Source organism: Cyanistes caeruleus, chromosome 4 (genome assembly GCF_971803275.1).
Source record: "Cyanistes caeruleus chromosome 4, bCyaCae1.hap1.1, whole genome shotgun sequence".
Classification (NCBI taxonomy): Eukaryota; Metazoa; Chordata; class Aves; order Passeriformes; family Paridae; genus Cyanistes; species Cyanistes caeruleus.
The window spans coordinates 45088921-45233099 of record NC_141704.1 but is presented as its reverse complement, the minus strand read 5'-3'; the positions used below and the strand labels follow the sequence as shown (position 1 = coordinate 45233099).

The 144179-nt window shown below is 42.8% G+C and overlaps 2 protein-coding genes and 1 long non-coding RNA gene across 17 annotated transcripts; 1 reads left to right on the top strand and 2 right to left on the bottom strand.

The window, feature by feature from the left end:
* Window positions 1-67948: 67948 nt before the first annotated feature.
* On the bottom strand, window positions 67949-72454 carry PHLDA1 (pleckstrin homology like domain family A member 1). Its single transcript, XM_086884286.1, has 2 exons — window positions 71787-72454; window positions 67949-71673 (listed from the first exon to the last, which is right to left on the bottom strand). The coding sequence occupies exon 1, from the start codon at window positions 72257-72259 to the stop codon at window positions 71792-71794; it is 468 nt and encodes a 155-aa protein (XP_086740412.1). The 5' UTR covers window positions 72260-72454; the 3' UTR covers window positions 67949-71673; window positions 71787-71791.
* Window positions 72455-77182: 4728 nt separating this feature from the next.
* Window positions 77183-105185, bottom strand: NAP1L1 (nucleosome assembly protein 1 like 1). 14 transcript variants are annotated; one of them, XM_086884274.1, is made up of 15 exons: window positions 105016-105185; window positions 91085-91119; window positions 90318-90406; window positions 89123-89225; window positions 87952-88093; window positions 87415-87495; window positions 87056-87184; window positions 86487-86558; window positions 85722-85861; window positions 84651-84796; window positions 84546-84565; window positions 83487-83609; window positions 82246-82278; window positions 81784-81834; window positions 77183-80018 (listed from the first exon to the last, which is right to left on the bottom strand). In XM_086884274.1, the coding sequence occupies exons 2-15, from the start codon at window positions 91099-91101 to the stop codon at window positions 79983-79985; spliced, it is 1182 nt and encodes a 393-aa protein (XP_086740400.1). In that variant the 5' UTR covers window positions 91102-91119; window positions 105016-105185; the 3' UTR covers window positions 77183-79982. The 14 variants fall into 14 exon arrangements, with proteins under 14 accessions (XP_086740400.1, XP_086740403.1, XP_086740398.1 ...); XM_086884277.1 differs by having other exon boundaries at window positions 87056-87181; window positions 105016-105098; XM_086884272.1 differs by lacking the exon at window positions 105016-105185 and adding an exon at window positions 104765-104910.
* On the top strand, window positions 104630-124813 carry LOC147653610 (uncharacterized). 2 transcript variants are annotated; one of them, XR_015285504.1, is made up of 5 exons: window positions 104630-109110; window positions 111114-111276; window positions 111752-111841; window positions 122478-122661; window positions 124539-124813. It is a non-coding gene; the product is annotated as an uncharacterized LOC147653610 (long non-coding RNA). The 2 variants fall into 2 exon arrangements; XR_015285503.1 differs by lacking the exon at window positions 124539-124813 and having other exon boundaries at window positions 104805-109110; window positions 122478-124178.
* Window positions 124814-144179: the final 19366 nt, after the last annotated feature.

The window sequence follows — 144179 nt, the reverse complement described above, 5'->3', positions numbered from 1 at the left end:
ACATCCCAGTTTGCCATGGAAATCAGTAGAACAGGGAGGGCAGGATCTGCACCAGGCTTCTCTTTACACATATAACTACTGCAGGCAAAAGTATAACCTGCTCTAAATTGATGTCCAGCAACATTGTCTTGAGCAATGTCCTCTGTGCTGGAGGAGGAGACAGGCACACGTGTCACGAATATGTCAGAATAAACCTGTCAACAGAATGATAAAACAAGGGTCAACAGGATGATAAAACTTCTCATCAAGAGAGAAGATGCTAGCTGGTATAATTATATTATTAATACTATAATATACTATTTGCCACATGGCTTACATTAACATGCATTCAAGAACAGCTTCATGTATCTACTTTACCATCATGAGGTCTTAAAGAGAAGACTCCTGATTCCCCAGTGTGCCTGTGCAATGAACAAGCATACTGGATCTTGAGGCCACCTGCATATTTAACTGAAGGTGGTCTGACAGAGGGGGAGAGGGGACAGGGAGGGACAGCCAGCCAAGGACCAGCACCCAGCCCTCTATCCAGACGTTCTGAGGGGTCCTCAGGGGATCTTCCCACAGATTTCTGTCCTTCTAATGGCATGAGAAGAGCTTGGATGTGAGGTTTCAGCTGAACAATTGGAAGTCCAGTTAGGCCAAACACAAAACACCTGCAGTTCTCAGAAAGCATCTATGGTCCAAAGCTTTGTACACGGCAACTTCAACCCCTTTAGGGAAGAAAAGCTTTCGGTAGAGGTACACACTCTTACTGGTGTTAAGCTTCCAAAAGTTAGACTCACAATTCTTACAGTCACAGATGTGACTCACAAACAATTCTCATTTTCTGTTTTTCATTCAGACTGAGCCTATGAACTCCAGCACATGATTTCGAGGAAGGAGAGTTGTGCACTGCTCAATCACGACCTGCCCCAGCCATGGTGCCCATAATGTCACAGTACTGCACATATCCAGCAGGGCCACTCTTGCCATATGAGACATTAAACCATGTGTTTAACATTTCTAAGTCACTTTGTCCTCATCTGCACTATAATTTGGTTGTACATCATAAATGTGAAATGAGTTTCATTTCTTGTCCCTACACCTTTGGTTTATTGCATTTACATAAATCTGTCAAACATTTATGAGGATTTTTACACCTTTATGAAATTAATTTCTTCAACCACCAAGGAGATGACATTTCTGAGGTAATACTGCTATTTCCCAAAACCTATTTTCTGGTGTCTTTGGCCTCACTGAAGTGGCACATTTTTCATTAAACTTAGCAGTACATGAAGTCGTTAAGGTGACAGTAGTTTGCCGTTATAGCTGTTGTAGCAGTGCTAGTAGTGACTTCACCCTTGGGTCATCTGAGGCAATTATTAAGTAAAGTGTCAAGAGATACTGAATGACTTAGAAAACTTAGAATTGCCTTGCTGTAAGTACCTCTTCTACTCAGAGAGCACAGAAAGCTGACCTTCATAGCTCAATTCACCTGGAAAAAGAGAGAGCTACAGAACACAACAGCCATCACAGCCAAAGATACTAAAGCATCCTGTCTTTCCCCTCCAGTATTCACCGTGAACTGAATCTTTTTTTACACCCAACAACACGTTTTCATTCTGATTTTCATCTATCCTAGTGATTAAAGTTGCCTGCTAACCCTGAGGACTCTGCTGATCTCCCTGAGTGTCACAACCTGTCATCAAAGTCACAGTTGCTCTCGTGCAGCAGAGGAAGACTGGATGCAGAAACAACAAATAACCTAGGGGAGCATGGAGCAGCCTGCTAACAATATAAAGTCTGTCTGTTTCCTTCCCTGTACAGCATTTAAAATTATTGGATGAATGAAAACTTTTTTAAGAGATATGAGTCTTATCTTTGAACCAGTGAGCTGTGGATCTGGGCATTTTTCAGACAGAAGTCCAAAATCACTTTGCAAGTGAGAGAAGAAAAATTTTAAATTCACTGCACAAAGTCTCTGAAGAAGCCTGGAGCAAAACAGCTTTTCATACTGTCTGAACTGGTCACATAAATTACAGACTAAGCTGTCTAGCAATGTGCCTCAAGGTGATCATTTCACCTTGGCTTAAAAGGATACTATTTTTTATCATATTGGAAAAAAATAACATTTTGCAAGCACTTTATACAAGTTGGACAAGTACAACAAACACAGAGCAACCCAACATAAACAACGCTGTAAAATTTATGTATCATAAGCCAGTAGTTTTGGTTATAATGAACTTTTTTAAATGATTGCAGTCAATATAACCTAAGATTGTCAAAGTCCAATCTTAAAACTTACAGGGGTTCATTGCAGAGTGTTTTTATACCAGCATTCCTGACTCATTTACTATTTATTATATTTTGAGACTGTTTAGGAACTCCATTTTTGAATATCACTTAGAAGCTAAGAAGTCCCATGCACTTCACTGTGACAAGCACAAAAGACAGCTGAGACTGTAAACTCTGGCGAGCAGGAATTGTGCATGCTGTACAATAAGTAAATGACTTTAGGGAAGATCTTGTAATTCATCAGTTTAGTCAGGGCTGATGGCAGGCTTCTGTATTCTTTCACACATGAAAAAAAAACCCAAAACAAATTCTTATCAGTCTGTAACAGTAATTGTGGAAATCTTTTATTCTGGAAGACAAGGGAGTGGTACTACTTCCAACAGAAATTCAGTGGAAAATTGCAGCCAAATGGTTCGGCCATTTCCAAATCCTGCTCTCCTCTTGCCTGCTTGTGTTAGCACTTCCAGAAATGGTTTGTTTGAACAGCTGCAGTGTCTCCATGCTGTGCTGCAGGGACTTGAAATGTGACTGGTGATAGAGGGGGAGGTGATACCCTTAGTTTTCTAGGGCTATTGCTGTGAAAACACATTCAGGTTTGGCCACATTATGAATCCTGCAGGTGATTTAAGTGTGTGTGAGGGGAAGAATAGGGGAAATGTGCCACAGTGCTGCTCAGTATTATTACACCTGTGCCAGCTCAATCAACCAGTTCCTGTCCACTCTGACCTGAACGGGGCAATTGCTGGCACTGCAGCCACTGCTGTCCCTGCTGTGGCTGGGCTGTGGGAGCTGCACATAGGCAGGGAACTGGATCTGGGAGAAGAGGGGCTGCTGAGGGAAACAGCTGTCTGAGTAAAAAAAAAATCTGGAGGGAAAAGGAAAAGGAGAAAAGGAGAAAAGGGGAAAAGGGGAAAAGGAGAAAAGGGGAAAAGGGGAAAAGGGGAAAAGGAGAAAAGGAGAAAAGGAGAAAAGGAGAAAAGGAGAAAAGGAGAAAAGGAGAAAAGGAGATGGAGAGGGAGAGGGAGAGGGAGAGGGAGAAGGAGAAGGAGATGGAGAAGGAGAAGGAGAAGGAGAAGGAGAAGGAGAAGGAGAAGGAGAAGGAGAAGGAGAAGGAGAAGGAGAAGGAGAAGGAGAAGGAGAAGGAAAAGGAAAAGGAAAAGGAAAAGGAAAAGGAAAAGGAAAAGGAAAAGGAAAAGGAAAAGGAAAAGGAAAAGGAAAAGGAAAAGGAAAAGGAAAAGGAAAAGGAAAAGGAAAAGGAAAAGGAAAAGGAAAAGGAAAAGGAATCATATCTCCCCTATTGGCTGGCATCTACATGGCCAGAGAGAAGAAAGGCAAGGGAAAGAGACATCTTGCCAGATGACCCATGTTAGTAAAAATAAACATCTGTGGTTACCTGCCATGACTGGCAGTGCAGTGAAAGAGTGTCCTGAGAAGATGTGCACCCAGCCAAAGATGTGCATCCAGCCATGGCAACTTGCTCCAGAGCTCACACAAAAGTGGGCACAGTGAGTCCTGCGGGGAGAGTCAAATACAACCTTCCTCATGTCCATTCCCTGGGGAAAATGCAGGGAGTCCTAAGGACAGCTGGTGTACATCCTGCACCATGCAGGTGTCACTTCATGTGCAAGTCAACAGCACTGACTGCACCTTTGCTCCTCTCCACCCCCTCTTGGTGCTCCTTTGGGGCTCAGGAGGCCACGTGCTGCTGCCACAGGGAGCTGCAATGCCACAAAGCTTTGTGGCCATGGTGAGTCACGCATCTGCATTTCGCTCTGCACAGTCAGAGACTTGAGTTTCATGTTTATATCTTTGACCAGAAACCAGACACAGCAGTCACAGCTCAGGAATGGCTGTCCTCCAAGGGTCTGGTGACATACCTGCTGTGACTAATGTAGGAGCATGCTCTTCCTGGAAAAAAAAAGAAGAGACTGGAAGGGGCTGTGTGTCCCACAGGGCAAAGCAGATTTTCCCCAGTCTCTTCTGCTCTCCTCAAGTGCCAAAGTGCTGGAGGTCACTCCAGATGGCTCCAGGAGTAGGTCACAGAAGTGTAGATGTCTAGGGCTGCTCCAGGGTGCTGCCAGGTGATGGAGCCAAACGTGGTACCTGAGAGTGACACAGGTACTGTGGGGAAGACCTGGGCTCTTCCAGAGGGCAGCCAAAGAAGCAGACACACAAATGTGCTTAGCATACAAGTGAGCCGGTGGATTTCACTTAAACTGGTTTTTGTTTTAGCCATAATTTTACAGCCAGCAAAAGTTTGTTTTAAAACATTAGAGAATATTCAAAACTTGTGAAGATGAGGGTTATTACCACAGTTGTCACTGCACATGTAAAATAGATCTTTCATCTCCTCACTTTATAAAAATATTGGTTGTTTTTTTTTCTCCTGTACGTTTTCTCAGTTGCTTCTTCCCCTAAAGCTCTTGCCCTCACTGCCTCACAGTTTGTCTGTGCTGTGCTTCAGGCTATTTGATCCCATGCATGCACAGCTCTATGTGTACACATCTATATATGCTATTTATACATCTATATATAGCACACAGCTATATGCATACATATCTATAGATAGAGGAGTCAAGGACACAAATTTTTGCCTCTAACAGAGCTGAAAATGTTCATGATGATCCCTGTGCTGCCTGATCCGTGTTTGGACATCTTATATGTCCTTTGCATAATCTGGGTTGACATCATGACTATTCCCTTCAGCTGGATCAAGCACCAGACACAGTGCTACAGGTTGTACTCTTTAATCAGAAGAATCAGATTTTTGTATGACTTCCTTTCCCTTTCCCTTTCCCTTTCCCTTTCCCTTTCCCTTTCCCTTTCCCTTTCCCTTTCCCTTTCCCTTTCCCTTTCCCTTTCCCTTTCCCTTTCCCTTCCCCTTCCCCTTCCCCTTCCCCTTCCCCTTCCCCTTCCCCTTCCCCTTCCCCCTACAAAAACATGGACTATACAAAAGACCTCAGACATCAGAAAGCAGTTGCAGTTATTATTTTTATAAGATCTCATGGATTTGAGAACACCTAATTCATCATATTTCAATGTTTTCCGATGAACAAATCTAAGAAGTGTGTTTTTTTTATTGGCAATCCTCGGTTTAAAGAACCTCATTTACTATCTACCAATTGCCTAGTAATTTCTTCTGCATTCCTCATTAGTGACAATAAATGCCCATTATGCTGCCTCTTTGGGTAGACTGGTTTAACTCATTTCTTGGGACCATTACTTACTGGTAACCACTTGTCCAGCTTTGTATATTTTTTAATTCAAGCTTCATTATTGGTATGGTCAGAAATGAGTAATTTTTAAATGTGTTAATTAATTTAAGATACCCTTTGCCATCATTTACTTCACACAGATCTTCTGCATGTTTCCTGCCTTTACAAATTTTCTGTGCATATTTTAAATGGAGCTAGATAGTCTCTTCTGTGGGCATCATGTCTTTTAAAATGTGCCCATTGTTTCAAAGAGCAGTCACATATAAGATCAAGACTTATTCTGGTGGATAGATCGTAGTCCATCTCCTACTTTTGAGATTAATCCAGCTAATTTATTGCTTCTTGTTTACAGTCCAAAAGAGAAAAAGATCTTTTCCCATCAATCTTCTTGGCAGTCTCTGAAATGCACTACTTATTGCTCTCAAATGTCTGGTTAAATAATATTCAGTCACCTCTGCAGCAATTTCAAATGGAGAATGTCTCTGAGGACATTTAGTAGTTGGCAATGCCTTTTCATTGTATGGGATGCCATAAATGACAAATGACAAGTGAAGACACCATTAAGCTTCATAATTTCTTTAGATGAGTTTGCCTGACACCTGTTTAAATTGAACACCCGCAGTTGCAGAGTGAATACCAATTCTTTGCTGCAAGCCTTCACATGGATTTTACAGGGAGATTGTTTTGATTGCACAATTAAAAAATTCCAGAATAAAAAGCAAATTAATGTTGTGCATAAACTGTGAACAATCATCGCATGAAACCAGCCTTAAATGCTCTGCAAATATGCAACCAGAGTGAAGGAGGCACAGTAAAAGCAGCCTTGGGGGATTTCAGTGTACCCAGGGACAGCAGGTCTTGCTGCACCACACCGATGACCGGTGAGGGATTTCAGGTCAGAGCCACTCTGACCTCATCTGCTCACAAACAAGCTGGTTCCCCTCTCAGATTAAGAGGTCTCTAATGACAGCACCCTAATTAACTCTAGTTCATTAGTGTGCAGCAGAAGCCATGGTTTGGTTACTGGGCAGATATTCATTCCCAAGCCCAGCTGTGCTTTTCCCAACCTGGCCCATATGGTCACTTCTGACCTCTGGCTCAAGGTCACCATTAATTTGGTACTGCCAGTGCAAGGGCTTCTAACCCAATTCAATCAAAACAAGACAGGGATCAACAACCTAAACTGTGTACTTGAAGAATTTTTGAAATTAGCAAGGTAATTAGAATTCAAAATATACTTTACAGCCATAAACCTGACCGATTTTTTTGGGACTCCAAACTCCATACAAGGCCACAAAGAACCACACTCTTAAAACAAAAACCTTGAGCAAAAGTCAAGGTCATCTGACAAATTGCTATCATGATTGAATTGGGTCTGATATCTCAAATATTTATTCTAATTTTAGACACCACTCACATTGCTCAGATGGACACATTCTTTTAGAGAATTCCGTTATTCAACAGCCCATCTCATGTTCAGTGTCCTCAATAGCAACACTGCCTGAGGGTTGTACATGTGAGCATAATTTGGCCTCCAAAACCCTCATTGGTAAGAACGAGTATGAAAAGGAGAAAAAAAGCAGAAGCAGAGGATGGATTTTCAGAGTGGACTTAAAAAAACCCTTGCTTCTTCAACTGTCATGAGTTAGCAGAACATTATAAATAACCAAATCCATCCACATTGCCCCCATTCTGTCCCTTGTGATCAGCACAATTAATTAAAACATTTTATAAAGCTGTGCAGCTGAGTGAGTGTTTACTGATTGACTGTGCAGAGTGTACAACAGGACAGAGCAAAATCTTTCTGCCAGATATAGATCTCCTGCCTGAGGTAGAAGGTCCCTTCCTGAAGAATAATGGGCTTAAAGGTGTGAAATAAAGCCCTCAGGTCTAGTGGTATCTGTCACATCTGTGGTCAGTGCCATCCTTCAGAGCTCTACTGGTTCCCAGTCTTCAGGTTTACTTGTGTTGCTTTTGTAACCAAAACAGATTAAAGAGGTGGTCTGTCTGTTTCAAATATTTTCTCTTTTCAAATTCCTGGAAGGTAAAATATGTGTCCCTGCTAAGATAACCTTTTCTCCACTCATTTACCCTTACGTGGCCTTGTTCAAACTGCATTCACGTGCTAAGAGGTTTCCTTCAAGAAGCTTCTGATCTCTGTAGTTCCAGTGAGAGCAGAAAATCTCTCCCTGCAAATACGTTCCAGAGCTGTCTCTCAGGAGCCAAGATCCAACAAAAATGAGCTGCCAGCTGCATGAAAGTTTTACATGTGTAGCAAGAAGAGTAATGGAATGAGAGCAACAGTTTATTTGTAGAAGCAAGCAGTCTAAATAAATGAAGCAACTGATAATTGTTTAGATACTCAGAGGTTTTGTAAACGTTTCATTAAATTGATGGGATCAAATGCAAATTTTTGTAACACAGAAATTGATGTGGCTAGGCCCTTTAGCATATCTCTCTTCAGCATTTTTTTCCAAGCTAGTAAAGGCACTGAAACTTCTGAGTCTGAATTACAGGTCTATGACCTTTGTGAACTTCAGTTTTGAAATTCAGAGAGCACAGACAATCTCACAGCTATGCCTAGACATTGTATGGGTTTGTAAAACTTCTGCCATGCACAACTGCAATCATTTATTGTCCTTCCGTGCTCTTCAGGAGAGCCTAACCTAAAGGAAACATGTTAAGTGCCTGCTCAGAAGTAGGAATGTCTAGATCCAAAGAGAACCAAAGCTAAGGGCTGGAGTCTCACTGCCTTTGACTCATCCTACATTAAATTGTCTGGTGACCCCAAATGCAACACCTGCCACCATCATTCAGGGGAAGGTCAGATACAATGAAGTAACACCTTCTACAGCAATTCAAAGCCCATGTAAAGTCAGACAGTACCTTTCCATCTCCACTTTTCTCAGATGAAATCTTTTGAGGTGATTTTCTTAAGTCCTCTACCCAATGCACAATGTTGGCAAAAGTTGGACTATATTGCTGGCACTGAGCAGCCAACAGAAAACTGTGAATAATTCTCTTTAGGAAAGCAAACTGACCCTGAGTAGAGCTGTTTGGTTTATCCAGCATGGTTGGGGAAAAAAAGAGAAAAATCCATCCTCTAATCATCTGTCTGGAGTTGCTAGCACAAGCTCAGCTGGTTCAGGGCAGTAATGTGAGTTTCTGGGAAAATAAAGCCAATCCTCAGGAAAGGGTCTCTGTGCTCTTCTGCCTCTGCCTTGGTTAGATTCACATCTTGTGCCCTTGCTACTGGTGCACAGGTCAGAAGTGGAGCAAGTGTCGGCTGGGTATGTCCCAATATGTGTATAGCCTTTGTTTCCTTTTTGTTTGGCTTTCAGCTGGGAACTAAACAGTCCCCAGAGCTAATGGGGTACAAATTCCTCTGCTCTAAATCCAGAAAAAGGAGCTAGGTAATCAAGACCTCACTATCATCTTCATATTCAACCTGCAGTTCCAGCTTTGTGCTCTTAGGATCACCTGGGGTCTGAATTCTGTTTATTAGAAAGCCATGGACAGCATGAAGACTCTCTTATGGAGACCGAACTTTTGGATGAAGTGTGGAATCACAGGAGTATAAAAAGATGATTTATTTTAAGATACTGCAAACAGTAAGCTAGATTACAGGGGAAAAAAATCATGAAACAAATCTGAAAGTACACCTTTCCCCTAATCTGTTCAATTTAATTGCCTTGTTTTTAAGTCAGTGAGCTCAGAGCAACATTTTTCCAGAAAGACCAGTCTGCCAATACTGATCAGCTAACACCCCAGAAGGTTCCTCTTTTGGTCAGATGACAAAACAAATGCCATCATTACAATAAAGCTTCCCTGTAAGTCAGGGATGTGTAGAAGTGCACTGACTGCACATTGCAATAGAATGTAACAAAAGCAGGTGTAGAGGTGACACGTGTGTCACTGCCAAATGCTGAAGACAAGGCGGAAAGGGTGGCAGGGTGTGTTTGTTGTTCTTCTCTGGAGGGATAAAATGAAGATGATAAAGGTCAAAAGAGGATTCTGAGACTGTAAGAGTCATGCCTCTGTTAAGCAATGCTACCCAATGTCTAGTTACTGAAATATGAGAAGAACAAAGCACAATATCAAAATGCCCAGCCTCCTGTATCAACCTCGTTAATCTAAAACCAAGCAAAGAAAACTGTTGTGAGAAACAACTGAGGTAATATGAGAGGCTCATCATTTGTATAAAGATGCACCTACAAAATGGAATGAGGAAATTACTAACATTTGCTTGATCTGTTCACTACTAAGAGACACCCGTAGTGAAAATCAACGAGGACTGCACAGGGGATAGAGGAGTTCTATCATTACCCAGTATGGGGTAATTAATCTTTAATGCCAAATAAAGTGGTGAGGGGAGCTCAAGAGTCCACCTTTGCACCTGGTAAAGGCTGTACCAGCCTCTCTACCAACCACACAGAAAAACGTATTCTAAACGCATGTTAAAATAACCATTTTCATCCTCTTTATGGACAGGGCCAACAAATTCCTAGAAGCTCTACAATAAATGTGATGCCTTCAAAGCAATACTTCTGTAGCTCTGTTAGCTCTGTAGTACACACAACACAAAACATAGGAGATTAGACTTTTAACACAATTTCTATTAGCTGACAAATAAGAATCTTTGGCTTTCAAAGCTTTGGCAGGGAGCCATTTAAGAATTATAGGCTGAGCTTTAAAAGAAAATCTGTTTTGAAATCCCATCTTTATTAGCTGAGTAAGCATTATTACTATTCAATTATAGTTCAAATGTGCAGCTTTCATAATGCAAAATGCCACTTCAAACTCTTTTGACAGGATTAGATGCAGTGTCACTTTCTCTATTCAGGTCAGTTCTTCAAGATCCCACCATGCCCCAAATCCCCCTGTAACCTACTGACAATGCAAACTGGAGGGGATGAGACCTCTAAGAACAGCACAAATCATCAGAGAAGCCTTCCTTCCAATTAACAGTGGCAATCATTAACAACAGTCAAAAATTCCATTTCTGCTGGGTTGTTGCTTGGAGAAAGACAGGGCAACAGGACAGACTCACCCTTTTACAAGAATAAAAAAGAATAACAGTTAGGAAAGAGTAATCTCTGATAAAAAATGCTGAGGAGGAGAAGAGGTGGGAAGAGAATTGAGAAGGAATCCTCTGTTTCAGTAATACTGCCTTGTTGATCTTCCCTCCCTCCACCATGTGGTTTCTATTTTCTTGTATTAATCCCTGCTTCCCCTCCCTACATTTTTTTATGTGGTTGCCAGTTTGAGGTCAACGAGTACTAAGAATGGACCGAAAAGAATTTCCAGGATGTTTTTTAAGACTATTAATAACTGCAGCAGCAATTCAAGCAAAGAGCACTTCGTGTTCATTGTACTCCAGGGCACAAAACCATCACTTGAGGAGGCTGATTCAGAGCTTCCTCACATTACAAGTTGTACAGAGAGTCAGGTACAGTGTAGGGTGTTGGAGGCAAGATGTCACTTCCAGTGGGACACTGAAAAATAAGGAGCCAATACTGCACATATCAATGGGGACACTTTCCAAAGATGGCAAAACTCCAGAGACAGGTGTCATGGGGGATTTTAAGTGCTGCCACTTACAGTACTGCACTTCCTAATTTCCCACCTCCCCAGACATCCTCAAAGCCCTATGATATGAGGTATTTTCAACAACTTGCAGCAGGACTGAAGACAAGTGAGATCTGCAGATGAGAGCCAAGCCAGCAGACTGCCAGTCAGCAGGGAGAGGAGACACATCTGGAAACCTGTGATTAAGTTTCATCAGTACTGAGTCAAGAAAGCCTGAGCAGCATCCCTCACCACAGTAATCCAGGGGCACTCATCTGGACCTTGAAGGAGAAAGGCTCTGTGAAACCCACAAGGCAGTGAGTAAAGAAAAAAAGATCAGACCTGCCATGTTCAGGACAACACACCTTGAAATTACACCAAAGCCTTCCACAGGAGAGATTGCCAACCAGATGATGGTCAAGCAGGGCAGAATTCTGTGGATTCTCGTGCCCCATTACACTGCTTTAACAGAAATAATGGGAAATTTGCAAAGACACAGACAGTCTCACTCCTAGCTATTTTCTGTGTGAGGCTTAATACGGCAGACATGATATGAGAAGGCCTCAAATTAGAAAAAAATTAGAAAAAATATAAGGCCTGGAACATGAGAGAGGCCATGGAGGAGATGATCTGAGAAGCCCTTAGAGGCCCAGGCATGAGGCAGCCTGAAGACACCAGGTGTGGCTGCTCACACACAAACAGATGTCTCCATTTATGTGTAATCCCCTCCTCTTCCAAGGGATTTAAACATCTGACCTTGAAATACTTAAAACAGGGCCCAGAGCCTATTTTAAAGCTGACTTTTATAAATTGGAATATTATGTTTATTAAAAAAGGAGAGACTAAAACTTGCACAAGAGGAAAAGAAGCACTATGTGAAATTTCAGAGTGATGTACGAGGGCATAAATCACATGTCTGAACGGGAATATCAGGGAATTAAGTGATGAGTTCAAACCAAGAGGAATGTGTGCTATATTCTAGCCCTCCTACACACAGCAGCTTTTGGGCACACAGGGCTTTCCACCATCCTAAGAAATTACGCAAATTATTTATTTTTTTTCCCCAATGCTTTGCCTTGTGTTTTCCTTATTGATTTTGTATTTCAGAGGATAAATGAAAAAAAAAGCAAAGGGATATTAATTTTCTTTCTTGCCTTCCCTGAAAATGACACAGTCAAGCAGGAGACATTACAGACATTTATGGATTTTTTGTTTGAGATGCAGTGTTAGGTCTGATATTTGTATTAGCAGTAATACACCTGATCTGAGTCTCAGAGGTTTCCAATACTCATTCACAAAGGTAACCAGAGACAAGGAGTGACCCAAACCTGCAGCTGACATAGCTAGACCTGAAGGGCCATGAACTGGGGCTCCCCACAGAAAGAAGACCAAAATTCCAAGAAATAATGTGTCTGAAGATACAGTTGAATTGTTCCTTCACTGAAGCACCTGCAGCCTTTTCTTTTTTTCCACTTTTTCTGCCACCTATGGCTCTGAAGAAGGCTTGTATACATGACACTAACTCATCCCAGCTAAGAGCCTGATCCAAGCAAAGAGAAACAATGGAGAAATTTGTCTGGTTGATTGCTGTAGAAATAGAAATGGAATCATAGAATTATTTAGGTTGGAAGAGACATCTAAGGTCATCAAGTCTGACTGTTAACTCAGCACAGCCAAGGACATCCCTAAAGCTCTAAAGTTCCCAAGAGCCACATCTACATGTCTTTTAAATATCTCCAGGCAAGGGGACTCCACCACTTCCCTGGGCACTTGACAGCCATTTGGTGAAGAAAATTTTCTCAATATCCAGTCTAAACCTCCCCTGGTACAACATGAGGCCACTTCCTCCTCACATCCCTGGTTACCTTGGAGAACAGACTGATCCCCACCTGGCTATAACCCCTTTCAGCTAGTTGAGAGCATGATAAAGTCTCCCCCTGAGCCTCCTTTTGTCCCTCAGCTGCTCCTCATAGGAGCTGGAGCTGTCTCTATCCATACCACACCATAGGCAATGCCTTGGGGAGGTACTTATGCTTTTTATGTTGAACATTGCAGTTACATTTCCTGCCCATTACCTCAATGACTCACATTTACGAGACTCTGCCAATCTTAAGAGTAACTTCTATGTTGAGTGCTAAATACATACAATCAGCAAACCTGGTTTACTCCTTTACCCACTCTCTCCTGCACCAGGATGCCTGGGGCAGAGCACAGGGAGCAGCTGAGCTGAGGCACAGAGCTCACACATCCCAGCAGAACAGGGGTAGATGCTGTGCTGTGCTGGGATGCGGATTTCAGTTGCCAGGTTTTCCTCCAGGCTTATTTATTACCTTGGGCAAGTTATTTAACCAGTGTCCTGAGGGCCCAAATTAAAAGCAAAGCAGTGGTAATCCTTTTCAGCAGCTGTGCTTCTTGGGCTTTTCTAAACATCCCTGAGGCCAGGGACTTTTTCTCACTAGAGCTTGTTCCAGCCATGATCTAAATGTGGAGCTGAATGCCTGTGTGGTTCTTCTCTAATGTGCTGGGCAACACACTCCCACGCAGAGGAGTGTCCATTCGCCTCTCCTGGTTAACTCTCCTTTATTTCCTTCTGTATCTATGCAATGATTACTCCAAAGTATTTGCATTTCAGCTAGTCCAACATTCCCGACATTATTTACTCATGTCATTGGAAATCTAATGGCATTTTTTTTCTAGTGCACAGACATGTTTTCATTAACTGTGGTTAAATTCCAGCTAATGCCATTACATGATCCCTACCTTAACTAGCAATTGCAGAGGAGTTAATACTGCATTTTCACTTTCTGCCTTTAAAAATGTGACAACTGTATTGTTTCAAATTGCTCTGTGTATAGCACATTCCCTTCATATTTTCAGAAAATCTGGGAAAGCTTGTGAGATATGATAAAGGTCAACAGAAATCTATTCTCCACTGGATATCCCTAGAACAGTGTCTGCATTGAAATCTTTGTGGTGAAGCTTTGGTCACTGGTGTGTACATGAGTGTGACTGTTCAGAGGAAGGGTGGCAAGAGTCATCATGTTTCGGGAGGAGGAAAGGGACAAAGGGGCACTGGTATTGTTGAAAGTGAGTTTGAAATAGATCTTATATCCTCTGAGCTAAACCAGTAAGAGGAGTCTTGGGGGACACAGCAAACATGTGTAGAGGTTTTTTCTCACCTCTAAAAAGCCAAATATTTTTGCAGAGCTGGTTGTAACCCTATGTCTGAACACAGCCTGGAATTCTCAGAGCTGTAGAGAGACAGCCCCACTCCACCTCCCCCTTAGCACAACGGGGCAACATCACACTCTCCTTGGAGGAAACCCCTGCCCAGTGCCCCCCTCAGGATGGATCTCTGCGAAAGCTCAGTCCCCAGATCCACTTCCAGGAGGAGGAGTACAATGAAGGTCTTTCTTTGGCAGTCTTGGGGAGCAGAAAGGACCACGTGCATAGTTCTCCTCGAGCAGCCCTTTACACAGCCCTCCTGTCCCCACATGAGCCCAGATTAGACACAGTGTGCAGGGAGTATGGGCTGCAGCCCTCCGTCCTGCCTCCAGTAAATCCTGGTGGTCACAAATAACTTTCTGTGGGAATTCACAAGAAGTAGAACAAGTTTTGGCCAAGGGCACCACATTTTCAGATCAAAAGCATGCATTTACATCCTGAGCAGATTAGATTAGGATTTGAGTGGATGTGGATCTGCAGTCAGGATGACATTTCCTGTTGATTTTTTCCAACACTTTTCAGGGCAGAAGTTGGATACATGTCGTAGATGGGTTTCCTGAAGGCATGATATCATCTTTGCCATATAGATGATGAAGTTGAGATGCCTAACACCAGAGCCAGAATGATGCTTCATTTCTGTCATCCTTGATGGCTAATCACATCTGAGGCTTGTGGACTCTGATCAGTCAATGAGCTGGCCAGATTTACAGCTGCAATTAATTTTGGTTTAGGCAGGTGATGGCTCCTTCTGTTTCACTGACTTTTCATTCTCAGATTTTGGAAGACTACAATGGCTTTTTATGTTAATTGGACTCTGCTTCCTCAGGGCCTCACACAAACATTTACCACAAAGCACAGACTGCTCTTTCCTCAGCCATCTGGCAAACTGAAATCAACAATTTTCTAAAAGTCAGACCTCTGAAAATAATGTTAATGTGTTATAACCCCCTTATATATACACTGAACAATTCAACAGGCAAGTTGGACTTTGGAGAATGTGATGTAGGTAGGGCACACCGTTCATCTTGCCCTTCAGCATCCCTAAACTATCAGACTACGGCTGCAAGATTATGAACATAAATCCACCCTCTCCTAAAAAGCCAATACCTCCTGCAGCCCAGCATCTGCTACACAAAAGATCAGGCATGGAAACAGTTTTTTTTAATGGATCTATGCTGCCAAACAGAAAAAAAAATATTAAAAAAATAATATTTACTTAATAAATAAGTAAATATACTCATGCATGCACACACCTATGCCTGGGATGTGGATCATTTTTTGCTGTCATGTTACATCCTACTTTCCTTGGCAATAAAGCCTTTCTAGCTAAAATAATTTTTAAGGTCCATGGTCAACACCTTTATCAGATAGGGCAAGAGAGCCTGTCTTGGTGATATAACAGACTGCAGTTTGCTGGAAGACAGACTTGTGAGATGGTTTCTTCTTCTGTGTGACACAGCTACCTGAGGAAAAAGAGAACATCAGTCCTCCCCATCATGTCGATGCACAGTGACAGAGGAGCAGGAAGCCACCGCTGTGTTTAATGCCAATGTCAGTCCAAGAGGTGAACAAAACCACTCTGCATTCAAGGCACCCACTCAAAAGGACGGATAGGGTATGCACAAAATAAACCTGCACTCCATCCGTGTTTGTGCTTGTCATATTTACCTGCATAGCACAACCTAGTCCCTCGTAGTTCACCAATGTCAGCTGTGAGTCTATCAGGAATTCAGCTTTTGCAGGACTTTTCCAAAGGGGAATACCCATATAAAACATTCAATGGGACAGTCACAGTAGTACTGAATGATGAGGGCTAAGAAACTGCAACAGCAAGCGAATTGACATTTGGTAGAATTTCTGTCATCCTAGTCCAGTTTCTAAATGAAAGACCATATTCACATAGAGGATTGTTGCATTGAAAATACATGAAAATTCTATTTGATCCTCTTCCCAGTGAAGAAATTATTTTTTGATTCGTTAAATAAAAAAAAAAAACATTTTTCAAAAAATTTTCCGAGCAAAACCTATCGCAAAACCAGTGTTTGATACTGTTACTCACAATATGTGGCACTTTTTCCCTTCCATTAATTCTGCCAGCAAAACCCCTAAACAGCTATATGCAGAGCAGCAAGTACCTCACTTTTACCCAGTCTGTGACACAATATCTTCATTTTTATCCCACAGTTTGTGTGTGGTCATCCTAAAGGCTCATGAGCAAACAACTAGAGACAGCAGTTTCTTCATTTCCAACTTCCATTCCCCGCTATCTGAATGTGTCAAACTACCATGACATGCTGGCTGGAATACACACTCTCCAAAGTAAATCTGGAGGGTTAAATTCCCACTGAAGATGGAGAGCGTTTCAGTGTGCTGGGGACATACTGGTACCTCTCCATTATCACTGAACCCCTTATTTGGTAACAATAACACTGCTATTGAAAGGAAACAACACCCTCTTTGTCAACATGACTTTGCTTTTAGAATGGTTTTCATAGCTTAAAAAATGCTGGGCAAAATTGATCTCAGAGGAGGATGTCATCACTGTCCAGCCAGCAAGGATAAATTATCATCAGCTTTCAAAAGCAGCAGTCTATCTTTCCAGTGCTGGGAGCCAAGCAGATGGATGCCTGGATGGACGGTGTGGGGGTAGCCATAGTAACCATCATCCTGTGAAGCTCCTGCTCACAATCTCTATCTATCACTGCTGGGGAATAAAGCCAAGGCTCACCGCCGGGGTGCCGATATCCGCTCAGACCTTCGCCTCCCAGCTCCAGCTGGGTTCTCCATTTCTCTGCAGCAATTTTCTAACCTCGCCTCGTGTGTCTTCACTTTATGGATGGTGAGTAAAATTCAGTCCCAGGGGAAGATGCCTCAAGCAAGCGGCTTCCCAGCTGCTGCAGCCCAAGCCATGGGTGGATGCTTAAAAAGGTGCCTTTTACCCTCTGCTGGGTGAAAGCAGGACACCCCTCAGCCTCCCCTGAGCCAGGCAAACAGCTCTCCTGAACCCACCTGGATGGCCCATGAAGAGACATTAGGGTTACCCAGCTCCCAGGCTGGGAGTAGCCCATCAGTGCTCATCAAGAAACACAGAGCTACAAGCAGCTTTGTGCTGTGCTGGCTCCTAAGGGAGTTGACTGGAGGGTGCTCTCATGCAAATACCACCCTGGCTCATCAGAGGGAACAACAGACCTGAAAGGAGAAGACTGCTCTGCCAGTGAACCATGGTGTTATCCACTCTCATTTTCACTTAAGGTTTTATCATCATTTTCATCAAGGGCAGAAGTCTCTTCTCAGAGCAAAATGATACCTGAGTGACACCTGAGGCAACTCATCCAACTGCCCTGGATGCACTCAGAACATGCTTGTTGGAAAGCAAATGTAATCTTGTATTAAGCTGGAAGAGTAAAGCCTGCTCCTGTTTTGGAATCATGGAACAGTTGAAGCTGGAACTAGCCTCTGTAGATAGTCTAGTCCCACCCCTTCATCCTTTTCTATAGCCTGTACTTCATCACAGAAGGCAGTGTTGAAAGCCTTGCTAAAGTCAAGATAAACAATGTACTGCTCTCTGCTCATGCACAAAGCCAGTCAATGGCCTCTGACTGCAGAAGGCTACTGAGATGGTCAAGATGTGATTTTTACTCCATAAATCCATGCTCACTGCTCCCAGTCACCCTCTCACCCTACACACATTTAAAAGTAGTTCCCAGAGTGATTTGCTGCATCACTGTCCCAGAGATTAAGGCGAGGCTGACTGGCTTGTAATTCCCTGCATCCACCTTCTTGTCCTTCTTGAAGAAAGCAGAACATCTGCATTTATTTTTTTCCCAGTAGCCTCCCCCAACTGATGTTATTAAGAGTGGCCTCACAGTGACAATGTCAGCTCTGGCTTCATCTATCAGGTTCCATAGGCTTCTGTGTGTCCAGTTAGTTTAAATGTTCTCTGTCCTGATCTTCCTCCACCAAGGTAAGTCTTTCCCATGGTTTCAGGAACCCTGAAGGCAAATCTTATCCACAAAATACAAGAAACTAAGTATATGAAGACCTGTGTGTCTGCAGCCTCCTACTGCAAACTTGCTTGAATCAATGTGTGTTTCCTTTGTCTGAAGATATTCTGAAAACCAGAGCTAAGTCATAATCACAGTAAATGACTGCCAGCTACTGCTGGTGACCTGATCTACCTTCAGGAGGTTAATTGGCACAGCAGTCACCTGGACTCTGTCAGTGTCACTCTCTGCAGCTCCACCTTTCAAACAGTCCTTGAACCTTAGCCAAAACAAAATCAAACTACTTCCAGTTGAGTTTTGGGAACTGTGAGAATTTGTTAATTTTAGAGCTTGGTGACAATGAGTAGCTTAGGTTAGACAGCCTGTTTTGAACAGACTAATCCAAGTTTTTCCAGCACACAGCTCCAAATACCATTGACTTTATTAGCACGCACTGAAAGGGCAGCCATAAATTACTGAATGTATTACAGTTGTCACCTCCTTCCTCCTCAGCCTTGTGAAGATTTGGAATTGGCTAAAACATGCCAGGTGTATGAGTGGAAAAGAGGTAGGGAGGTAAAGGCTAAAGGGAGGTAAGGTGGAAGGTAAAGGGAACTGGAAACCACCCATCATTACCTCTCAGCAGGAAGGACAGGGGCTGCGGGGCCCTGCTCACCTGGCAGCACTGCAGCTGTATGCAGCCCTCCTGCTGCCAGAACCTGGACCCTGCTGCCTGTTGTCCCTCCACTTTTCATTAAATAAACAGCTAAATGTTAAATTTATATGTACATTTACTTTGCAAGGCACGCATCTGAAATAAAATCCCCTCACTTTAGAGGAATGGCTTCTTCTGCCTTACTCTTCATTTCTCCTTTCTCCCCTGTCACCTGAGGCTTGTAAAATTACATTTGTGAAGCACAGAGGTGTTAAGCAAGGAGCACTGAGAAAATAAAAGCTTACAAACAAATGAATAATTCTGTATTCATAGCAGGGTTTGAATAATGGTCCCTAGAACCACATGCTGTGAAAGGAGGAGAAAACCAAATATTGAACAGATGCTCATTAGAAAAGCACCAGCCATCCCAAAGCCCTGAAAGACACGGGAGTTCTGTGGGGGGAAAACACTGCGTGACCATGTAATTAAAGGCTCTATCAGAGTGTCACAGGGGACTGCAGCAATGCTTCCCTGGATTTGCAAGCCTGGCACTCTTAAAACACAACCACTTGTCATTTTCTGGGGTCAAAAACAGGAATCCAGGCCCCCCAGGACACAAACTGTGCTGTGTGTGGTTCCAGGAACACATTCCAAGAGGGAGCTGAGAGATCAAAGAAAGGGACCTCTGCCACTTGAGCCAACAGGAGAGCTGGCAGCAGTGTTTGATACCCTCTCACTTGTACTCAGAGTTGGGGTGAGATGCTTTGTGCTGGCACATACCTGGGCTCCTCTGGCATCTGCCAGCTGTAAAAAGTGCCCTGAAGTGCCAGACACCAGTGTGACACCCTGGGTGTTTTGGGGAGGCCAGTATTGTGTTTCCATGTGCCTTACCTGTACAAGAATACAATTCTGCCAGGATGTTTTAACACAGATGAAATAATACATTCCTCTCTGGCTTCGTTTTGGAAAACAGTGGAACTACTTTGGCAGCAAGTTTGGAATGAAATATCAACGAAATATTTAATGTCTGATGGGTTCATCTGGCACAGCCATTAGCAGTTTACAACAGAGGTGCAGAACAGAAACATCGAGCAAACCAGCCCTGCCCTAAAATACTGATGCTCAGATTGAGATGGTGTGATTTTATTGCTCTTTTTGTGGAATACAGGTGATTAGAGGCCATGACTGGTCTCCAGATGTGTTGGAGAAGGAAGGGCAATTGCTGTTGGATTGTAATCACAATCCTAAAGCTTTCTGCAGAGAAACACTGGAAGAGAAGGCATTTTTGCATCCTAGTGGGATGTAAAAATACCACAAACATGAACCAGCAGTACTGGCGTTCTGAGCCTGTAGTTATCCTGCAACAATTTTGACTCTGGTTAATGGAAAATGAGTGTTGTAAGCTAATGAAGGCAACATTTGAAAGCACCCACTGGGAAATTCCCAGGAATTAAAAAACCCATGAAGCTTCTGTTATTTTCTGGGTAAATTTTGCCCCTTAAAGCTTCGCATCACACTTTTCAAGCTCAACACCTCTGCCACACCTAACCCCATCTTCTGTGGCTTCAGTGGTAACTTCTACCCTCCAGCATGAGTGGGGGAAGGTGCAAAGCCACCTTTCTGCAGGGGTGAGAAGAAGGAAAACCACTCTTCGGAAATTTCCCCTCTCCAACATGTGAAATTTATTTCCCTTTCCCCCCTGTCTCCACAGGAGGCACCCCTGTGGCTCTAGAGAAGCCAATTCTTGCTGTAGAACTGCATTCATCTTCCCTCCTCAAACTGGTTAACCATTCTGAGCCAAAGCCTTGACTTCTGCAGCTCTCCTCTGAGTCACCCTTGCAGCACTGGCACCTCTAGTTGAAGGCAACAAATCTGATGCAGAAATTTCTGGGTTGGTTTTTTTTTTTTTCTTCCTTCTGCCTTCTCCCATCCCCTTTGGTTCCTATCTCAGCATGAGTGATGAAGCTGTAGAGATGCTCTGTGCCTACGGGTTTCCTGTGTGACTAGCTTTAATGTAAGGCAGTAAATACTGCAGGTCTGCCTACCAGGAAGATTAAGTAGCTCTGTGTGTGTGTATGTATATATAGATACACACACACACCAATATAACTATACATGTATATATAGAGAGGGAGCACACAGCTTGAACCTAGTGGAAAATTTCTTTTATAAAAAACTTTAAGTTTCCAGTTTTCACTGATGCATTGAGCATCTGCTAAAAACAGCCAAGTGCTCATTTTAATAGCAAAGTTAAATACCACAGACTTCCTATTCGGTTCAAATAACTGTATGAAAGAGTTTCCCCAAGATAAGGTTATTTGCTTTTGGAAACAAAAGCCTCTGTTTGCCTGGAACACGAGTGCCAATGCCTTCTCCTGGGCAGCTGAGGCCGCAGCCCCAGCGGAAGCAGATGGCAGACGGTGCTCCCTGGCACAGCTTTGATCTGTGCCGACCCGTCCCTCCAAAATTGCTGTGCACTTAGCTTCTGCCTGGACTGAGGATATTCTGAGATCCCCACAGAGACCAGGGTGTTTTCACACCTGCACCCCCTGAGAGCCAGGTGTGTCTCTCTTTGCCAGAGTGCAGAGGGGTGCATTGGCAGACCAGAACACCTGGGAGCTGTGCTGCCAGGGTGAGAGATTTCCAGAGACACACATTATTCCAGAGACACACATTATTCCAGAGACACCTCACAAACTGGGTGCCACCACACATTTATCTTCTATACCAACACATGATTTATCTTAGCCATGCAAAGTACAGGTGAGTTCCAGCCCCAGTACAGCTCAGGAACTAAAGCAAGACAAACTATGCAAACAATATGTATCTCAGGCACAGATCCCATTGGGCCAACTGCCCACAGGCTTGCAGCAGCTCAGCTCTAAGACTCACCAGGTTGCTGTATTTATGTCAGGTGAGATTCAAATGCAATAATTAGCAGTAAGCCTCCAATGTTCCATGAAAAAATATTGTCCAGGTTTTGAATAAATTACTTCTTAGTATATGTACCTGTTGGAAATAAATATGTTTTGGATTTCTTTTTAGAGTCCTCAAGCAACAGGATGAATATTCCATGCTACAGTATAAAAAATAAGACATCAAAGTTCCCATTATTACCAAACTCTCAGCTTCTGGGACCCAAAATCCAATTCCTTTTGAAACTGTAAGAGGACAAAAGCTGCCCACTGTTTCACAGACATTTGCACCTGGATTTTTCTTCCCTTTGAAAGAGATGTAGGAGCAGTATTCCAGGAACAGGATACGGAGGTGTATCCTTCAATCCACACACTACTCGGAATTGCAAGTGGTGCTGGCCTCATTTTGTTACTGCTGCTTTGTATCACCAAGGCAGCTGGGCACAGATTTAGGATGATGTATTAATTAACCTTTAAATAAAAAACACACTCACATTTGACTGGAACATCTTGCTCCAGTCTCATGTTGACATCCCTTTGAGGTGCAAGCCAGCTTCCAGGGAGACTTTTATCAGGCCTCATTCTGCCCTATAGAGGACGAGAACATGCAGTTTTCAACCATTGAAAGGATGGAGGCATTGCCATAATTCTGCCTAGGACGTGGCCAGCAGGGAACATCCAGCCATGCTGCAATTGCTACTTGCCTTCCCTTCAGCCCCTGTACAAGCTCAAGTAACATTTAAGTGATTACTATCGTTTAGCTCCCACCTTACCACACTTCCACACGCCTCCTACGCTGGATAAACGGCAAGATGGGAAGGACACTGTGGCTGCCCATGCCACCATCTTCATGTCATCTTGGAATGAAGAGATGGTCTCTGAAAGTTGCAGTCAAATTCACTATTTGCAACTTAACTTCCCCTTTCCTGCTCCAACTCACTCAACCACCCCCCCCCCCAAAAAAAAAACATGCACCATTTTCAAGCCAGCTGCCAACAGGAGTGCAGCCTATTCATATCACCTGTTTCTCAGGTAAGAAAGCAAATTCAGGTTATCTGCCTGACCCAGCCTTGCTGAAGTTGATTGCAGTGCTTGCTAACCCAAAGTCTGACCCTGTTGCATTCCCCAGCATAATTTCCACCGTCTTCAAAGAGGTGCCAGGAGTGGCGCAATGACCCCCGCGGGCTTGGCACCACGCTTTAAATCACTGTACAAAGTCACTCGAGAAGCTGTCGGCAGTCAGAAATGAGTCATTAGTATGCTGCCAACACAGTATTCAGTGACAAAACCCAGCTGCCACTGTAGTCAAGAATGCAGTTTCTTCAGCACTACTGTAAGTCTTATTAGCATAGAAATCAAGTGTATGTATGTAATTGAATTTCTTTGTCACATCCTACTATGAGATTTTCCATCAATCCTGATTGTTACTAAATTTGAACTAACAGCCCATATTTGCACTTAAGCAACATCTGAAAGAGGACTACACAAAGAAAGACTTTCCTAAGTCAACACATCCTAGAAAACAGCAGCTGTGCAAAGGCAGAAGCAAGCAATATTTCATTTTCCTCCCCATAGCACTCAATCTCTTGGCACCTCTGCTTTAAATCTGGGTTCTGCTGGCAGATTTGCATTTTCTCTCAGCAGAAAAGAGCTGTGATGCAGCCTGTGTGAGAGCAGGGGCTGTCCCCAGCAGGAGAGTCTGTCTGTAGGATCTGTCAGGATGCCGTGGTGCTGGTTACTGCTGATTAGGAAGTGAGATAATGCTGTAGGTAAAGTTCATTTTAGGTCACTGGTAAGCTCAGCTCCTGGAAAAAAAAGAAAAAAAGAATAAGGACAGGAGGGGAAGAGCAGAAGTGTTGAGGAACATAATTTCCAGGTTGACTTCATGACATAGGAATAGCTGTTCAGAGGCAAAATGAGTCTCAGAAAGAGATACACAGGTTGTCTCTGCAGGTTTGGGGTGTGCTGGGGATAGGTAAAGACTGAATAATCCAGCCTGGACTGAGAATGCAGCCACCAAAACTGAGGCTGACTTTTCAGTGCTTATTTCTCAGGGGCCTACATTATTCCAGTTAAACCACCTAGCTGTATTTTTCTATGTTTTCCAAGCATAACTGTGGTCTAAACCACAGACACCTGATGAAGTGGAAAAAAGATGGCAAGTGAGGAAACTAAATGTCCTCTCCCTGTACAGATGGTCATTGTAGACCTTGATTAGGTTTTGTTGCTAATGACTGTGTTGGGTACACATCCCTCCAGCTCTGCTACTGCAACAACACTTCTCCAAGGTCACTGTCCCAGGCAATGTACAAAGTCATCAGCCCTTGGCCATAAACTGAAGAAACCAAGTCTTATAACCCCTAGGCAGCCTAGTACTGGAGTGGGGCCAGAAAGAGGGCACAAGATGTATCCAAGGACCATAGAGTCACTGCAAGATTTCACACTTCATTCCATCACAAGATTCTGACATGAACCAATTTCCCCTGACATGGCCACAGGTTTTCAGGAAACATGACTGATACTCCTACAGCTCTCAGGACCTTTGTAAAGCAAGATTTTGCTCCTGGTTTTTTGTTGTTGTTGTGGGTTTGGTTTGTTGTTTTGTTTGGGTTTTTTGATGGTAACTGCAACTAAATACAGACAACAGGGGCAGAATAACTTTTAATATTGGATGCTGTGTGAGTGGCAAATCACAGTCAGATGTTTCCCAGTATGTCACAATGCCACGTGATACTATTATTATGAAACTGGTATCGTCACCCACTCATGGGAGTGGGCAGTCACAGAGTTTTCTTTGGGGTCCAAAAGTCCCCGCTGAATTTCTTCTTCAAGAAATAAGCCCCAAGATCAGGTGTCTTCTAAATCAGTCTGAAGGAAGGAGTGAGCTCCTCCCCTGCCACAGTACAACAGAAACATGGAGGGACAGCTGACTCCCACCATGAGCCATGATCCTGAGCCCTGCCTTCCACTGGGAAGCCCTGGGATGTGGCTGGCTGGATGTTCCTTTTGGGGAATCATGAAGAAGGAAGGGAGTGGGTAGGCTGTGTGTGCGTAGCATTAGCTTTTCCCTGTAGTTTCCATCCATGCTGCTGATTAATTACTTCACTTTGGTCAAACCATGTCACTGTTTCCCTTTGGATTGCTATAAAATTGACTTTTGTTCCAATCTGGATTTACCATTATTTCATTTTTCACTTTCACTCCTAGGAATTTCTTTTGCTACTGTGATTTCACTTATTGTGAACTCATCCCTTTGCAATTTTACACAAAATCTCAGGTGTAAAAGTTAATTATTTAGGAAAACACAAGAATTTCAGAGAAAGGAGACAGTGATCTGATGGTTACTGCAAGTCTCTATCACTCCCACACTACTCCGTGGCTTCCTTTGCCTTCCCGGCTCAACGATGCCAAGCAGGTGCCAACCTTCCCTCTGCAAAGAAGGGTGAATTTTGGAGGCATGAAGTAACTTCAGTCAGCACTTGAAGAAAGCTCTCTGCAGCTGAACCTTACTTCTGCAGGAGCATAATCCCAGCACTGTCCTTGAGTTGGTGTTTTTGGCACCAAGCGATACAAAACGAGGATTCCTCTTACATCACCATTTGTCAGATCCTGTTGAGGACACTAAATATCCCCAAGGACAATGGTGTGCCTTTGGTCCAGCAAAACACTTAGCAGTAGCTATTATTGCTGCCAGCCTCTCCTGGGGAGTTCTTTCTTTTTTGGTTAGTTTGCTAATTTAGTAAATATTTAGAAATCCATGTCCTGATAAAACTGCAACACTGGAGACCATTCCCTTTTGTTCAAAATTGTTTACAGAAATAGGCACAATTATATCAAGATTCCCTGTTAATACTCACTGGGCTAAAGGCAAGAAATCCTAAAAGGAGTGAAAACAGGGTGGGAAGAAAACTGGGAATGTACAGCTGAAGCTGTAACAGAAAACTTGTTTCCAAACAAAAACCAGAAAGAATTCAAAAGTAAGGTAGGGAAAACGAAGGTTCAAGACAGCATATCAAATGTGAACACTCAAAAGGTCAGAGGCTGCCTCTAGCACATGGCACAGAAAGCCAGGTTGTGCATGGCCGTAGCGAGACATCTCCCAGGAACGTGGCACCTTAAGGAAGTGCTTCTGCTGAGTGCAGCCCCTGGGTTTCCTACCCACTGGTGCTCCATTTCCTGCATCCCCACTGCACACTGGTGCCCACTGGCTTGCTCTCAACCCACAAGGGGCCAGTGTCCCTGCCCCAAGAGTTTGTACCCAAGGGAGTCAGCAAACCATGGGAGCAGCCACCCACTGGGCAGAGGTCTCCAGAACAAAGCAAACACAGCTGACGCCAGAGAGCCCAGGTCCGAAGTTCAGACTATTTTAGGAGGAAATTCCAAATTCCCACCTGTCCTTAGGAGGCCTGAATATTAGAGAGGCCAGAATACAACCCAAAATATCAACAAGGAATTGTGGTGCCCTCAAGGAAACAAAAGGCACCTGGTGGCAATGGGCATTCTGAGCTTGGCTTCTGACTACCCAGCCCAGGAACTTGCTGGTTGTCACTGCTGCAAGGCTTTTTCTCCCAGGAATGAAAAAAACCCAGGAAGGCTTCCCGGTCCCTGCAGCTGCTGTGACTCTGCTGTGAGCAACACCCATGGTGGATGGTTAAAAATGGGTTCAGCTGCGTCCATGGGACAATTCTTCTGCCAGTCCACAGGCAGGCAGTTGTCCCTCAAGTGTCCAGGCAGAGGTCAGCAACTGTACAACCTGAAATTACTTTAATTATAGGACAATCACTTTCTAGTGTATTGAATAATTACCTATTTCATGTAGGACCAACCCCAGGGAGTTAGCTCCACTTTAAAAGGAAGGCTAATAGCATGGTTTGCAAAGCACACACACGGCTTCTTTGAGCCAGCTTATCAAGATGGTTCTTTACAGCAGTGTAATTTAGCTGCTCGCAATGCAGGTCAAGGCATGAGGCTCTCAGTAGAGGGATTTCCTCCTGGGTAATGGACTAGGGAGGCAATTCTGTTGGGAGACATTATTGTGTTTTAAGCCCCCCTTTAACCTGCCACCACAACCAGTCCAGGCAGGACAAAGAGCAAAGGGATGGAAGTCCAGTGCTTCCACACCGTGCTACACTGCATCCCCAACATGAGTGCTCCCAGGGACCCCCCAGGACAAACCCACTGCAGCTCTTCAAAGGAATTAGAAGTAATTAGCCTCTCTTCTGTCAAGAGTGTTGGGATAATCCATAGGATTTTTCTCTCTGTTGATGCATCTGTGGCTGCTGTGTCTGGTCCTGAACATTACTGAGGGGTCTGCTCTTCTTTCATGGTGCAAGAATCTCAAAATATGAAAGGAGCCCTCCTGTCTAACAACATCCCTTCATAGGCCTCTTCCCCTTAACATTTCCCATCAGGATTCAAACCTTTGCATTCTTCCCCTCTTGACAATTGCAGTTTAGTAAGATTTAAACCCTTCCACCATGGCAGGGTAGGTGTCTCCTTTAAAGAGGGCTGAGCAGAGAAAGGTTTCTCTGGGGTGCACTACCTGTCTTTGGCTCCTCTGAAATGTGAAAATAAAACATGACAGACCCCTATGTTACACCTTGACACCAGACTATATTTGAAAGGAGCACCAGGTATGCTGCATTCAATAGTGTAATTTACATGAGGCCCAGTGCACCATCTCAATGTACATTACGATGTGTGCACAAAAATAACATGGAGAGCTGAAATGCATTAGGACAGCGGCTGTACCTGAATCTGCTGATTCAACTCTCAAAGCTGCATTTAGCAGCTGTACTCTTTGAGCCCTGCAGATGTCTATTTTAATCATCTGTCTTAAAATATCAGCTGGTTTTATGTCCTATTCTGAGGCTTACCATCCCTCACAGAGGCTGAGTTGATTTCTCTAGGCACTGGCATCCAATCAAAATTGCTAACGAGCAGGAAAGAGAGGATGTTAGAGCAAGTTGCTTTTGTTTGTAGTTATTTCCACATATCTTGTACAGCTCGTGGCCTAAACACCTCGGGAGGGCATGGCTGCAGAACCTGAGCCTGCCATCTGGATGAGACCAGAGGCACTCTTCCATTGGAGATCTGAAACATGGCCAGTTGAGGAAAAATCCTCACCAAAAGCAGATTCAAGTCAGCAGAGACATCCCCTATCCAAGTCTTCCTCCTTCTATTCTGACTTGCTGGCTAGGAAACACGGCACTGATCAGTAGAGAAGCTGCTCCTTTTTGTGGGAAAACATCCTGCCACAAAACAGGCCAAGGGTCCTTCCTGAGCCATGCTCACAGCATCAGCTCAACAATTTCTGCACTGTCCTTTTAGGTTACTTCTTAGCAAAAACTAACAAAAAGATATTCATGGTATTGTTCCTCTCTCGAAGGCTCTTGTGGCTCTCACTGCTGTGCTGACCCACACACTGACCATCCAACCTGTGCCATGCTCATGTTTTAGCTATCCTCAACGCACCTGCAATTTGTGCAGACACGAGCCTAGGATCACCTGTGATCTTGTTAATTATTATAATTATGGTCATTAAGGACATATTACAGAGGTCACTGTCAATAGGAGCTTCCATAAACTTTCAGCCAAAGCAGCCAAGGCCTGATTCTGTTCACAACTCCTCATGACTTCCAAAGGATGATGAGTGGAATCTCATGGCCCTCTGCCCTACACTCTCAACTATGGAGCTTTGCTCATCCGTGGTCTATGTCTGTTACTCATCACCATGAAGCCAAGGCCTTTAGCATGTCTTCTTGTGGCTGTAATAAGGAAGAAAAACCTAGGAGGAAAGGTGATTGTAGGGAGTTGGGTATCAGTCTCTTCTCAAGCTGCACCAGGGGAGGTTTAGATCAGATATTAAGAACAATTTCGTCACAGAAAGGGCTGTTAAGCATCAAAACAGGCTTCCCAGGGAAGTACTTGAATCATTATACTTGGAAATATTTAAAAGATATGTGAATGTGATACCTGGGGACATGGCTTTCTGCTGGACTTACTTGGAAGTGTTGGGCTGCCTGTTGGACTCAATGATCTTAGAGGTCTTTTCCAACCTGAACAGTTCTATGAATCTGTTATTATAAGAGATGAAAACACTGTCTGGGAGTGTGGGCCACAGCCCAGGAGCTAGAGGTGAGAGAGGTATGAATGGCTTGTAGACTGGTGGCCCATTCTAACAACCATAAGAAGAAGCTACTCTTGGGCCTCTGCCATGAGCCTGTTTTGCACTCTCCTGGCCAGAGCTAATGCCTATCTTTCATATTGCAAGAGTGGGTGGGGTGGCTGCAGCCCTCGTGCCACAGTCTGCCCAAGGAGGCAGCCAGCCTTGCTCCCCAGGGCAGCAACTGCAGGTGAGGCCAGGTGAGTCATTCACTTGACTCACAGTGATCTTTTTGCTACAATTACAGCCTTCAGGATGGAGCTGAGGCTCTTCTACTGGTCAGCCAGGCTTTGCAGACACCAAGCCAGACCTTTGCTAGGCACCTGTGTTTAGAAGGATGGGAGGAGGCTTGCCCTCTGGAGACAGCAGCCTCTCATCACAGCAAAACAGCTTGAGTGAGTTATGATTTCTCATGTGGTGGCACACAAAATCGTCAGGCTCCTGGCATGTGTATGACTCTCCGTATATCTCACAGGGCCAACTTACAGATTCTGAGGGCTTTTGTGCTAATAAATGCTAAATAAATTTTATCTGCTGTTTTGCATTTTCAAAGCCTGCTTTGTCAGTGAAAACCCTCATCCCCCTAACCATGGCATGGCAAACTCTGCTGATGGTTATTCTGCCAGCAGTTACAACACATCACATTCGGTGGTCCTATCTCGGGAGAGGAGACAGCTGATGGATGGGGAGGGGAAACTGATATAGCCTAACCATGAGGTCTGACTGCCTGCCTGGGAAATAAAGGACACCAAAATATAACTGCGTGGGAAGGACTTCTAAGAAGAATTTGTCCCAAACCATTTCTGGAAACTGATGATAACATTATTTACTCAAATACAGGAAGCTTGAGATCGCGATGAATGATGAAAGGGTGAGGGGGAGAAATACATACTTTCCCCTCCCCCTTCCCAAAAGATGGAAGTAAAATCCCCACTAGCAAACGCCTGTTTGTTAGGCTGTGCAATCAGAAGCTGATATATCCTTCTGTGTTTGTGAATGTGCACATCTCACACCCACACACTTCTGCCCGTCTTCCTTTGGAGCCCAATGCCAAGGGCTCTTTCCAAAGCCAGGCAGAGTATCCCACAGAGAAGAGTCCAGCTGTTGGGATCATTCCCAGAAATCAAACACTGCCACACTGAAGCTTTTCTGGCCTTTCAGTAGTTAATCTGGGATACCCAGAAACCCTCTCCAATGAAAAGAGATGGGAAGCAAGGGGATGTGCTCAAAAGCTTTTGTATTTATTTATTTATATATTTGTGTTCATGTTTATGTAAATTTTGCATAAATCTAGACTGAACTTTGGGAGATTGATCTCTCAAGTACAGAATCCAGCTGTTTGAAATCACGAGGAATGTGCATTCCCACCAGCAATTTAAAGCCAAAATATAAAAAGGCAGATAGCTCAGCCAGCCAAAGGAGGGGCAGAGAGGGGAATAGCTCTCACAGAACGGCATCCTATCTCCTTGTGTATTTATTTTTTTATTGCTGCTGCTTACTCTGGTGGGGGTGGGGAGAAGGGAGGGAAGAAGGGCGGGGAATAGATGCTGGTTGTTTTGGAATCCACCGCAAGACGAAGCATCTGTCAGCATCTACTCAGAGATTCCCAGCCATGGGCTCTGCTATGCACAAACTCAGTGAAAGCAGCACAACCCCCAGGTGTTTTACTGTGCCAACAGACTGACTGATCTGGATTCAGCAGCACTTTATTTATCTCAGCAGTGCCAATCAGCCAGCCACTGTGAATCTGCTGTTAGACCAAAGAGTGCCTCCTCATCACACTCCATGGCACAGTGTACCCATAGAATCATAAAAACACATAGATCGTGTTGAAAGGGACTTTAAAGGCCATTTTGTCCAACTCCCCTTGGACCAAGGATATCTTCAACTAGACCAGGTTACTCAGAGCCCCATCCAACTTGAATGTTTCCAGGGGTGAAACATCTCTCACCTCTCTGTTCCAGGTTCCCATTCTTCACTGTAAAAAACTTCTTCCTTATATCTACTCCTCTTCTAGTTTAAAACAATTACCACTTGTACTCTCTCAAGGCCAGCTCAGCTTCTGAGGGGTCTTAGGAAAGCTAAAGATCACTGTCATTCTGGTCTTGGCTTCATGGCACACTGACAGCATTTTCAGTCCAGCTGCAGGATGCCAAGCACCAAGACAACACAAACTCACCATTTCCATTTGTCTGTCCTCAAAGCAATTCAGCTTGTTAACTTTGTTTGAAGGAGCTATATGTTAGCACAATCAGCTGCAGACCCTTCTACCAGCATCAGGCCACATCCTCAGCACAAGCTCCACATCAAGTGCTTTGCAAAATTTAATGGCAATGTCAGCACACACACATGCACACACCTGATCTGTACACACTCTGTACATCTCACTGTATGATGGGGCACTCCAGTGAGACTGCAGCACTGGTTACCTCTGAGGTTCAGGCTGCCACTCACTGACTTCAGGGTAAGTTATATCTGTTCTTTGGCACAGAAATGTATATAACATCTCTGCAGAATACATTAAAGTACCTGGTACAGAGATCTGCCCTCCCTTCCCAACTATTACTGTATAAAAGGGGGAGAAGTTAACCTTCTGAACATTCTTTCAAGCCCTAAATAAATTATCAGGTTTTTAAAAGCGTTCTTTTAGTGAAATCCATGAATATTATATTTATTATTGCAATAAAGAGTATAACAAAGGTTTTGACAATCTGCTTTGACACCTTAATGTGGAATAGGGATTATAATACAAAAATATCTGTTCAAGTGGGAAAAAAGCTAATGTATCCTTAGGGGCTGCATTTACTTCACCTTGCACCCGAAAGGAGTTATGCAGTACATGCAAGTACATGGATTAACTGGCCTCAGTTTTTTATAGATAATCTCTTGTACACACACAAAAATGCATTGGCAGAAAGGAATAACCAAGGGTGAAGGCAGCAATTCAGAGGTTAATTACTATCATTAAGAAAAATATCCCACTTCAGGCACACCAGCTTTAAAGCTAGCTGGAAGTGGCCCTCTAAGAGGTGGAAGCAGCAAACAGTCATAAATAGAAGCTGTTCAATCTGTGATATAAGAAGTGTGATGTGATTCAAAGTCTGTGATAAAATTTCAATGTAAAAGCACCTTGCCAAATGAGAGAAGGGGCAAATCAGTTCAATGAACTCCCAGAGCCCCTAAAGCCAGACAGATCTCTCACTGATGCCTAAGATATTTTATCCCCTGGCCTGGCACAGCTCCGGGACAGTGACAAGTACTGTGAGCTGACTTACGCCAGCACTTCATGAGTAACAGGCGAGCCCTGATTCCTGAAACACTGGGACCCTGGCTTCACCACCACAGAAAATTCCCTGAGCTTCTCTACAAGCCCTCTGTAGCCTGAGGGTGGATACTGTCTGCCTGCATAACCCAGATTTCTCTCCTCCTGTTTTCCAGACAGGAGCTCAAAGACAGCAGTGCTCCCCCAAACCTCCCTCGATGGCTCTTCATCCTTTCAGCCACCAATACCATTTTTCCTGGTCCTCAAGATGATCTTTGCTAGTCCTTGTTATGTGAGTAGCTGTGGCTGAGCAGAGAGAGGTAAGGATAGCACTTGTGGATGGATACACCTTGGGATACAAAGGGAACAGTTCAGCTGAGCACACGAGATTTCTTCCTGCTGACTGATCCATTTCAATGTCAAAAATCATGTATTAGTGTTTAGATGACAGCTTTTTTTACATTTATGATGCCTGTGTTACAATGATACCTCTCCAGAGCCCACTGGTGACTGAGTGCTGGTAATTAAAATGATTCAGATCATCCTTATTTATGCCTTTTCCCTGTGAAACTGCCTTGATGACACTTCCCTTAAATGCTTCTGCAACACCTGCCACTGCAGAGAATCACTAAGGAATGAATTACAGCCATGATTAAGTTTCAGCTTTCAGAAAAGAAAATTCTTGAAATAAAACCCATCACCTGCTTTGATACAAATTAAAAACATTGGTTTTCCTCAGTAAGTCGAAGCGCCAAACACTGCAGCACCCTAAATTCAAGCAGATGTTCTTTAGTCACAGCTATCTGCTATTACTTTTTCCTCAGCTCAACAACAGTGCAGTTAGCAAAGTCATGTGAAAGGGGCTGACATTAAATAGAGAATGTTGTTAATGTTATGCTTCCAAAGAAAAGTGAGATTTCTTTTATATTCGTTCATGACTGTGGTGGATAATTGCTTCCTGTCTTACACCTACACAAAATTCATGAATATAATTACAGCAGCACAGTGCTGAATTCAATCAGAAGGGAATATTGATTTTTGTATAAATCAAAAGCCATCTTCCTCCAGTCCTATTTACATGGAAAAAAAAAAAATGACTTTTCTGAAAAAGCTGCAAATCAAAAAAGTGTAGCGTATTGCAGAAAACCTCACTTGTAGATTATATAGCCAGAAGGGAATATGAAAATCTAAATATGTCTACATAAGCAAACCACAGATTTCCCAAATTAATTAAGCTTTTCTCTACAATGTATTTTTTGAAGAAAAAACATCCACTTATTTTGATGGATTTTCAAGTGCATAACTTCATTTATATGCACATAAATTATTTCCATGCTCTGTGCAGCAGAGCCTGCTGTCTGGAACAGGAGCAGGTGCTTCTGCTCTTGGGGTGCACATCCAGGTGACAATTACTCACTGGCAAAAGCAGGGATGTCAGATAGCACTAGGGGTTACTAACAGGAGTGGGGAGAAACAGCTGTAATTTTTTAGCTCTCTCACTTTCTTCCCCTGTTAAACCCTCATCATGACTGGGAGACACATAATGAGCTTTGCAGTAAAGACAACACAAGAATGAGGGGATGTTTCTCTTCTTGATAGGCAAAACAAGACCACATCAGTTCCTCTGCTAAACATCCATCACCAAGTATTCAGCTCAAATTAACTGTCTTGGGAACCCTTGCAAGTTCTTGACTTCACTTGGGGCTGCTAGCAATTAAAGCTCGTTGCTGTCAGCCAAGAAAGAATCGATCAGAACTGATGGCTGCATGGTTCTGCATGGATGGCTCTTTCCAGTGAGCCACCTAAACAATATTAAAATTGATTTTGTGAAGCATTCTTAGATGTTTTAATAAATGTATACTAACAGTCTATTTATGAGGCCAGTGCAGAAGGATTAAAGCCTGATCAATTGTGACATGCCTTCGTTTTTAAATACCAGCCTGTCTGAAGAAATACAATCTATGCAGACTGTAATTACATATATTAAGTTATGCCACAATCTGTTCTGCCACTGACTATGTAAGATTAAAAACATTGCTAGGAAATGGCTAACTAATTAATCAAACTGGCTCATTTCCAAGAGCTTTCATTTGATCAATTGTACCTCAGATCTACTTTTATAGAAACAGTCAACCAAAGAGAAAATGATACCCCAATGGAAAGTACTTTCAGAAAGTGCTTTAAGAAATCATAACAAAGAGTGCATTTTTTTTCCCATTGCTCTAATACGATTCAAAAATTTGAAAGAATAAAGTGTAACTATCTTACTTCCAAGTATCAAGGAAAGATGATGGATGAGCGTCACTGCCAAAGCACATCCTATATGTGAATATATGCAGCACCTACACTGTTTGCAAAGTGCCACCTTCCATGGATAGAAACAGCATGAAAAACCCCAAGTCTTAGGAAGCAGCATTGTATTAAGCACTTGTGTTGCTGAGTTTGTAGAAGGTACCTGAAGAGTAGCTATTAAGGTAACTAAGGACTTTAAGCTACGGAAAAATGTGGGATTTTCCTTGAAGTTGCATTTAGTAAGACTCCTGACAGAGTCTCAAAGACATTACTGGTGAATTCCTCTGCCTAGCAAACAAATGAGCAGCTCTGTGGGGCACTTCAAGGACCAAGATTAAGAGCAAATGCTCACACATAACCTAGAAGAAGAGTTCAACCTCTCAAAATGGCATCCTGAGCAGGCACCATGTAGCTACCTGAGAAGATGATAAAAGGCAAGGGATGATTCCTGCAGCTTTCTCAGGTGTAGACCTCATGAGGCACTGAGCCACAGCAGCAGCTCCCTTCTGAAGATGATCATGGTGTCTCCTGGTGCATGGAGGGCCACATCCTCACTTTCTCTGTACACAGAGAGCACAACAAGCAGTCTTGTTGAACCCAGGTTGATTTAAAGGATGTTAGAAACATAAAGGGGATGATAATGTAAAAAAATCAGGTCTTATTCAACAAGGTTCCTAGCACAGCTTCTACATTATATTTTGTCTGTTAATAAAGGAATATCTAAGGAAATTAAATGTATGAACAAACAGCTGTAAAAAAATGCCCGTTGCCTATGAGAGCAGTGTCAAAAGATGTGGTAACCCCTAGCTTTTGGCCTTGGATCTAGAATACTCATAGAGGAAGCCTGGGGAAAACACACCTTCCTATCCCTCCCTCTGAAGCAAGAGTTTTGGACAGATGGGTCTGGGAAGGTGATGAGGCAAGGCAGAAACTAAACTAGAGAATAACTTGACTCTGTACAGTGAAAACCACTGTCTATAGAACATAAAGAAGACAGTCCTTACTAACAGAGTCCTAGATACCCTAGCTATGAAGATTTGATTTTTGTCCTACTGAATCCAAGAGGATTCAGACAGTGAGTCTACCAAGGTGCTTTGGAAAGTCTCTCAACAGCATATGTGCATATTGGCTTGTTTACCAGCTTGAGAAATTGGACCCTGACTGTTCACAGCATGACAGCCTAGGTTGCAAGAAGGTGACACTCTCTTCTGTGTACAAAATTAGTTAATCCCCATCTGCTAGTGTGCATGCAATTCTAGTCATCTCCTGAGAAGAGACCAAAAGCCAGGCAGATAATTAAACACAGGATGCTTTAAAAGGCAAAAGTTTTCACTCAGGCAAACAGCTGAAATAATTCTTGCCATTTTGTCACCTTTTGTCTTCTCTTCCCCAAACATTTGGTGAATTTGTTTTCTGACAGGGATATTCACTAGTCATTCATGTTGTGTGAAATGCTTACAGGATATCTATAAAAAGCAGGTCTCAATTATGCCACCACTGATGTTGGCATATGCAGCCTACACCTTGCCAGTCAGGAGTCACTGCGTGTCACACACATGCTCAGTGAGGAGGTAGAACACAGCTGAGAAGGCCAGGGATAAAGAGAAACATCACAAATATGAATGGGCACAATAAGCTTTCCAGAAAGATATACTGCATAATTTGAAGATGTCCATTTGGCCAGGTGACATCATAAGCCTAACCAGCAAGCAGGATCTCCAATGAATACCTGGCTGGGGAAATACCTAGGATGAACATGAGAGAAGCCAGCACAGGCCAGCCTCTCCAGCAAAACCACAGCCTAACAAGAGACAGCCCTTCTCCCCAGCCGCTGTTACAGGGACACGGGAAGGCCCAGCAGCTGCAGTGTAGGATCACACTGAGATAGCAGGGCAGGCCAAGGGTCAGAGCTGGCTCCAGTCCAGCTGCCAGGGACATGTCACTGCTGCCACACACCCATGCAGGCACTCCACTGAGGACCTTCATTTTAGGCACATTTAAGATCACTTAGCATTTTAGCAAGGGTTTTGCAGAATTGCGTTTTCCGGCTGATGTTCCATCAGTGGTACTGGGATGGTTCCTGTTCGTTTACCTGCCTATGGACTAATTATTTGAGAAGATGTTCCTAGCAACATTATGAAGAGTGAACTTTATTCTTTGAGTTATTAACACATGGCTAAGTGTGACTAAAACTCCTTCCATACTCCATGGTCCTTAAAGGCCTTAGAATCTGAATCATCTAACTAATTACTTAATATCTGTGGCCCAATTTGAAGTAATTAATGTAGTTTCACCTTCATTTATTCAAATTAGAGTTCATCCTGAGTACAGGCTACGTAAAACACGAGAGACTTACAAAGATGAACTGGGTTACGAATGATCCCTGGACAATTAATTTTTGTTCAAATGCTTACTGAATTACACATGTATGCCACATAATAAATTCAATAATGTCAGAAATTTCATCTCCGTGGTAAAAGTGTCCTGACATAAGGACTGTTCATGTTCCCCAAATGCATCCATTTGTTCACAAAAGAAATCTCCAGTTACAGCCTCCTTTAGAAGCTGTCCTCCAGCACAGGAGAATTAAAATCCCTTCATTTCCTAGTGAGAAGGTTTTGTGACAAGGAAACATGGAAAGAAAAGGAAAAGCTCTTATATTCTTTTTTCTTTGTTGTTGTTGCTTGCAAAATCTAATAGTTCCTATACAGTAGCCACCATATGAGCATTGAGAAATGGAAATACTGTTCTTTTGTCTCTCTTGTTTTACAGGCTGCTTTCCCACGTGAGATTGATGTATGCAGACAACCATTCACAGTGTCCACAGGAGACCTGGTACATGATTGAGGACATCAGGGTGAATGGGAGAAGTCACCTGTGAACACTGCAGTCCTGCTTTAAGCAAAACATCCCAAAATATGACCCCAGGCTTGACTCCCGTTGTATCAAGGGCAAAGTCTCTTTACCTCTCTCTGCCTCAGTATTCCTGCATCTCTGGGTCTCACGACACAATGATCAAATTTGATCATTTGATTTGTTCGTCAGAGGGCTGGAACACCTCCCTTACAAGGACAGGCTGAGAGAGTTGGGGCTGTTCAGCCTGGAAAGAAAGATTTTGAGATCTTACTTGCACCTTCCAGAACCTGAAGGAGGCTACAAGAGAGCTGAAGAGGGACTTTTTGCAAGGGTCTCTAATGAGAAAGGACAAGAGGGGTGGCCTTAAACTGAAAGTGGACAGGTTTAGATTAGCTATTAGGAAGAAATTCTTTACTGTGATAGTGGTGAGGCACCAGAAACAGTTGCCCAGAGAAGCTGTGGGTGCCCCATCCCTGGAAGTGTTCAAGGCCAGATTGGATGGGACTGTTAGAAAGTGCCCCTACCTATGGCAGAAGGGATGGAACTTAAGGTCTTTAACCTTAACCCTTAAGGTCTTTAATCCTTATGACACAAACCAATCTATGATGATTCAGTAAATATCATTAAGATCTACTTTTCACCTGGAATCATCAGGATTCCTCATGAGAGCAGGACAAGGCCCTTTGTTAATACACTCTTTCAACACCTAACTACCTAGTGAGAGCCATCTGAAGTAAGTGGCTTGGAGGGGTTATTCTTCAAATCTGGGGGAACTTGATTCAGAAGAATCCTTAGCTGTTGCTTACACCTCTTCCTCACAACAGTCACAGGGATCTGATTGCCATGGGCACTGTCCTCTCTGGAGAGGTTTAAAATGGAGGTGGAGGCAGGCAAGGAAAGCAGCTCTCACAAGCTCCTGGCAATACTGCTGCAGTCTGCAGGGAACTCCACAGGGATGTGGAAGGAGACTGGGAATCAGAAAGTTCCTTGCCTACAAGACAGGCAACCCTGAGGTGCTGTGAGACTGATAACACACAGGAGGGAGCATGGGGAGAGAATACAGATGGGTTTTGTGACACTGTCATCTGCTATTTAACAACCACTGCTAAAGACTGTGTTTAAAATGTCCTTAAACTGGAAACTGTCTGAGGAGTGTAGCCTGAGGGCAGCTCTGCAGTTTGCCTTGTAACGCTAATCTGCTATCAAGACAAGGAAAACATATAAAACAGATTTTACATTTAGGCAGGTAACAGCTCCCCCAGCCTCTTGCTCAAGTGGGAAAGGCAGATAAGAGACATACTGGTGGGCCCAGGCAGATGCTCCAGGCTGGAGCACGTTTCCCTCTCGATGCTGTGGGGTAGGGCTAGTGCCCAACAGCAGCTCTGCCACAGGAGAGGGGCACATCCTGGCCTCCTGACCCACGAGGGGGTGAGCCTCCAGGGCAGCCAGGTTTCAGCATTCAGACATGTGAGGAGCAGCACAAAGAAGCCATTTATGCCGCTGCAATTGCAACATTAGATTTCAGTTTTATTCCCAAACATGAGCTGAGCTCTCAGTCATAGACGGGCTTTTAATCAGCCCTGGCAGAGATGAAAAGCCCAAGAAAGAGCAGCAGTGTCTGTGCAAGAACAGCTCATTTACATTAAATAATTATCCTGAAGAAGAGAAACAGCAAGGGAGTTAATTTTTTAATTATAAAGAAATAACTGCAGTCTGGAGAAGCATATAGAGTCCCAGCTTTCCCTGCAAGTTACCTATTTTCAGTAAAACCCAGACAATAGGTCCAAGAGATAAGAAATATCTTTTGTTTTTATTTTGAAAACAGGGTATTCTATAAGAAGAAAGACAGGGAAATACTTCTGCATTCCCAAAAGGCTGCTGCTTTTATAATGTCTCCTCTGCACATTTGGATAGAAACTCGGTATCACAAGCATAAATGCTAAAAATACAAGAGCTGACACAGAAGCACATCCTGTAATCTGTTAGGAATGACTCTGTCAATGAATGTGTGTGTGTGTGTGTGTGAGAGAGAGAGAGAGAGCAATACAGTGCTCCTGTACAGGGGTATCTGCTGCTGCACAAACTGCTTGTGCAACCTGTACTGCTTCCTCTTCTTTGCTTATCTAGCAGCAAAGAGAAAGGATTCAACTCCAATATTTCCACATTAAAATTACTTTGGAGATGAGATGAATAATAATAATAATAATAGTACCAAGTCCCCGAATTAGGAACTTCTTTTTTAATTGCCAGGAATATATGATAGAGGCTGCAATCTCTTCTGATCTTTTTGGATTACTTTCCTGGATGGAGCTGAAGTCCTGAGCCCCCCGGCACACAGCACAAGAGCGCTGTTTTTTGGAACACGAGCATTCCACTGCAGGCTCTATTGCCTCCACCGAGGAAAGTGCCAAAATCTGTGAGATCCTGCCTGTTCCTCCTGCAGAATCAGGGTAGTGCTCAGCAATTCACTTCTGCTCCTCAGCACAGGGCAGTGAGCACACTTCAGCTTTACACGGGGAGCTCATGGGCCAGCCTGGGAGACGACCAGCAGTACATCCAGTGACAACATGAAGGTGGCAGGAGAGAGGGAGCTCCTGTGCTCCCTACTGACCTGAGCATCCCTGGCCATGCTGTGTCCCTCAGGGCCAGCAGTGGGGACCCACAGGCACAGCAATCTGCAGCACCTCAGCGTGCCCTGCTCTCCCAAGCCTCTCTCCTCCCTGGGATGTAAAAGTTACAGATATGCCATATTTCTGCTCTGAAGGGGTCTCCTCCTGCTTTTATCCACTGCATCTTACTGTGCCTTCTCACCCTTGATTAAAGACCTGTTTGTAAATGTCTCTCTAGCAGCGGAGACAGTTTAAAAATTTGAAAAATATTATTTCGCTTTGAAAAGGGAGAGAAGTGCACTCATAAGGGAGGCCAGTAGAAGTGAGAGGCTGGACAGAACAGGCATGGCAATGGTCACTGGTGGAATAGAGCAAGGAAGGAAGGAAGGAAGGAAGGAAGATGGGCAAAGAAGCAAGGCTGGACTTCCCCCTGAGGGGACATGGGAGCTGCTGCTTTGCACCTTAGCTCTGCCCCATCACCAACACCAAGTGATGGCATGGTTTATCAATTCACATAGCCTGACCTAATTTTTACACTGGTAAAAAATCTGAAATATCAGTTTCTATCTGTAAGCAAAAACAGGCTGTGAGCTGACAGGTGTCATCTTCCTGTGATGATCAAAATGATTGCTGCTGAGATCACAGCAAATGGAATTAAAACACAGCTTTTGTGTTGCATAAGATTGCAGAAATATATACAGAAAAATAACAGTTTATACAATTATAGAATAAAATAAACTACATTAATTCCTTCATATGCCAATTCTAAAATTTTCTTGCTGTCTTAAATTCCCAGTAAATTTCCTTTTCGGGCCCTGAAATCTATGTTAGAAAATTAAAATGCTTACAATAACAGATATACAAATCAGTCTGTAGTGTTCATCTATACAAATGTCACTGGAAAGTGATCATCAGGAACACTGATTTATATTTACAGCTCTAGAAAACTGATTTGGAGTCATGAACTGTGTCAAGTACCCAAGACAGCATAGCAAAAGTTAATGTGCATAATACATTAAGCTAATGGGATTCAGTCAAGGGTGAATTTGGGCTAAGAAAGCATCAAGTCTGCTCACGTATTCTGAATGTTCTGTAGCCTGCTGAGTGCTTCTGCTATGGGCATGAATGTGAAACCAGAGCAGGAGAGGAAACGACGCAGGGTGTATCTGAGAGAACAGGGATGAAAAGATGGCAAGGAACACTAAAAAAGATGAATTCTCTTTGGGTGGGAAAAAAAAATAAAGAAACAAACCCCAAAAGTTTCCTTCATATACCTATCTTGAACCTCAAAAGAATATGCTTAAAATGGCCTTGTGTAAGTTGAAGAGAATTTAAAACAGCAAACTTATTTTTGATAAACATGGGTGAAAAAACACTTCCTTCTGCTCTCTAGACAGATAGCTTCCTCCCACATCTACCATGCCATGGAAGTAAATAGGGAGCTAAATTCAAAGAAAAGACTGAAAAATAAATCTGAAGAATAAAGATAAATACCTTTGATTTAAAGGATTATATTTTTACCTCATTTTGTACTATTTCCACAGATAAACACCACCACCACTACCTCCCCAACCCTTAGCCAAGGCTCTTCCTTGGCTTTGTCCTCTTCCTAGAAGGAGGCAAGGAAGGAGGAATTTACGTATAGGCAGCAGGTGGGACAGACACCTCTGGACACAGAGCAGTCCAGAGCACAGGTAGGAGTTTCTCTTGCAAACTCTCTGCTTGCAAGGGCTGAATCAGCACTTGCCTTCAATCATCTACACATCATTTTTTAGGTCAGCTCTAAAAACTAGAGCTTATCAGCCGTTCTATATGTTAATATATAAATACATTTCCTCTATGGCTCGGCTCAAAACTTTCTTTTATGGCAATGCATTTTATTTCAAGACTTCAGAATTGTCTATTATTCTTAAAGAAATTGAAATTGAAAATCTGAGAAAATTCTTCTTCATAAGGTGTGAGATAAACCATGGGTAAAACTCCAGGAGAGAATATTAATTTAAGTATCAGTAGGCCCCTCTGTATGTCTGTGTTTGTATGCAGGTGTCTGAGCTCTCTTTGTCTTCAGTTCCAGCTCCTTGCATTCATGCTCTTCCTGCTGGGTATCTCCTGTTTGTCTTGTCCACATCCCACCAGCCCACTCAGATGTGCCTCTGCTTTCCCCTCTTGGCTGCCAGTCTGCTCTCAGGCACTTGTCCCTCTCCTGTGCCATCCTGGAGATGGATGCTGCAGCCTTTCAGGAAAGGTTTTGTCACTCGGTGCCACCACAAAGACGTGTGGGTTACACAGGACAGGAGAGTACTCTCAGGCACGCCAGATTCATTTTTACATGGGACTCACAAACACTCAACACAATGAAAACTGTGCAGTATTTTAGTGGGCAGTGTTTCCCTGAGTGCAAAAATGCCAGAATAAATTAAAATGTGATAATGACTCTAAGCTAAACACTAACTGGTCATTGGTCTGCAGTGTAGTTTTATATTTATATGCTTAAATATTGGTGTAAAATAGTTGTCAGAAAAGTGGTTTACTCTGGAAGATGTGACACACAATCAGTGACCTCTTCAAGAACTCAGGAAAAGCTTAAAAGATGATAGATCTAGCTTTGTGGTCTAGCAGCCAAATTCTAGTCATATTTTAAGGGAAGATGGAGATATCAGAACTGAGACAAGCTATGAAATATTCAAAATACTTGCAGGATTTGAGCAGCAAAGGTCCCTTGTCAGCAGGAGATATTAAATCATAAAGGTCCAGATTATGATGCACAAAGTCTTGCCCTGGAAGATAATCCACAGAAACAAATTAAAGGAAAGAAAAAGGACTATTCAAAGGCTTCTTTATTTTTCACCAGAAGTATGTCAAAATCTGGTTTCTAATAAAGCTGATTTCATTCCTTCCCCTTAATTCCTGAGATTATTTGAAAAACTATGATCAATCATAGAGGCCAGTATTTAATTAAAACCCCAGCACTGAGCTAATATGAATAATGGTCATGACCTGATTGGCATCAAAATCTGAAATAAGAGAAGAAACGAACTTTGGTGAATTAGACCATCCTCTAAACAAAACCTGGGCAGGAATGGTAACCCCCAGTGAAAGCTGGGTGCAGGAGAAAGCACCCAGGTGTGTTGGCAGGACAGGCTAAGTTCATGCCAGTGGACTTAGGTGAGCAGCTCTGCGTTCAGAGGCAGGCTACCCATCAGCTTTGTTCAATCCCTGCCGAATCCCTGCATTAAATTCAATCCCTTTTACGGGAGGTTGTGCACAAATAAAACCCAGTTGAAAGACAGCAAGCAGCAGCAGATCTTCCCTGGAAACAAACAACATCCTATTTTAGTGGACCATTGTTGAGACTGAAGCCCGATGCACAAGGAAACGAGCATGAGATAACATTTTCAAAATAGACCGTGACACTTTTGCCGCATGGGGTCCATGGTATTCTGATGAGTAATGTCCGTCCTTATCGAGGAGGCGCCGTGTGATTCATGCCCAGGAGCCACGCAGGGCCCAAATGCCAGCCAGGGGAGCTGTGTCCCCCTCCAGAGGGCTGCATCCCCACAGCACTGCTACTGCTGGCACCAGCACAGAACCCTGGAGGGCTTTCTTGCTCTGATATAAACCCCTCTTCCTCTGCAGACACATCTGCCACATTGCCAGGATGGCCAAGCACGGAGTGTGAGTTGCTGCAGAGAGAAGTCACAGAGCAGAGGCCTGAGGAGAAGGGGAGCACAGCTGGAAGGGTGGAAGCCATATTCAGCAGGATTTTGTCATCCTCACACTGATAAACTGCCTGAAAGGTCTGGCACCAAACCCAGCTGGCCTCAGATGAAATGTGTCTTCATGGAAGGCAGAGAGATGCCAAAATACTTGTAGCAGCCCACATTCCGTGCCATGAGTGGAAAGAAAATAATTCAAGATATGAGAAAAATCATGCCGTCTTCTGATTAGAAAGACATGATTCATGTTTACGTGTTCTTATTGTCAAAGTTTACAGTAGCAATAGCAAATTTTTTGGTGCAAAAAAATTAATAGCTTACATCAAAATCTGTCTGGATAGATAATACACATCAGGAAAAGATATTAACATCTTTTTTTGAAAAAAAGCAATTTTTTCTCACTCAATCCTGGCCTTTTCTTCTCCCATTTCCCTATCCTCACAATAAAAAAATAATGCAGAAAGTAAGGAAAATCAGATAATGTATCTAAATAGATGGAGAACTGCTCAGATCCTTTCACAGTCCAGTTAGGATTTTGGAGTAGGGTGGAGGGGGATGGAAGAAGCTCAGTCCAGGTTACTTGTGTCACATTATTATTATTATTTCTTATTTGAAAACAGTTACTAGGTAAGAGGAATTTCAGGGTATACCCGCAGCCTTTACAACCATATACTGTTCTTCATGAATCATTTCCTCTGAAGTTAGGGGGATGAGGTACACAATCGTATCATTGCACATGCTTGTATAAAAGGTACAAAAGGCCTTTTCTTTTAAAGTTAATAGCAGGAGAATGAAATAATCTCTTCTTTTTTTTACAAGAGAATAGTTTCATTGTTCTACCCACATACTTTATTTGTTGATCTGACATCTGTAATAGTGAAGTGGAAGAGGAAAGGGAAGCGGATGAGAGAAATAAGTGAATTAAAATATTTGGGATAAGCTTTTGGAGAACACTATACAACTATGCTTGAGTAAACTTGACGTGATCTAAGTAATAGGACAAATAATAAAACACTGAAGGAAAAAGTCCACTCTGATCTGGTTGCAAAAATTGACCTCTCTCATACCATCATCCTTCCTACAGTGTTATTCTAATTTGCTTCTAAGGCTGTTCCCTGAAGACCTAATTCCCCTTTGTGCGTAGACAAAATTTCCACTGCCTCCACTGAGAGCTGTTTTTTACTACAATGTGTTTGTTTCTGACAGCAGCTCTTTGGGCTGAGTTAACTCTTTCAACTTAAATTTGGTTCCTCGGTTTTAGGTGCCCCATGGGGATCACACCATACTGCTGTGGACAGCGCTGAAAATACCAACTCCTTGTCAGGGCTAGGGAATCTTGTCCTTACCTCCGACCCAGAGCCCAGGTGAGGGGCAGCTCCATGGCCTTGCAAGGTATGAACCAAAATGTGGGTGGATGGAGCCTTTACATCTCCCCTCTACCAATGCTGACATCTCCAAGCCACCACAGCCAGGGGCTGGGCACCCTCCTGCAGGGGAATAACTCACACAGAATGGGGCTGTCTGGAGGGCTAGCAGCCACACGACTTGGTGGCCCTATTCCTATCACCAGGCAGTGGAATTTGTGCTGGAGGAGGAGGAGACTGAACTGCATGGAAAAGAAACATACCCCAAGATTTGCAAAGTTCTGCTGATGAAGACAACAGTCCTTGCATTCCTTCCTTGTTCCAGGGACTTGCTGCTGAACCAACAAGACTTCAGACCTTGAGCAGCAAGTTAGAAGAATTTGGCACCGTGCAAGGAAGTCCCTCAAACTTTGCCAGTATTCCTCAGCAATGTCTCTGCTTGTTAAATATTTTCTGGGTGTGATGCAAGGGATAGGTTAATTACCACGTACATTTTTATGTGGACCAGCTGTCTGCTCTGTCTGCTGTCAGAAATGAAAAGTCCTCTGGGAATCCCTCTGAGAAAACACATTTTGTCTTCTAGGAATAGAATGGTTTTCTTTTAATATCCCCTTCAACTGTAACTCATTTAGCTTATAAATCTTGACAACAGATTCTGGCCACTGATGTACTGTTTTCTTACCCTAAGCCTTTTTTTTTCTCTCCTTCCTCGTTGGATACCTTATACTCTGTGTTTAATGTGAGACACAGCTGTCTCTGCCAGCAGGAGTTCACATTTTAAAAATCACCAAGCTTTATGCAACAGGTGTTCTACCAACCCACTGTGATAACATTTTCTTCATGCAATGAAACAATATACTGGGCTGGGATAAAAAAATAAATCAAAATAAAAGAAGAAAAGATTTGCTGGCTGGAAATAAGAGTTGGCACAACTACAGCTTAAGAGCTGAGTTTTTCTTTTTTGTCTCACAGGAAACCTAAACAGCTTCTATATAAGTAGGTGGGTGAAAATAGGTAGGTAGAATATAAGTAAAGGATTCACAACCATGGGAAAAGGGAAAAGGCTTAGTAGCAGGAAGATAACTGGGAATAATCTTTTTTTAAATACATGCATCTGTTGCCCCAGTGCCACATAATTGAATAGTCTGGGGACACTTACCAAGCAACAGAAACAAGGCCACAGACCAATGCATTTCAACCTCTTGCACTTTCAGTCCCATAATATTTTTCCAGTCCATGATATGTAGAACCCTGAGAAGAAGCTTTTAAGTCTACTGCCTTTTTCTTTTTCTTGATCATTTTTCAGATCCTTCAGTTATCCACAGAGTTTAAAATGATTGCTTAAGTCAAACAAGCCTTGTGGCTGATAGAAGCTACTCACATCCCCAAAAAGCTGAAAACAGTTACTAATAGTTTAAAAAAATATGCTGTGTGTGTACAATATATGTATATATAATGTAGAATGTCATTATATTTAGACTTGTGATACAAAACATTATATAAAAAATGCCCCTGCTGCCAGGTGGTTGCAGAGAGAGGGGAACTTTAATTGTTTTATTCAGTGCTGTAAAGAAGCATTCAGCATTTCATTCAGTGTGTATGTAAGAGACAGAATGACACTTGGTACTGAAGCTTTGGAATGGATCAGATTAAGTGTCCCTCAGGAGACAGAGTTATGAGCTCAGGAAATGCTTGAGCACTTATCTGCGTGCTTTCTTCTGACAATGCATTGGGAGGCAGAAAGTGGGGACAGCAAGAAAATTTCACAGGGGAAATACACAGTACAGAAAATGGCACTCAAGACCTGGGAGTGGGATCCTGCTCTTCACACCTAAAAGAAAGACAGATTTGATAGCTCAAAACCCTTTGCAAAGAGGACTTTCAGTCTGGGCACCTCTACCCATCTCCTGCCTCTCTCCAAGGCCAGTGCCAAGTGATTGAGTGGCCTTAATTCACACTCAGGAGTAAGACCACACATACCTGAGAGCTCTGTAGCCTTAAAGACAGGTGGACCCTTCTCTAAATAGGTTTATAATGAGAAACTTCAAGCAAAGAAAGAAGATAAGACAAAAAAGAAAGGTGAAAAAAGCCTCTGTCATTGGCTTACACACATGACTGGTCCAAACAGTGATGATACAGAACAGATAAGACAATGCTGACCATACACGTGGTTTCCTCAATGCTAGTAACGTATCTGAAGTACAAAGTCTTGAATATTTTGTTTAAATCAGAGGATTCAAGGTGTGTAAAGAAAAATGTGCCAAAGCTGTGACTAGGGCAAAAATGGAGGAAGGAGTCCAGACACTTCATGGTACTGTCTTGTGGATACCCAATAAAAGACTGTAGTGCCAAGACACTGAGCACAGTCCAACCTGGAAAAATACTGTGCAACTTCAAAATTATCTCATATCCCTTCCTCAATTACAGCTGATCAGTCAGTAAGACAAACCTGCTGCCTTTCAGTAGGCACAAAGGAAGCAAAACCCTTCAAGGGTTACTGTGTACCTGAACAACAGTATCAATAAGCTCCTGAGGGAAATAAAAAGAGTCAGCCAAATGTTGACTGTGAGGATTTAAAACTGTGCTGAAACATGTGTTTCACATTCAGGCTTTTCCTGTGAATTAGCTAGCTGTTCTGAGAGTACTGAAGATACATGAGAAAGATTTCAAGTCCTAAACTGAATGGAGGGATTATATTTGTTAATACTGTTCCAGAGTGCCCTGAATCCCTGAGGATGAACAATACCTGCCTGCATATGTGACAATTACTGTTGCAATTTGGGATTGACAATGGACAATTACTGTGCCTCTTTGCTAATCACGGTGCAGCCATCAGCACCAAAAGCATTCAGCACTGCACGTTGCATCGTTAAGACAAACTTTATGTTCAGATGTGTGAAATGCTGAGACTTCATGCTGCCAGTGTCAGTCACAGCCAGCATGGTGGCAGCAAGACCAGCTCAGCTACTCGAGCCACAGTGGCATCACTTGCAGGAGGCCACAGATGGATACTTCATTCTGTGCTTTCTGTTCCTAAATACAGCCTCCTTTCCCACTGTGTGGTCAGACTCTCTGGAGGATGCCACAGGCAGGGTTGCAGTGCTAACAGCCCATCACCTGGCCAAGACTAGACACTGCCACGCTCCACCTGTGGCCATGCTGGGTCAGTGGGCACTGTCCCTGCACAGGGATGTGCTGCAGAAGATGCCCAGACAAGCCCTGCTGCAGTGGGAAGGCTGTAATGCAGAAGCACAAATGTTTCCTGGCAGCCTCCAGCATCACCAGCTGACAAAGCAGGTGGGATGCCCAAACAGGTTCAGCCCATGGCATCCCATCAGCAGCAGTGCAGACCCTCAGCTGCCAGAGTTCTCCCCCTGCCTGAGAGCCCTCAAGGTCACTGAAAGCAGAAGCCCTTTGCCAAAGGTAAGTTATTCCTGCAAGGAATGCATTCCTACACAGTGCAAATGCAGACAGAGGCTTCCCTTACACTCAGTGCAGCAAACACTGTGCATGGAAGCAGCTTGGCAGGAGGTCTGAGCCTCCCAGCCCTTCCACACCTCAGACCAAGCCCTCCCTGGCCTGCCTTTTCTGCCTTTGGAGAGGGAGCACACCATGTGTTATTCCCTTGTAGCTCATCTCCCTTTTCATTGGATTTCCCATCTTCAGCTAACAGTTACTGCTGCAGGGCCACGGCCGTATGCAGTGCGGAAGGCAGAGCAGAAAGTCCTGTGTGGCTCCAGGATGATGTGCAGAAGGATTCCCTGTCAGGGAAACAGCTGGGAATATTATTTGGAAGTGGCTCATCCAGGAACCACCACCAGCTGACATGCTCCCCTTCTACTCTTAGCCTCTCAAACCCCTGCCCTCTGGACCAGCTGGGAGATACTGACTCCAGCTTCTGCAGGAACACTCCCACCAGGGAGGAGATGGGATGGACATGCTTCCCTCTCAAATGCCTGACAGCCAAGAGGGACCAAGCATCTGCAGAAGGGTCAGTTCTAGGACTGGCCAGGCTCTGTTCCACCAAATGTGTCTGGACCTTGATGAACACCGGAGAAAATTCAGCCCTGCTCTCTCCACCTGTCCTGGCACTGCCAGCCCCACGTGTGCCAAGACAAAAGGGCATGCTGGAAACCTCTAAAGGATCCAGGGAACAAGGAGCCTGACTCACCACTGCAGCTCCTTATAGTCCTAAATGGCAGCAATAGAGCATGGGGGAAACAGGACAGCAAAAATAAATAGCTCTACTCTGGAGGAAGTTCTGAACATTTTAGAGTTTGCAGCTGGGCAGCTCTTCTGGAAAACATTTTAATACAGGGAACTAAATGTTTTCCCTGGAAGTCTGCACTAAAACTGTATCTCTTGAGTGAGAGGATGTATCCTTTGGGTGGTAATTTGCTGATGCTATTTCAAAAGTGTTGAGGTGGATCACGTACAACTTTTCTCAGCATCTCAGTCATTTAGTTTTTATGTTCTGCATTGTGGGGATGGGCTTGTTCCAAATTTTTGCAGCTCAATAACACAGCAGTACTACACTGGCTTCTCAATGTTAATACAAAGACAAAACCCTGCAGCAGAATCACTTCTGCACTAACATGGAAACTTCATTCCAAGGTGTAATTAATCCAGCCTCAACTACTCTATTTTATCAGGTCACTTCCCTTTGGGAAACCTCTCTCTCTCCATAACAAACAGGAATTTCAAACACAAGTCCATAACAGAGGAACGCATGATAGGCTTCGCTCTGTCTTTTTTGCCATGTAATAATTGATTAGCCGTCGGGCAGTCACATATTTGAGGCCCTGCAATACTTCTGGAAGAAGCAAGATTTCTCACAGACATGGTAGATGATGCCTACATAGCCTACAGTTTTAGGTAACTAAAGATTTTTGTGACTGGGGGTGTGAAATGATGATGGTAACTTGGCTGCAATGTTCAAGGGCCACTAAGGATCTGAAGGTCTTTTGCTCGGAGATCCTTGCCTCTCCAAGCTGCTCTTCCATGACTCACTCCGCAAACCAACCTCATTGCCACAGCCAGGAGGAAATGATTCATAAACACTGACCTTTCCCCTTGCCACCCCTGCAAAATGAGGTCTGTGTATAAGCACTCACAGAGCTGGAGCCATGGGAATTACGACTAGATAAACCATCCACTGACGGCAACATCACGCAACCACTTCCTTGCCTGTGCTAATGGTGGAGATGTTTGCTGTGAGCCAGGCACACTCATAGGAGAACATAACTGGGGCAAAACAGACAAATTAGGCAAGGAGAAGGTGACTCAGAATAGGGGAGGTTCAAAAGGAAGGGTCAGAGGTGGATGAAATCCCTTGGTCTCCTCCTTGCAGATATGTGCAGTCAATGTCTCATAGAAAAATAGACATACTTAATAAAACTGGTATCCTCCATACCACACACAGTTTACAGGATTCAGTGTCAGGTCAGCAGTCATTAAAGAATAATATTACTTTGTTATTATTTGCAACTTCCTCAGGACACAGGACGCCCAGCCGTGTGTTCACAGCTTGTCATCTACATGCTGCACAATCATGAGGTGATGAGGGGCTGGGACCCAAAGCACTCTAAGCCCAAGGTCCTGTCTCAGGAGTGGGTACAGCAGATGGGAGGCAAATGCAAGAGGGAAGGATAGATACCTCCTTGTCTCCTTTGTGAACAATCCTCATGACCTAGGAGGTCCTCCCCACTTCCAGGCAGACCTCTCATTGAAACTTCCCAGTTTAAGCATCCCAGAATTTATTTCAGCCCAAATACAAGGACAGCCAGAAGGACCAAGGATTTTAATTTCTTTATCACATCATTTTGGGCTTCAGCTCTGTTCAGCAGAGCAGTATTCCCAGGTCTTGCAGCATGCCTCATACAGCTATCACCAGAAATGCCTAATTAAACTAGTAGGAATGTCACCAGGACCTGGCAAAAGAGACTTGCTCCTTAGTTTTCTGTCCATACTTGTGTGAGGAGTTGCCAGAGAGGAAGACAGGAGTGGCAATCTTCACTCTCCTTCAGTGAGGGCTGCCCCTAATGATGTGGCATGTAGGTACAAGCTGCTTTTCATGTACCAGCCATGACAGCACCTCCACCTTCGGACACAGCGAGTGTGGACAGAGGGTATAACAGCCAGTGTGTGCTCAGGAAAAGCTGCAGTCTTTAGAGGTGGGACTTTTCTTCAAGTTGAAGCATTAGGGTGGCCCCAGCTGCAGCACACAGCTGTGGCCAGCCTGCAGTGGGGTTGGCAGCCAGTCCCTGGTGTGGCAGGCTGCCATGGGCACTGCTGTGCCGCAGTTTGGGGCGGCAGCCCCAGCATTGCCCTGGCTTGCCCTAGGGCAGCCAGCTCCCTGAGCAGCCAGTCCTGCAGGTGACAGCGTGAGGGCATGGATTTGCAGCCAGGGTAGGGCCTGTAGGACCACACAAAGGCAGATTAAGGACCTGCTCCTGCTCCCAGCAGCCTGTGATGAATTTGGACTTCCACATTTTTCCCCCCAGCAGTGACAATGTTTTTGCAAAGGAGGCAGCAGCTGTGAATGCAGCCCATGTGTGGGGTGCTCAAGGTGCTGGCTGCCCAGGAGCAGACAGCTGCCTGGCAGAGCACCCTCAGGCAGCCATGCAGGTGGGATGGTGCCACCTCCTCCGTGGCAAGCACAGCTCTCCTCACAGGCTGCGTGGGACAGCGTGTCAGGGCTTGCAGGCACACTCAGAGATAGCATAAATACAACTTTGGTTGCAAGGGCTGGCTCAGAAGCAGGGTGAGCAACAGAGGAGAAGACAGCTCAGTAATTATTTATGCTGCACAGAGAAAAGAATTATTAGGCAGCTGTTAGCAAGCAGGCAGAAGTACTGAGATAAGCCAGGCTTCATGGTTTAAGAGTTCTGGAGAAGCGGTGACCCGGAGCAGCATTTCAGCCACTTGGTGCCATATAGACCCATCTCTGCCAGTATGACAGAGTTTACCTTCCTCTCTGATGTCCTCAAAGCACATTCTCAACTGCAGCATTCTGCAGAGAAATTTAAGTAAAGATAGTAAACTTTCATCATTACTGAACAATACCTCTTTTGTTGCCACTCATAAATTTTGAATTCCCAGAGACAACTGAGAGAGTGGAACTGTGTTGAAATGGCTGCTAAAGACTTGGACCCAGGCCGGTTGTCTCTTCAAGGATGCACAACTGGGTACCCTGTGCTAATGAAGGTCTTTCTCCATTGTCCAAACAAGCACTGGAGCTTCTTCTGGGACCAACAGGATTCATTTCTCAGAAATCATCCTATCAGAGGGTGAATAGCCAAATACCTGATACTTTTCCCTTTTTCATTTTGGTGCCTACATCTCCACCCAGCAACTGAGTTCCTAAAGCAAGCTATGACAAATGCAACTGGTTGGGTTTTTTTAAAGTCTTTTTCATATCAAATATAAATTGAATAGGATCCCAAGTTTCCCATTTTGATCACAGATTTCCTAAAGGGGCAAGTCCTTCAGTGAAGTCAGTGAAATTCTGTCACAGATTTCAGCAGTGCCATAATTACACCTCTAGAGCTTTATTCTTTATTTTCCTGAATGCCCCATTCACTTTAGCTGTTCTAAATTTTTGGAGAGGTTTAATCACTGCTGTTAGCATGACAAAGGTGGCTGCACTGGAAACACGTTCACCTGGGGTCGAAGGGACCTTGGTGCCTATTTGAGGAAAGGCAGGTCTGGTCTTCACTAAATTTTCCACCAGCATGTTTTGAAGTCTCTTAGAAAGACCCCCTCAGAAATGGGCACTATCTGATTACGAGGCCAGGGAGGGGCTTGGTGTCCCATATCCTCAAGACCTTTCACGGAGCTGCTGTGTTTGAGGTCACTGTTTCTTGAGCCATTTCACAAACGTGTCGCTCCCACCAGAAGACCGAGGCTCTCCCTGCTCCCCTGGGTAGTGCTTAGGCTGAAGGGCAAATGTTAAAGTGTGGCGTGTCCTTCCCTCTGGGCCAGCCTGAGATCACATTGCCACAGAGGCCAAGCTGTAAGTCAGAGGAAGGGGGGTGAGTTATGCAGCTCTCCCCACCATCCACTTTCCATCAACATGCCAGCAACAAATCCATGCTCTGCAGAACGGCCCTGCAGGGCTACAGGGGACCAGAGAGGAGGAATCTCGATGTGTCTATCAGGGACTCACCTCCTTTGGGGCAGCTGGGCTCTGGCACCTGCCGTGGAGCCCTCTGTGTCCCATCTCGCCCGTGAGGGACCCAGGGGTGCGCACATTTCCACTCCTGTGCACGCCTCCGTGCACACCCAAGAGCTTTGAAATCATCCAATATAGGAAATTCAAACACATCCTATGTCCTGAGCTGCAAGATATAGATATATGACAGCTTGTCAAGGGTGACCAGTTACTGAACATCCCTGGCTGCTGAATAGATTAATTCTTCCTCATGCCCAGCACTGCACTTGCACGTGTTCTGTGAACATGAAGGAACTGAACACCCTGAGTAGGCTGTGTGCAAACCTGGGGGCTGAAGATCTCTCTGAAGCTGCTGACAAACTTTAAGAGGTTTCTTCTCCAAGGTTTCTTGGAGAGGGGAGGTGAAGTGTACAAACTTAAGGTTTCTTGGAGAAGGGAGGTGAATTATACAAAACTGAGCTTTCCTCTTCAAAAAGCTGGTAATGGATGTAAAGGGCAGGAGAAAAGGAGACAGAGTTTATAAAAGCTGAGGATTTTAGGGGTTGAGAGTGGGCAGCAATTAATATAGTTATATATATATAGAACTCACTGCAGCTCTGAGCTATTTAACTCGCTGACATTGTAACATCTGTATCAACGCTGCTAAATAGACCAGCTATAGTAAATTTCAGATACAGCTTTCCAGTGTCATGTAGTCAACACCTGGAAGCTGGAAACAGCTGTATCCTGGTATGCCTTTGTGCACAGGAATAGGGGTGGCCCTCATGAGTGGCCCTAAATCTGGGCTAACCCTGCCAGCTCCAGAGAATGCTGTGCTATTAGGAATTAGACATCTGCATAAGAATCATACTGAACAAGACCTGGCTCGCACTGCATCACAGACAGGGAATTCTATGTTATAAAAGCATTTTTATTTTCCAAGTGGTACATACAAATCTTGCCACCCTGACCTCTCCCAGGCTACAGGTCAGGGAGACACTGGATTTTACAGCAGTTCTGTGAGGTCTAGGCTAAAGAAAGACCACACACACAGTATTGGGAGACCTGTTAAGAGTATCACATAAATATCCTGTGCTTTTAGACCATTCCTGCCTTTCAAAGCATCTTAACTCTTGGCTGCAGCAGCAGGGAAACAGTGATGGTGGCAAAGGCAAACCAGCTTTCACCTTAATCAATCACATGTGGAAAACAATGTTAGCAGCCGAGAGAGGGGGAGCAACATCCCATCTCCTTAATATCTGTGAATGCCTTTCAGTGACTGCATCAAAGGTGTGGTAATAAAAAAGACCTTCCTGAAGGACACTGTGCAGCAGTGCTATTGTAGGGCTTTGCCTACCAAGTACCCCTGGGCCAGTTCAGTGCAGACTGTGACAGCTGAATTAAGAGCAAGCTCCAGCTAGGCTGGAATTTAATTTTACAAGGGCAAATCTAATAGATTATGGCTGCATACAGACTGAGCAGAGGACACAGCTGTAGCTGCTCCAGGGCTACCCTACCTTTAGGAGACACACAGAATGGGTAGGGGAGCAGCTGCTGTCATCGCAGGTCTCACTAAATGCTGCGTGTTCAACTCAGAGATGAGGAAAAGGAAAAAGGGGGCAGAAGAAAGACAAAGCAGAGCCAGAGCTCAGCAAAAGCAAATTACTTCTTCCAAATTCAGCTTGATTTAAGGTTTCAACTTTGAGTGAAAAAAATCTTTAAGTGAATATTCTGAAAATTAACCATTAAATCTGCTTAGATTCAGTTATATTAAAACATTAAGAAATCAAAGGCAGCAAAATGTTCTTTGTAGCCATGAAAGATTTTCAAATATATATAATCTTTATTTTTATGCAAGCTTTGCACTGTGTTAGATCTCTGCCACTGCCCAGGACAAAAATGAAATGTTACATTAAGTTACCTGCATGAGCATTCACTCTTTTGCACCGTGTTTCACCAGCAAAAGAGATTCCTGAGGATTTTCTACCATCAGGAAAATTGACCAAGTTATTTAGAATTACCTTTGAGAAGAAAATACCCTTTGGCAGATGGCTCTATGGCTGAGACCAGCAGAATTATAGAAAAAATAGGAAGACCTCAACCCTGCAAGTGGAGGTGCCACCAAGCATGGATGCTACAGTCCCAGCCCTGGGATGAATAGCCCCAGCCCCCTGAGCTAGGAGAGGTATGTCCTCAAGGTATGTTTAACTCACACCTTCAGCTCAGAGCACCAATTTCCCCCAGCCCAATTCAAGACACGCCACTGGAGCTGTTTCTGAGCTTATTATCAGCAGAACTGCAGGGTTAAAGGTGTTCTGTGAAGATTTCAGACCTCATTCAGCTGCTCATTGCAGTGTTAGAGCTCACAGAACCCCGGTGAGGCATGGCAGCACTGGTGGAGCTGACAGCAAGGCAGTGGCCTTGCCCAGGCCAGTGACATAGCCCAGGGGGGCTAGTGAGTGCCTCCAATGTCATTTATGACAAAGCTTGTTTCTCCTGCGTGGGGCAGAAGCCTTTGGAGTGAGTGTGGCCCAGGATGACTTCTCTGGCCAGATGTAGCTGGCAGGACAGAGGTGAGCCCAGGGCCCAGGCACCTGGCCCCGAGTCGCTCCGGGAGGCAGCTCCTGTCTGGGGAGCCTCTCCCCGATGACTAAGGGTGACGGTGAGGGTGGCAGGCAGCTGATTGCCCCATGGCTGCAATTTCACAACTCTAGCCAGCTGTGGGCCAGGACTGCAAGCTTCTCAAGCCCTCAGGAAAACACTTTCCAAATTGCTTGGGAGTGATTGTAGCAGCTTCCCCGCGGCAGCAGAAGCAAAGTGCTCCTTTGCAGCTGCTGCTCTCAACTTTCCGGGCTAAATCTTCGGCACAAGAACAGGCCCACCTGTCATCCTCTCGACTTACACAAGCTATGCTTTTCTCTTAATGAGGAGGGGAGGTGGAAGGGGGAAATGGCAAATTGTTCATAATTATCACTGTGTTACGATGTCTTAGTGCCATCTCAACCATCAGATACCGCTCGCTCTCTCTTTGCGCCCAACAACTCAGCTCGTACCTGCAGAATCACGGGGTTCTGCATAGGTCTGACTCTCCCTCTGAGCAGAAAGAGGCCATCCAACCATCCCTCTCCATCTTCCTCCATTCTGGAAGGACAGTCAGTTTATTTTAGAGGCCCAACCCCCACCCCCAAAACAGCAGCCTTTTCCCAGGCCAGCTGGGTGCCCTGGTGAGGAATGCTGACAATCTGCTGTCCTGGAGCAGAGCTGTCAGCGTTACTTCCCTACTGCTGAGCCTTCAGTCATCACTCACATAAAGGATAAGTATGCAGCCCACTGCCTTGTGACAAGAGCTGTGACTTTGTTTAGGAGCCAAGCACTAGGAAAGAGTACCAGAGAAACGTGGCTTAGTGGAACAGGAAATATTAACAATCTGTGATAAAAATGAAAAAAGCAGCCAGTACACATTTAACTCAGCTGGAGGCACAGCTCTATGACTGGCTGCGAGTAGCAGCAGCCCCTGAAAAAAAACAATAAAGAAAATTCTCCAGTTCAAAGCTGACTTTGAAAAGAACAGTAATATTTCATGTGTTCATCTGTGTACAAGAAAAGCCCCTAAGCAAAGTCATCTGTATATTGCAGTAGGTGCTGGCACAGGAAAGGACATGGAGTTTTCAGCTCCACAGATGGTTGAAGGAGCTGTTGTGAAAGCCCACAAAGATAGATAGACACAGCCCCATCACGCTCCAGCAGCAAGTTAAGGTAAGTGAGTTGGCTACTACGGCTTTATCCACCAGCCAGTTTTGGTTTTTTCTGCTAGAAAAACAAGATTGGGGTAAGTCTCTCTGACTAAAAGGACTTCTCTGAAAGCTCCTTGTTTCAGAGTGAAATGGTTAAATGACAGCAGAATAGTAGAGAGCAGAAACTTATCATCCCCCCTTCCCTTTATTTTCCTTTGTGTGTTTTAGCCAAAGCAGGTATCAGGCTGGAAAAGCTGCATTAACACTGGATTCATATCTACAGAGTCCTTTCAAGTTATTATGGGGCTGATAGCCTCTCTTTGTCCTTGTAATCCACAGTAAATAGAAGAGCTTAATCACTCAGGAAATAGGGAACAATTCACAGATCCCTTCGTTCCTAGTATGCTGTTTGCACAATGCCTAGTGCTGGGAATAGCCAGAAGCTGATTTAATAATCTGAAGTCATCCAAGACACTGCTAAATCCCAAGTGAAGCCTAAGTGTTTCTGCCTTGCTCTTGTCTCCAAGAAGCAAGTAACTGCAACATGACGAATCTTTAAGGCTGGAACCTAAATGGCAAGGCAGTAGCTCATTTTAGCTCTCCATCCAAGGAGCCGTGGCACTGGCAGGGGGATTGGACACTGCACGTGCAGGTGGCTGTAAGGAAGGTCTCCACCAGGCACAGAAAATGAATCAGGCTCTGCTGTAAGAGGCAGCACTTCTCCACCAGGGCCAGGGACCCTGGCTATGGATGGAACACTGCTCTCTGGCTCCCAAGGCATGACCTTGGGCAGGCAGCATGGGCTCTCCGGTCCCGAGTTTCCTCTCCTCCAAAACAGAGATATGATATCCAAGTGGGCTGAGAGCCTTGCAGAGAGGTGCTATCGCTGGTACAGGGAATTATCATCCCAGGCCCAGGTCCAAAGCACACAGCAACATGGAGAGCATTTCCCTCAAAGGACCTTGGCTCTGGCATCCAACCCAAGAACAGGCTGCATGTGTTCTCTGAGCTGCAGGTTCACTGCAATGCTTTTACCTTTGTAAATGGCGGTAGGTGCAAAAGATCCCAAAGGCTGAGCCTCAAAACCCAACAAAAAATACCAAAAATGAAATAATCTCCTCCTAGATGGAATATAACCCAGCTCTTGAGCCTCCTGTGAGTTACAATCGAAGCCATATGTACAGTCATAAATATCAGAAATATTTACAAAACACAGAGAAGATCTTAAAAACAAAAGCAGTGATTTCTTCATCTCACTGGAAGTCTTACAAAATATGGGGAAAATTAAAATATTCTGCTGACCACAAAGGGCTGTATGCTTCATTGTAATGGTTAGTCATTCTATACATATTTACTGGTTCAGTTAATCTACTACGGCTGTTCACAACCATTGCAGGGCAAAGATTAGGAAGCAGGGTCATTAGAAATTGTGTTTATGTGAAATCCACTGTGGTCATAGCACAGTACAACACAAAAGGTAAATCAAAACCCCATTTGAACAATCATTTCCCCTGCACTGGTGGCTGGCATAGCCAGAGACATCTAGGAGAAGACAAGGAAAGGCTTTAAAAGTCGATAATTTAAAGTTCTCAAGATGAGTCTGTACTGGGATACATATCTCTGCCTTAATGTTTTTCTAAAAGCCCAAACAAAACCAAAAAAACCCCAAACACACAGAAACCTCACCTCTGGCTTTTTCTACAAGTCTCCTAAGGAAAACTTGTAGGTGCTGCAGCCCAACCAGGCTGTTGAGGCAGAGCAGAAGCCTCATGCAGATGCCAGCTGGCAGTACAGCCTCTCTTCCCAGTGCTTCATGCAGGAGCTGATGTGTCCCTTTCCTCATAAATTCAGTGTGTACCATTAAGCCAAGACTCCACAAGTAATTGAGCCCCATGCTGAGGTCCCAAGCAGCTCCCAGGTCCTTTGGGTACCAGGACACCTTGAGGATGTTCAGCACTTAGCAGGCCCAAAGCTCAGCTCATCTTCAGCACAGAAGGCACAGAGCAACACTGTGTGAAAGTGTGTGCCAGGGTCCTTACCTTACACATCAAAAACCCCACACTGGAAAGACAGAAAAAAACATAAACACCCATGGTACTGTTCATAACATTTTTTTTTTTCTTTAAAGCTTATTTTAAATTTATAAAAGACTTAAGTTGAAAGTCTTTACAATGGTTGATTTTATTAAAAAAAAAATATGGATAGGTGTGGAAAGTAATTTGGCACTTCCTAAAAAGGACTGAGATGTTCCTGCTAGAAACAAACAGTCAGAGGAGTAAAGACTTCTATTTAATTCTGGTTTGGGTTCAACCACAAAGAAGATAGTCCAGTTTCAGCTGTGTTGTGAATTCAGTGAAATTTCATTCTGGTCTAGATTTCATTTGTGGGAAGGGGGACACACACACATTTAGACTGGTCTTCTTTTGTTTTGCTCAAAACACATAGGAATTATTTCATCTTCCTCTGTTGCTATCCGGCTCCCCGATGGGACCCCTCTGTCCCACCCCCCGTGGAGCCTGCTCGTCTCTGGGCACAGGCGGCGGAGGGGGTCCTGGAGTGGATACAACACGGACTCAAAGTATCTAGACACAGGAGGCTCAAACTTGCTGGAATAATCCCGGGTTTATTATCTGTCGTCCATCCGGGGCAAGAGAGAGCGAAATGCTCTGGATCTTATCTCTTATACCAGGGGGCAGGGGTGATTAGGGGATGCAGGGAGGTCACAGCCAATGGGAAGGGGGGGGAGGGAAAGAAGGTTTTCAGGTAGGAGCTAACATTACACAAACCAGAGGTGAGTTTTACCCTTGGGAGGAACCAAGATTTCTAGATGCACTACAACACCTCACCCTTTTCTGTTATACAAAAATGAGAAACATGGATTTGAGTAAGAGGTAGGTTATTTCAAAAAAGGGAAACAGAAATTTTTTTTTTTTTATAAAAAATATTCGCAGCCAAAGTATGCAGGTCAGGGGCTAGGGAGGTTTCTTCTTGCTCTCTTCAGCGGCGTCTTCTCTTGGAAGCGACAGCCACTTGCTTCTCTTCTCTTCTTGCTGGTGCTGGATTCTTAGGAATAAAAGGTTTTACCCATTTCTGAGGAATCCATCGGGGGCCTGAAGGGGTGGATACACACGCGTAGCCACGCCCCCAGGTGACAAGTTCATAGGGACCCTTGGTTTGCCAAGTTTCAGGGTCCCTGATTAATACCGGTGGATGCTGTGACAATTTAAACTGATCACCACTGTTAAAATGCCGAGTTACAGGAGGATTCATGTTTTCAAATGAGCAGTTTAGGAAATTAATAGTAAACAGAGCTTTACAGAGTTTCTGTTGGGGAGACATCCACACTGCTTCGCTACCTTGCCTGGCTAGGACTTGTTTGAGCGTCTGGTGCGTACGCTCGATTACAGCCTGACCTGTGGGGGAGTGGGGGATGCCAGTTTTATGTTCCACTCCCCACTGCTGGACAAATTCCAGGAACTCCTTGGATTTATACGCTGGGCCATTATCTGTTTTAATTTCTTTAGGGATTCCCAATACAGAAAAGGCCTGTACTAAGTGTTGTTTAGCATGCACAGACTTTTCTCCTGCATGAGCAGAGGCATACACCGCTCCTGAGTATGTATCAATACTCACATGTACATACTTCAGGCGACCAAAACTGGGAATGTGAGTGATATCTGTTTGCCACACTTCACAGCTCTTAAGGCCTCTGGGATTAACTCCGATGCCTAATGATGGCACTGCCTGGAGCTGACAATTGGGACAGGTAGCCACGATGGCTTTGGCCTGATTCCGTGTCAGCTGGAACTGACGAATCAATCCTGGCACATTTTGATGATATTGCTGGTGACTTATTTTTGCCTGCTGAAACACATCAGGGAGACATACCTTTTCGGCTGGGGCAGCAAGGGAATCAGCCTTCCGGTTCCCCTCAGCGATTTCACCTGGCAATGGGGTGTGCGATCTTATGTGCATCACATAGAAAGGTTGTTCTCTATTCGAGACTAAGTAAATCAGTTTTGAAAGCAATCTAAAGAGATGTTCGTTCTCAATGTCCTTGAGAACTGCCTGTTCCGCTCTGGACACCACTCCTGCTACGTAGGCTGAGTCAGTAACTAAATTAATCGGTTCTGAAAATTTTTCAAAGGCTCTCACGACCGCAGCTAGTTCAGCTATCTGGGGTGACCCCTCTACAAACTCAACATCAGCTTCCCAAAGCTGAGTCTGTGGATTTCTCCAAGTCATCACCGACTTGTGAGATGTCCCAGATGCATCAGTGAACACTGTGAGAGCTTTGAGTGGCCTCCGGCTCCTTTTCTCACGAGGAATGAGATGGAATTCCTCATGAAACAATTTGTGTGATGGTGCATGAACTGAAATTTGCCCACTATAGCTGTCCAGAGCTAACTGGAGGTTAGCATTGCTCTGCAGCAGATGCTCAAACATCTCTTTGGTCAGTCTCTCAGGGGAGTTTTTCCCTTCTCCAGAGAGCCTGACTGGGAGGTGAATACACATAAAGTCACAACCTGCCAGTTCCCGCAGCCTTACCCTGGCCTTTTGAATCAGCTGAGCCATCAGCTCTTGTGGCTTGGTGATAGTCTTGGGTCTTTGATGGGAGAGGAAGACCCATTCTATTATTAAGAGTGGGTCTCTCTGCCCTTCAGCCCATTGGAATATTAACCCATGTAGGTGTGGCAATTTTCCCAGGACAATAAATTTGAAAGGCAGCTCAGGTTTGAAGCGGTGTGCCTGTCTTTCTGTCAAGGCCTTTTGTGCCTTTTCAATTACAGTTTTTGCTTCTGGAGTTAGCACTCTGGGAGACAGTAACTCTCTCTCCCCTTTTAATAAATTGAGTAGGGGGCCCAGGTCTTCATTGGTGAGACCTAGCCAGGGTCTGACCCAGTTTAGTGACCCGCATAGAGAATGAAGATCTGCTAGAGTTTTAGGATTACCAATAATTTCCAATTTTTGTGGAACAACAGTCCGTGCTGTAATTTGCAGGCCCAGATATTTCCAAGGTGGCATCCTCTGAACTTTGTCTTCCTGCAATTGGAATCCAGCAGAGGTTAAAACTTTAACCACTAGGTCAAGGGTCTCTTTCAGTATGTTGTTATTGGGACAGCATATTAAAATATCGTCCATATAATGCAAAATGATAGCCTCTCTCTTTTCAGCACGCACTGAGGACAGCAATGACCCCACATACCACTGGCAGATGAAGGGGCTGGCTTTCATCCCCTGAGGTAGAACTGTCCAGTGGTACCGTTTCATTGGGGCTTCCCTGTTAATGGTAGGAATGGAAAAGGCAAACCTTGGTGCATCCTCTGGATGCAGGGGAATTTGAAAAAAGCAATCTTTAATATCCAGTACTGCTAGTAGCCAATCTTGTGGTAGCATGGTTGGGGAGGGCATTCCTGGTTGGAGAGATCCCATGTTTTGTATTTTTTTGTTTATTTCTCTTAAATCTTGAAGGAGACGCCATTTGTCTTTCCCTGGCTTTTTTATTACAAACACCGGGGAATTCCAAGGGCTGGTTGTTTCTACTATGTGTCCCTTAGCCAATTCTTCTTCCACTAATTTTTCTAGCGCCCCAAGTTTTTGTTTGCTGAGAGGCCACTGGTTCACCCAAATTGGATCATTATTTAGCCAAGATAATTTTTGGACAGGACGCTGTACAGTGGCCTCTATTAAAAATCCTGAGGTGTCTCAGGAATAGTGAGTTTTACCCCCCACTGCAACATGGTATCTCTCCCCCACAGGGGGCACTTGTAGTCAATTACAAAAGGTCGGACACTAGCAATCCTACCATCCGGACCTTCGATCTGGACGATATCTCTAGCAATTTTTGCCAGTTTCATCCCTCCAACACCTTGTATTTTTCCTGCCACTGGTTGTAGTTCCCAGTGTGATGGCCACATCTTTTCCGGTATGATGGTCACATCTGCCCCAGTGTCAATTAACCCTTCTACATGGAGATGTTCTGATTTATGTGTTAAATTGCATCCTATAATTGGCTTGTTTTCACTCACTACTTCTGCCCAGTAGACTCCTGGTGTTTTGTCATCTACTGGGACTTCTGTTGGAACAGGGATTACCTGGGCTATTACCTGCCCTTTGTCTATATAGAAAGGTGTTTGGGGGCACCTAGCTAAGAGAGTGAGGTGTGTTAGGTCTCCCATGATTGTCATGGGAGCCACCTCAATCTCTATTGGTGTGTGTGCTGTGTCTCCAATAACAAAATACCTACTATCCAGTCCAGCCAGGTCTTGTGAACTATCCTGCAAATCTACTCCAACAACTGTCCATCGATCAGATCTGAAACAAAAAGCTTTAGAAGTTACAAGTCTGAATCGCTTTTGCGGTTGCCAGACCTTATTAGCCAAACATTTTTCACAATTATATTTTTGCAGTTTTTCACCCCCCTTCCCCCTTTTTATTAAAGGACAGAGATTTGTTTCCACTTCATTTATGTCTGCACGCTGAGTGGATAAGCGCTGTGATGTAAGTTTTTTGGCAAGCTGGTATCCATGTGTTTCTGTTGTTTTAAAGGACAGTTTTTAGCAAAGTGTCCCAGTTTTCTGCAATAAAAACAAATTCGCTGTTGCTGGTTAGATGTCATCTGTTCATTCTTTGTCTCAGATGAAACTGCAGCAACAGGTCTTGGGGTGGTCCAGGGAGGTCTCTTTTCCTGCGAAAACATCTCTGCTTTCCTTGCACAGGCTGCTGACATCTGTGCCAGGGTCGGAGGGGGATCCACAGGCAAACCTAAAATAATTCTACGGCAAGATTCATTAGCATTTCTCTGAGCAAGTTCCTTGACTAACTCTGTCTGTACCACAGGGTCTTCTACCTGACGGGAGACTTGTTCTCTTAATCGGTCTAAGAATTGCAGGAATCCTTCTGAGGGCATTTGTTTTACATTAATATAACTGCCCTTAGTGTCAGCTGTAGGTAGCTGTGTGAAAGCCTTTTCTGCAGCTGTAGTGATTTTATCTATCACAGCTTTTGGCAATGCCCTAGTTTGGTCTTCAGGTTTTTCCCATACTCCTTCACCACATAAATGCTCTAAAGTAACACGATTATTTAATAAATCTACATATTGGGGATTAGTTTTTAATAACTCCACCAGTATGTTTTTTAGAAACCGCTTCCATGTGTTTTCCCATAATTCAAATTCAGATGGTGTAAGCAAACACTTAAAAAGATCTTTAATATCTGTAGGAACTAAATCATTTGAGGTTAATGTTGTTTTAACAATGCTTTTAAATATTTCACTATTACGGCCAAATTCTCTTTGTACTTTGCAAATTTCTTTTTTGTCTTGATATGAAAACGGTTTGTAAGTACGGTTTTGAGGTCTTGCTCCAATAAAGGTCACCGGAGCAGCAGTAGGGAAAAAGGCTGAGTTAAAACCATTTTGTTTTCCATCCCCAGTTGTATTGACCTGGGAGGGGGGAGAGGCTTGTCCTGCTCGGACATCGGGGAAGCCCGTATTCCCCCATCCCCCAGGGGCACCATGTGGCTCCACACTGGGAGCAGGCTGTGAGGTTCCACCCCTCCATCCCCCGGGGCGTCCCCCGGGGCCATCAGGGCAATTTGCAGCAGCACAACCACACCCGCCTTTGGAATGTGGTGAGGCAACCTCACCTCCCTGCTCGGTCTCGGCCCCGCCCCCCGGACCGTGGGAACTGGGCGGGGCCCCGCCCCTCAGCCCCCACTCGGCCCCGCCCCCAGCCCCACCCCCGCAGGAGCCGGGCAGGGGGGCGCTCCCCCCCACGCCGGGCCTCGGGGTTCCACCCCCCCCCATGCTGGGTCTCGGGGTCCCACCCCCCCCCACACCGGGCCTCGGGGCTCCACCCCCCCCCATGCCGGGTTTCGGGGTCTCCCCCCCACCCATGCCGGGTCTCGGGGTCTCCCCCCCTGCCATGCCGGGTCTCGGGGTCCCACCCCCCGCCACACCGGGCCTCGGGGTTCCACCCCCGCCCATGTCGGGTCTCGGGGTCTCCCCCCACTCCATGCCAGGCCCGGGAGGCTGGCACCCCCCCATCGGGGGGCAGAGCCGGGACACCCTTCTCCCTGACCCTCTGCAGGAGCAAGGGGTGTAACTCTCTCCCTCCCCGCCCCCCCTCCCCACGGGACAGGGGCCGGAGGAACAGGGAATAGGGTTACAGCCTCGGGGGACAGGGTCATAGGGTGGGGCCAGGCAGGGCTGGGGGGGATTATGGGTAGGAGAAAGGGGATACACAGGGGGATTCACCATGTGGCCGGGTAACACGTGGCCGGCGCCATCTTGGCTCTCAGCCATGTGGGGATAGAAAGATACATTTTCTGTAACACTGACAGGGTATAGGGAGGGAGCCTTGATGGCTTGTGAGGCAGGACTGGGTGACTGAGAGAGACACACTGGACTAGAACTTGTATTGTTTGTCTCGGGTATCTTTTCTATTGGGGGAACAGAGGTTTTGGGGGAAAAGTTAGGAAAATTAGGTGGATACTGTGGTGCTTGTTTGTCTTCTGTTTTTATTTCTCTGTTAACTAATTCTTTTCGAATTAAAAGAAAAACTGGGAGGAATTTCAGGGCCGATTTATCTCCTCTTTCTATTTTTAAGGTTAATAAATTTCCAATTTCATCCCAGGCAGTTACTGAATTTAATTTCAACAATTCGATCTGTTTACTTTGCTGAGTCAAATATGATACAAACTGTTTTATCTTATGTTTTGAAATTTTTACATTTGTGGTTTTTAAAAAATTCTGTATTTGTTGTGTATGACTCCTTTCTTGTGTGCATAGCCGGGATCCCATTTTTGGAGGTCACAGCAGCTCTGCACACAATCTGTCTATTTTCCCTACCACAGAAAACAAGGTTGCACCAAAAGGATTACAATTAAACTCACACTGTACAAGCAGCAGGGAGAATTCCCTCTCCCACCCCCGCTCCGTCTCTGCCCACGGCTGGGGGAACCCCACACGCTCGGGTCTGCTGCTGCTGGGAAGGAGTTACACGGAACACAGTCCCCCGGGGTCTGTTTCACTCTCCACCCCTCCCAGCCCGGTGTCCGAGTTCAATCTTACCTTTTTCTGTCGTTTTCTGGCAGTGGAAGGATACTTGTTGCCCTGGAATCGGTCCTCTGGTGCTGGAGGATTTTCGACTCCTTTTCGGAAACTTTTTTTGCTGTATTTTTTTTAACTGCATCCAAAGTCTCGAAAGAACGGCTCACCCTGGCTCCGATAAGCCTTTAACGTGGGCTTGTTCAGCCCCACGTTGGGCGCCACTCTGTTGCTATCCGGCTCCCCGATGGGACCCCTCTGTCCCACCCCCCGTGGAGCCTGCTCGTCTCTGGGCACAGGCGGCGGAGGGGGTCCTGGAGTGGATACAACACGGACTCAAAGTATCTAGACACAGGAGGCTCAAACTTGCTGGAATAATCCCGGGTTTATTATCTGTCGTCCATCCGGGGCAAGAGAGAGCGAAATGCTCTGGATCTTATCTCTTATACCAGGGGGCAGGGGTGATTAGGGGATGCAGGGAGGTCACAGCCAATGGGAAGGGGGGGGAGGGAAAGAAGGTTTTCAGGTAGGAGCTAACATTACACAAACCAGAGGTGAGTTTTACCCTTGGGAGGAACCAAGATTTCTAGATGCACTACAACAATCTTCCTTTCCCCGTCATTTAATTGGGAAATATGAAAGGCCAGAATGTCAGTGTTATCCTAATCACACACCATCAATACTGACACAGATCACAGGCAAAGGTCTTGCTTCTGGGGTTTCATTCCTGGGTTTTCTAAATCAAAAGAGAAGCAGCCACCTTTTGTGAAAAAGGTCAACATCTGTCCCAGTCTGGAAAAATTCTGGTTGATTTCAATGAACTTTGATTTTCTCTCTGTACCCCACATTGTACTTCAGATGAGAGAAAACTTAAGAGAAAACACTAGTAAGACAATATTCCCCATTAGGAAAACAGGAAAATATTTGTCCTATTTCTAGAACTGTTTCATATGTACCATAAATAATGCAAGCAGTCTTATTTCACATCCTCTTACTCAAAAGTTAAAGCAGAGAAGCATGAATTGATGCACTTTTGTAAAGATATCACCATTGATGCTGGAGCAGAAACAACCACAAATTATAGAACTCCTGTTTTACTATATTTATGTCCTTACAGAGACACTTATGACTGTTATTAAAAGCTTACAAGGGGTACCTCTAACAGCTGTAAGTAACAGTGGGTCCTTGAATAGACAATAAATTTAGAGATGCGTAACTGACTTTTCAAGGCTGCTGAGAGATAAGATCTTTAAGCAATAATTTGTGTATCAATATTAAGTTCAAATGCCTGTATTTTGGGTGTTTACTATTGAAAAGACAACTTGTATTTGTTACAGCAAAAGCCTTCTTCTGGAAGAGATTACTGACACCTCCCCAGTGAAGGCAAACAGCACCAACATGTCTAGGTCAATGCACACCGTGTCACTGAAAGTAATACACCCTCAGGAGATGCTTGAAAATGCAATACAAATACATATCAGGGGAGTTTGAGGCATCTGAGCAGATGCAGCTCCACGGAGAGCCCAAAGCAGCACATTTTTCTTGTCATACCTCATTTCTTTTCCCATGAAGCTAGAAAAGAACAGGTCTGAGTTTATGCCAGTGTTATGGAAGTGGTTTTTCCCGGATTAATTTCAGGTTACTTGAAATTCAGTCACAGTGTTCAAGATATATGAAAAAGAGAAACAAGGCATATGAAATTCTTCAGTTTAGATTCCTAATGTCTAATGAGCCTCATAATTGTGCTATATATTTAAAGATTAATTGGAGCATCTGAGTGGGTCTTCAGAGAGTATGTAGCCAGGTTCAAAGTGTTTCTCTTAGGCACTTAGACTGAGCTTAAGATCTTGGAAAAGCTTACACCAGGCTTTAATCATCACAAATAGCTCACCAAACAACCATTCTTCCAACATATTGAGAGCTCTTTCAATAGATACCTCTTTATTTGAAATGGAATGTATCTTGAAAAATATGAAAAATAAATCACATCTCTCAGAAATCATTTATGAGTCATATTTACACACAAATTTTTTTTGACGACACTGGTATTTCTGCTCACAAGAGGATATGCTAGAAAACATTTCGTACATCACTGCAGCTATAATTCAGAAGCTGGCATTTGAATATCATGAACCTTAAAAAAAAGGAATTACTTCAGGATGTCACAGAAACAACATCACTTGATCTTCCTTTTCCCCCCAGTTCTTAAATTGAATTGTCTTGGTCAACACAGCTTGGATTTTCTTGCTGAATCTGCCCCTTGATTACTTTTTTTTTTTTTTTTTTAATTATTACAAGTAATTTTGACTTGTTTATGGACAGAGTGACCCCACTTTCTCTATCTATACCAAACATTTGCCATGTGTGTTTTTTGTTTAATGAGCTTATTTCAGCCATGTGCTGTAAGATTTCTTTTTCTTTTTTTTGGAAGAGGAAGGATAACTTGATTTATTTACTTGCAAAGCTCCAATAAGATGGAACACGATGTGCTGAACCTATTTTCATAGCCATTGCTTACAAGGCAGTAACAGACAGTATTAAATCCAGACATTCAAACAAAGACTATGCAGTCATAGAGGGGCAAAATGAAAAAAAAAAACCCAGAAGTACCTTTTATAACATCGAATGATTTCTTGGTCCAAAATTACTATCAGTCAAGGAAAAAAAAACAACAACAAAAACCCAAACAAACCCAAAACTCGAAGAACACCACACGCTGTGGAATTCAGAGCGTGAGAAAGCTGTCAGACTGTCCCCATCAGGCAATTTAGCTTTATTTATACTGACAGGGCATGAGCACCACAGTCCGACTGTCCCCAGGGGACCCCAGCCAATTTGTTCCCATTCAGTTTCCAAGAGACAGTTCAGAGACACAAGGAAAAAGTTTGATCCTTACACTCATCCCACTCACTCAGGCTGGAGGTGTCAAGGTATATTTTGTGATGTGACCACTTCTCACACTAGGAGGATGGCTGACACCAAAATTTTTAAACAGGTAACACAGTAGGCAATGACAAGCAACAAAAGTTTGTTGAACTACATCAGTCCAAAAGACTTCCAGATCATCCTTCAGACCAACTTAAAGCAAGAAACATGAAAGTGGGGTATTGACCTTGAATCAGTGAAAAGAAACAGCAAATTCAAAAAGAAAGTAATTTCTTCATACTTTCAAGTCAATTTTCTCACTAAAATTGTCATCTTTAGCTTTCAATGTAAAAGTACTTACAGAAGAACAGTAAAAGTTCAGCTTTAGACTACATCCACAGACTTGTAGCTTTCAGAGGCTTGCATTCACTGAGGTCAAGAATAACTGCCTCTTTCAGGGAAACGTGTCTCTGATCAAACAGGAATTAATTCTCATCAGTTACATTTATCCTTGACTAGGCTAAAATGCGTTTTAGTAGGTGAGATCAGCAATACGTCTGTATACCTGAAAAGGTGGATTAGTTTCTCAGTAAACTGTAATTAATCACTCCAAATAGTGGAGCCAAATTACAAATTACAGTCTATTTTGTGAGTCTTTGACTAGCTCATTAGAGAATCCCCTTGCAGCTCTAACATCCAAGCGTTAGCAGAATGATAATGGCAGATGTACAGAGACGTGGAAACTGAGTATTACGATTGCCAAGCCAGCGAACCTAATCCTAGAAGATGCGGGGCACCTTGCATTTCAATTAATCGCAAAATAATGACTTTGTTAGGACAGCTGTAATCTACCACCCCAAGTTCATCACACAGCCTTGTCAAGGGCCAGGTCGAGAAGCAGCGCTCAGGAGTAACTACACAGGATCGTCAGGGCTTTGATTCCGCACCATGACATGGATTTTGCTCATCTAGGTATGTGACCCTGACACCTGGGGGAAGGAACAAAAGCCAAGGGCTAACACACACCTCAGCTTACTCCTTACAGGACTGAGCTTCATCTTGGAGTGCAGAGGAAGAGACCAACACCGTTTACAGTAGTGAATTCTAAAATCTTCCTTTGAGTAACACACCAGCTTTTTGCTTTAAACACTTACAGAAATAAGCCTGCACCGAGAATGTAAGGCTCTTGATGTCACGTTACCTCATTTACACAGAAAGAAAAGCCTTGAATGTGTAGCTTTAAAAGATTTTGTCTATATTAATGTAAATTGCAAAGGGACCAAAAGCCATGTTCCTCACCACACTAGCTAAAATAAATATCTCCATGGCTTTGACACTTTTAGCTTGGACCAGAGATTATGGGCCACATTGCTCTATCCCACTTGCAGCCTCCCCATTTCATTTAAACCAGAGAACCTGGGCAGCAGCAGCACCCATGGTCAGAAGGGCCCTGTCCTAGAAAGCTCACCGCCCACGCCCGACTCTGCCCTCGGCGCTGGGCGAGGAGCTCCGAGCTCCGACCCGCTCCCGCCAGCATCGGCAGCCAAACTCCCACTGACTTTTAAGAGGCACAGAAACACACACCAGCTGTGCAATTAGCCCTTTGTTTTCCAACTTCATGGCTTCATCAACGTTTTTAGAGGCAAGATGGCACGCCTCTCTCAACATCTGACAGTGCTAAACACCAAAATTAATCTAGTTCATCTCAGCTAGAGAGCAACTTTCAGCTTATGAAAACTGTGACCAAAATAATCCATTTGCACACTAAGACATACATAAAATGGATTTTTAAACTACGAACTACTTTAATGCAAGACGTTAAAAAATGCCATGAAAATGCAACACAAGTTGAGAATTCAGATCACTTAAAACTGAGCGTGCAGAGGGAGCCCTGATCCTGAACGCTAAGAAACATTCATGAACACTTCCCAGCTCTGGCCCACCAGCCTAGGAGCAAGCACACCACAAAGACAGCTGGAATCCAACTCCGATTCCTGTACCACAAAAGAAGTTGGTCGGATTCCTTCCGCTCATACACTAAACAGATTGGTTTTAATCTCAGAACGACAAGCGGCATTGCTTTTTTGAATAGCCAAACATGAATCATTTATCATCTTCCACCACGTTTAATATTAAAAAATAAAAAATAAAAATAAAAAAATCATTTAAGCCCCAGACTCTTAATTGTTGTACTCATTAGAGAAAATAGGTTTCATATGCAGTATGGGTTTCAGCCAAATTTTGAAACACACATCACATTTTCCATTCTCGTGGAATTCAGTGTATTTTGGGTAAAAATGAAAAACTTTTTTGTCAAATTGCACACAGTCAAAATACCCAGAACTTTTCCGTACTTTTAGGGAGCTAACATGCATATTGTTTTTACCTTTACTTTTTTGATACGGCCTACATTCAGAAATGTCTTGCAAATAAGCCTTAAAAAAATAAAGAGGAAAACAAAACCAAAAGAAAACAACCCTAATAAATAAAATAAAATACATTAAAATAAAGTTACAGTACATCATGTCTCCTAGAAGTCCCATCGCACCAAATGATCCTTTCCAAGGTTCATAAATAATGGATTTGAAATGCTTCTCGGCACCGAGGGCGGCAAAGCAGCAGCAGCAGCAGCAGCTGGCTGAGGTTCAGGCTATTGAGCCGCTTCTCTCCGCTCTACCTGCACCTCCGGCGTTTGCCCAGTTTCTGAGCCCCAGGAGCAGGTCCGCCACGAACGCGCTCTGTCCCTCTTCTCCGAAGCGCTCCGTGAACGCAACCTGCAGTGAGACAGAGAGCACAGAGGGCAGGCAGCCCGTCAGGGGCGGCGGCGGCGGCCGGGGCCGGCAGCCCCGCGGGTGCCGGAGCTGCGGGCGCGGTGCCGGCTCCGTACCTGCGCTAGGCGGAGTTGGAGGCGCCGCGGAGGCGCGGCCCGTGGGGAGCCGCCAGGTGCTGCTGCTTCTGCCGGGTGGAGCGCACGGCCAGGATGGCCTGGCGGTTCTTGTACTGCACCATCTGCAGCGTGATCGCCGCGTTCCAGCCCTGCTCCTGGGCGCACCGAAAGTCGATCTCTTTCCCCTCGGCCATCACCACCGTGAAGTACACGTACTTGCCCTTCCGCTCCACGCAGTCCACCGTCTTCATGTTGGAGAAGTGAAGCTCCTTGATCTTGGCCGTCGGCTCGGCCGGCGGAGCCGGCTGCTGCTGCTGCTGCTGCTGCTGCTGCTGCGGGGGGTGCTTGGGGGGGATGAGGAGCAGCCCCTCCTCGGTGAGGATACAGCGCTTCTTCTTCCAGAGCTGCAGCAGCCCGTCGCTCCTCTTCTCCAGCATGCCCTCCTTCACCGCCTTGCAGCCGCTCTCCAGCATCCTTCTGGCGGGGTTAGACGGCCTCCGCCCGCAGGGGCTGTGCTCGGGGCGCAGGCGGCACCAGCCGAGCACTGTCCGCCGGGCTCCGGCTCCGAGGCGGAGGGCCGGGAGCGCCCCGGGCCGCAGGAAGCGGAGCGGCTGCCGCCCGTACCGCGGCGTGGCGAGCGGCGGCCGCTGCCGGTGCGGGCGGCCCGGGTTGTCGGCGGGCTTTTCCCTCCCCTCCGCTTTTGAACGCGCCTCTCCCAGCCCAGGGTGACACCCAGCGGAAAGAGCGGCTCCTCCCGCCCGCGGGCCGCGGGGAAGCCCAGCGCCGAGAGCAGCGGAGCCGGGAGGCGCGGCGGGGCCGGCAGCCGGGCGGGGCGGGGGCTGCGCTCCCCGGCGGCTGCGGGCCCGGCCCGGCTCCCCGCCCCTCGCCCAGGGCTGCGGAGGGAAGGGCTCCCCGCCGGAGTTATCCGGCGCTAGGCTGTTAACGGAGATATCACCAGGACACGGCAAATGCCCGACAGCGCTCCTTTGCCTTCCTCGGGGTGTTCCCGCACTATTTAGTCGAAATGTATTTCCTCAGCCTGCCTCCTTGGGCAAGAGCGTAAGGGGCTGTCTTCTGCGTGTTTTTGATTCATGCCCAGTAAAACGGTGCCGGTTTTCAAAGGAAACCTGATATTTAAGAGATCATCGCTCCATTAAACAAAAGAAAGCTTGAAAGAACCTGTTACAAGAGCTTGATCCCTATGCTGGCCTGGGGAGAAGCAACTTCGACTGTATATATAAAATAAACCTTTACTTTCTGCAGCAGTTAGAGTAATGTCTAAAGAAAGACATCAGTACCACTTCCCTAAGGAAACAGTAGAACCTTAGTACATGGAAATTGCAAAAGCAGATTAGGGAAAAGAAAAAAAAACAGAAAAAAACCAAACAAAACCAAACTGGCAAACAGCTAGGAGCGTTTTTATCATTCTGCTTTGCTGCCACACATTTGCTTATTGTTTGGATTCTCCCCCGAGGTTAGCTTTTGAATACATTTGAGTAGAGAAGTAAAGTGACCTAAGCTAATATGAAACTATTTAATTCTTAATCCCCTGGTGTATTACATGTAAATCAAAATCCCACACAGCTGGATTTAGCCAACAAAGCCAATGTAAACTGAATGCTAGAAGTTTCATACTAGGTCTGAGAGCACTGTTTTAAACATTTATCATGGCCTCCTCACATCAATCTTGGCAGCTAGGACACAATCATGCTGCAGCATGTGCTGTGTTGTAACAGATTAGAGGAAAAAAATCAACAGTAATGATAGCTTCAATGCAGTTTATCTGATAACATTTTAAAAAGGATTTCCTTTTATAATATTTTCCTTTTGAGGTTCAAAGTTAATTTTGATAAATTGTTGAGGGATAAACTATTTAAGGCAATAAAAGCAATTAAAATTTAGCTGGTTTACCCTTCCTGAGGTAATTGGAAAACACCCAGTAAACAAAGGCAACTTGACTAGCTATAAATTAGATGAAAAAGAAAATCAATACCTTAAAACATCCATTTCTATAAAGAACAGTCCCTCTCCTTAGAGCTGAATAGATATGCTGTAAGATACAGGTCATTCTCACAACCATCTTATGCCTATTTTAACAGAGGCATACACTGATTTTCAAAAGATCTGAACACCATTCACCAATTGCCTCTACCCACAGTTGACTGCCACTTGAACCTAAATTTCCTCACAGAATTATCTGCATCTCCAGCTGATTGTGTAAATACAAGATGTCCCAAAAACAGCTTGAGCAATATAAGAGAATTCTGTCCTTTTCACCTGTGTTTTGCACTTATTTCTTTACTCCTGTTAAGGTCTCTGCTCATGTGACACAGTTCTTTCCTACTAAAGCAAACTGGTTAAAAAGCATTCACCTATACGTGGCAGCTTAATAAAATACTGAGTTTATGTAGGGCATAGGACACTAGACTAAACCTACAGAAGACCAATTTCTAGCAATACACCTGTTCAGTTCTGGTTGCTGCTCCACAGCTGTAAGCAAACAGCCATTTGATCCCAGGTAAATGCACTCATCAGTAGTGTGGAAACTCACGTTAGATTTGAGTGTGCCATGTTAACAGCATTCAAAAAACTCTCACCCCACCCCACAACAAGCACTGTAACACTTAAGGACACTAACATACAACTTGTATCTATATAATTTAATGAGAACTTCTTCTCTTGTTCCCAGTACTGACAGTAAACTGCATTTAATCAAATGAAAAAATGGAGACTAGTGTGGAAGGCCAAATATTTTCATCAAACATATAGGAGAGAGACTAAATTTATTCTACTTCACCCTTCCATGACAAAGCATTGAATATCAGATTTTTAATCCAACTCCAAACACTGATGGACATACTCTGCTAATATACAGACTCACAGCACTCTTTATTCCTGGTGAAATTCACCTAAGCATGTGGTCAGAAGCAAACATGCAAAACATCCACTTTAATTGTACTCTATAAGCCAACAAATATTAACAGCCATTTTAAAACACTGTTTGATCAAAAAACAGATCAGTCAAAAGCTACAAGACTAGTGCAAGATGAAATACTGACAGTTCCATGATAAAAGAACAAAATATTGTGCAGAATTTGCCAGTAAAGGATAACAAACTTTGTTTTCCCAGATGCAAGTAAAAACTGAACTTCTGTATATGTTTCTTATATTACTATTTTGAAAAACCACATTCAACAGTTAGGCATCCTACCATATCCCACTGAGATTTTACTTTACTTTTCTTGAAATATATATTTAAACCATTTATATTAAATCCTTCACATCTGCTACCGTTATTGAAGTTTCAGGAAATACTTCGGCAGGTTCTGCAGCCTTTCCTCCAGAAATAGCTGATGTGAAGATGCCTCCTACTGTCAATCCTGAAATACTACAGTCTGAAAATGTGACCTCGGGTCACATGGACTTTTCAGGAGCTCCATCTCACAGACACATGTTTATATCCCTCAGTGAATGAAGCATAAATGAAACACATTTACCGTAACTAACCACCACACTGCCCCAGGCCTCAGCACTCCCTAAAACCCGTGGCAGTACCAAATAAAGAAACTGTGGGCAATTCACCAGCTATTGTTATAGCAGCTTCTCCAGCCTGGCTTTTTCCAAAAGGTAGTTTTGCACTTCCAAGGCAGTAGTTTTCCAAAAGTACTCCAACTGAAGCACACATGTAGAGAAAAACTAGGCTATAAAAGAGCTTTTAAGCTTCTCAGACTTGACACACAGAAGCTAAGTTCATAACAGCAAGTTCAGGACTCAAGTCCCTCCTGCAGCTGCAGAGCCACCTGTGCTGTCGATTCAATTCAGCTTTTTTCACACACCTGTGAACACGAGAGCCCCTCTGCCACGGCCCCTCAAGCCTTGTGTGCCCATCCCTGGTATACACCAGGCACAGACAAACATGGCATAGCTTACCAGTGCTTGGTGCACCCTGTCTTCTCTGCTTTACTCACTGATTTTCCTACAAAAGCTGAGACACAGGCCACACGTGGAAGACCACCAGGCCTGAGCAAAGGTCTGACAAGAGGATTTTAAGAACAATGAGACAAACTCCATGTGGACAAATTTCTATCTCCTCTTGCTAGTGTATTATTTTTATTATTTACTTTATTATTTTCAGTAGATAATTTATGCTCAATTTAGGCAAGCATTAGCAATTAAACGTAAATTATTTCAACATCCTCTTGAAGTTTTGTGGGGAACTTCAAACAGGTTACTGAGTAGCTGTTGAGAAATTAAAAGTGGAGATGTGGTTGCAACAACTTATCTGACCTGTACAAGTCTTGGATTAGAGAAGACCGCATCTGTACAGGAAAAAAGGAGAAAGCACTGTAGAGGTGAGTCTACCTACTTCAACATCCATGTGGCTCTAGACCCAACCTAGCAGACCATCAAGGCTGTTCATGTTCTCATTATCAGGCTGTCCCTTTTGTACAGTGGTGTAGCATTTTGCTTCCTTAAGCTGCTGAGAATGTCACAGCAAAATCCTCTCTGCCCAACAGAAGGCATTTGATAAACTGCTGCATAGACACCTTTGGAAACAGGAAACCTTTAGCAGAAAGTTTAATCATTCATCTGCACGTTAAGTTTCCTATCAGTTTCCAAATCCAACTGACAAAAATAGGCGCTGAAACACAGGGAAAGTTCTGAGTAACAGCTTGAAGACAAAGATGAACACATTAATTTTCTGCATCTTCCTATATTCTGCTGGCAAAACATGTCAGAATTACTGTATCTGCTATTAGTTTCAGAAACACTAATTTCAAGAACCCAGAACAGAATCTAAGCTTATGAAGCTAAGAGACGCTGGTAAGCAGTGTTGCTGTGTTTAGTGTTTAAATAATCCAAGGTAGTACTTCTAACTGCCCCTGACATCACTCTTCTCCAAAAAGTAACACTTTAGAATGCTAAGCTAAAATGTGGGCTCCTTTGTTCCAGGATGCTGTAATTTATATATATATATTTTTAACATGAACAAAGTTATATCAAACAGACAAACCCTTCAGTGCTAAGCTAATCTAGATTGCTAAAAGCAATTATGGAAGAATTGCAAAGAAGCCTCCCTCTCAATCAAGCATAAGCCCTGAATACCCTTCCCTGTCATCCAAAGTCTCATTTAATGCTTCTTTCCTCACCAACCTCCCACTTTCCCCCCCAAAATAATTCTCCCTTCGATATGGCAAACAAAACCGGACAGAAGACACATTTTACACACGTGTTAAATTATAGTGCATTTCTCCAACTGCTGCCAAAGACAGCAAGTTTCAGTGACACATTTTCCCAGCCTGCTAACAAGGTAAGTTATCCTCCTCAAGTACTAAATGAGATTCTCTACACCTGGTATAAATGAAAAGTGAAAAGAATGAGTCACAACACTCCAATCAATGTTTAAAGTTTAATGTTCCTGCTACATACTGCCTTTCAGAACTGCTAAACAAGAGTGTCATTAATAACAAAACTACAGTAAGCACCAGAACAGTTTTAATTTAACCAATGCCATAAGAACTGGCACCTCGTTTATATTCTTCTTTTTGCTGCAGTCTGGAGAGCACAAGAACTGCTGATTTAGAACTAGCATATCAATCTGGAAAGAAGCTTACCAAAATCTGTCAATAGTATGTATTCATGACCCTGGATCTTGCAGGCTGCAGGTGTGCTTTAACATCTAACAACTCCACTTTTCAAATATTGTATCTAATTTTATGTTGTGAAAGTGTTAAACAAGAAAGTAATCAAAGAGCAAGCCAAATTTGTTAAATAGTGAGTTTCAAAACTTACAACTTTTTAACAGTTCATTTTCTTTTTAAAATACCATTACCAAATGCTGTTAGCAAAAATGGGCTAGATCTAAGTAAGGACTTCAGAGACTTCCCATGTCCAGAAGTATGAACCCCAAAGCCCCATCTTAATGACTTCTCAAGCTCAGAACATACCATTACAGTTTGGTCTCTGTACATTCTCAAGTTTAAACTTAATCCTGGGAGATGTTTTAGAGAAGAGACCATGTGAAACTCAAACACCTGGCAGGGTCAGTGCCTCAAAGGATAAGCATATTTTGATACCACAAAAACACAACCACATCTACTTTAACACATAGCGCACATCTACTTTAAACATTAATTAACACTAGTGGTTGTCAACCTTTTGTAACTGCTTTTTCTATGCTATGATCTGTGTTACCTAAAAACCACACACAATCACAGCTTCAATGGTCCTGCTTTATATACAGCTATAGATAACGAGCTCTGTCTCCCAGATTCACAGGTACCTGGAGAGGAGACAGATGAAACCTTACATGGATTCTGAAATGAAGCAGTGTGGTATTTTTTAAGTCTTCAAGAAATTGAAAAGAAAAATCAATAACAAAACTAAAACAGGTTAGTCAGAGGACACTAGACCCACATCTTCTTGAGGGGGGCTGAGGATTTAAAAGGGCACTTGGGATAAGCTTCGTTCTGTATTACTTACCCTCCAGGCAAGAGACATGCTACAGAAACTCTTCCACAGCCCTATCCTCATGTGGTCATTGCCTTCTGCTTGCCCTGCTCTTTTCAAATCTTTATGGCTAAGTGTGTAAGTGGCACAAAAAAAAAAGTAGCTACTGCAGAAATAGATCCATGGTTAGCTGGACATTTCTTTCCAACACTACAAGGACCCTTCCATCCCTGATAACAGCTATCTACTTGCTTAGAAGATCAGAATATATATATATATATATAGTTATGTGAAGGACAAGACAGCACAAAGTAAAGTAGCATGCTACTGACTGGAAAAACTCAGAATACATCAGTTCACAGCCTCTTTTCAGCTCAGTATGTATAAATCCACATCTCATCAAGCACCTCCACTGCTAGGCTAGAAGCAAGGTCAGAACAAGATGAGAAAGATTTTCTAGCCCATGACTAGTTTTTCAACTGACAAAAATATCCAATATGGACAAAGTATGAACCAGAATGTGCAAACACAAGCACAGAGAACAGAACATTAGGTGAAGAAAGCAGAATTTCTTTGGGTTTGTTTCCTCGTAGATGCTTGATACAATGAGGACAAGCTAGAATAGAGCCATGTGTTTCCAGCACCCCCTTCAGCTGCAGGGCATGTTTTGTTCAGGACCACCTAGCTCCATCTACACAGACTGAAAATCCAAGGCACTTTGCTCCAGATTTCATACTAATAGGCAATGCCTTAGAGTCAGGCACAGCAATACCGAAGTCCTTTATCAGATCTAGCCCCACTTCTAAGAACTTGTCTTCTCTAAAATGGCAGTGTGGACCAATCACTGAAACATTGAGCTCAGATTCACAAGTATCACACTGCAAGTGCAAAGTATGGATCAAACTTTCCAAACTATTGTGTTTGTGTTTTTCAAATCCTATATAATTTACTTTTCAGTAATTATCAGTTTTTGTTTCTAGTAAAACATGAACTGCAGCATGTAAGATATGCATTACCAGTTTACACATGCAGATACACAAGTAATAAAACAAGACTAGCTTCTGAAAATACTAGGTTTTATTCACACCCCTGTGGTAAACAATAACCTTAATATGATGACTAGGTTTCTTTTGTAGATCACTATGTCACATAAAATACAAAACCCATAGCATAAACAAGCTGACAGTTATGAATGTTTAATGTGGTCTCGTTGGGAAATTAAACAAGTTATACTAGTCTTCTCAAGTAGTCAAATTCAAAATGCATCATCTCCTAGTTAGTACAAGTCACTGCCATTTCTATAACAAAGTAATGAAGGCACAGCTAGTGCAAGCAGACTTAAACCCGTTCAGACTACTGGGCTGAAAAAATACTTTGGTTGGTTCTTCAGGAGAGAGTTTTCTCTAAACAAATATTGGTCTCAGTTAACAGTTCTGATCATCTTCACAGCTGCAGTCTAATAGCTACATGACAAAGACTTCACAAGAACCAAACTATGTAGCAATGAATTAACATTCATGCTTTAGGGCATTTACTGCATTCTACATATTGGCAGAAAATTATACTGTTAAAATGCTAGGTAGATTGAACCTACATTTTAAACTGGTTCTTAAGTGTTTGATTTCTTTTTTTAACAAATTGGTTACTTAATTCTACCAAGATACAAAACATAAGGCTGTAAGTAACTAATAGTTGTGTTTAGGCTATTACAGTGCAGGTAATCCTCAAGGCCACAGACACACTGCTTCACTGCTGCTTGCATTCTGCTGGGTTTTGATCCTTCTGTTGAGAAAAAAGGAAATATCGGTTTACAGAAATCAGTATTTTAAAAGAACTATCAATATTGCTAAGCATGCTTTCTCAAGCTGCAATATCCAAGTTCTTCTCCCTTGCAATAATTGTCTAGCATTAGTAACACTACTGTCTTTGGACGCAGCAAAATCCATACTATGTTTACTTTGGCTTTGTTAGCACATCAAGATACAATCCAGAACAAAAACCTGTTCAGAACTAAGTGTGGTGAATTACTCTAAAAGACACTGTAAGTGGAGAAAGGAGAATAGTGATGTGCAGTAACAAACAGCTCAGAAGAAGCATGCAGACCTTCTTCACAGTTTGAGACAAAAGAAACTTACTACGAACAGTTACAAGAGCATGGCCTTAGGCCAGAAGACACTGCAGAGAAAAGCAATGAAATGCCAAATCACAGTTCCTAATGCTCTGGAAGCATCTTTTGCAATAAATTCCAGTTGTTAAAACATTTTAACATGGGAAATTTCTTCTGTTCTTGAAACAGACAGCCAGTAATATGTCACAGTAATATGGGAATTCAGGGAAGTTTTTGAGGGAGCAGAGTTCAGTTGCAGGTTTTACTCCACTACCTTCCTTGGTCTGGACAGCTATTCTAGGACCACAGTGCTTTAATACACTCAGCTGACTTACAGCCTGAGATCAGTTTGCAACACTATAGCACCGCTATTATCACTAGCTTTTGAGCAGCTCTCTGAAACTGAGCCGAGTCTTGCCCCTTTGCAGTTCTGTTTCGCTGAGAAAAGCTATCTGAAATGGTGGAATTAAGTCCAGCTTGCAGCTGTTTCTGGATTCTGATTTTGGATTTTGATTCTTGATTCTGGTCTGGATTCAAAACTTTTTTGGCTAGGAAGCAATTTGAATAAAATATAGCAGATCAAACATCACCAATACTGTACATCTTGACTACAAGTTTGTACCCAGCCTATGTACTATGGTAAGATTATGTAATTTTCTTAACAGTTATTTTGATAGTAGCTCAGACCATTCGTACTGAAAAACACTCATTTGAAATTACAAGCCCTTTTAACAGCAGTCATTTTGAAGCACTTCACAGACTTCATGACTGCAACTTTCACCTACCACATCAAATGCTTTCAGGTGGCCAGATGTACCTTTCTTCCCTTAGCTATTAAAAAACTATTAATTGAGTGGCTCACGATTGTTTTTCCAGCCTGATTAGTGATTTTCACTTCCCACGGAATAAGAAAGCTCCCAGTTGCTCTTGGTTGTTCATATTTTAGGACTTGGCTGTAGATGCATTCCTGAACCTTGACTTCTGCTACCTCAAACAATGAAAGACTTGCCATTTACCTAGCATGAAAGAACCTGTTTTGTATTCTGCTGTGCCAGAGCCAGCTTGTAGCAAGTTCCCAAAAACTGAAGCTAGATGACACAGTTCTCTCCATGTCCTTACAACCATTCTGCAATTTTCATCATTAGGCAGCAATTTGGTGCAAGACAAGTTTATAGAAAACCAAGCCTGACTAACCTCAATGCTCAAAGCCAAAAGTTACTTTTACTTTTACAAAATGACTCCTAGAGAAAGAATTTTGTTAAAGTTTCTCTACCAATTCTAGTCTGTCAGAATTAGGCCTGAAACAGCCTCAAAATAAAACATGCTCACCCATAGGAACTATTGGCTTAATACTTAAACTAAAATCAAGATTCAACACACATAAAACTTTAAATGTTTGTACACATACACAAACTTTAAACATTTATTTTAATTCCTTACTTTTGGGTCATAATCAGGATCATTTTCTTCATCTGCTTCTTCTTCTCCCTCCTGAAAGAAAACACTTAATATTTCTCTAGCTTATCCACATTCAGCTTCCTGAGCCATCTTCAGGAAAATTAAGATTAAATTGTACTCAGAAATACATTAATTACCACTTTATGTTATACATATTGTATTAGTTTATCCTCCATAAAGTGTATCTTTTGACATCAATGACAGCTTAATTTTTAAGATACCTTAAGGGTTGTCTTAGCTTGGTTTGGGTTTTTTGTTGTTGTTGTCTTGCTGGTTGTTTGTTTTGTTAATTATTCACCTGAGATCCACAAAACAATGTTCTACCTTATTTCTGCAGTAATTCTTAAACTTAAGTGTCCAGAGCACTCAAAAACTGAAAGAACTCTTATTCCAGATAAACTACAACAGGGAAACTATTTGAATCAAGGGCATCTGTCATCTTACCTCATCATCTGCCTCTTCACCTTCTTCATCATACTAGAAGAGAAAATAAATAAATAAATAAATGTAGCCATTTATAGCTTAAATAGATATCAGAGACTATACAGTATTGCCATCTTAAGAGAATCATAGTATGGTTTGGGCTGGAATGGCCCTTGAGGGTCATCTAGCTCCAACCACCCTGCCATGGGCAGGGAAACCTTCCACTAGACCAGGTTGCTCAGACTCTCCAACCTGGCCTTGAGCATCTTCAGGGATGGGACATCCCCAACCTGTCAGTGTCTAACAACCCTTACAGTAAGGAAATTCTTCCTAATACCTAATCTAAACCTACTCTCTTTCAATTTGAACCCAGAAGCTCCTGTGTCTGTCAGATTTAAAAAGTTTTTGCATCAGCACAAACAATGTTCAACTCCCCCTGGTGAGCTGTGGCAGAGCAGACGGTGCCTGTTCCACACAGCCCCCGCGGGACGAGCTGATTACACTGCCGTACCACTCGGGCACGGCAGGGGACAGCGGAGCCCAAGGCAAGCCGTCCTGTCAGTACCTCCCTTCTCCACAGCCCCGGCCAAGCCTTTGCAACAAGGGCCAACAGTCTAGATTCTAAAAATTCTTTTTAAGACAGGATGTATCTAAGCCATCTTAACAGTCAAACAGTCCTTGTTTGAGCGGAGGCAGCGAAAGAAAAATGTTTTACATTTGTATAAAGTTCTGAGGCTTCATGGTTTGTCAATTTCAAGCTTAGCTGTTTTAAAACACATAAGTTTCTGCAGAACTTCCTTTGATTATTTTGGCATGCTTTGAATGTGCTTATCTAGCTTTTTTAGTAAGAGAGTACTCTTGAAAGCATGTAGCTTGAATCACCTAAAACTTCACAGCCCAATATCACCCTAAGCACAAAGAACAGGCTGAGCAGATAGATAAACAGTCTTATTTATTCTCTGGCAGCTCATTACACTTCCACAAAGTATTGGGTATACTTCTCTAGGAATGCCTTATACACAAAATGCTACTAATGACATCCTCTAGATGATCAGCTTCTACCACTGCTTCTGCCACTAAACTCTGAAGTCACTACTTCAAATATGATTTTTATGTTGCTCTTTCCTGAACAATCTAGAAAGCTCTGTTGCAACTGATGTTGGTACATCCCATTCTAAAGATAACAATTTAAGAAATTACCCAAGGTCTTTGAACAACATTATTTCAAGGCTTCTAGTGCTCTGAAAAAACATTTTACTTACGTCATCATCATCATCTTCAATAGCTTCTCCAGTGAAGTACAATACTGACCGGGGGACTATACGTTCACGCAAGAAATGACCTATTTCAAAGTCTGCAGCAAGGATTGCCTCGGAATCATCATCCTGCATAAAACAATATTATTTCCTAAACAGTAAGGTGGTAACTACTTTTGGCATATACACACAAGCTACATGGATTCTGATGTAGGCAGATTTACACGAATCCATTATTGATTTTCTTTATTCCAGAAGCTGCTTTACAGAACTGAAACTGAGGGGCCAAGTTTGACAATTTCAACAAAGCCCACCTACATTATACAGTGAGGAGCTGCTGCTTCAGTAAACCTAATTATATACAATTCTGGAATTTCTTCTGTTCCAAGTATAAAGATTATTTAATATCTCCCACAGACTTTCAGTTCATATACACAATACTCTTAAAGAACTGAACAATAGCCAGGTAAGCCTATCACATGAAAGATTTTACAAACTACTTCTGATTATAGCATGCTTCTGGAAGCTTTAGTTTCATATTTCTCACTCAAACTGCATAATATATTCCCTACTGTAAAGTATTTTTGGTAGTTTTCCTCCTTAGAAAAACATGGCTTATTATCATAGTGACCACAAAGAAAAGCAGGCTCTTGCAGTTTTCTATTCTTGTTTCATTACTTTCTTTGAGAGCTAGCTTGAGAAATTTTTAAGAGAATAAACCACAAACTGGGTATACTCAGCCAGTAGATAAAATCATTCAAAGAAAGATAAAATCACCCCAAGAAAGAAAGATTCTCCTTAAGGGAGGGACTTAGACTAATAGTGTAGATCACTACATTTCTACAACTGTGAAGAATTCACAAGGTAGCTTTCAGGAAGCATAAACTGTTAAAACTGACTATACTAAATGCTACCATCCAACTCAAACACTCCTAAAAAAAAAAACCTAATACACACTAGTCTTCATAAGTATTCTCAGTTAATGACAGGAGCAGTCAAAGCTGAGGCTATTTAAAAAACTCTAAAATTCCATAAACACTCAATTTTTAAAATAAGCCAACTTACCAGGTCTCCACTTTCAGGAACTGTAGAAAAAAGAACAGAAGAAACAAGTGAGTGAGATTTATTTTATATTAAAAGTTAATACAATTAAAGTAGTGCTCAGCTTACCTTCAGGAGGACTAAAGAAGTTGAAGAATGAGTCATTGGAAACAGTTTTCGTCACCGTCCTGACTGTTCCACGGCCCTTATGTTTTTGCTTCTTCTTAATGGTTTTCAAAGTAACATTCTTTCCTTTTTTCCAGTCTATTTGGCAACTAAAGAGTCAATAAACAAATAACACTAAAAAACCTACAACCACCTGCAGCTTAAAACCATTCCCCTTGTTGCAAGTATCTACTGAAACTATCACAACTGCAAGAGACAAAGGGAAGAAAGACGGTCTTTATTCAGTGCTATCTTTTCATTAGTTTATAGGTTGAGAACAAGAATAACAGGTTCATTTTCAGGTTATTTCCATCCAGAAGTTTTTCCTTCTCAACTCAATCTCAAAAATGCTAATTTTCATTAGCTACCAAGTACTGCCTAGTTTTCTACCAACAACTAGTATTGCACCATTTTTTGAGCCACCCATCCATTATAAAATAATGTCGTATTTGGGCATATTAATAATATGCCAAAGTTCACCACATCTATCATAACCAGTAAGTCCTTAAAACAATGCATCAAGCAAGGATATCGTTTTTGGCTGATTTTGAGTTTGGAGGGTTTTGTCTTCTTGTGTTACATTTGTTTTTTTGGGTTTTTTTTTAACTCTATCCTGCTTACAGAGCAGGATCATGCCTACAGCTTCTCTAAAAGTCAAATCATTCTAGCGACACATAAATGAACAAGTCCTATCAGCAAAACTAACTGCATTTGTAGAAGTTTCTGATTAGATTCTATTACAGACTCAAAGAAATGGAATGAGTTGCTTTGGGACAAGAGGGGGCTGTCTTAGCTAAAAGAGAAAATAAGGATTAGGAGTTAAATCATTTTTACAGGAACAGTGGCATCTCACACCAAACTTTGCCAAGATTCATGATTTTCAAATCAGTCCAAACTGGGGAAGACAAAACAGTTTAATCAAAGGTACCCAAGCACTTTAAACTAAATGTTCCAGGATTTTCCAATATATGTTAAGTGACTGGACAATAAGGATAAAAGTGTTATATCCCCTTAAAGCTATCTATTATCACTTACCCTGTACAACCCATGATTTCTGGTCCATCAAAGGAAAAGGGATCAGAATCATCTGGCTCTGACCTCATTCTATACGTCTTTGTCAACACTTCGTTTGTGAAGTAGTCATTTGGTTCGAAATGAAATTCTAATGTGAAACTCTTAAAAAGAATTGCAGAACAGTAATTTTAGTTATTCACAAACACCTTTCACTTATTAACACCTAAATCCCAACAATACACATGCAACAGAATACATCTTTCTCCAACACATCCATAACTTACTCTAGAATTTGCTACCCAGGTTGTACAATAAATCTTCAAATCTTTTCATTTACCTGATCTTGCACTTTCTAGTTATTATACTGCTTGCAACAATGACATATCTCCCAGCACACAGCTTTCCTGGTACTAATGTATAGGGAGAATTTCTAAATTTAAAAATATGAGAACTTAGAAAACTGTCTGATTTCTGCCAGGGAAATATCTGAAATTACGGCAGTAACACAAAGGGTACCCAAAGGTATCAAAATGCAATGGTGAGACTTAACTGATCAGATATTAAGGCAAATCTCATCAGAAATTGAAGGTTAAATTTAGTAAACATTCATTCACAGGGTGGTGCAAGACTAGCACTAGGCCTTGTACTGCTTTTTCAGAAGCAGCAGCTGTGTATTTTCTCATGATTTCCACAAGAAAACTGGCTATCACAAACCACGTTGCTAAAACTCAAATAATTCTTAAGATAACACAACAGTAATCTTATTTATTAATAAGTCAAACTAACCATAGGCTGTCCAACTTCTGAAAATGTCACTTTTATATCTTTTAAGTATTTCAGAATAGGTTCATCATGTTCCTGTAGAGAAAACACAATGTATTTAATTTTCATAACATTCAATTATACACAGATTTAAGGCCTCGCAGAGATAAAAAGTCATGTTTAGAACAAGTTTTCCTTAGAAAAAAACCCTGTTCCAACACTGAAATATTTCCATGAACATGACCAGCAGATGGCAACAATGGCTGTGTACAGAGTCCCCAATACAGTACACAACCAAAACCCACACGAACACCACGTTCAGTTCTTAGCAATGTCTAATACACTTTTCACACACACTTTATAAGTGTGTCAAGTTTACTAATATTGTAGAATAGGTTCAGATAATACAACAGCTGGGAGGTATTTCAGTGCTCTCTACTCTCACTTGAAAAGTTACCAGATGACATCCACGTAACAGTTCCATTATTGCTCCCCAACAGACGTATCAAGTATGGTAGTGTTCCCACTGCTTTCTCAAAGACACTTGGATTAATTACCAATGCAACTTAAAACAAGGCTAGACCACCACCTACCTGAACCATATCACTGAGCAAGTCCACATTCTTGAATACTGTCAGCCAAAACTCAGGGATTCCTTTAGGGTCTTCTTTTTCTTCATCTTTTTTTTCTTCCTCGAGCTTAGCTTTCTCTTTCATCTCCTCCTTGAGAAAATAAAAATATTTGGGTTTCTTAAGAGTGCCCATAAGGTTCATCAATTCTTTGCTGATACCAGTATGATTAAGTGTCATGTGGATGCTTTAAGCAATCATTAATAATTAGCATCATTATTAACAGTAATTGTTACAAACTTTTTTTTTTAAGACTTCAGCTTATTGAATCTTGTTTCATGCTAAAGCTTGTGATATTGAAGAGAACCAATTAAGATACTCACTGAAATTTCTTCATCAGCATCTGCTTTCCATTCACATTCTTCCTCTGTGGGTTCATAAATGGCATTGATGATTTCGCTTCGCTGGAAGATTAAACCAAAAATATTTCCAAATTTCCTAGTCATTGCAATCAGCAACGCCCTAAACAATAAATTCCTAACCCTAAATTACACAACTAGTAATACATTAACTACTTATCAAAACCTTTTCTTCTGGCTCTAGAGCATAGATTCAGAAATTAGGAGGTTTTCAACACACTAAAATAAACACCAAAGTCCCAAAAAAGTTACAGCATCACCTGACATCTGCTCAATTAAAATGAGGTTTGATATACTGAAGGCATTTTGGTAACTACGGAACAGACTCAACTTTTCACTATCAATCTTAGTTGACATTCACTTGGATGGCAAAATTGTATCAATCGAATTGAAGGGGCACATATGAGACCAAAGTAATTCGGAGCATGAGTAAGTTTTCTGCTTTTTATATTCCCTTGTATTTTAGATGAAGCTTTAAGGTACAAATCAGAGTAGTATTACCTTGTCAAATAAGGGCTGATAGAGAGCAGCATACTTTCTTTCCAGCTCATGCACTTCCTCATAGAACTTTGCTTCTATCTGTGCACACTGAACTTGAAGGTTCTTGAGAGCATTCACACGTCTTTTAACAACTTTAGGCAAGCTGAAAAATTCAGTGACAGAACTGTTACTAACACTGCATTTTAAACACATATTGATCTCTCCTTTAACAGACCCTTTGCAAGTTAACCAACTTGTACTGCAACACATTTTACACTCTATTTTAAGCTTTAGAAAGTTTAAATAAAAGCTGCAATCAACTTCACCAACAAGATTGAAATCCTTAGCACAATCTCTTAAACTGAGGCTCAACCACAGTTAGAACTAGAGTATTCCAAACACCTGGGTAAATCATGAGAGAAACATGCACAATAAATCTTCATCCTAAAAACAAGTTCTACATTATCATCGAGTAACAAAGTAAAATCATAGTACTGAATACAATTAAGAGCGATCTCACCATTAGTTTGCTTGGTTTTATGAATAAGTTCAAGACAATTGAGTTATTCTTTGTTAAGAAATTAAATCTTCAAAATTTGCTGCTTTGTTTCACTGAGCGCAGCAGCTGGTAGCACTTTCAAACACACTGTCTGACCCCAAGTGAGCCAGAACTGGTTTGCTAAATGAGCCACTGTACTACAAATGTGTCAAAGGAAAGCAATTACCACATGCCTCATAAATGAAGATCAACTAAGGAAAATTTTGGCAAGAATCTATAGCAAGTTTTGATACATGAAAAAACCACATGAAGTACTACTACGAACAGAATAAAGAGACTGTACTGTATTAGAGGCATCAGGCCTTCAAGTAGCTGGCTATAGTTCAAATAACTAATATTTCATGACAAGGCAAAGCTACAAAAGAGATTCCAAGGAGCAGAAAAGTATCCTACGAAGTGTGCCATACTGTAACTGCAGAGGAAAACATCAACCACTGTAAATATTAGCATACTTTTCTTCATGAAACCTAAACAACATCTCTTCCTTTTTGAGATGCACTACAGACAGACTATATTAATTTTCCTGCTATCTGAGCAGCACAGTGGTTTATGACCACTAATACCATAGACAACACCATTCAGAAAGCAAAAGAACCATTTTAACACTCTGCTAAAGCTAAACAAATGCTGTACCTTTCTATATATCCTGCAGATGTTCCTACCAGACCATCAAGTCTTTCCTGAAGGGCTGCAAGGATCTGAGGATTCTGCATCATCTGCACAGTCAACTGCCGAGCTAAATTAATAAAGAAAGTTATGTAAGTACAAAGTGCATCTTTTGGACCAATCTTGTAAGAAAGAATTGTGCACAAAAAAATTAGATAAGCAAGAATGACAGACGCAGAAGAACTGTTTAAAACTGTGTCAAGTTTCCCTACTACCAAAATTTGTTTCTGATTTATAAAATCCAATTTCCCTCCAGGATTCCTACAGTATAATTTCCCCTCTCATTCTCACCTATAATAGCTGGAAAATGTCTGAAAATACAAATTATTCATCTCTACATTCTTGTAATACATACCATTTACTTACTGCATGCTATTTAATTACTTCAGCTAATGAATGTGCTCCCCAAAACTCTGCAATCCAGTTTTGAAAATACTTCTTCCAACAGATTAGCAAAGCATAACATCTTGAGCAAAATGTTCTATTTTACTGTAATTCTTCTGTTCAAGAAAACATGTAATGTGGCACTATTAGCAGTCCAAGTAATTTTATTGCAGAGATTATTAGTTATTTCTCTTTTTGCTAATTGCTCTTTGGATTCCATCTGTGCCCCACATTTGAAATAAAAAGCATGAGTAAGACCATTCAGCACTGACAAAACAAGTATTTTGATATGTACTTGTGTTTTTTGTGGAGGGGGGAATAAAAAAGGATTTATAAACTTCAAGAGTGGTAAGACTAAGCATGATTTGTTGTGTCAATTGATCAGCAAATTACTAAACAACTAATTAAGAAGAGATACACACGCATGTATATGCACAATAGTTTTTATACCCAAAGCTTTACATCTGTCAAGTTTTTAACTGTTTCCAGTTTTGAAATAGTCCAGTCACATATCCACAATAGTCCTGTCTTTTCCAATTATACAAGTGGTCAGCACTGCCTGAACCTGGCATTAACCATACCTAAAATGAGTAAGTACAGACAACAAATAAAAATCACAAGATTTGAAAAAAAAGTCCTTGCTTCAGAACTTAGATACAATTGTACATCTTAAATTGTTTTCTCATTTCCTATTATTTTTTGCAGTAAAATATTTTTAACACACTAACTAGAAAGTACATATTCTTAGAGGTTTAGAAACTCTTGGTTTCAACATTACCTTTGCTGTTGGCATCTTCACCAGTTTCTTCCTCTTCTACTTCTTCAACATCTTCCATATCCTGCTGATCAAGTTCAGACTGTTCTTTGCTATTAGAAATATTCAATAACAGCATAAATAAGTTAGTTTTGTAAGATATGAGCTTAGCTCAAGCTAGAGATTATGTTGCATCTTTTGATCTATCACAAACAAGTCTTAAAAGCCAAACAAAGCCAAATTTGTCTTCACAGAAGTTTCACTTTTGACAATCCCAGAACAGTTTAAAGAATTAGCAAACTCACAGAATTACAAAGTTTCCTTTTGTAAAAAGAATTCCTTTATCTCCTGTTCTTATCAACCAATCAAAGCCTCCTTCTGCCCCACATATCTTCCGTAAGATGTGCAGGCCTTGAGAACTGTGGGAAGGATCACCTAAACTATACTTCAAATGCCGCAAAATAAGGAGCACTCAAAGTATAGAAAAAACCCTACAGTGAAAACAATAGGAATGGGCAGTATCATCTGTTTTTCCCCTCCAGAATTCCAACTAACATAGGAAGTTGACTTGTGCCTTCTTCCACTTTTATATTTACTTATAATTCAGATCACAAACCCATTTATCATGAGCAACCTAAGTTTTTCTTACACATGCTAGAAACCTCAGGCCTTGCCACAGTGCTCAAGGTCAGTATCTAGACCCTGCCCATCCAGTAACTGAAGAGCCCAGCCACGTCAAGTACAGCACAGGACACACTTAAGAGCCTCATTAAGGTACAAATGTTACTTACTTGTCTATGTCTGCCATTCTGTTAGATTTCAAACACTAGAGGGAAAAAAAACAAACAAAACAACACATATGAAATGCAGAACTGGATTTCAGTTACAAACTCTATGGTCACATGCCGTAATACTAAAAGAAACGCAAACCATGTCAACTTCATGAAACATGATAAATACATATTACAGTCTGAAGAGTGGCACATCTCCCTTGAACATTTTGAGCTCTCAGTCTAAGACATACAGAAACACTGAAAAACTTTGTTCTTGTTGAGAGCCTCTAGATCTACTCATGTAAATTAAAAGTACCAAGTACCAGCAAAAGGCCATGTTGAGTTTTGGATTTTGGGACTGTACCAATATCACTGACTGAAAATTAGTCCTAAACATAAAATTGGAATATAAGCTGAGAAAAACTGAAGTAAAAAGGTGCTGGTAAGTGCTTATTCATTTCCAGCATATGACTGCAGACAGAGCATACTTACAGCTAAATCAGTTTAAGAATGAAGAGGCCTTTTTGTGGCTTTACTTTCAATCCCAACTTTGCAAAACCAATCCAAGTAGTTCCTCAGAATATCCACAATATTACATTTTACCAAAATCATTGGTTCCAGGCCATTTAACATGAATAATTCTCATGTCCTGAATGGTCATAAATTTCTTAAATCTCTCAGTATAATCATAAACATATTCCATACACAGTAACTAGAAACATTTAATATTGGGACTACTGCAAATCTTGCATACCATGGAGAACCTATGTTCTCAAACATATTATAAAATGAGTAACATTTTCTACCAGCAAAACAGTACTTGGGAGTCTAGTCTCAAAAAAGATGTTTTAGAAAACTTGGAGTCTAAGACAATACCATGCACAAGAAAACACTGTCCCGTTACTACCATCTGCCAGTAACTCAGCAAGCTCCAACTACCAGGAATAATCTGTTGGCCAAGAAAGCAAGGAAACCGATGCTTTAGAGTCTCCATTTTACCTGCTGTCCTGTAAACTAAACAAATTCAAGTTTCCTTCAGGAATTTCAACTCCTTACAATGCCTTCAATAGTAATTTTAGCAAAGTGTTGGATGAATGTTTTCCAGAAAAAGTGAAAACTGCATTTGATCTGTCCAAAGTGTAGCACAAAAACACAATCTCAGTAAGATCAGGATATTAACAGTCAATATGAAGAAACATATTAGAATCTAAACTTCAAAACTAAACACCTAAATTTTATGTCAATATACTCTAAATATATTTTTTCTGGTATCATAACTACTTCCCAACAATTACATGGAAAGGCAGTATCTGATGTCCTCACTTAGGACCACAATTTTATGGTGCTAAATAAAGATCTAGAACATAATCAAAAAGATTCAATTCCCTAATACGTAGAAAAACCTGAGAACCAAGTACTTGTCCATCTGTTTCAGAAAAATAATACAGTATTTGCTAATAAATAGAAGACAGCAGTGCTATAAACCAAAGAACATCTAACAATTCAGTAAGAAGAATTGCAGCAATATCCTTAACTCATTCAGATGGTATTTGCATGTCTCGTAATTTCAGTTTTACACGTGTAACAATTCCCTATAACTATTCCAAAGACTCTCCTTTGAATACCATTCTCAAAGATAGCATGGACTGAAGACCTACAGAAACTGAAAGCATGCTACAATTACAACTCTCAGAGGTCCCTGTTTTACTTGAGCAATGTAACAGCATTATCTCTGATGAACACAACACTGTATCCATGAAAAATAGGTAACTTTTTCCTTACACACTTCCTCTTAACTATTTTTTAATGCAGGACCATTTCAAGGAGACTGATAGCACTGCTGTGCAAAAGAACACAAGATGCACAGCTCACCTGCCTTTCATAATTTTTCTGCATATGCAACACGGTGATGCTTCTTTTAGAGACCAGCATTTCCTTTCTCTGTTCTCCCTATCAAAAAAAGCTTCAATTTCCATAAAACAAAAGGTAGTTCTTTCAACAAAGTGTGACCAGTGACAGCACAAACCCTGTGGTCTCTCCAAGTCAGTGGGCTAGATGAAACAGCAGCTGAAACACCTTAGAGGTTTTCTGAAAGAGACCAACCTCCACAGCTCATTTAAACACTTTTTTGCTAAATGAAGATAAGATTGGCTATAAACAAATTATGCCTAAAAACTTTTAAGAAGCATCCAGCCCATCTCCAACATTTCCAATGCCTTGGAAAAAAAGCAATGATACAGTAAGAATTCCCTCAGAAACACTTCCGGCTTTCTATTACATTCAGAAAAAAACACTGGCTCAGAAGTGCAGGTATTTGATAATGTCATAACAATTTTTTATTTCAGAAGCTAGTCCTTGTTTTCCCCAAAACCACGCAGGCAAGCTGACAATATCACTCAAGCTTCTGAGTTGCAATATTCAGCTCAGAGATCAGATCTAAGATTTTTCTACACGATGCAACTGTGTAGCAGAAGTTTCACCAGCAGTCTTGTGTTACTGAATTCCTCACTGGGCCCTTGTTTTCACCTCTGAGTAACTACTTGTCATCTCGAACTTTCATCCATTCTTTTGCTGTTCATCCTCTTTCAAAGATCACTTCTGACCATGCATTCATCTCACTGCAGCACCCCGTGGGACTCCAGGGTCTGCCTCTCTCTCCTCACTGCAATGGGCAGTTATCTCCCTCTGTTTTCTGGCTCTTAAACAATCCATGCAAGCACTGTATGTTTTCAAATTATGGCCCAGTTTACTCAAAGACTTTGAATAACATTTTTCAAAGATTTTTTTTTTAAATTAAAATAGACTGTATAAAGCAGCTGTCAAGTTCAGAGCATCCCTCTAGCGTATTTCTCTCCCTCATCCAATTTTTTCCTATTCTCCTTGCAGCAGCCTTTTTCATGTCCCATCCTTTAATCTTCCCTCCACCTTTTTACACAACTCAGTATCAGAATATACACAGTTGGAAGAGTTCTTCTGCAAACTGAGAAGATACTAGTGTCTGTCATGACAATTATCTGCCAGCTCTAGACAACTGTTTTTGAGTAAGAAGACTACAAGGCACTGCCAAGAAAACTATGCTGGCAGACATTTAAGCTAATCTGTGCAACCCACTAGCATGAAAAAGATGTAGTTGCATCACATTTTGTTTACTGTAATTTACTTAAATAACCATAAGCTTCTCTGCAAACACAGCTCTACTGGCGGAAAAAAAAAAAAAAAAAAAAAACCCAAACAGAAAAAAAACACTGCAGAAAAGCACTGAGAAAATGCATTACTTAAGGGCAAACAACCTCCACTATCTCTGCTCAATGCCCAGCTCAAGGTCCTGGTCTAGTCTTCAGAGTTTCAAGTACACTATATACTACAATCAATAAGTACCATTAGAATACATCACTGCAGTATCTCCCCAACACTAAATATTCAAATATAGAACTCATATCACTCCACCTTCCATAAGACACAGCTGTCCTTCCCAGTTCTCACTCATAGGTGCATTTAGGTTCATCAACAGCAGCTGCATCTTGGCATGTGAGCAACAAAATCACTAGTGTCACTCCCTGAAGTAATGCCAGGGAGATACCAGTTCACCAGTTATCAATGCAGGATTATAACAAACATGGATACATCTGGTGTATTACTTCAGGCCTCACTGTCTAGGTGATTGTTTTGGACTAATACTGCTTGGAATCTGGGCCTCCTGACTGCATGAAGAGGCTTATGAGCACAAATAAAGGGTAGTCGACATCCCTGTATAAAGCCAGCATGCAAAAAACCTTACTAGTAAAATATTTTATTTCCCTGTTACTTAAACTGCTACAGCCACTAACTGTTTGAATGCAGTAGACTGCATTATGGTCAAATACAGGTGACCATAGCTGTAGGTGCCCACAGGCTTCACTTAAAATGTTTTGCTGTTCATTGTAAAAATATGCAAAAGAAAAGCAACAGTTATCTTTTCAAGGCTTGAAAGAGAATGTGTAGGAAGTTCGTGCTACAAAAAAAAAAAAAAAAAAAAAAAAGGAAAAATATAGAAAAGCAAGCTATACTGCAAGTTTCCTAAAGGTTCAAATTTAAAACCTCTTTCATACAGGTAACTTAAGCCTGCCTGCCATCACAAGAAAGCATGCTCTCTATCAAAATGGAAAGGTTAGAAGACTTAATTCAGCATCAGCTTACCCTCAGTTTTGAATCCTGCAGAATTACTAAAAATTAGCAAAAATCCACTAAAATTTAAAACTTATCAAAGCCGTGACATTTTGCTATTTTAATTAGGCTTAAAGGACACTTGGTCTTGTTAAACTGTCATGTTTCCCAAGAAATGGAGTTTGATACATGCAGAACACTCATGTGTTCATCCTCAAGTTAGTCATTAGTGAGCTTTCAGTTTTCAAGGGTTATCATTTCCTCACTAAGTGATTTTGCATAAGTGAAGATAGAAATACACTCTTAAATGTTCAGCACTTCCTGATCTTTCATTTATCCACCCAGAAACTAATCTGAATTTGCACAGAGGCACCAGCCATGTTACAGCTAGGATGCTGGCTTTGGTGAGAAGCCTTTTCTGTTTTAGATCAGCTTTACATGTCCCAAGTAAGCACACCGCTATTAGATTACCCGGACATCCGCTCACCCTCAGGAAGACAGGTCACAGCGAGGTGAACTACAAGACAGCTGAGGCAGCGAAACATTCCTGAGACACAGTTCCTCCAGCAAAACAACAGCATTTCTGCACAAGCCCCAAGGCTGGCAAGCTGACAACACATCTCAGATGTTCAGCATCTCTGAGCATACCATGCCACAAAGAGTACCCATACCCTTCCCTTCAGGAAACACCTCTTCTCCTTCTCTAGACAAATTGCTCACACAATTACCTCTACAAATTAAAATAAATTTTTCAAGTTGTTTAGGAGTCACGAATGGTTTTTTTAAGTCTATCAGACCCAAACTACAGCCAAGCCTTATTATGTCACATTTTTAAAATAAACTATTCTTTTGTCCAAACTGATTTCCTCAGAAGTCAGTAATTGAGGGCACTACAAATACAAGTCAACTTGTCCACAGAATAGCATATCAGCCTCTTCCTATCCCTGGCAAGCCTTGAGCAACTGAAAGCAATACATTAACAGAAAATACTTAAAACAAATGAGCCCTATGTGGGACTCAGAAGCTACAACAGAAGGTAACAAACCAAGTGGTGAACTAAGTCAGATGTCAGTGAAGGAAAGAGAGGTCCGTCTGGCAGACAGCTAGTTGTATTTAAAAAATCATCAGGATTAAGTCTGGTAAACTATTTGCAATGTGTGCAGAAACCAAAGGTGTCAGACAAATTACATCATACAAGTTCAACTCTCACTAAAGACTGGGAAACTCAAGAGTGATACATTCACTGCAATGTTCTTGCCTAGAACTTAAGAACAACTTGTAAGATTTCTCCTTAAATAATCATCATTAAATACAGAAAACAAATTAAAATAGTGTAGAGATCCATTAGAAAACACTCTTTGACTGCAGATGTTCCAAGTAATTGTCTGAGGTAGTTTGCACAAAACCTCTAACAGAAGTTTGTAACTTTAAAGAGCTCAGATGCTCTGCATAGTGATCTTAAAGGTCTTTTCCAACCTAAACAATTCTCTGAGAACTGAGTGAACTGTTTAAAAAGTGCATGGTACATGGTATATAGTTTCACACTTCAAATGCCTTGGTACTACAACCCAAAAAATGCATCACTCATTCCAAATGTGTTAGCAGAAGCTATGGTAGCAATCACTGGGTAGGAAAATTGTTATGAGAGAAAAGATCATACAGTTCTGTAGGAATTAGGAGAACATTTAGCTCTTCTTCAAAAATAAGCAATTGAATAATGTATTGGTTAAAATATCATTTTAAAAGGGGGAAAAAGCAGAAGACAGAGTGTTTCCTTTTTACTTGTGAGACCAAATTCATGCATCCATTACCACTAGCATGAAAACTGGACATCAAACAAGGAGATATTGTATCTGTTATCATCCTGAGGGGAGACTTCATCACTCCCTATTACAACCCAAAAGGAGACTTTTGTTGGGTGGGGAGTGGTCTCTTCTCCCAGGTTAACAAGACATGCACAGTTAACAGCAGAAATGCTAACTGGCAATGGCAATACATAGGAATCTTTAGCAGAAGCTGAAGTAAGGTGAACTGACAAAGCAGAAAAGGACAATAAATTCAGACAAGAAGCAGCGTTTCACGAAACACACTCAGAACTTCTAGCTACATACGTGAGCTTATATATCCAAGATGGGAAGCATTCATATCACCACATGAGATACATTCCTTTCATAAAGGGAACACCCAGTTTCTCTTCTGAATGATCTTCAAATCAGAAAAAGTAAACCCTGCTGGAAAAGCTTATTGTAGTTCTTCCTTAGCTATGCATAACCTCATACCCCCTTCCTTTCATCAACATCTAAATGACAGCAAAGTTAAAAAATGTTCAAAGCATTTCTTTGTACAGTGTTAAATCTTCAGTTACAATAGTAACAGCAGGGTCAAGAAACAGCCTGTCACAGGCTAGTACCTTCCAGAACAACTCGGGAAAAGGGTAAAGCAAGTTTGAAGTTACTGTGAAACTGTACTGCTACATCTTGCTTACAGTAATGCAGCAAAATTCAGAATCTGGCTGCAGAGAACAAAAGAACACTAAAACATGATAATGCTGAACACCAAGTAACACAATACAATTGAAACTGCTCTCTCCCCTTCAAGTGCTATTTTTTGCATTCCCTAATAACTCCTGAGGTAAAAGCATCAACTTCAGCCATTTGCCAATGCAACTATTTCACGAGTGCTTGCAGACCTCTGAACAATACAAGTATACATGTTTCAGCATGAAAACATTTGCCACATTTCAACTTAAAAGTACCTTACACTTGTATGAGAATGCCAGTTGATGGGAAAAAGTCTAATTCTGCAAAACAAATCAGAGGGATAATATATATAAGTAATATTATTACTCAGCTATTAGTAACTGCAGTATTTGTTTTTGTTCATGTGGAAATCCATTCTAAGCTTTCCCCTGAACTAATTTTTCAATCAGGAAATGAGTATTCAATCAACAAATATTGAACTCTTCTCTCTGTAGTATTTTTACTCCTTTTTGGATAATCTCTGTTTACTCTTTCAGCAGAAAAGAACCTCCATACCAAGGAGATCAACTACAAAATCACAAATTAAAATCATGACAAAATTATATCTGCATGCTTGTCTATGCTACTGACCTGAGCTCCCTGATCATGTTCTAAAAATAGAGTAATTAGCATGCAATGTTGCCTTTGTTCTGAATGCCAAGATTCTGTATCAGAAAACCTAACAACTTCTACATAGAACAATCTTTCATTATTAGAAAAGTAACAAGTTTAAATCCAAACCTGGAAAAAAATAACGAGGATTTTTTTTAATATTTTTTTTTAAAACAAGCTATTCAGTATAGCTTTTTATGCTTTTACTTTCCATCACGGATAACGGGAAGAACAGCAGCCATCCTAGAGGGTTGAAATCAAAGTCTTTATGTATAAAGAAATTTTTGAAATTTCCCAAGACAGTCTTTCTCAATACAGTTCATGTTGGTACAAGTACCGAGGTTGTTAAAAAGTGGCAAAGTAATAAAAAAATAATTGTGTTTTAACAAAGTTCTTCAGGTAGCAGGGTACACTCATGACAGCTTAAAAAAAACTGAAAAACAACTTGTGCATGCCACAACATCAAACAATGGGAAAGAGCATTAATTGGCTGCCAAGATCACCACATAATCAAACACAACCGTATTGGCAATTACATTGCTATCTGCAAAACTCACAGGCTGAAGCATTCAAGTTTTTATCCAATTTGACTTCAAAAACTTCTAAGCATCCTTACGTGAAAGGAAAGTTTAAAAACACTGAAAAATATGTACAGGTTTCAGAAGTGCGCTTTTTGCTAGAACATCTGGAATGCAATTTTAAATTCATTTACTAACCAAGAAGCCTATGAAATTCCTAAAATGTATTTAGCAACTTCTTTGTTAACTTCTGATCAGTATTTTTTCCATGGAAACCAGGCCACTACTAAACTACCAACTTTAAAACACCCAGTTTTCAACTAAAACGTTAGTGTGCACTACAAAAACAGAATACAACCACGACTTTAACACATTTTGGAGGCTGTTGGGACGAGATGTTACAACTGCCACTAAAGACCCAACAGAAAAATGCCCATGGTTATGGTTTCAGCCAGTCACCTTTAAATGAATACAGGTGCTGTTTAAAAAGCAATTGCAAACATGTAGTAGGGCTATAGAGAACTTGAACCATCGAACTTGAGCACTGTTTACAAAGTTGTCTTCAGAAATACTCTTGTGTAAATTTCACTCCTGGTTGCCTTTGGCACCAGTAGTGATACCTCCAAAACACTGAAGATGGTGGTAAAAGAATTAAGAGGTTGTGTCATGAAGATCTCACCAGTTACAACATAGCAAGCATGTTTCAAAAAAGCCACCTTGCACACACAATAAACAGCGTAAAGCGCCATACCAGCTTACACTTAAACATTCAAAGATGAGTAATTTCCAAAACGGTAGTATCACAAATTAACAACTGCATAAAAGGCTGACCCAAGTGAGGTAAAATAAATAGTACTGAATTCTAAAGTAACAAATAAAAAGACGCAATTCCAACTACTTTAGAATTCAAAGGGTCGAAAACCTGCTATGTAAAGACATATATAATGGCATGCAGCCCACTGAAGACGTCTACTCAACATGCAGAAGTGGCAAGATCTGAAATGAATGGTGACTAAAACACACAATACAAAATATGATCATGTGCACTTCAGCAATGTATCCTTAATGAAAATACTGTATTCACTGTTCAACACTGAAGAGAGGAACTAGCTCAGCTAAGGACCCAGCAACAGGAATGAATACCTGAACAGAAGCAGTTCACATTTTATATTAATAATATTTGAGAGGAGAGCAACAAGAAATGACAAAAAAATACATACATTAAAAGAATTGATTCAAACTTGGTTTCAATAGGAACTGGTTTTTTTTCATGTACCCTCCCTGTGTTCCTCAACTCGCCTTTTCAAAATGTCAGGTTTTTAATTAGGGCCTGAACTAAACCAAAAATTTCCGTCATGGGCAAGTCATCCCACAAGAAATCTGAAAGAACTGCTTCTGCTTACTTTGAAACACTGCATAATAAACAATCCCTAAATAAACTAGTGGATTGAACCAACCACAGTGCAGATGGTCAGAAAAGATAACAAGCACTTATGTTTCAAACCTGGGTCTTAGAAGTCATGGGGTTTGTTCATTCCAGATTTCAGGCACCTTCTTAGTTAAGTATCTTAACAAGAATCTCCAATACTTGGCTCATTCTAGTACCTCTCGTGTTTCAGGTGAAGGTTTCTTCATTGTTTGATATTTGGGTGGTGGTAGTGATAGTTTTTTAAAGAATAAATGTAAAATTGTCATTACATTCAAAGCTACAGGTATATCCAAAACCACAACATTTTTGTATCTAGAATTTGCTTTCACCTTTTGAACATAAAAACCTACCAAGAAGAAACTGGTAGTACTTTGTTCTATAGTTCTCAAAGACCAGGTGAAACAGTTGATGAGAAAACTGCCTATTCATTATGGCAAGTTAAGATTTAAATTGAGATATCACCATTGCAAATCACATCTGTGCAGATGTACATTTAAGCACACAGCCCCCAAATGCATCTCTATATTCCTGTACTAAAATCTAAACAGCTTTCCATCTAGGAAAGATGTGAAGTTTAACCTTTGAGAAGTAGTTCATTTAAAAGATTAATCTTTTGGGAAAATACAAGTTCCTTCATATCTTACATTATTTATATCTTTAAGCAATTCTAGAGTATCAAAGGTAAATTAGCAAGCTTTTTTTTTTTTAATGCAACTTTAGTTTTAATCTGCAATATATGGTCCTGGTAAACTTATGGTCAAAAGTTATGACCAAATACACAAGGCCACATCACTAATTAGGATTTTTCCGCCTGCATTTACTTTGCTGATTCAGAAAATAACAGAATCATTTAGTGTAGGAAGCCCTCAAAGCCCTCACATGTTGCTTCTAAATGCTTAATTTTTCAGAAGGTCATCAAATGAATCCCCAAGCAACTTCTGTGATGCCTTCCGGGCATGTCTGGTTTTCTAGACAAATACATTATGACACCAGACCTGCTCTCCAGATTAACAATGTTGGGTGATGAGAAAATGCACTAACCTCTGAGCTGAGTGAGAAACAGATTGAATTAGCTTTAATTATAATCACTTTTGAACACTACGTTATTTACAAATGAAAATAATGCTGACCTATAAGCATTAAACCCATCATCACAACCCTTCCCCAGATTAAACACATACTATGAAGTTCCACTCCATCATTTAGTACCCGCTTCTCTAAGGAGAAGCTCGATGGAATGCAGTTTCCCAGACCAGTTGAGAAGACCCTTCCTTCAGCTGTACTAAAATAAAACCAGCATTAAAAGTCTTGTTTCTGTCTGCAAAGTTCTGTCTTCTGTGTAAATGGCTATTAGTATCCCACAAATACCAAAGCACTCCAGCTCATGGAAAATCACAGAGCTGAAGTTCCACTGAATGTATATACAGATGCAGAAAAATAAACAGGCATTGAAAGAACACCTGCATCTCCATCCTCTGTAACCTATCCAATTCCTGCAGTTTCCTTTAGAGTCAAACCCTTAGTTAGAGATATGCCACATTTGCAGGTGTTGCACGACAACCTGAAGATGAACTGCATTACAACTACATTCGCAAAAAGGTGAAGATACCAGAGAGATGTTCATTATACCTGTTGTTCTACTGGAATAAACTGGCTTTCACCAAAGGATAGAACCAAAATTCAAAACAGAATATTCTTGACTTATTCCCCCCTAAGATTTTTCACTATTGAAATTAATACCCTCAAGCTATTTTACTCCCTGAAGAAATACAATTTCTGCCATGATGAGTCGAGCTCTTTGTGTTACAAGAGCTTTAACTTTTAGGAGTCCAGTGAATAAACAGGTTTTTATCAAATGTACAGGGTAAGCCAAAGTTTCCACATAGATGTAGAGTTCTGTATTAGAGGTCATGGCCTCAGCCTGGAAGATCCAGGTCTCACTCAGGGTTGTGAAAACTCTGTTAACAAAGGTTCATAACACCATACCCACAGCGCCTTGGTTTCAGTTTCGCTTGTGCACACATGCTCAAAGCTACGAAAAAACCACACCACCCCTCTCCAGAGTGTTTAGTGAGCATGTCACCATAACAAGTCCCCCAGCTGCTTCCAGGACTAGTTTCTGAGTGAAGCAGGGGCTAGATGATGCTCAATGATGGTGGGAGCATTACTGTGTATATGTAAACAGAGAGCGCTGCAGCAGATCTGGCACTTTCGGCACTTCTTGCAACACCGGGCTGGCAGCACAGATGCAGCACAGTACTTCTGCATGCTTCCAACACTCACCTCCTAGTCTTGTCAAAGTCAGAGAAAGACCGGGAGTCTGAAAAACACCAATCTACCATCTGTGCACAGGACCAACATTCTACAATACTCTGTCCTCAGAAACCAAGAGTTCATTATATCCAAGATTTGTCACAAAGCACAGAAAATGTGGAGGGCAGTAAGACTGCTAATATGTATCACTCTCACAGGACTAAGTGGGACACACACACACAAGCTCAGGTGTCAGTGGTCTGTTCTAAGCACTTAATCAATGTGTCAGGTACCCAAAGCCTGAGAGGCCTCAACTTTTGTCTGGTAGAGAAGCATGCAAGTCACTTAAATTTACATGTATGTATATTTTAAATGCTATCGTCCCACTAGGGATTAATATAATTTCTGGAAACCACTCAGCCTGCTTCGAAGTACAGTGCCTCTCTCATTCTTTAAAGAGTACCATTGTAAAATGGGCACAGCAAGAAGGCTGCTAAAATGCTACTAACATTTTTGTCAAAAACCACCTTCAGCAGTTCACAGCCTTAGGCCTTAAGTATTCTCTCAAGTTTCATGTTATGACTGTAATTAAAATTATCAGGCACTATCTCCTGTCTGATTAATGTAGCATCTACCAGCAGATGTTAAAATCCCAAGAGGGGCCGAGCAGAGAAGAGTATTCGTCATATCTTTCAGACACCGTGCCCACTTCTCTTACCCTCCACAAATGAATTACAATATGAAATGTTAAGTGTATCTCAACAGGGCATCAAACATATACCTAACTGCATTGAGCTTGGAAATAAACTGTGGAAGGTGTTGCTGTAGCATTACTATACCAGTTGCTTGAAAAAAGGTTTGTGGTTTTTTCTGCAAGCAAATGAGGTAGGTTTTTTTATTCAAAATTGAAAGCCTCACAAGTATTGGCAGTATAAGACACCTAAACATTCAATACGGAACGGAGTATGCTTTACTAGATAAATTTACTAGATAAATGCTGAACACAAGGTAATACTTCCACTTGTAGTTACAAAATCTTCCAGGTAGTTTCTCAGCCTTCCTTGGGGCCACTAATTTGGGTGATACCAGCTAACAGGCACCCGGAGAAGCGACATGTTGAACTCCCGGACACCACTTTACCCTAAGGCAGGGCGCGGGAGCTGCCCGTCTCCTGCCCGAATCTCTGGGTCCCCCTGCCAGCAGCACAGCACAACACACCCGCGCCGCGGCTCCGCACGGGAGCGGGAACAAGGCGCGGGAGGCGGCACAAGGCCACGGCGCGCTGCCATCCGCCGCTCCCCATGTGCGCACACACCGCGCGGGCCCCCGCGCCGGACCGGGACCGGCACCGAGCCCCTCCCGCGCCCTCCCCGCGCCCGGCCGGACACTCACCCGCTCCTCCCCGCGCCGCTTTCCGGCCCCGCCGCCCTCCCGCTCCCCGGCCGCGCCGAGCGCGGCCCCGCTCGGGCGCCCACGTGTTGCGGGGCCCACCCGTCTCCCCCCAGCGCCGGCCACGCCACGGGCCCCGGCCTAGCGCGGCCCGGGCGCTCCGCGGGGCGCGGCGGAGGGACGCTCGGCAGGCGGCGAGCAGCGTTGCCCGCTGCGGGCCCGGGGGCGAGCAGCGGCGCCGCCGCCCCACGGGCCGCGCGGGGGTGAGGGCACTCGGTGTGGCACGGGCACCGCCGGCCCCCCGCGTCCCGCCAGCCGCGGGGCCCCGCTAGGCCGGGCCGGCATCCACCGCTTCCCCGCGAAGGAGCGGGGGGCCCGGGGGCCCGGCGCCCCCCGCCCGCCCCCCATGCCCCCCACACCCCCGGCCCGGGGCGGCGGCGGCTGCGGCCGCGCTCCGGCAGTACCTGCGCGGCCCGCGGGCGGCGGTGACTCAGGAGCAGCGAGGCGGAGGCGCCGCGCGGCCGGCGGTGAAAGGACCCGCGCTCCCGCCGCTCGCGCTCATATAGAATTAACGTCACCACGTAACCCCCCTCCCCCGCCGCCCGCGTCTCTTGGCAACGCGTGCGCGCGCCCTCGCGCCGCCCGCCCGCCCCGGGAGCGCGCGCCGGCCGTTGGCCGAGGGCGGTTGGGCCCGAGCGGAGGCGCGCGCGGGGCCGCCCCCGGCGCCACCCCCGGGACTCGAGCCCGTGTCACCCCCCCGGGACTCGAGCCCGTGTCACCCCCCCGGGACTCGAGCCCGTGTCACCCCCCCCGGGACGCCTGGCCGCTCCCGTACCGCCCGCCCGCGCGCCCAGGGGAGCGTGTCCCTCAGCCCCAAGCCGCCGGGCGCTGCCCCGTCAGGAGGGCGTGAGGGCGGACCCGGCAGCCAGCCAGGGTGTGATGCTACCCCGACTGCTCCGGTGCTGCCTCAAGCCCGAACTCAGGGGTTTCTGAAAGCACCTGAGCGTAAACAGAAGTTACTCGGGCAGGTAAACTCCATTCACACGGGCCACAGGTACCACAAAACCACAGTCAGTACTAGCTTACCTTGAAAGACCAAGCTGAGCATCGCGGTGGTTCATCGCAGTTTCGACAATTTCTGCTTTGGCTGGGGTGAACAGCCAGAGGCAGCAACAGCTTCAACCCTCCTATTTTGGCTTGTCGTATTTGCCTGCCAGAGACTTGGTTTCCTGCAAATGCCTGTCATGCCTGGCTTTAAGCTTCAAACAAAGTCGTTCCTAAACCGGATTTCTTTCTAGGGTTTCTCTCCCATGTTCATGGTCTTGAGCAATAGCATGGAGCACACTTGGAGAAGACAGCTGTGATCTACACTGAACTTAAGGAAATTTAAATGTCTTCGAGACTTCTAGCTCCCCTTGGCTGGAATGAGCCAGTGATCCCAAATATAATTAGGTGGGATGGTCAGACACATGGTGTGATGGCACAAGAGCTGTTTGCTCAGGCTATATTGCCAAATACTTAATGTGTATTCCTTGGAATTTACCAAATTCTTCCATCTACTTGTCTAAGCAATCTGCAGCCTAAATGTATCTATTTAAATAATGGAAATGACAACAGAAAGCAAAAGAAGAAGAAAACGCGGTGGATCTGCCAAGTAGCTGCAACACATTCTATATTAAGAACAGGGAAACTATAAAGGATTCTATTCTGTATGGTGCCACACCAGCTTTGTTCCAGAGTGTCTTGATTTGAAAGGACAAGTGTCTGCTAAGGAAGACAGGAGCCTCCCTTGAAATGAAAAATGTAAACCCCCTCCCTCCAAATCATTATAATTTTGAAATTAAAGGGCTCTCAGGCAAAGATATGGGATCAGGAATAGCAGTTCTTATAGTTCTTCATAGTATGTATAAATAAAAACCTACAACTTAATAAGAAAATTAAAATAAAGTGCAGTAGTACAAAAAAACCACTGACAGTCAGAATACAACCTGACACCCTGCTGGTCAGGGTGTTGGTAGCATTCTGATTAAATGGTGGCTGAAGCCCTCCTGGAGTGACATTCTGTTTCTGTTGAAACAGTAATCCTGTAGAAGGGTGTAGTTTTCCTCTGAAGGTCCAGTAGTGATGTGAAATGGTCTGGTTTTCCTCTGGGAATCCAGTGGAAAAAGGCTAGCTGCAGTGTTCCAAGTCTCAGATTCTATCCAGGTAGGAATGCTTGGCTCCTCCCCAGAGTGGAACATCTCCCAATGGGATGATGTAATTTTTTCAGTCATGCTGTGAGACTCAATGGCCCATGAACAGAAGGCATCTTCCTGGAGGGAGGATGGGTTGTGGAAGAGATAAAGAACACTGCCACACCTGGTTTTAACAGATGGTAATAGAATACACGTTTTTACATCTTGCATTGCAACCTAAGACACAATGTTTGGCAGTAAAACCTCGGCCCCCAAAAGCGATGTCTTTGTGGCAAATAAACCCCATCTGCAAGACAGAAGTTTATGGAGAGAACTTAAGGATGCCCTCCTATTCCCCAGCACACTGAATTTTTGAAAGTGGACTTCTTTATATCACGCCATTTTAAATAGTTTGAAACCACAAAGCTGTAAGGAAGAAAAAGAGGGATCCAGGACAAGGGTTGCGCAGCATAGTCCAAGTGATAGGAATTAGGGAGAAACAGAGATGGAGATGCATGCCACATGATTCTAAAATTCAAATACCTGTACCCCTACTTGCAACCCTTTTAAAATTGTACTGGATACTAATGTCTTATTTATCTGAGATGTCTGGTGCTTGCGAATATGAAGAGGGCAGAGAGGTACAGAAGGCATTTGGTAAAAATGAGCAGTCGATTGCTATTATTGCAACAACAATTACATGCCATTGCAGGCGTTCCCTTTATTCAATCAGCTAAAGTGGCAATCGACTGTAAACAAGTGATTCACAAGGCAGTGGCTCGCCTTGCTTGTCTTTCTGACATCTACCACCTTGTGACATGCCACCTCACCCTGAGGTGACACCCAGTGACCCCTGCCAAGGGGTAGAGAAGAAATGAGACGTGCAGCAGCCAGCAGTGCAGAGTAGAGAGCATAAGGTAGTCAACAGCCACAGTTAAAGACTGGGCACAGGTCTAAGCATGTCTAAGCTGGAATCATACCTCTGGGTCGGAGGGAAATGCCTTTTCAACCAGAATTCAGAAATGTCTTTTGAGGGTTTGAATTAGTCAAATAAGTTGTCCCCTTCTCATAAACAGAATAAAACCAAAATCCTTAACCAACGGCTTTTTAGCAGTTTTTGAAGAACAGTTATGGAAATATTTTTCAATAAGGAGCAGTTTCTGTGAACAGCTAGAAAGGGACAAGTGACAGGATATAAAGACACAGCTCCCTCCTTCCACATGGCACCTGCCATCACAGATGTGTGGAAAGAGGAAAAGATAAACTTTTTACCTGAATTGTATACACATGCAAACTTTATAGTTTGAGTTGTTTTGCTGTCAATTGGTTCAGCTTATCCTGACATTTGAACAGTCATGAAAATTATATAGAGAAACTTTAGTTAAACCTGAGTTTTAATGAGTTTTCCTTGCTTTTTGTGTGTTTCCCATGAGCATGGTCTGTAAATTGTAGTTTCAGTCTGTCTGGATAGTTGAAGCGCTGCCTTGGAATTGCACAGAATGTCAAACTAATACCATTTTTTGAATAATGGGAATGAAATCATCTGAGAATACCTTAGATATTGACATAGATATATTTTCCTTGTAAACATGTTATTTTTATTTTTTTTAATATTATATATTGACACTTTTTTAAAAGACTCAGAATGTGTGTAAGAAACACATGTTGGGGTGTGGACACTGAGTGCACAGAGACAAACCCATTTCTCCCACCTGGCACAAAAAACCTTGATAAGAGACACTAGGAGAACTTCCCTATGGCATAGAAGCTGGGATATGTCTTCTGGGGACAGTGACTTGAGGTTGAATTGCTGCTCCAAATCAGCAGAACAGTTTGAATCAGGTGCCTCACATGCTAGTTGAGTGTCTTACACATGGAGCTATGTAATACCAGGGAATTTGACCTCTTCCTCAGTGCCTAGCACTTATCAGGAATGCTCCCTTTTGCATCCTGCCCCCAGAGCTTGCATCACTGACTCACTTGTTGCCTGTGGAGGGGGGCTCAAGCAGAGGCTGTCTCCAGAAGCCTGGAGGGCACTCCGGGATGGAGCACAGCTCTGGGTTTGTTATGTGGAGGACCCTGAAGAAGGTCAAGCGTTGGTGCTGTTGCAGGAGGCTAAACCAGTATTTCTGTAACAGCCTGTTGCAACGGATGAGTTTGGCACTGAGATCCAGGCTCAGTCTTGCTACGCACAGCATCCAGCGTGCTTGTGCTGAATTCAGGCTACAGCCAAGCTAAAGCAGCAGTGCCTTACTAAGAAAAATGTGTTGGTCATGAAGCTTAGTATTCTTACTTCGGATCAGGAACTCCACTGTGGCAGGTGATTCATTGAACATTAAAGCTGCTTTAATTCTCTTTTGTACTACTAGAGGAATGCAGAAGGTCCTTAGTATGAACCTGGATGTGATTACCTGAACACCTAGACACCCCTTCTGACTGCTAGGCACAGGTTTGGCACCTAATAAAGGCTCAGTTTTACAGGATTTGTGTTTTGTTCAGCACTGCAAACCTGCAATGTATGAACGGCTCTGATTACACATTCTCTTCTGATCATGGCTGATTTCAGAACAGCATGCCCTGATTGTTTTCCAAAGGACCAACTGCCCAAGGTTGCCCTCTCCTGAAATCTGTTGGCAGATGTGAACACTGAGTTACAGCAATGGGTGATATGAGCACTCCTTGTCTACTTGTGTCTCTGGTAGCTGGCTGAGCTACAATCACCATGGAAGTTATCATCAGTCACTAGAAATGAGAACACTCACTGAACTATTTATGGAGCAAAAACTCCAAGTGTCACAAAGAGATGCCTTTTCCTTGGTACAATTTCAAACAACATTGAAACTCTGTGCAGGACTATGAGGTTTATCAGTACACAGTGAAAACAGAGACTACAGAGTATTCCTTTAAAAAGACTAGATTGCTTCCTTGTGGCTAAAAGCAATTCTTTCAACTCATACAGGACGATTATTCCAAATTACATAGCTAGACAATGAATGACACAGCACAGGTTAGTTTTTCCATGTATTATTTACTTTTTGAGGAGCTACTTGTTCTATAAAGGAAAACACATCATCCCAGTAAGCAAGTCATAGTCTAGAAAAATGCCACAGGCAGCACAGAAAGTTCTGCTGAACTAACACATGGCAAATCATGCAAATCCCCCTGCAGAGCTGAGTGAACAGCTCTCATAGGTTTCTGGTTTGCGCTTCTGCTCTTGTGAAATGAGTGCAAATTTTCCCTTGGGGGAACATAGGGGTAGCAGCAAATTTAAAAAATACAGTGTGTGTAACCTTTGACATACTGTAATAAAAGACAAAGAAAAATTCATGGTTTGAAAAAAAGTGAAATGCTGAAATAAGACCATATACTTTTTGATATTTACTCATACTCTTTGTATTTGATGCAGTAAACTTTAAATATCTTTAATTTTTCAATATATTTTATTGTCCAGGGACTAAATCCTGACTCTTCCTTACATTAGAGGGATTGCTCATAGATACAGAAGGTATAAATGAAAACTAACAGAAAGAAAAAAACAAAAAAACCCAAGACCTAGAAGAGAGATAGAGAAAACAGAGATATGGTGTATAGTTATGAGCTACAAAAAAAGTAAATTAATCAGGTGTATTGAAAACAATGAAAAAAATCTATGTACCATTACTTCAGAGGTAGTACAGAAGTTAAAATCTCATTTATGGCACACTTGGCGTTTTTAGGGTCATTGCTAGGGGCTAGCACTCACTGCAAATTTGTTTATTTTTAAATACTATACTTACGGTGAAATAATTTTATTGGGAAAAAAAATCAACAGTCCTAACTGAAACATCAGTGTAGAATAGACATTTTAAAGAAGCTGTATGTATAAACTGATGAATTATTAAATCATTACATTAGAAAAAACTTTTTATAATGTATGTAAATTAGTTAAGCAATAAGAGGGAAAGAAGCTGCATCTCTTGTAGTGCTAGTGTATCTGACACTAAGACAGTATCTAATACTAATGTATCTAACACTAACAGTAAAACTATGTCTGGAGGGGTTCTTGTTTCTAGTATTATTGGTCACTTCACCTGATAAAATAAATGCCATGAAAATGGATAGTTATACTCAAGGGGTTTTCTTTGGTCTCATAAGGATGGAAGTAATATATTGCTTAAAGGGTGTCCAATACCTCACATATAAAAGGAGGAAGCTCACTCTCTTAAACTGCTCTGTTTCTTTGACCTTCCCAGGTTTAACAGTTTGAAGCTGGGTTTGATTGGTTTGGTTTTTTCATGGCAAGAGAGTATAATAGCCATGCCAGAACTCTCTGTTGCTGTTAAAGTGCCCACAGTAGCACCCCTGGATATGTACTCAGCCCCACAGTGAGGCAGGAAATGGTTTGGAGCCATATGAAAAAAAAATATAGTATCCCAAATGAAGGGGAAAAAACAATAACACGTTCTTGTGGGCAGAATTCTCTCCCTGCTTTTTTTTCTCTAAAAAATTCACAGATGGAGCAATTAGAAACATTCCATTCAGATCAGCTTCAATTGGTAAGCTATATTATTACTATTTCAGTATCTCTTTTTTATTACTATTTCACTATCTCTTTATTAGCCTTAAGTCCAACACTTGCAATTAAAAATCATAATAAAGCCAAATCTTACACTTTGTAATTTAAAATTAGCAAAATAAAACGTTGACAATTTTAGCATTTTTGTCCCATACACACCTCAAGTTGAAATATTTTTTTTGGATAAGGAAAGTATTTTCAATGAATTGACACTTACAAATTTAATCTATGACCTTGACCTTTAAAATAAAAATTCTCAGCAGCTCTAGTCAGAGTATGACCTGGCACAGGAAAGCTACTTCCTTCCCCTCTTGTAGCTGATTTCTCAGAAGATGATGAACCTTCAATTCATACAGACAGACACTGCTTGTTTTTCTCAGTGTATTTTTCTAAATCGTTGTTTTCTTCAGCAACATGAACAAACCTTTATTTTTTTATTTTTTTTTTTTCTGCAGGCAGGTGCCTTAGCACCCCTTGCAGTACAGAATACAAGTGGAAAGAACTGTACCTGCTCCAGTCAATAAAAAAAATTAAGGGATGCCTCAAAATTACAGTTCAGGACACAGCAGATTCAAAGGCTGATCAGCTGCATGACAAAGCTGCCTGAAGCATGTCAACGTAGGGATACGAACAAGCTTTATTAAGTAAATTTGTAAGAAATGGTGCATATTTAAAACTTCTGTGTAAGGCTCGTTTTCTCTCTTTGCTCCTGTGCTGTGTCCTCTGTAGCTTTGACATGGGGCTAGGGCTGAGAGGAGTCAAAAGGAAAGGTAAGGATATTCCACCCAAGATCTTTGGGTCAATGGCTGCAGTATCTGGCATACAGATTCTCAGGACAGTCTGTCGGGGGTTGACAGCAGTTCTGTCCCAGAGGGTGTCTGAAAGGGTTTGTACCAATTGGGTTCTCAGATGCTTAAATCCTCTTTACTGCAATAGCCAAAGCACACTTTTGATTGGAAGATAGTGCTGGATATTTATACTGCTCAAGGCCCCCATATACCCACCTGAACTGGTTTGTAGGGAGGTTTGCTACCGGCTAGGGGCTTAATCTGGGATGGTGTACAGACACTAATGTGCCTTCTCTTGTCCTCAGAATACTGACCCCAGCTGCACTTCCAGGTGGACCCCAAAGCTGCTACCAGGGAAGACATGAAGTGTATGGAGCGTGTCTGCATGGCTGTGGGTGAGAGCAGAGGCCAAATGGGTTTGTTCTTGATCCTGCTGGTGAGGGGGAAAGGCTTGACATGGAGTGAATGAATCCCTTGGATCAACAAGTGGTTATGCAGCTCGTGTCAATGACAGGGATTTTTTTCAAATGAGTCTGGGTCCTCTGTGAGGATCAAATATCATTGGGGAAGAGATGGGATACCCCCATAGTAGCCAGACCAAAACCATTTTTGCCAATAGGCTGGCCAACATGGTAAAAACATTTTAAAAATGGGAAAGATGGGAGAACCATAATCAAGTGAGGAAGGGAGGGGCTGGGCTGGCAAGTAAAATATGTAGGGTGAACAAGAGAGACCTTGAAACCAGCAGTGCAGGACCAAAGAGGACCTCGAGCATATACACCCAAATAAGAAAGTGCTAAGATAACAACATTATGTGGGAAGCTCTCACACCTTGTGTGGCTAAAGGCCTGCTCAGCAACCTACTTAGATGAATCCTATAGGACATAGGTCTGCAGAGAAGAGATTTCCAGGTGAGGTTACTAATTTTTCAATGACCCCCTTCGCAAAGCTTAAGAGCAGTCCACCCTGACTTGCAGAAAGACAAACAAAGGTGGCAGGAGGTTTTCATGGACAATGAGCTCCTGAAAAAGCACTGTCATATAAAGGAAGCATCACATGAGGTGGGAGCAGGGATAGGTTACCTGTGAGGAATATAGAGATGCTGTCTGAACATGCAAGACTAGCATTAGAAAAGCCTACCAGGGCTTGAATCAATTAAGGGACATGAAAGGCCACCGGAAGGGCTTCTACAAGTGTCTCAGCAGGAAGGACCCTGCGTTGAACAGGACAAACAAATGTCACAGAAATGGCCAAGATGCAAATGCCACCTTTGCCTCAACTTGCACAGATAAGATTTCCCTTCAGATCTTCCAGGTCCCTGAAGACAGGGTGAAAGTTTGGACCCAACATCCTCCTGGGTCTCATCAGGTCTAGGAGGGTGTTCCTTCCCCTCTGGCCTGCCCTGGTGAGATGTATCTGTAGTGCTGAGTCCCGCCCTGGGCTCTTTAGTAAGACATGCATCTACATACCAGCTCTGGAAAAGAGCTGTCCTGATTAGGAGACTGGGCCAGCTCTCCTCTGAGAAAAGGCTGAGAGAGCTGAGACAGTTTAGTCTTGAGAAGGGAAGGCTAAGGGCAATTTTATCAATATTTATGAATAATTGCCTGGGGGTATTAAAGAAGACAGAGCCAGATTCTTCTCAGCGGTGTGCAGTGAAGAGACAGTGGGCAATGGACACAAATTGAAATATGGTAAATTTCATTTAAACATATGAGAAAACGTATTCACTCTGTACAGGACACCAGTTTGAATCCTTGGAGATACTCAAACCCCAGCTGAGTACAGCCCTCAGAAACCTGCTCTAGCTGTTCCTGCTTTGAGCAGCAGTTTAGACTAGATGACTATTCTGTGATTCTATGATATTTACATAAAAACCTTGTTGACATTTGACATGATGTTCAAGGATGTGAGATGGAAAAGCTGCAAAAAACCTCTCAGCTAGTCTTCATTATGAAAAATGCAATGTAATACCGTTAGTTTAAAACCACCAGAACAGTAGCACAGCACACCTAACATACACAATGCTCACATGTCATCTGATTAATTCCAAAATGTCCATGAAGAAGGCAAATCAAAATTGTTCACTGTGACTTGCATGACAGATTTGCATGGGGAAAGAGAGCATTCATACTTGGGGAAGAGGAAGTTGGCTATATTGTCTGTTATTTATTGGGTTTCTTTCTAGAAAGCCACACTGAGTCCCAGTTATAAATAGCATTTTAGTGTACTGCAGGAGAGCAGACTGCTTCTGCATCATTTGGCCTTATAATCTCTATGCATTTCAAATCATAGCCTAATTTAGGCTGTTTTCTTATAAAATATATCAGTATTTAAAAGCTGATGGTACTTCTAAAACTGCTTTGACTTTTTTGCTTGTCATTCTGTTTGGTTGCTTTATTTTGATGCTTTTGCTTTTCATCTTTCTCTGTCTTCCACTGCAATAAGCAGACTTTGGGTTCTTAAGAACTCTGTGGTACTGCTACATCAGCTGAAAAAGGATGCAGGGCAGAAACTAGGCAGAAAAATAAAGGGTAGTTGCAAAGTATGAGAAAAGAGCAAAGGAGGGGAAGTTTGGTGAGTGAAGTAACTAAAGCCTTTAAAAATAAGGTGGAATTAATTCCACCTGACATCAGGTGTTCTCAACTTCAATATCCCCACTTTCCTGTGTTACATTAATAATGGAGAAAGATAAGCTTTCGTACAGTATCATTCACCTGGGGTGCTTTAATTGTTGAAAGGTGGGAGGATTTATGCTCTAGAAATGCCTCTTTCTATCTGTTGACAAAACAGGGTCTAGAGGATGATCTCAAATGTAAGAGTGTGCATTTAATGGATACACATAAATTCTCTAGCACTATTTTCAACACCTAAAGTGAGGAACAGAAAGCTGAACCTTAGAAGTAGTCTGGGAAGCTTGTACTGCCAAAGCTGAGTGCCCTAGAATGCCTGGAGCACCAGTTGCCCAGGATATTTATTTTACAAGATAAGCATTGTTTTTCCTTTCTGTTTTCCACAGTGGTGTCTGGGTCTGAAATGCAGAGAGCATACATACAGTCAGTATGTTGTTTGGCTTGTGTTTGCATCTATGAGCATAACATCTCTGCCTCGTTTCACCTGGCTCCCTGAGTCCCTTTTTCTCAGGTGCTCCAGTATTAGTCTACTTTATGATGGTTGCAAAATTCTGGGTGTGGCCAGATGTGCAAACATTATTTGATGTGTTTCTCCTTTGCATTAGCACAGCTTTGTTGTTTTGTGGCAGATGTGGTGTTTGTCCTCAAGATACCTTTTCTAATTAATTTGCTGCTCCAGGAAGCAACATATCTTAGTATTATTGCTGATGCCAGAAGGACAAGAAAGATGGTCAAGATTCCTGAAAGGTCTAGATGATAGCCTAGAACTGCTATGTGTATGTGTCCCTTGGGTGAACAAATCTGCATTGAACTAGAAATACCTGGTTATGAAGCAGCATTTAAGCCTAGGGAATTCATCCAAACAAGATACCATACAGGTAAAGAGGCAATCTGATGCAACACTGAAGCTATTCAGAGAGAAAAGACAGAAAGCAGACTTGTTAATCCAAAAGTGCATCTGTTACATAAACAACTTCTTTAAAAAACGTCACAGTGGAATAGTTGTTGGGGTTTTTTTTTCAGCTCAAAAGGAATAATAAATAGTAGATAAAATAACAAGGAACTCAAAAACGTGGTGAAAAGAGTCTTTCTGCAAAATCCTTTAAGGGATTCTGAAAAAAATGTTTCCCCACGTGTCAAAGGCCAGATACAGTCATTAATTCACTGCTAATGCACAATGAAAAATAATATGATTCCAACCTAAATAATTTATAAGCATTAGCCATCACTGGATATAGACATAGTTAAAAAATATTCCCACTTTTTATTTAGAATGGAAAAGCATAATGACATTTGTTCTGTAAAAATCTGGCATCCTTTGTAAATTCAACAGTATACAATTAAATTTTGTGACAAGTCTTCAGTAAATTCCAGAATTCAGAAATTTGTAAGGAAGATCTGTCTGTTCACAAAGTAAATTGTACCTTGGAGCACTTGTGATTTCTCTGCCAAACCAGTTTTACATTTTGGGTAATATATTGAATTTAAATTATCCATAGCTACCCAAGTAGTGGCATTTCACATATCAATATATTATGTACCATAAAATACTAATATAAACATTTAGTACTATAAACTGCTACATTTTATTATGCTGTCTATCAGTAAAGCATTTTTTAAAAATATTGTTTCCTATTTGATATTCAGACATTAATATATTCATTAGAATGTCATGGCACTTAAAATACCTCACACGTTACATAGCATTTTATAACATTAAAGTGGAATTACTTGTATTAAAAGAATAGAAGTAGAATAATTAAATAATATGTAAATGGGATATAAATTCATAGGCAAGTAGTGCTCAAAATATTTATCAATGTCTAGCATGCTCAAAGCTCTAGTTTTTTTTAATGGTAAAATATGAGTTGATGAAACACTGCTCTGCAAATATATGCTCTTGACAGTCAATGAACTGGAGGAATCCTGCTTCATTAAATTGATTGCTTACTCCAAAAATATCTCCATCTACAGCTATTCCTCCCAAATCCCATGAGGCAGCCGGCAGCAGCCAGCCACCTGAATGCTTTTCAGTCTCACAGGCTCTCGTTAGATGCTGAGTATTCCAGCCATGCCTCTGTTCCTGCTGCCCTCCTTCCTGCAGCTAAACAATCAGTCTAATCACAGTCCTACTGGCTTCTTGTCCTGTGCCAAAATGGGCAGTATTGCTGTGCTGCCCTCTGAACTCAGCCTCTTGGTGTTATTCCTCATTCTGGTGTGTGTGGCCTGCAGGAGGAACCACGTCCTGTGTGGCTCCCCTTGGGGCTGGACTGCAGCTCAGTGGAGTCTCCACCCCTGGCTCCAGTTTTAGCCTTTGGTTCCTGTAATCAATTACTGTGACTGATAATTGTTGTCTAAGGTCTCACTAGCATTCCACCTACTTGCTTCTATACTCCTACCAAGGACTGAAAACATCTCTTAGGCGGTGGCTGGGAAAGCAGGTACAGCAAAGTGCAGCTGAATGGACCTGAGGGTTCTGCAAGGAAAGATGTACAAGTTTTTCAAATCATTAAAACAATAACTATCATCTGTTTGAATTTTGGCACCTTAATAAAAGGCACTTTTGACATAGCGAAAATGAAAGAACAGTTTCAAAGAAAATAAGAATGTGTGGCCTCTTGAATTTTAATTCATTTGCTTCAGCTAATTAACTACTTGCACTGACTATGTATATAAATATGCTCTCACAGTGGTAAGTTTACTTACCACTGTGAGTTTTGGAGTTTTTGTTTGTTGTTTTTGTTCTGTTTTTTATTGGGTTTTTTGCTGTCAGAGCGTTGAATTGAAGCAGTAGCAGTGATAGGTGATTGCAGGCCTATCATGCATTACTCAGCTACAAAAATAATCAAGTTGATTTACAGTCTGTAAAATACTCACTTGTTGCTTTGGACTTGATGGATATTGTCAAGACTGGTTGAAGTGTTTGGATAAGATTCTGTACACTGTGAAATCTGTGGAAAAAAGCAGGAATTGAAAGTGGAGAAAAGCAGGTATTGATAGTCCTGCACAGCCATTGGAAAAGGATTAAAAATCCCCCAGGATTAAGCATCAGGCAGGGCATGCATCAGCAGGGGAGAGAGCTCCACATCTTTGCACTGGTCCTTGGAAGCACTCCTACATCGATCCCAACCTGAACAGCCCAGCATCTCTCAGCCATACCTAGCATTGCTCCTTGCTTTGAATTTTCATCCTGTTGGTGTGTAACTTTTGTTTAATGGGATTATTGCCCTGGAACAGTATAATTGAAGTTCTTTTCTTCCTTAGTATGAGCATGTGTATTTCATCTGCCTCATCGGCATTAGTCATGTTTGCTGGGATTATGCAGCTGATAAGTGGATTGTTTGGAGCTGGATGGCATGGACCACACATGGACCTCCCCAGTTCCCTCCCACATGCTGCTTTGATGCATTTGCCCTCATGGGTAGGACAGAGCACTTTCCACTCTGTTCCAGTGTTCCTGAGAACAGAGACATTATTCTGTACTACTTTTTTATCTTGACACATGAGTTTCTTCCTCCTGGAAACAGAAATTTCTGTTTGCAGCCCTGCAAACTTGATGCTCCTTCTCTTTCTGTTCCCTCCTCCTTTCCATAGGAGCCCAGTGCACTTCAGAAGTTCCTCCAGTAGGTAGGTGGCTACCAGTGGCCACTGTATAATTTTAGGGGAAAATCTCAGATTTTCAGGCTGCGTATCCCTTTCTTAACTTCATGGTTGTGGCATACATTTAGAACACTTTTCAGGGCTCTAGATGTTCCATTTTATCTGCATGTTGCATTCAGAATAAGACCTGTGAAGCCCAGGTGGCATTCTGCAGGTGCCATCAATGAAATGTAGAGTTGTGAAAAACAAAAAGAACCAACGCAAATTCTAATTTAAAGTATCTCTGATAAAGCCCCAAAGACATTTTATGTAGGAAGAATGTGATTTTGAAATTATTGCAAAGGGAAGAGATGAGGCAGCTGGGAAAATGAGGCTACTTACTTGTTCTTGCTTCTCCTTTGGCCTGTCATTCCTTATCCTGCACTTAACCAACAAGAGGTGACTCTGAGGGCAGGTTTTTCTGTTCCCTGCAGAGTCCATCTGAGAGGCAGGAGCCCCCCTGTGCAGCACAGTCATTTCATTAAGACACCATCCAGCCCAGAGCCTTCAGCAGGGCAAAACCATTAAGAGCATCAGCCTGAGCATCTAGCAAGGATTTCCTGGATTACAGCTCAAGCTGATTTTACATCAAAGATGGCAGATGAACACAGAGATTAAGATTTTCCTCTGTTTCTGGTGGACCTTGAGATCAAGATCATGGTCAAGAGACCATGCAAGCACTGTAAAGGGTAGGATTGCTCATCCTGAAGGGGGAAGACAGAGATGTACAGGGAATGTGTAGTCATCCACCCCACTTTGATGGGCTGCATATTTGACAGATAAAGTAATATATAGAGCAAAGATAATCTCAGGTCCCTAAATCAATGGACTACACGGAACTTCAAAGGAGAAGCACAGATTGCAGAAAAATGGGAAAACTCAGGCAGGATTTTAATCTACTTGCAGTCATAGTATCATCAAAGAGAATCCCATTTATAAAGGATGGTCAGGCCTTACAAATAGACAAACTCCATTCTCTGCTCAGCACATGGTGTAGAAGGATCCAAAAGAGGCAAAAATACTATGAGTCAGAAATGAGTTAGAAATTTCTGACTCTGCTGACTTCATCAATGCGCTCATTAGCGCCTTTTCCATTATTAATTGCTCTGGCTGCTGCTGTTATTACTGATCCATATTAATCCTCCAAGGAAGACAAGATGACAACACCGAGTCATGATGACCTTGTCTTTCCATATGCTACTGCTGGTCAGGAATTTTCCAGTGAAACAGCTGTTCACTGGAAAGTGTGAATTTCCAAAAAAATATTTGTTTTTGTTGGAAATTAACACATTTCATTGATTTCTGTTGGGAAATTGGTTTTTGATCTGACATGGCCTTTCTACAGCTGATATTTATGGAGAGGGTTTTTCCTGAGGACACTAGATAAATAGGTTCTCTTTTTTCCTGGCAATTCATAAAAAGTGAATGAGAGGAGACTGAGGAACACCTAACACTGCATTCTAGGCAGACCCACCTCCAAGACCAATTTTGCCTACACAGGCCTCACACAATGTAGCAAATAAAAAAAAAATAATCCCAAACCTTAACAAAACAGTAGGGAAGTGACATCAACCTTTGTTATTTTTCTCATGACTGTTTCAGACATTTTGTAAGAGTCACAACTGTATGAGAAAGGAACATCAGAGATTAACCTTCAGACACCATCAGTTCAAACAAATATTGAGTTAAATCTACTGTATTCTGAAAGAAACAGATTCTTCTTTTTAATATACTGTAAAATTATTTAAATTATTTTTTAATATCTTTCAAAATATAGCTGTGTCATTTGGTTCAATATCTTCTTCCTGATGTCCAACCAAGCTCCAGTAAACCTAGGAACAATACAGTTCTGTGTCAATCAAAATGATTTATAGTATTTTAATATAATTATAGGATTTTTGCCTTTCATTTTCTTTTTCCATACTCCTACATGGTTCAGTGCTCTTCCTGCATATTCATCTGGGTAGCGGTTCTGAGCAACAAAGAATTATAAGTATGTGATTAATGGTTATATTGAAATGAACACATTTAGCCAGTTGGGAAAGCCTGCTGGAAGCCAACAGATCCAAGAAGATATTAACTCAGGCTTTGTTATCCTCGAAGTTTTCATTCGTCTTTGCATGTGACATGAGCAGTGGTCTTTGGAAGGTTCTAGAGGAACTGAAGAGCTGGTTTTTTTAGTGTGAGAAACAAAGATTAGGAGCTGCAAGCAAATGGTCAGTGTGCAAGTTACAAGGCCAGAGCAGAATGAGGCAAAACATTGCTAGAAAAGGGAATGACTGGAATAGTAGATTCATGAAAGAGGAGAAAAATAGAAGGAAAACCAGAATAGAAAATGAGTTAAGATAAAAAGAGAAGGCTGAAATCTCATTTTTTAGGCTGTAAGATGTAAGACATCTTGATTTTTATTAATGATTGTTACTTTTATTATTATTATTTCAATTACTATGATTGTTATTGTTTCCTTTTCTTTAGCAATAATAGTACTAACAGAAATGAGAGGAGTTGGGACAAAAATCCCATAAAAATTGCAAAAGGCTCTTAAAGAGGGACAGAAGTCTGCATGTTAATTGGTTTGATTGTTGGGCAAAATTTCTCCCGCTTTCTATTCAAAAACTAGTGGAAGGTCAATATTTGTGCAGTGTCCCTGAGGCAGGTGTTGTCTTGAATGAAATAGAACTAGGGTTGATCAAATGAATGTGAGAATTCTTCAAACAAGAGTTACCTGCTCAGAGAGGAAAGCCACTCAAGGTGTTAATTTTTCTGGATGCTGGAAATATTTAATTTCCATTCCCAAGTGAGTAGCAGAGATGCTCAGGAGAGGATGCTCACATGCCAAAACTCTCCCTTTGCTCTCCAGAGTAGCATTCTTAGGGAAAGGGTGTTCGTGGCCTGAAAAATCTCCCAAGCAAAGCCACAGAGATGTTTGAAGGTTGGTCTGGAGTGGATTGCCCCCCAGGCACATCAAGAGACAGTGAAAGGACTGAGCTCAAGGCAAAAACTTGCATTTTGTATTTTTTGATGGAAGAGGAGTTGCCCTCATTTTGAATTTAGATTATTTTTAGAATGCCATTTTAATTTAATTTTATTTAAGCAGCTCCTAAATCCCTTAAATAAATCAAATTTGAATTAAATAGACAAAATAAACAATGACAGGAGCAAGGGTGGTGGGAAGGAGACATGTTACCTACTTCTTTTCTGAGGAGCATCCTTTTTCATGGGAAGGAAAAAAGAGTCAGAATTCCTCTAAGAATGCTATTGAGCTCATAGCAGCTTAGGATAGATATAGATATAGATATAGATATAGATGATATAGATATAGATGAGATATAGATATAGATATAGATATAGATATAGATATAGATATAGATATAGATATAGATATAGATATAGATATAGATATAGATATAGATATAGATATATTTGCAGTAGAAATGTGTAAGAAAAAATATAGAGCATCTGAAATTAAATGGGTACTTAATCCTTAAAATCAGAATATCATCAGACTGAGCACATCCTTCCTTTCAGCTCTCACAGGACACTGTTTTTGCTATTCACTCATGTTTTTTAAATTCTCTTTTATTCCCAATCAATGCAATTTCTCAATCAATGTAATTTCCCAATCAATGCAATTGAATAAAGCTGCACTGCCTGATAGGCCACAACTATGTTTTCTGAACATTAAGTACAAGGAAATTCCCTGGGCTTCCAGGTTTTGTTTACATTCCTTTTTCTTCAACTTTTTATCCACATGGGTAAGCACTTCCAGTGCTGGAATTCGCATTGCAAGTGGCTGGTACAAATGATCCTTCCTTATAAGAGAAAACTTAGCAAAGTGAGTCCATTCAGTAATAATTCTCTGGAGAAGCACCAAATAACCCTAAGCAATAAAGAATTTTGCCTTTAGCTCTTTTCACCCTCATGGTTTCTAATGGGAAGGAGGATGGAAGGAAGGAAGGAAGAGTGTGGTTTTCCCTTATTCATGTGAGTTTCAGTTCATGATAAATGGGCAGAGATGGTGTGCAGGTAGAGTGGATTTTTAGCAGTCAAGCAATTTGTCTGGGTAAGGTTTTTCCTCCTTAGTGCCATTATTTTTGGATGAGACATGTTAAAGAGAGAAGAAAGGGGCTGTGCAAAAATATGCAATGCCATGCCTAGATGCAATTTCCATGTGAATTATTTTAAATCTTCACTTCCAGAATGTCAAACATTAGGGAATAAATGCAGACAATCCTATTTTTTTCTCTGAAGGAGATTGCAAGTATGAGATCACGCTTTTTGGAAGGTCAGATAATGCATTAAAATCCCATAATTCCAACTTTGAGTAGGCAGTCCTTGCAGCAGCTCTAGAGATCATTCTGTGCTTGTTCCCTTTTAGATTGTTGTTTCTATATCCACTCTTGGAAAGGAAAAAGATGTCTGCAATACCTTGATCTGTTTATTTATAAATTGCCAGAACTTTGGCTGGAAGCATCCCAGCACAAGAAAAAAAACAAAAAACACAACAAACTTAATATGGAATGCTATAGTTTAATTAAATGGGTTTATGTTATCCTAGAATTTCTTTGCTATTTTATTTTCTTTTCTGATTAAAAAAAAATATTCCACTAGCAGCAATGTACTTGTCTCTCATAGTTGAAATTAATCTTCAAAAGAATGGAAGTTCTTACTAAATATGATTTAATTTTATAATTTTGATGAAAAAAACAACATCAGTTTTGCATTTATCTCTCATCCTCACTGTCTCCATTTACATTTTCAGGAGAATCTGGAGCTCAGAAAAGGTGCCAGACTGATGGAGCTGGAAGCCAAGGCCTTTGCTGCTTTTCATGCTGCCACACTGGTGAGGGGACTGGGGGTGCCTGAGAGGTTGGGAGGAGACACAGCCAGGACAGGTGATCCCAACTGACCAAAAGGATGTTCCAGACCATCTGACATCACACTCGGTGAATAAAGTGGGGGGAAGAAGGAGGAAGGGGGTGATGTTTGGAGTGATGTTGTTTGTTATCCCAAGTGACTGTTATTTATACCTGGTGGGGCTCTCCTGGAGATGGCTGAACACCTGCCTGCTTGTGCAAGTGAGGAGTTCATTCCTTGTTGTGCTTTGCTTCTGTGTGTGGTTTTTGCTTTCTCTATTAAACTTTCTTCATCTCAACCCACCAGCTTTTACCCTTCTGATTCTCTCCCTAGTGCCGCTGGTGGGGGAGTAAATGAGTGGCTGTGTGGGGCTTGGCTGCTGGCTGGGCTAAAACCACAACAGCTGACAACAGCAGCAAGTTACTGGGCTTGAAACTATTCCTGCAGGTGCTGAGGAAGAGGATTATCTGGGGAGTTGCTATGTAATCTGACATTTCTGTAGTGCATCTCAAATTAAAAGTCCTCTTGCAAAATCTCTGACTAGCAGCCCCAAAGGGTCATACTGGGGAGGAGGGAAAGAAACAAATAATCCATCCTGAAACTCCACCCTGAGACTGAATGAGGCTACCTGAGGTGTGACAAGGGGCTTCCAAAGGGAGGAGGCCATTTTTTCAGAGGCATTCATTTTTGCCATGTGTTGGCATTATATCTAGAGGATGCTTCTCAGCAGGGCAAATGAATCTGTGCCGAGCTCCCTGTAGCAGTGGCAAAATTGCATCCTGTGCCCTTGGTCAGCAGGAGCTCACTGCATTCCTCTGCTCTTCCCTGGGGCCTGCAGGACGGACACCTGATTAGCAGCTATGAGAATGGTGGAATTTTGCTTTCTTCCCAGTGATTTAGTTTTCAGAAGGACAAAATTGTCAAAACCAATGGTGTTCTTATTCTGCATGTGTACAAGAATTGAGCCTGGGGCATTGGTGGGTGAAAATGAAAAAAATTAAATGCTCAATCTGCAGTTTGAGGAGAGAAGCACGTGGAGGTTAACAGGGACATCAGCATGTGCATATCTCACTGGATTATTTTGTTTCACTGTTTGTATTGGTTTCACATGGCAAGGTCTTGGTGTGAACTGACCAAAACCCCCATTCCCCATCTCCCTGTGCTGCTGGAGGGGAGAAGGAATCAGGAGCAAAGTTAAGCCTGGGAAGAAGTGGGAAAGGTGATTAATGATTTGGTTTTATTTCTCATTATCCTACTCTGATCTGATTGGCAATAAATTCAGTCAATTTCCCCAAGTCAAGTCTGTTTTGTCTCTGACAGTAGTAGGTGAGTGGTCTCTCCCTGTCCTTTTCTCCAGCCAGGAGGCTTTGATTGTATTCTGTCCTGCTGGGGAGAGGAGGGGTAGAGCAGCCTTGGAGGGTACATGGCATCCAGCCAAGGTCAATCTACCACATTGTTACAACATTTCTGCAAAGAAAAAGGCACTTCATTTGTTAGAAATAGTCCACTTTTTATAGTTTCTTTTTAGGTAGCATACTATATATGGACTCTGTTGTCATTTGCTGTAATCCTTGCTGCATTAAAAGTTGTGTCTTGCTCAGTTGCACATGTGCAGTTTATGATGTGAAACACAGTGACCCAGCTGACAGGATGTCACCAGTGTAACCCACATAATCTGTCTCAGACACTCGTTCCAATGTCAAATTTCTGATATAAATCTATGGAGTAGGGCAGGGAGTGCAAACCAATTCTAGATAGATGAGATGGTAAACACTGTGGTTCAGCAGCTCATCAAATTATTTTCAGGTATTCCATGAAGGCTTTTTTAGTGAAATTTTGTCCAATCTTCAAACCATTTCACTGAATAATTAGATTGCTTGGGCAGGGTGTGTCTTTTTTTGTGGGATAGTTTTGCAAATGGCTAAAATGAGGTGACACAAATTACCTTCTTGCTTTTCTTACCTAGGTGTTTAATCCAACTTTTAGAAGCTGGATGGAACTCACAAGCTATCTGGTCAGGACACCAGAACATAAATTGTTTGGTGCAACCCTTCAGAAGACGATCTAAAAGATCACTACTAATGAGTTTCCATGAAAATGAACTGTAAACTGCCATTAAGTAATGGTCACAATACTGTCTTTAACTATGACTATCTCCTTTTAGTATCTTGGGGCTGTACCTATGGATGCTACATACAAAAATACAATATAGAAAATGAAAATAAAAATAGGAATAGAAGATTTGGTGTTCCCTTTACCTGAGTATTTAAATGTCTGGTTTTCAGAAATTATTTCTATCCCACTGGAGAAAAAAGGCACCTTGAAATTTCAGGAACAGGTGAGAATATTGCCATTTTGGGCAGCAGCATAGTGGGCCCAGAAAGCCTTAGAGGCAAGATCTTTTTAACAACTAACATAACCTGGCAAGCAAGCAAATACAAAAGGCAAAGTGTGATGCTATGGGCTAGTCAGAAATGAGTACGGCTTGGGATCTAAAAGCCTTTTTATGTAATATGTGGAACTAAAAACTGTGGAACCAGTTACCCATAAACCTGAATTCTGAAAAATCTCCTTATCCCTGCTATTATCACTTTCTGGCAGGTGAGCTCTTACCTTTCTCACACTGCTGACTGCTCTCTTCATTACCACAGCCCTCAGCTTACACAGGGGAAGTTACTGAGCCCATGCACACCAGTGAATCTGCAGATAGCACCAGCGTTACCAACAGAATTACCTTGTATTTCCCCCAGGGGAAAAAGAAAGAATAAGAAGATAATTTGTCCTGAATAAATAGGTGTTTTGTCTTTGACTCAGCCAGGTGTCACAGCACTCAGGTCCCATGTCTTTTTTTTTTCCAAGAGCTGGACTTCACCTGCAAAATTAAGGCCTGAATCCATATGCCCTCACTTGCTTGTTACCCTCCAGACCACCAGCATCATGCAGCACTGTCTAGACCCCCATTTTTCTGGGCTATTTTGAAGTACCCAGTTCTAATACAGTGTAATCCTACAAGGCACCTGACGTTTATTATTTAATTCTTTGTATCAAGATATTGTTAAGGTACGGACCTTCAATAGTGGCAAACTAAGTTTTTGTCCTTTCTTCACAGAATTTTCTTCCCTCTCTATTTCTGTATCTGGCAGAGTACAAAAAGATGAGACACACATTTGCCTGAATACATCTCAGAGGGCATTGCAGCAGCTCGGGTGGTAAACACAGCCTCTGTCTTCATATTGACAAAATAAAATAGGCCAACACTCTCTCAGAAGCCGCATAATCTGCAAAAGCTGCTGACTGTGGGTAGCAGATGCTTGTGATTATCCTGGATACAAAGGGAATAGGACCAAGGAGGTCAAGCCAGAAGTAAATAGGGGCCATAGGATCTAGGTATGCAAATGTAACATTAAAGATGAAAAAACTGTGCTAATGCAGATGCATGACTGACCAGTGGAAGGACCTGGTGAGGAAATTTGTAACACCAGCTTCAATTTTACCAACAGGAAAAAAATCTCAGAAAGCTACAGTAACAAGCACAGAGTGACCCAGTAAGGTATTGTATAGCACAGGAGAAAGCACTTGGTCTCTGTACTGCTTTCTTTTGCTCTCTCTCTCTTTGGTAGCACTCTGTGGGTCAGAGCCACAGTGTCCTAGCAGGACAGGCTGCAGGACAAGGAGCTGTGCTTTTTCCAGGGTCCCTGAGCTCTGCTGAGAACAGAGTGAGAGATTCTGCTGCCTGTATATTATGCCTTGTTTTCACAAATGCATCCTGAAAAAAAAAATGAGTGCTTTGACTGCTAAAGTGCTTTTCCTTTGAACCTGACCCAGATCTTTCTAAACCGTCTCAGCTAGAGAGCTAAGTGGAATGTGGCAAAATCCCACTGCTTGCCCTGGCACACGGCGCACCTCCCGCTGCACGACCCGAGTGAGAGCTGCGAGGAGCGGAGGTGGGCTCTGTGCTGCACACAGTCTGCACAAGCACTGGCAGCCAGGGTGGGCATCTGTCGTGTCCCACTGCTGGCAGTGTGCTCCTGTGTTTTGACAGTGGCAGACATCTTCAAAGAAATGCTGCATTCTTTAATATTTAAACTGGCATTACTCTGCGGTGGGATTGCACTGTGTGTGGTGTCCTCATGAAAATCCAGTCATGCACTTTGGCTCAAGGTTTCACTGCAGTGTGCTGGTTGAAAACCAAAGGTTATCTTTGTACTCCAGTGCATTGTCAGTACAGGATTTCAGAAACACAAGAAACAATAAAATACGTGGGTTGGAAGCTGCCAGTGACCTTTTCCAAGGACTGACCTCCCCGGAAGTGTGTGGCAAGGATCCAGTACTGAAAGATGTTTTTCAAACAGACAGCCAGCTGAAATCCTAGCCAGGTATAAGTACATGGGAGTTCTGATCAGCAGATTTCCACCTGGTTTGTGTAATAGGAAGGCTAAGGTGGAGCTAACATTTCAGTTTCAAACATTGGGTTTCAAACATGGTAGCCAAACGGTGAGCAAAGTCTAATAATAAAAGCAGGACCTTGAGGATAGAAGAGTCAAGGTCTGTGTCTACTCTTACTCCAGGCTGGTTGGACAACCTTGGCAAAAACTTGGCATCAAGACACTCCAAGGCTGCACCAGAGAAAAGTAAATGGAAAGATGGAGCTTGCAGGAGACAGCTGCTCAAGGACAGAGACAGGGCCATGGCATCAGTGTGAGACCAGGCAACGGGTCGGGGAGAGAGGGCTTTTGGGGAAAGAGAATCAGGCACACTGCTGTTCCAGGAGCTTAGCTAGAAAATCATAGTCACTGACAAGTGGGAAGAGGGGAGGCATATTTTTCTCCCCCAATATAGCAAAATCAGTGCTCATTAATGGCTGCAAAACACTGCTGAATATGCAGAGCCCCACCCAGGCTGCTGACAAAAATGTGAGAGTATGGACAGGATTATCCTATTATTATTTTGCAACATTCCCAGGAGTAAGTTCAAATGAAGGATCCCTGCCCCACTATAGATAAAAGGTCATTTTACCTCTTAAATAAGGGCTTTTTTTTTTTTTTTTTTTTTTTTTTAATAATGGTTCAGTAGAAATAATTCCCATGTAAGTGACTAGAGGCTGGAAGTTCACAAGTGAAATCCTAAATTTTCAGAAAACCACAGCAAAATCATAGTCTTCATCTGGTCACAAGAGGGTGAAATGAAAGGAATAGCGCAGGTCTGTCCAGAGAATCAGGAGATGCTTGTTGAAAGAGCTTTTCCTAGTGGTTATTATGCTCTCAGAATGGGGCAGGGGGTGGAATGCCAACGAAAAAATATTAAAAGAGACTGAATAAAAATGTAGCTATTTCCATTTCCCTAACTGTTATGAATTTTGAAAAGATGTTTCATCTTTTGAGCGAGACTAAATTACAGACAGGATGACAGATGGGGTTTGGGCTGAGTACAAGGCTCTGCTGACATCAGACTGCAGAAATGCTACCAGTTTAGGGACTTAGAAACACAACCATTCAAAGACCATTTATTGATTAGTTTGCATAAAATCAGAGGTTGATAAGATGCTCTTTTCCCCTGTATATGAACTATGTGTGATTTCCTGATCAATGCTGGGAAGTGTTCAGGCAAGTGAAATGAACCAAACCTTGCTACAGCGATGCAGCTGCTCTGCATCTCTTTCTGTGGCCACCCCAGAGGTGTTCACTGCCTAGCCCAATCTCCTGGCTCCCTGCCATGCCAGTGTCCTCTTTTCCACCAGGAAGATGTCCCTGTGCTGGGCCATGCAGTGAGCACGTGGGCTTGTCTTCACACATCAGACCTAATGTGTAGCAGGTTGAGTTTGTGAGAGGCCACGGCACAGGGAAGGATCCCCGTTGCCGAGCGGCATTGAGGAGCCATCTGCAGCTGATCACAGATAGCATGGGCTGGCAGATTGCACATGAGGCTGTGGGCTGGGAGGTGAAACTCAAGGACAGCACATATTTCTGCTTGCAAGGGACTGTGAGTCAACAAACAACAGTGGGTGACCAAGACTAGTGGGTCTTCCCCCTAATCCTGTTTTTGGAAAGGTGCAGTGCTAACAAGGTCATGGTGTCATGCTGTCCTATCGCTCCCAGCAGCAGCAGCAGCAGCAGCATGTTCCTGCCCCTTTTCCTGACAGCTTTTTCTTTCTCATAACAAGGCCTGGAAATTACCTTGTCTTGTGATTCATTCTAATGCTCCCACTGCTGTAATACCTGGTTTTCACAAAGACCTGTCAGGGTATTATTCCTGGGAGGTCACAAGCATCACATCACCAGCGGAGCAAGGCAGGAGAAGAGGCACATCTGCCACATGGAGCACAGTCTGGCCCAGCAAGTGCTGAGCTCCCATGGACCCTGTTCCAGAACTGGGACCTTCTCAGCTGTGCCTGGCACGGTGCTGAGCGGGCTGCAGGCAGCTGGCTGGCACAGCCACCTCCCTGGGAACATCCCAGGCCCGAGACTGCGTGTGGTGACAAGGTGCCACATCTGCGCCTTGCTCCACTGCTTGGACGTGCCCAAGGAATGTCCCAAAGTACTATTTTTAGGATATCAATTCAGCACCATTTTCAGGCATAGATATTCCATATGGAAAAGACCTGTTAGCTCTTCTGACCATCCTTCTTGCCTAGGAAGGATTATGAGAGCCACTGATACCTGAATTTGCATCAGCCTTTCCAAGTGTTCTCTTTGCAAGTACAAACCCATTGGCTGCAGATTGTTCCTAACTTGCAGCTTCTGAATCAGACACACCACTGCTAGTGCTTAAGGGAAAGCAGGGAGCATCTGGTGCAGCTTGCCAAAGGACAGGGCAAATCTGTGGGCAATAGTATTCATTCTTCTTAGTCTGCCTCCTAATAGTCACAGAAGAGGATAAGAGACAAGAATGGCCGAATGTGTAACAGCATCATGCTTCTTCTGCATGCACTCACCCCTCCTGGTGCCTGCAGGACAAGTCAGATTTCCCAGTGTTGGGACAGGATATGTTAGGCTTAATTCCTGCTTTTGTCAGTCAAGGCAAATATCTGGAAATACTAATTCCATCTCTGGAATGTGACGAGGAAGCAACTATCTTGCCTTTACATGCTTAAATATCATTGCCTCCTGGGGATTGGCAGAGCCTGCTTGATGATTCTTAAATTGGGTTCTTAATTGCTTTTAGGAAGTACACAGGTACTGCTCACATTGCAGAACCAAGCACTTGCTTTATTATGCAAACACTCAGATCAGAGGAGAGAGAAACAAGAACTTACTTGTGAGCTCCTTTATACCCCTTTGCATCAGGAGTATCTCATGTGAGCCTGCAAGGGTTAACCTGGCACAGAGCTGCTGGGAAGGAGAAGAGAAACAGGGCCCAGTAGCATACCACTTAGCTAGAAGCTAATTTCTCTTTCGCATTCTTCTGTTTCCCTAGTGCAGGAAGTTCCCAGCTCCTGACACAAGTCGCAGGGAAACTCACTGAAAGTACAGCCTCCTGCCACCTCCACAAAGGAGCCAATACTCACATAGTGCTGGTGGGCTGGGAAAGTTTATAAAACATCTTAATGTGATGCTGCTGTTTGTTAAACACTGAGGGCAGAATACAGAAACAAGGAAGCAGCGAGCCTGGCGCTCCTTGCTGGACCTAAAGGATGATGGATGGGTGTTTGTTCCCAGTGCACTCCCAGTGCCCAGCTCCCCTGCTCATTCAGCATTTCTGCGGGGCTGCCTTGGCTGCTGGGAGCAGCTGCTGCTGAGCCCTGGCAGTGCCTGGCTCTGCGGGGTACGTGTGCCATTGCAGGGGACACCCCGGACAGAAACCTGACAGTACCACACCCATCCTGACAATTCATGTGCTCGGACAAAGCAGCAAAACCAGAAAAATTGACGCTGTTATCCTGCCCAGCAGCAGCTCTAAATGGACTAGGAAAGCACCAGAAGCTGAACAAAACCTTGAATTTTTCAAAGAATAAAATCCGTTTTCTTTAATGCAATACTCCTTTAAATTGGTTTTTGATTTTTTTCAGACAACTGAACAAACACAATAGCAGATGGAGTCCCTGTTTCTTTTCCTGGCATGTTCGCAGCTGGAGTGTGCAAAGCCTTAATCTCCATTTATAAGAATATTAGGAAATATATTTACATTGAGTGTTGCTATGGAGGCTGAACGGTAAATAATTATGATCTCAATATACTGAGATGGTTGGCAAGATGTTAGCAATCAGTACCACAATACTTTTGTGTCATACTGCAATACCGAAAGATTTCTATAGGAAAATACCTGTTTCAATGCATTAATACATACAACAAATATAGAATTTTACTGTTACAATCTTACATAATACTGAGGTCATTTATATGGAATTTGTTTTTAAAAAAAACAATATATAAAATTATTCTTTGAGTATGACAAGGCATAATTTGCAGGGGCTGTCTAAGGACTAGATTACTTTTAAGCTAAAGTTTGGGAAAAAGAATCCAGCAGCTTTTTTAAAACGTGTTCTGGGGTCAGCCCTTCAGTTATCACCTCAGTATGTGAGGGTGCCAATTAAATTTGGTGTCAACAAAAACATATGAGGTTTTGTTGGTCCAGGGGCAGATGGTGGGGTGGTAATCAGATATCCAGAGGGCTGAAGTGGCAGGAATCAAATTGTATCTAGCAAAGCAAGGTGGAGGAACAGGCACCAGGGGATTAATAAGATGGTAAACTCAGAGCGCATCGGCTGGAAACTGCAGGGGAGGAGAAACACTTGGGTACAGAAGCCAAACTCAGAGAGACTATGTGCTGGCAGTGTGATGCCTCAAATGGTCCTTGGGGACGTATTTCCAGAGGCAGGGAAATATGAGACAGTGGCTAACTTAAGGCATTATAACAGTTTGATACTATGAATTATTGATATCATAAATGTTAAAGATTATCAATACATTGAGACCAAACATAAAACAGAGCAGCACAGCAAACCCTCCCCTGCTTTGGTGTGGAGTTTGTCCTGTTTCTGGTACAGCCACACGTCACTGCAGTGGATTGGATATGAAGAGCCACCTTGTTCCTGGCTGGAATCTGCCCCACCTGCCTTTTAGGACTACACCTACATCATCCAGACTCCTTCATCAGAGCCTGCCACCCAGGCTTGCTCCAAAGTTGAAAAGGAGCAGGTATTTTGGGAGCTGCAGTGTGTCTGATCTATTTTAGACAGCTACTCTGGGGTAAGGCATACCATGTCCTGGAAGTGCCTGTTTCACTCTGTCGCTAGACATCTACATCTGCTCCCACCCTGCCTGCCATCAGCAGGCTCAGCCGAGTCCTGGCAGCCCAGCTGACTGTGGGAAAGTTTTGCTAAACAGACAGATTCCTCTCCATATATTGCTGGTTTATTTACTTTTCAGGAGGGTGTTATTTACTTAGTTTTATTTTTGTTCAGGATCTCTAAATAGTTCGAGGGGTGAACTCTGTGTTTGAATTTTGAACTGCAAGTATCAATTTAAATACTTATTCTTGTTTAAGAATAAGTATTTTTTTGTTTAAGAATAAGTATTTTTGCTGAAAGCTTCTTTCAGAGAGTTTCTTGAAAAAAAAATGACAAGGATTTTAATTATTGTGGAGTTTGTGCACTTGCTTTTAGAAAACTGCTTTTCTTTTTCCAGAAAATATATGACAATTAGGGATTTCTAACCCTGATCTAATTTGAGTAAGCTGGCTCTGAGTACTTGTGAGAATCCCAGCTGCAGATTTTAGACCTCATTTTGACTGACACATTCTTAATTTCAGTATGGCAACAACTGAGAAAAAGCAAGATTTTAACATCCGCTCTCGTGGTTTTGCACCAGCAGTAGGAAATCCAGCTGCTGTTTCAGTCATGCCCCATACGTGATTGAAGGCCTGTTTTGCAAAGCAGGACGATGCTGTGTACATTCCCAGGCTGATGCTACCTGTTTGTGCACAGAATCATAGAATCCTGGAATCATCAAGTGGTTTGGGTTGGAAAGAACATTAAAAACCATCTGGGCAGGGATAACTTTCACTAGACCAGGTTACTCAAAGCCCCATCCAACCTGACCTTGAACACTTTCAGAGATGGGAAATTCACTGTCCCACATTTCCCTGAACAAGTACATTAGAGAATATGGAGCTTGTATATTGAGGACCAGGGCCTGAAGATGTACCAGTGCTTCCAAGGCAAAGCCATAGGTGTTTTTTCTTGGAAAAGAGAAGAAAGTATATTACAGGTTTCATATTTCTGACTGCGATTGTGCCCCTTCCTTCAACGTCTCTGAAGCACCAGCTCTGTCCCATAGCAGACAGCTATTACTCGTTACACCTAATCCTTGCCATTATTTTGAGGCTTCAACATTAATTTTGTTGGATTCTGTTATGTTGTTTGAGGTGTTTCAAGGTGGTTCAGGCATCCACAGTGATCTCCAGGCAGTGCTGGCCTGTCCTGTATTCAGGCAGGTGATTCCCACTCACTGAAGAAATCCTGCTCAAGTAAACGTCAGCAACAGCACAAGTACAGAACTGTATAACCAGACTGAACACCCTGGAAAATTTTGCCATCAAAAGGAAGACAGCTCTCTGGAGCTCTCCTTTTCATATTCATGAAAGATGGCAGAACTGCAGAGGAGTGAAAGTAAACACCATGCATAATTTAACAAGTATTGGCTGCGAAAATATTTTTAAGATTACCTGCAGAAGACCCAGAAAAATGTGACTAATTCATGTTGTGTGGTGAGGAAAACAAGAGATGCAGTTTGCCATGCTGCCTGCCTGCTGGTACTGCTGAGTGATGGTACAGCTCATGGTACTGCTCTGGTGCAGCTGTCCCTGTCTCTGGTAGATATTCCCACAGAGTGGTGGTGTTGCTGTCAGCGCCATGCTCGGGCTCATGAGCACACCTGCAGCCCCATTTCCACTGACAGGCAATACATCTGCTTCCTGCCTGTCCTGAGAGCCCAGCCATGTGGTTAGGAGAGATGGATTTTGGCTGGGTTTCCCTGGCATCTGCCTCAGTGTTATTTCCATCTAGCTGTTCCTTGCCATGGCAGAGTAAATGTTGCTAAAGGCAACTTTTTGACAGTTTGGGATTTGGGCTGGAAAATGGATGGAAAAGAGTGGAAGTCCTGCTGGCATGCCATGTTTACCTACATACACCTGCTTTGAAATAAAAAGGAAATATACAGAAGACAGAGTAAAAATCAGCAGACTTTAGCAAGAAGCAGAAGAGTGGCAATACTGAGCTGGCACTCCCTCTATATCCTCTCTCTGTATCCTCTCTCTAAAAGCAGCCTAGAACAGCTGCCTCCAAGAAACCTGGACACTACTATTATTGGGTAATTTCCCCTGGGTAAAACATCTTTTGCACCTGTATTAAATGAAGGGGGTGTTACAGTCTGAGAAATGAGTATTTACATTTATGTCAAAAGTCAAGTCTTTTTATCCCTAGCAAATAATCACTTCCAACACCATGAATAGAAATAGGAAGCCTTTCTTAAACAGAGGGAAGGATTCCTGCATTCTGGTCTGAGCATACGGTTTGATTTTCTTCCAGTTTCAAGTCAGTGAAAATAAAGACTCATAGTGAAATCAAGGCCTGAAAGAGCAAGGAAAACTAGGCCAAAACAAAGCCAAAAGTCTGTAGGAATTTAATTTCAGAAAGCAAAGAAGGAGTGCAGGAGAGAGGCCACTGTCATTCCAAGCTGGGTTAATGCAAAGCCTCAGAGCCTGAGAAGCTGGTTTGTTTTCTCCCTTCTTTCTCTGCCACATAGATACGGCCTTTGGGTAACCTGGGCATACAGCAGAAGAAATGTCAAGAAATCAAACCGAGTTTATTTTTTGGGGAATACCCATCAAGCTGCAAGAAAGAAAAGGTCACTATCTATTTGACAGGGTTTAAAAACATTCCCTAGATTCTATGGCTGGTACAAAAGCCAAGATTGTGCAATTCTGGAGAAGCATCAGTGGTCCTAGTGGTGTTTCTTTCCCTCTTCTCTGGAGAGAGAAGCCAATTAGAAAAATTAGCAATACTCAAAATTCTACTAACTGCATAAAGTGTAGGCTTTTCCATTTACTTTATTCTGTTGCAGGCACTTCAGTTGTTGGATGAGTGATAATCACTGTGGGATTTGTGGAAAATTAACCTTACAAGACACCTCTTTCAGGACTGGTTGCAGGTAAGTTCTCCAGAGCATCATTTAATCAAATGGTTGTAGCCATAAATTATTTTTCACTAGAAACCAGATAAATTTAAGAGTGAGATGCTGAACCTTGAACACTTCAAAAACAGTGAACAAAACTCCCCAGCTTCTTGAAAATTGCCTTGAGTTACTCAGATGTAATTAAACTTTCATTTTAATTAAAAAAAAAAAAAAAAAAAAAAGAGAGAGAGAAAGGAAATTGTTACACTTTTACAAAAAGCTATTTTTAAAATTTGAACGGCCTGTTTCTCCTTAGTGCTTTTACCTGTGTTGAATGAAGTGTTAGGGATCCAAGTCCAGCATCACTCCCTTCCCTGTTTCAGGGCTGTGTGGGCACAGAACAACATGATTCTGCGTGGTGCTCCAGACAGGCACTTGGGAGCCCCTTGCAAATACCGCTCAATATCTGGAGGTGAGATCATTAGGTATCAATAGCCATGTTGGTATGTAGATGGCACAGAGAGCCTGAGGGATTAAAGATTTCATCTCATGCCTCCTCCTTGTGCACTGGAGGGATGCAGTGCCCAAGAGATGCATCTCCATGAGTTTGCACAGCCATTAACTGTATCTGTTGTCCCCAGCTTCTCCTCCAGCCTGGGCCACACTCTCTCCAAAGGGATGGTGGGCAGAGCCAAATGTCCGAGCAGTGGGAGCTGAGAACAGCTCCATGGGTGGGTGTGGGTGTGTGGGTGTGGTGGGTGGGCATGGGGGAAGGTGGAGGCACTCCCAGCACCTTACTGGGATGAGTAAGGGCAGGGGCCAAAGCTGGCATGGGAGGAATTGTCCAACAGCTGAGTCCAAGCTCATATGCAAAGAGCCACTGCAGCTGTGTGATTCACACAGCTTTCGACCCTGTAAGAAACACAGCTGATCCAAAAGATATTCCACCCACATTTTAAAAAGGGTAAAAAGGCCTGTTTTTCATAACGTGTTTGGTTTCTGCAGGTTTTGTCAATAAGCCCAACACAGATTCGTGCTTTAGGCTTCCAGACACCCACAGGTTTCCTCTGTGCCCTTGAGAGGGAGTCAGGGCCCACCCTCCTGCTGCTCCCTCTCCATGCAATGAACATCACCAGTTTCCTTATGTCACAAGTGTGTGGTCAGGCTAAAGGCACAGAAAGCCAGTCTGGCAATAAAATTGCCGGCAAGTCTCCACTCTCAAATCCAAAGGGCAAAGATGAACTCTTTCTCCAGAAAACCTTTGGCTGCAAAAAAACCAGTCCTGCTGCAAGCCCCTGCATGGGAGATGCAAGTGAGTTTCTGCATGCAAAGAGCAGAGTTCCCCCGGGAAAAGACTTTTACGGTAATTCCCACCTCATCCATGTTTTTCTTTCAGCCTCTGTTCACCATTAATTATTTTTTCAGACTCTACCAATTTCTCCTGTCTTTTTCCCCCAGGCAATTGCTTCAAGGTACTTCAGCGTTAATGGACCATGTGTTTATTTTTAGCTCTGCATCTCTTTAGTGTAGGAGAACCTGGTGGATGGCAAAATAAGTACTTCAAGCCATCATGAACAAATTCTGCCTCCAGTGCCCTTCCAGATACTATTTTGTCATTTTTTCAATGAAGTGACAAAATGGTGACCTGCTGCACAAGATGCAACATGTGCATCTCTGTGACAGGCACCTGCAGGCAGACAGCCTGGAAAGGCAGAAATGCTTCCAGCAAACTGTGGGACACCAGTTTCACCTCTCTGCAAGTGCACAGAAACAGCAGAGAGTGGAAGAATACTCCAAAAGTACACCATTCCTCAGTACAAATTGCAGACCACCCCTTCCACCCCAGCTGGAAGGACTTCACAAAAGGTGTGTCAGTGCTGAAGCACCCCAGAAAATGTGAAACTGTACTGAAGATCTAACTGGTGGTGAGGAGGGTTGGGACAAAATGCTCACAGAGGCACAGGGACAGCCCAGAACAAGCCCTTGGGCTTGAGTAGTATTTGCCAAACAAGTTCCTGGCTCAGGCTTGTTTTGTCTGAGACAACTGAGTGCCAGCACTGCAGGTGGTGTAGAGCCCTCAGCACTGTGGCGAGACCTAGAAACAGAGCTCAGAGATGACAGCCCTAAATGATAGGCACACACACACTCTCCAAGCCATGAGAATTCCCAAAACAGGAAGGAACCAACCCAGAATCAAAAGGTATCTTCAATACAGAAAAATGAAGGACCGATATGGCTCAATTAACTGGAACAGGGCTTATTCCTGCCGTGTTTTTGTTGATCTGTTCAATGTTGGGCATGACTTTTCACCAGTGGGACACTCTTCTTGGACTGGCATTTATTTTACATTGTGCATTATTTGTGTGGTGCTTTTAAAGCTCAAGGCTTTTCCTAACCATTTCCTAGACTAGTTTTTCATATTGACACCCGAGGTCTGCAAAGCAGAAGTGACACCACCAGTGTTCCCTAAAGGACTTCCAAAACATTTCACTCAGCACGTGTGGATGTGGATCTTACCCAGCAGTTGGGAGCATCACTGTGGCTTTGCTGGGCTGCAGTATAGCAGCCCAATTACAGGAAATACACAGCTCCCATGACTGACTTCCCAGCCCTGGCACCTTGCTGATTGCACAAATAAAACCTGTAGATGAAGGCTGTATGTCTCATGACCTCTTTGCAGGATGCTGACACAGCAGTGTCCTGTGCAAGCAGCAGGAAAAGCAGGAGCCAGGACAGGTCACCCCAGGACTGGGCCATGTTTGCAAGGAGAAATGCCTCCTGACAAGCTCCTCTTTCCAGCAGGCAGGTCTGCATGCTTATCTCTGGGGCTGAAGGCTTTCATCAAAGCAGGAGTCAGGGAAAAACACCACCTGTACTTTGAATGCTCCTGGCCTCCTTCTGACCTTTCCTCAGCCCCCCTCTGGGACTGAAATCTAGATGAAGGCGAGGATTACCTCTCTCCTTTCATATCAGTAATTAAGTGCAAAAGGATAAGGAGAAAAACTCTGGGATTTCACCCAAGAGAGGCCAGGACAGGGGGCTGGGAACTTTGTGTGGGTAAAAGTGTGGAGGTCAGGAGGTCACCCATCCTGGCGTAGTGCTGGACAAGGATGGGTGAGCAAGCCCCATTCATCTTTGTTCCTCCAGTTGCAGGATTTTAATAATGCATGATGCAGGAAAGTGCTGCATAGAGCAGCTACTCATAAAGTCCATCCAACTCTTGTGTGAATGAATTCCAAAATACTAAGTTTTCCCTTAGCCCTTAATAAATAACAGGTTGAGCCCTGTTTGGATCATTGATTTTAAGTGAGGGTTCAATATCAAAATGCTTTTGATGTATTTGCCACCTCTGTAGATTGTAGGAGTTATTTGCTGTTGCTGCATTTTTCATTTGTCCCCTGACTCTGGGAGCAGAGTTGGCAAGTGCGATCTCAGAGAGGGAGGCCCCTCTGGCTAGCTGATGGCTGGTGGCCATCCTCCAGGATGACAAGATAATGAGATTTGCTTGCAGAAGGTGTCAGGAGCCCCTGTGCCACAGCCAGCCTCTCTGGGGAAAGCACAGGGACTGGGCAGGAGAGGGACAGGGATTCATCCACTCTGTCAGCTCCAGCCCATTTCACATTTCAGAGGTCAGCACACGTGCTAGGAGGACATGTATGCAAGTTCATGAACTTTTTTCAGTCCAGGGGGAAAATATCTCACTGAATTGGATGGCTTTTGACCACATTTTGGGTCCATACCATGCCACTAGTTTGTGGAATCTTATTAAGATGGAAGCTCTTCTCTGAGGGAAACTAGTAAATTCTGTGAAAACTGTTTTGCAAAATTTTATAGTGCGTTTTATGTCTTTTTTAATTTTTTAACAGGAGAACTCCACACTGGATGTTCTTTCATCTTCTTGCTTTCCTTCCCTGTGGTTGACAGTGATTCAGATCCACTGAGGGCAGAAAAGTCACATGAATATTTAGAAGGTGAAACATAAAGCTTAATACTTAAATAAAAACTTGCACAAAGATTAGGCAATTTCTTGTAATTAACACCAATCTATAAGTTTTATTGATGAACATTTCAGCCAATAAATACATTTTATAAGTCTATAAAGTATTATATAGAGTTATTTTCCCAAATTCCTTCATAGTCTTATAATTATCAAAGCTTGATGTGTTTTAATCTCCATAAAGTAATTGACAGCTGGTATCAGGAAGAAAGGTATCCATATGTCATACAGATATGTTCTACTTTCCCCAGTGCATTCCAGTGTGGATTTGTTTATTTGGAGGCAGTTTTTTGTGTTTTCTGTAGCTTCATAAATAGGTCGCTGCTGAAGAAACAAGAAAGGAGACCATTGGCAAATCCTGGTGTCACAGTTTATGCTCTCCTGTGCAATATGGGGATGTGGGGGAATTCTCATTGCAGAGGGTTAAACTAGGTTTCCTTTAGCGGTCCCTTCCAACCCAAACTCTTCTATGATTCTGCCCAGGCCTTTGGGTCAGTGACATCTTGGTCTTTATTCCCAAATCCGGTCTGTTTTCTGAGGATTAGGATAACATTAGGATTAGGAAGTTTTTGCAGGGGTGTATATGTGTGCCATGAAGTTGCTTCTTGGAGTCAAAAAGAGAGCCCATGCTGGTGCAGGATATGACTGCTGGCAGTGAAGTATGATTCCGTCTCAGAAAGAGGGAAATTGAAGGAAGACATTTACACATGAGGTGCTGGCCCATGTGTCAGTAGCCACAGCTTTCCTGGAGAGGGGCAAGAAGGTGCTTGTGTCCTTGAAGCCGTGTGAAGGCAGGCAGAAGGAGAGGGCACACAGTGCTACAGAGACCAGCACCCTGTGTCAGATGGGTCCGAGATGGGGACTGGAAAAGGACCACCTTCTAGTTGGGGTTACGAGATAATAAATCAGATGTCAGGCAGAGAGATGCATTGCCTGCAATAGTTTGCAGGCCCCTGTATGTGAGTTTGTGCAAAGGGAGGAATGAGAACTGTGATGGAGGATGCAACAGAAGCTCTGCCGGTCACATTGGATGTCCTTTGCATAGGGTCACTGTCCCAGGGCACAGGCATGGAGCTGCAAATCCAGGTGTTGAATGCTGGAGCAAAGCCTGGTTGCCTCAGCTGATATGTAGTCCTGGCCATGTGGGCAGCAGGCTGTTTTGCAGGCACATGGTACAGGCAGGGGTCAGTGGGGGATGCACTTCTGGGACATAGGTGAAATGATGCTCTGGGAAACATAAGGGCAAAGCATGAACAAGGGTCTTTCCTTCAAGGGTCTTCCCATGTGCCCTAAGTGGGCACATGGTGTGCAGTGTTGCACCCACCTAAAATTCTTTGTTGCCCTTCAGATGGAAATGAGCATTACTGAAATGCTTTGAAGATGCTGCATAAGAATTCCCCCAACCCAAAAAGACAGATGCTAAAGAGCACTTTATGATGAATAAATGATGTGACAAAAAGGAGCAAGAGTGAGTATGCAAGTGCTTCCCCCCCTCACATGCATGGGTTCAACTCTTCCCTGCTGCTTCCTCACAACCTCTTTACCCTTTCTATTTTGTACTTATAGAAATATGCATCCTGTACTCTAACATACCCTATAGCCTTACTTTATAATCCTCTGTTATCATTTCATCTTTCAGCACTTGACCACAGCCTGACTGCACAGCCTGACCCACCTTTGAAATAACTCACTTGAGCTCTCTCTTTGAGGGTCTGACTCGCAGCAGCCCAAGGCTGCTCCGTGCACTGCAATGAAAGCAGGGCACGGCACACAGTGGGCTCCCTCCCACGGGTGGGCTCCTTCCCACAGCCCCCCAAATTCATGACTACTTCTTCTGCTTCTGCGTAAATGAAAACTGCAGGATCAGAGCCCTTAAGGGCTAGAAAATATTGTAGTGTTAACATTTAATCAGTCTCCTTGGGCAGCTCAGCTGGCAGGTCGTTAAGTAACAGCTGAGAAGGAGGCAGCAGGCAGCAGTGCTTGAGAAGAGAGAGTGAGAGGGTAGGAGGGGATGGATGGAGCTCACAGCAGGAGCTCCTAACTCTAAACCCTGAGCAGCTCAAGCAATATGTGCTGTATGTCAGAGGCAAGTAACAGGCAAGGAGACAGTAGTGGTGTTCATCTAATAGGGAAACATAATTTCTGTGAAATGCTGCCTGCAATATTTTGCCTCTAGGCAGCACAAGTGGTATTTGTGGGAGAGGTCAAGTGTTTGCAAGCCATTGAGCAGGAATAAAACATCTCTCATGTTTCTCCAAGGGCCTGACTGCCTGGGGGGCAGTCACTGGACTCATTGAGCCAAAACCAGTGGGAATTTGACAGTGTGGATCTGCTTCCCCAGGGATACCAGCACCCATTCTTCAGGCAGTGCGCTCCGTTCCTAGCAGCTGGGCACGAGGTGCACGGCACCCAGAGCAGTGTGGTGGCACAGGGCAGTGCCAGGACACACAGCTTGTTAACCCTCACCCACAGCCAGGTTCCAGGGGCTCTGCTCACCCTGCCAACATCAGAGACAGGGCAAAGGCAGAGCAGGTAAAAGGAGATTCGGACATCTCCCAACTCCCCATCTGATTTTCCCACTTGGATTGCAAACTCTTTGGGTAGGGGTCATCACTAGAACACAACCCAGAAATGTTTGGGATTGGAGATAATCCAGTAATAACGGGAGGTACTAGTTCTTCAGAAAGTTTGTTGCTGGATGCTCATCTCCTTGGATGATTCATTATTGATGGTCTCCACATGACTTTTTTCAGCAGTCCCTTTTAAGTTCAGTTATATGCTTCATTTGGAGAGAAAGAGGAACTGAATGAACATGTCACCAGCTTGTCACTTTTTCATTCCTCTTTCTGCCATGGCCCTTCCTTTAATAGTCTGTACCAATTTTAGAAAAGTCTCTGATGTCATTGGTGATCCATGGCCTCTGAGAACTGGAAAGCCAGCTACCAGTCAACGTGGGCTTGCTGCCACTTCCGAGGAAAGAACAGTATTAACACAGGCAGTGCTGGTGCAAAGCTGATGATGTGCTGTGCGATCTCCTGCAGCTGCTTCAAAAATTCCATTTTTAGTCCTTCTATTGATTAAGCTGACAGATCCTACCCCTGTTCAAGAGACATTTTAGGTTGAATACAGGTATCAGATATAGAGGTACTAAATATGCTACAAGAGAAAAACAATAAATCTTTAAAGCCCTGGTGTCCCGCAAAGACAACTTGTGATCTACCTCAGTGCCCTTAACTCTTGCAGTCCAGCGCTGTGCTCAGCCCAAGCCCTCAGTCCAGGCCTTGGTGTACCTGATCCTCATTGCTAGGAGGAATAACTGAGGGCTGGACTCCCCTACAGCTGAGCAATATGTTCTTATTGTGGCTAAACATGTCATTGCATGAATAGAGGCAAATCTAGTTCAGCTCTGTCTCAACCTCACTGCTGCATCAGTGCCATGAGCCCTGCAGACGGAGCCTGGGAGAGGCAGCTCCTGGCTGGGCAGCAGGAGCTCCAGATGGCAGCTCAGCTCTGTGCCTATTTTGCCACAGTTGGAGCCAGAACTAATGAAGAAAAGATTTTCTGATTTTCCATGAAGTCAATCCTGGACTTCCCTGGTTGAACAAGAGCGGTAGGAGTAGGGAAGAACAAAAAAAAACAAAAACCAAAAACAGAAAAAAACTTTCTCTCCTCTATCAGTGAGAGGGAGGAAAAAATATGAGGGTGGAATCACATGGGTGAAGTTAGCACTCTGCCAAAAGCCAGTCAGGAGTCCGCCATGGATTTCAGAATATGACAAAAAGAGGAAAACCCAACACATTAAATCTAGCCAAGCTTGAAAACTATAGCACAAAATCATTCCTACTCAGATGCCAAACCTAAACTGTGGTGAGAGAGAGAGTTTGCTTGGCTGGAGGTTGGGCTAGCAACACACTTGGTACCAGCTGCTGTGCTGTGTTAATGACTTCTGTTCAAGACACATATTGAAAGATGTTGCTCAAGCCATATAACTGTAAATTCTCATTAACTCTGGCATAAAAATCACCTGAGGAAGGTGTTCCAATAATAATGCTTATTGAATCAGTTAGGAATAGCCTGAAGTAAAACCCCATTTTACTACAAAGAGCCTGTTCACAGCCTGGCATGCAGGAAAGGCCAATGGAGAGGTTGTAGCTCACACACTCAGCAAAGTCACCTGGTGGCTGCACATGTCCCTGGGAGAGCCTTCATCCTGCAGGATCCACAGAGGCCTGCTGTAAATGGCTCTGCACTGCCAACCCTGGAAGTGCTGGAGGAGAAACAACAACAAAACCTTGACATTTGGAGCCTCTGGGCCTCTGGGCCTTCTGCACGTAGGAGCAAGACAGGTAAAGCCATGCTGGCCACTCTCACTGGCCGTGGCTGATACAGCAGCTGAGTGTCTCAACACTGCAGGGATGGCTCAAAGCAAATGTCCCTGTCAGGCTGGTGCCTCAATGGCTGAGCAGCTCAGAGACATGAGGTCCTCAAATCCCTAATCTGAATGCTCCTTGGATGATGGGGTAATTCAGCACACACACTGGCAACTTGTCAAAGCCAGGCCTTTGCAGGCTGTCCTGTGCCTGCAGTGAAGAGGATCCTTCATGGCAGAGGCAAATTTGACAAGGCAGTGGTTTATGTCACCATGATCACTGACCAAGTAGATGTTGTGCCATGCCTGGCGAGCAACAGGGACCAAATCACACACCAGGCAAATTCTCCAGAAAGAGAATCCTGTGGTTATGTCCTGTGGTTATGCTAAATGAAATCTTCCCACATCTAGCTGGAGCTTTTTGTTTAAAGTATCCGTATGCGTTGATTTGCAGGCAGCAGCAAGCTCTGCTTGAGACACATCTGTCATAAATTAGAGCTCTTTATTTTATGCTCGACTCCTCTGATTTTATGACCAGGAATGGTAACTTGTGTCTGAAGAGATTTATTGCTTTGCTGTCATTCTCCTGTCACCGTGCTGCCCAGCACCCAATGCTGGCACCCAGAGGTGTGCTGCGGTGTGCAACAGCACTGGGCAAAAACAGGCTGGGCTGGTTTTATTTCTGTACTCATTATCATTTCAGATTTATGGTGGCCTTTGTGTGCTGAAGTCAGAGCAGGGTTCAAGCAACATAAACTCAGATCCAATCCATGCCTAATGCTTCCCGTGTTCTCTGCAGGAAGTTACATAAACTCCTAAGCTGCAGAATGGAGACAAACCCTCCTAAAACTTTGCTGCCCCTAATGCATTGTCTGGACAATCTGCTTAGACTAGTTCCTTTGGACTCTTAGTTGCTTCTGCAGAGGTGTTTGTACATCTGGCCCTGAATGTGGCTGAAAACTTGCTCTCCGCATGTGACAAATCAATGAATTGCATTTACTCCTTCTGGCCTTCAGTAAGTGAGAGGCTCCAGAAAAAGCCTCTGCAGGGCTCAGGATGCAACAGCCCCTCTGCTCAACAGGACACAGCAGCCAGGCACCAAATGAGTACAGCAGACAAGCCAATGAGGGC

Excerpts from the sequence above, each read along its gene's own strand:
- NAP1L1 (XM_086884274.1), bottom strand. Across the intron at positions 85,862-86,486 it reads CAGAAGTTGGACAGCCTATG|AGTTTCACATTAGAATTTCA; the intron begins GTTAGTTTGACT and ends ATTCTTTTTAAG. Across the intron at positions 84,797-85,721 it reads GAAATCATGGGTTGTACAGG|TTGCCAAATAGACTGGAAAA; the intron begins GTAAGTGATAAT and ends TTGACTCTTTAG.
- PHLDA1 (XM_086884286.1), bottom strand. The coding sequence starts at position 72,259 with ATGCTGGAGAGCGGCTGCAAGGCGGTGAAGGAGGGCATGCTGGAGAAG.